This window comes from Amphibalanus amphitrite, unplaced genomic scaffold, assembly GCF_019059575.1.
Source record: "Amphibalanus amphitrite isolate SeventyFive unplaced genomic scaffold, NRLGWU_Aamphi_draft 000180F_arrow, whole genome shotgun sequence".
NCBI classification, from domain to species: domain Eukaryota; kingdom Metazoa; phylum Arthropoda; class Thecostraca; order Balanomorpha; family Balanidae; genus Amphibalanus; species Amphibalanus amphitrite.
Genome location: NW_024881675.1, coordinates 512,112 through 655,461, shown reverse-complemented (window position 1 = coordinate 655,461; position 143,350 = coordinate 512,112). Strand labels below are relative to the sequence as shown.

The 143,350-nt window shown below is 50.3% G+C and overlaps 5 protein-coding genes and 1 non-coding gene across 8 annotated transcripts in view; 3 read left to right on the top strand and 3 right to left on the bottom strand.

The window, feature by feature from the left end:
* LOC122384043 (FAD-dependent oxidoreductase domain-containing protein 1-like) overlaps nt 1-4,910 on the bottom strand; it is a 10,887-nt gene extending 5,977 nt beyond the window's left edge. The window contains exon 1 of the mRNA XM_043371010.1: nt 4,712-4,910. The gene's annotated coding sequence lies outside the window, so the exon portion shown is untranslated. The remainder of the gene's footprint in view (nt 1-4,711) is intronic.
* LOC122384039 lies at nt 4,866-31,257 on the top strand. Its single transcript, XM_043371007.1, has 15 exons — nt 4,866-4,934; nt 5,103-5,248; nt 12,825-12,874; nt 13,255-13,417; nt 16,776-16,842; nt 17,121-17,287; nt 17,665-22,252; nt 22,608-22,686; nt 23,001-23,404; nt 23,783-23,921; nt 24,268-24,398; nt 24,738-24,875; nt 25,180-27,341; nt 28,455-28,590; nt 29,488-31,257. The coding sequence occupies exons 3-15, from the start codon at nt 12,859-12,861 to the stop codon at nt 30,928-30,930; spliced, it is 9,633 nt and encodes a 3,210-aa protein (XP_043226942.1). The 5' UTR covers nt 4,866-4,934; nt 5,103-5,248; nt 12,825-12,858; the 3' UTR covers nt 30,931-31,257.
* Nucleotides 31,258-72,720: 41,463 nt separating this feature from the next.
* Nucleotides 72,721-75,210, top strand: LOC122384038 (serine proteinase stubble-like). Its single transcript, XM_043371006.1, has one exon. The coding sequence runs from the start codon at nt 72,914-72,916 to the stop codon at nt 74,804-74,806; it is 1,893 nt and encodes a 630-aa protein (XP_043226941.1). The 5' UTR covers nt 72,721-72,913; the 3' UTR covers nt 74,807-75,210.
* Nucleotides 75,211-75,787: 577 nt separating this feature from the next.
* Nucleotides 75,788-102,128, bottom strand: LOC122384037 (histone-lysine N-methyltransferase SETD1B-A-like). Of its 2 annotated transcripts, none has more exons than XM_043371005.1 (13): nt 102,106-102,128; nt 97,841-98,009; nt 97,514-97,637; nt 97,125-97,217; nt 96,719-96,896; nt 95,489-96,413; nt 95,066-95,195; nt 94,530-94,679; nt 93,598-94,121; nt 92,649-93,198; nt 91,766-91,972; nt 77,347-77,604; nt 75,788-76,946 (listed from the first exon to the last, which is right to left on the bottom strand). In XM_043371005.1, the coding sequence occupies exons 2-13, from the start codon at nt 97,987-97,989 to the stop codon at nt 76,773-76,775; spliced, it is 3,462 nt and encodes a 1,153-aa protein (XP_043226940.1). In that variant the 5' UTR covers nt 97,990-98,009; nt 102,106-102,128; the 3' UTR covers nt 75,788-76,772. The 2 variants fall into 2 exon arrangements, with proteins under 2 accessions (XP_043226940.1, XP_043226939.1); XM_043371004.1 differs by lacking the exon at nt 102,106-102,128 and adding an exon at nt 100,853-100,916.
* A 113-nt stretch (nt 102,129-102,241) lies between these two features.
* Trnal-uaa lies at nt 102,242-102,326 on the bottom strand. Its single transcript has one exon. It is a non-coding gene; the product is annotated as a tRNA-Leu (tRNA).
* Nucleotides 102,327-103,004: 678 nt separating this feature from the next.
* Nucleotides 103,005-141,329, top strand: LOC122384036 (clathrin heavy chain-like). Of its 2 annotated transcripts, XM_043371003.1 has the most exons (18): nt 103,112-103,480; nt 107,390-107,597; nt 111,026-111,175; nt 111,484-111,602; nt 113,226-113,387; nt 114,079-114,543; nt 114,921-115,973; nt 116,153-116,371; nt 116,668-116,933; nt 117,104-117,293; nt 118,371-118,745; nt 119,084-119,434; nt 120,277-120,422; nt 120,698-121,556; nt 121,860-122,081; nt 122,879-122,954; nt 123,495-123,597; nt 140,318-141,329. In XM_043371003.1, exons 1-17 carry the CDS (start codon nt 103,439-103,441, stop codon nt 123,554-123,556), a joined length of 4,965 nt encoding a protein of 1,654 aa, XP_043226938.1. In that variant the 5' UTR covers nt 103,112-103,438; the 3' UTR covers nt 123,557-123,597; nt 140,318-141,329. The 2 variants fall into 2 exon arrangements, with proteins under 2 accessions (XP_043226937.1, XP_043226938.1); XM_043371002.1 differs by lacking the exon at nt 123,495-123,597 and having other exon boundaries at nt 103,005-103,480.
* The last annotated feature ends 2,021 nt before the right edge of the window (nt 141,330-143,350 follow it).

Below are 143,350 nucleotides of genomic sequence, written 5' to 3'. Positions count from 1 at the left end.
CTTTTGCATTGTTGACCTTGCGTGACGTCATTTATGACGTCACTTGGGTCAAAAGAGTTTTTCGTTAATAAGTCCGGATCAAATTGAGCTAGCGAATCGTGAAAGCCACCAATGGACTTAACAAGACCTGCTGAATCGAACAATATGCGACATGACCTCCTTCGACCAAGTCCGTGACCTGGGGGCGCTGACCTGACCTTGACCCGAGGTCAACGCCTCAAATTGATCTCACCCGAACAAAAAGTATACCATTCGACAAGCCTGAGCAAGGCGAACACGATGATGCCAAAATCGCAGCTCTGTGGCCGTTTTTTGCGAAGTTATTAACCCGCGCCCCTTAGGGCTATCGGCGGACTCTACCATCCGTAGAGGGGGGGGGGGGAGGGGGGGGCGGCGTTCCGTATGATCTCGGTAATTCCCCGGCCGATTTTCAAAATTCCGCATTTTCGGTCATAGGTCATAGGTCAATGACCTGACCTGACATTCATGTGACAATGACACCCACCACAATGCATGGGGACAACATCATTCACATGTTTGAACGTTTAAAACCACAAGACTGCAAACGCGCGGATAATGTGAGCCGACATACGCCGAATCGCGATTCCGGCCAAACATGGTCTCAAGAAATAGGTCACAAGTCAAAGGTCATTGGGGCAGGGTCATGAAATTTTTAGGGTACGTGTAAAATTTCTTAACCCGCGCCTCGCTGGGGGGGGGGGGGGCAGAATCTGCCCCTCCCGTTTTTCGCCAATAACTTCTAAACGCGTTACGCCAGCGACGTCAAACTTTCAGTACTTTATCATACATCAAGTTGACACATTCCCTGAAAATTTGAGCGAAATCCATCAGAAATTTTTTTAGATATTGACGTTTTAGTGACGTCATGTTCGCCATTTTCGCCTCAAAAACGGCAAAATTTCAAACGCCGCTAACATCTTCATTTTTAAAGGAATCAAGACGTAACAAAAAAAAAAAAGATTACACGTAATTCTACTTTGTCTATCAAATAGCTATCTCGGTTTTTTGAAAATTTTTGATTTGGGTCCAATTTTTTTTCTAAAAAAACTAACGATTTTGGGAAAATAATTATAAAATCCAAAATTTTAAGTGTATCGAAAAAACCGGAATGTATGTCAGAGAAGTGGTCTATGTGCACCTACATACCAACTTTAAAAAGAATGGGTTCAAAAATGTGGGAGTTATTCAAAATTTTATGAAGTAACGACATACAAAAATTTTGAAAAATGATTTTTTGTTTTAAGTTTTAGACCTCGTACGGAAACAAAAATAGCACCATTCGATTCGCCCTGAAAAACTGCATCAGATAGACACCTTTTTAGGCCTTAACAACCAACTTCAAAATTTGACCTCACTTGACCTGACCTTGACCTGACCTCGACCTGAAATTCATCCAGAGGTGGTCCATATCACTTATTGAGTGTGCCTATTGAATTCTATGAGTAAAATGACCCATAAAACATGTGTCGCACATGTCCGTTTCTATATTTTGTTTTTGGTGACCTGACCTGACCTGACCTTGACCTTTGAATGACATTGTATGCAACAAATATTGTCTTGGTAGTCTAAGGACACGTTTTGGGCAATCAGGCTCAGTCCATTCTTCGGCAACTACGGTGCAAGACCGATACTGTAGAAACTTGCATTTTGTACCCTTGACCTGACCTTGACTTGACCTCTGACCTACTTAAGCAAAAAATTTTGGGCTCTTAAGATCCGCCTTGTTGAGAGCTTTCGATTGCCGTTTTCCCCGTCTTTCTACGACCATCGGTTCGGATGTTAGACAGGGGGGGGGCAGAATCTGCCCCCCCCCCCCAGCAGGGCGCGTATGGCTGAATAGCCCAGCGGGTCGCCGGGTTTTGTTGCGATCGGCCGCTTTTTACGCGAGTTATTCACGAAAAACCAAGGGGGTCTGTTCGACCCCCCCCCCCCCCCCTTATAAGAATGTGACTTGAGTGACATCAAGCTATTTTCAAACATATGCTCAAAAGTTTGCAGCATGAAGTAAACCATTCACAGCAGTTCAAAGCAGTTCTTTGACACATAACAGATTACCGCTCCAAAATTTGTAGCTTTGGTTGGGAAACAACATCAAAATGAAGATCAATTTTTACTTTCTTCTCCAATTTTGAAGAGCAATTTTCCACTCCCAATTTAACCAAGAAAAAGCATTTGCATGTATGGTCCTTTTACATCCTATATCCTACCATAATTGAATAGAAATATATACTTTTGATCCTTTCCCACTCTTTTAGGGTCCCACATAACAGAAAATTTTTCACTATCCCCTTTTTGGTGGAGAATTTCTCCCTCTGACACCCAAGCCAAAATATAACTTTGGGACACTGTAAGGTAGTGTCTGGCTACTCCATTTTTAGATGACTGCTTAGCACCTGCTAGGGACAGAGATGAAAGTTGGCATAGCTTACTTTTGATTAAAAAAAAAGACACCAACACATTTTTGCTCAGGTCAATTCACTGACCTACAACATCATAAGCAAATCTCTACACCGTTCCAAAGTGACACAACTTCACAACTCTCCTAGTGAGTCTCTCACACAGAGTGATGGAGCTTACAGGAAATTAATCAGCAAACTATTTTTGGAGAGTTAGCCAAATTGGGGTCCCTGGCTCGCAATCACCTGCATCGCATCAGCACTTGCAGCATCAAGAAATGCATTAAATTGAAAACATTGAAGTTCAAAGCTGCAGCACTTTGATTCAGAAGGACTTATGCATTTGAATGCTCTGACTCTGTGGCATCAGCACGGATCTAGCTATTTTTAAATCTCATACTAAAACCTTGGTAAAAGGCAATGCTTGCTGTGATGGTATAGGACGTATAAAGTGCCTTGCGAGAAACATCTGTGTGTGTTGTTGGAGCTTTTGGGTGGGCAATAGAGTACAGGCAGGCTATCAAGCGCATGGCACGAAATTGTTGTGTCCCGCTTCAGCGTTCAGATCGGCAGAGCTCCGAGCATTTCTGACGAAATGTGGTGTGCGGCAGACGTTCAGCTCGCCGTACTCGCCGCAGACGTGCGGGCTGGTCGAGCGGTTGAACCGCACGATAAAAGGGGCCATTCAGTCGGCTCGGCTGGCGCGGGAGCCGCGCTCACCCTACCTGCGTCGGTTCCTGGGTGAGTACCGCGCCACTCCGCACCCCGCCACCGGGGAGACGCCGTTCCGCTTGATGAGGGGGCGGGAGGCGCGCACGACCCTGGACGTGCTGAAGCGGGACGCGCCCACCGGAAACAGCCGGAAACGCGCGGTACGCCGGCGGCACCGCCGCTATCAGTCGGCGTACAAGAGGAGGTACGATCGCACCGCGACCGCCGCCCCCAGGTGGGAGGCAGGAGACTGGGTACGGGTTCGTAAGCCGGTCAGCGGTCGGGTCGAAGGCCAGCCGGCGGTCCAGATCCGGGAGAGGACCGGCCCTGTGAGCTACAGGGTAAGCACGGGGGACAGAGTGCACGCCAGGCGTCTCGTGCCGGGGCGTGCCACAGAGGAGCCGGTAGTGGAGGAGCTACCGGCCAGCCTTATTCCGGATTCCTCGGTCCCATCTGGGAGCGCTGAGGGCGCTGTCAGTCCGCCCAGAGTCCGCCCTGTGTCACACGCCGCCGGGGAGCTATCCGTGCCTTGGGCGGATCCTCAGACCTCTCCTGTTTCTCCGCGCCGTGGCAGTCGCCGGCGCCGGGCTCCTGACCGGTTCACGCCGGACCGGTACCAGTAGGTAGGTCGAGGGGGCTGCCCCGAGTAGAGTGTGTTCCCTCAAAGGGAGGGGTGGTGTTGGAGTTTGTTTGTGCGCCGAATATGTCTCAGGCGCGCCGAAGTTGTATTTATTTATTACTCTGTTTAGTGCTGGATTTCTGTGAGTGTATTACGTATATTTAGTTTCTTGTTGAAGAAGCGATCCTATATCTGTAATGTCGGACCGAGTTCTTTGGGTCTCTGTAGATCTAACGTCCAGCCCCGATAAGAGACTAAGGTGTAATAGTTGTAGTTTACGCGGTCAGTGATGGCGAGTGAAGAGGACCCCCATCACTACAGGCTCATTCTCTTCCGGAAACGTGGTATTGGAAAAATGTAAACAATCGGTTATGTTGTGCTTTCCTTTGGCTTCTTCGCAATAAACCCGCACTCTGGGGTCTCCCGGGCGTGTGACGAGGTGGACAGAAGCGGGACACAACAGAAATGTCTGTCAGAATATTAAGTTAGGTACTTAAGTATTGCTTCCAAATGACATATGAATGACTGAGGCCCTAAAAATATCAACAAAAACAAAAGTACAATATCAATAAAAACCAGTGAATATTCCTCTGCCAAACTTATCTATAGATAGGTAGGATATTAGTATCAAACTAAATTCAGGACTAATGCTGTAGGTTGAGGTATATATTGACCCTGGTAGGTTAAATATACCTACCTAGACTGGATAGGTAAGATACCTAGCCATTTCAATTTGATGATCAAATCAATGCCTTGAACTTGAGCAATTAATCTCCATCAAAAGTTCCCAATTAAAGTTATCATTTCAAAATCATCCTGTTGCTAGATGAGCAAGAGAAATTCAACAATAATTGTAATACATTAAACCGCAATATCAATATTGAGCAGGTTCCAGTTCAGCAGCAGAAGATGACAAAAGCCCTCAAATCTTTCAAATCTTAATCATCTTATGATAACCACCCACCTGTAGTATCTAAAGCTTCGGTGAGGTAGCTCTTATGCTTTCCAGAATCGTGTAGACTGAAGAATTGGCATCAGCAACACAGCGGCAGTGAAAGCGCGGCGAAAAGCGCGTCACGCGTGTCGCCAGACGGGCGCCGCCATTTTTGCGGTGAGAACAACTCACGCGCAGCTCTACTGCGCATGCTCAGAAACGAGGCAAGGCGACAGTCGACTGCCGCCGCTTGGTATGTGTTGTGCTGTGTGGAGTTTGGGGAATTTGAATAGATCCCATTCTGTTTTTGCTGGCTTTCAACCACAGTTGTTGAATGTGTGTAGGTGAAGTGTGACATTTAGGCAAGAGGATCGGAAAGGAGGGTGCCTGTGCGCACTCCAAGGACTATTCGTATCCTCAGATTGGCTGGAAGGACTACGGCGGCGGGCGGCGCTGAGGGGCCTTTGTCTGCGGTGCAAACGATGGATAGACATCGGACGTCATCCCATCAGTTACAGTGAGAAGCTGAAGTAACCTGCTAAGTTCCAGGCTTCATAAGTCTACAAGGTATGAGATTGAGATTTGTATACCATTTTGCCATAACATATGAGAAGAAGGCCGCGCACCCCTGTCGTAACGCTTGACGCTTCCCTAGCGTCAGTCCGCCATTGCGGTGGCAGACCGCATGCCTGACGTAAGACGGCCATTTTGAAGCCGAACTTTTCGCTGTTGTGGATGGAATTAGGTAGCATGCTATTGATTTCGGTAGTTCTAGAATTGAGAAGTGGGGCTGGCTGGCTGTTCCATAGCTTCCAGTAGCTTTCACGATATTGCTACCTTTGACTACTCGACTGTGCAGTGCATTGATCGCACACGGCACAGCTCATGGATGGAAGACCCATATTAGGCATGGTGGAAGCTATATATCACGTCTTTGTGGGCCTACAAGCTAAGTCGTCTTCTCCATATGCCCGCTGCTCCGATGTGTACTTACCGTCTCCGAAGTTTCAGGCATTATCTGTACGCGGCATACGGGAATGGTAGCCCGAAAGCGATCGGTATGCCGTATGCGTGTTGGGGGGGGGGGGGGAGGGGGATGTCGGGGTAGGTCAGCTTGAGTTGATTTATTGCTGAACTGTGGTCTGTGACTTTCCGTTTCCCAGTTTGTTAGAAATGTGGAGGAGTCGAGCCCTATCATCGATCGGCACCGCCTCCCCCCTCCCCCCCCCCCACACACACACGCATGTACTCGCTGAGGAGTAAGGGCTGTGAATGTGATAGGTGGTGGTGAAAAGGACGGTCTTGCCATAGACATCTGCGATCAATATGACTTCTACGAGTGACGATATTACGTGCTTGTTTTGACCGAGTCGGTAATGTTTTTTATGAAATATGCGGAATATCGTTCATCATTTATCGCGTATTGCGGATTAACTATTCATTTTCCACTTCAACTTGTTTCGAATCGGTTACAGGAACGACTATGCCCTGTCCCAGACTGTTTGCCGCTGCGGTCCGGCATGATCTATTTTCATGCTGCCTGGTGAGAGTCATAATTGAGCCTAATTAGTGGCGTGTTACCGGAAATGGAAAAGTTAGCTTTAAACGAAATGAAAAACAAAGTGCGTGGGAAACCGTTTTCCATCCATTTTCATCATCGGACCATTAGCTTTGCACATAGGTAAGCCCCTGCGGAGGATAAGGGAAAGGGGGGCTTCGGGACGTGTAGACGTTATTTCTTTGCAGCTTAGTAGGGTTCGAGTCTTACCAATAATTCCGATATTTTAGCATAACCGATGGCTTATGGCGCTTCATGCCTAGTAATGGTGGCTTTGTGCCCTCAAACTGATGATTGGAAATAGCCCTACGTTATGGACGTAGACCACCTTGAAGATTATAGAGAAAATGGAGACAAACTCAGTGCTCAAGTTAACTTACGTATTGTTACGCCGTTGAGTTCTTTCTTGTCCTTTCTTTGTTAGCTGTGCGTGTGTGTGTGATGGCAATACACCAGCGAAGTTGAAAAAAGACCACCTTAAAGATTATCAAGAAAATGGAGACAAACTCAGTGCTCAAGTTAACCCTCGCATGTGTGCGGCGTTTGCCAGCTTCTAATGTGTAGGGGGGGGGTCGGTTGGACCCCCCCTTGCCGTTTGGCCCCTGATCGAGCTAGAGCTTCGCGGAAAAAACGAGCGTGTTGCCCGTGACGAGAGGAAGCCGATGATACCCAATTTTAAGGTCCTAGGTCATTGATTGACCTTCCAGGTCAGGTCAATGACCCAAAGTCGGGAAAATCGGGACCTGTTAGAAAGTCGTAAAGTGTGGCTGTTAAGGGGTTTTTCGGGGTGCTGATCACGAATATCGTGTTAGTTTTGATCACAGATGATGTCTTGAAGCATTTAGACCAGGTCGGGCCAGGTCAGGTCAGGTCAACCAGTAGGCGTCGTGACGGGTATTCGTAGTACGTGTCAACCGCCTCTGACAGCTTCGTAACATGTTACGAAATCACCAAAACTACTTCGTAAATGTTCAAATGGTTGCTAAATTCGAATTCAGCTCCAAAAACTAGCCTAGAAACATGTAAAACTCGAAAAAGTGACCCGAGGTCACCCGAGGTCACCAAAGGTCAATGACCTGACCTGACCTTCAGGTGACCTTGACACACACGGGAGTAGCATCAAATCACATGTTTGAACGTTTGAAACCACGAAAAGCTTGCAAACACGCGGCTAGTGCGAGCCGACATACGCGAAATCGCGATTCCGGCCAAACATGGTCTCGGAAAAGAGGTCACAGGTCAAAGGTCATTTGGGTCAGGGTCATGAAATTTTCAGGGTAGGTGTAAAATTGCTCAATGCGAGGGTACTGAAAGTTTCGTCGCGATCGGCCGCTTTTTACGCGAGTTATTCGCGAAAAACCATGGGGGGGTCCATCCGACCCCCCCCCCCTACACATGCGAGGGTTAACTTACGGACTTAGTGTTGAAAACAAGTTAACTTTCCTGGATAACCTTGCCTAGATTAGGTACCTTTCCTAGATTTCCTAGATAGTTATCATGGTTAACGTAAGAGGCTCAATGAACTATGAATCATCAGTATACAGGAAATCCACAGACTCTTGGTAATGTCTAAACGGCAAAGGTGAGTGCTCAGGGAGATACAAAACAAGTGTTATCAGAGCCTTCATCAAAAGACCCGTCGAAGACGGTTCCTCTTGGGTACTCATACAAGTGGAATTTGAAAGACTGAAATAGATCTTGGTCAACAATGGCTTTTCGCTTTTCCACTAGGGAAATTGACGAAGAAATTAACCCGCGCCCCGCTGGGGGTCCTGGATTTCCACGCCCTGCTGCGGGGTGGTTTGAACACCCCCTTCTATGTCGGCTCCTGGGGCACGTAGCGATACGGAAAAGGCGGCGTTCGGAAGAGCGTCAAAACTAAGGAAGAAATCACTTCGGCCACTTTTAGTCAGGTCAATGGTCAGGTCACCAGTGGTCATTGAAGGCCAAAATTCGCCGATTTGTAGGTCAGATTTCGACAATTTTCAACAAATCGACGCACAGCTCGGAAACTAATAAAGTTGCAGTGCCGCTGAAAAGCGCACATTTGATAGTCCCAGTAACGCTGTTTCTGACAAATTCCATCAGATTTGACCTATCGTCAATGGTTTTGCCTGCAGGGGGCAAAAACCGCCTAAATAGCCGATTTTTTCGGAAACAGTTTTTCTGCAATAGCTTTTGACTCAAACCTAGCACGAACTTTCTTTTACCAGCATCGTGTTCCTCTCGTCAAGACGCGTCGAATGAACTTGAAGTTGACCTTGAAAGGTCAACTTCAAGATTTGACCTGGGGTCAAGGTCATGACCTGACCGGTAGTGATAGTTGAGGAATCTGGTGGGTTTTAACGTAAAAATAGTACAAAAAGTAGGTGAAATCCCAATTTCAACATGAAATTACTCGTGAGTCGTGGCTCAGACCGAGTTTCGAAAATCTGATTTCAGTCTCGTAAAGTGGAGTGCTGATTCTACCAAATATCAAATTTTGTATTTTAGCTGACAATTTACCTTTAATTAAAGGTAGGGGTAGGATTAACGGGTAACGGGTTATTTTTGTGGCCGTATTCACATTCGAAGCTTACCCCTGATGGTCGCCCGGTGCCCCGGCGTCACGCAGACGGCACCACGCGGCACGCAGGCCAGGTGCCGCCGGGCGACCATCGGGGTAAACCTCGATTGTGAATACGGCCACAAAAAATAACCCGTTACCCGTTACTCCTACCCCTACCCTTAACCGGTGATTGTGAATACGGCCACAGGGGCATAAAAGGGGTCACGGGTGCCATTTTCATGTTCAGTGTGTCTAAGATACTATATAGCTAGTAATTCAGTGTTTGAGTGTTTATAATGACTTCCGTCTAAAAGAGGCGACTTTCAAGTTTCTCTTATTGACTTATAATGGGAGGTCGCAAAATTCGCCTGACCTTAGGTCACCGATATCAAAATTTCGAGATAAACATTTTGTGCATACCGTTGCTCTTTCAATCGCTGAAAGTTTCAAAGCGATCGGTAACTCTGTGTAGCTACTAGCTATGGCAGACATGGAAACTTTTTTATGTAGGTAGTGAGGTCACTTCACCTGACCTGGAGACCTTAAGTGACCTGGGTCTGAAATTTTCACAACATATGTAGAAATGATGTAGGTATGCGCCGCTGTTTTTTTAGATATTGGCGAAAACCCGCAGGGGAGAGGGGAACATCCCCTCCCCCCAGCAGGGTGTGGGTTAAGCAGCATCTTGATATAGAGAGACAAGCAAAAATATGACCCCAAAAGGCCGTTCCGGAAATATTATTACGCTGTATTATCGCAACCACGTGTCTCCCTCGTACAAAATAGACGAAAACGTCATCAAACAAATTATCGTGGAAAACATAACCTGTACAAACGCCACTGACCAACTGAAATTCATCATCTTTTACAAAAAAAAGCGAAACAAGTAGCCTGCTCGTACGGAACAACATGCAAGACAACACAGACAAACTCAAACGCACCAATGTAGTTTGCGAATTTTCATGTCCGTACGAAGATTACAGGTTTCGTGAAATAAACTACATTGGCGCTACAAACAACCACATCACTATCAAGTCGTCTCACCATGCACCTTAGAGACGGCCGGGGCACCAAATCAACACAAATACAGCACAAAACATGACGCAAGCGCACCAGACCTATCACTAGAAAACTTCTGACTGAAAATGCGACCATCATCAAAACACAGGACAACAGAGCACGTCTCGTCTCTGGAAACTAGAGGCATTACTCATTAGATATCGCGCTCCACAGCTCAACAAGCAACATAACTCTTGCGTTACACTAGGGCTGTAAAGACGTTCCCATGTCATGTAGCTGGTTGAAAGCTACATTTTCCCAGCAATACCAGCCAGTAGAGCATTTGAGCCACCTGAAGATGGTTAGAACACTGGAAACTCATTGTAGCCACTTGCAGAGAGCCGTCGTGGTTGCTGACAGAACGTGTCACCCTGAACCATCAATGAAACTAGCTGCGAGTAGCAATCATAGGGCGCAGGCCGTGGCGCGGGAATGAATTATGAAAGTAGCTCGATCACTCATTTTGAGTAAAAATTTGAGCAAAATGCAATTTTTACATGGCATGATAGAAGCACGAACGGTTCAAAAAGTTAGTCACTGATTTGCATAAAGATCACACTATTTACTGAAAATATGACTCATTGACTGTTCGAAGTTTCAATGTTGTAACCTTATCACTTTGAGAAATATTGATTTTAAGCTAGAAACGTGTTTTTTTTTTTCTGCGCCACCCGGTATATAGGAAGGGGGCGTTATAAGAGATTTACTACGTTACCATGGCACAAGTTCGGCCGATTTTGCAAAAAAAAAGATTCTCCGTCATATTATTTAGACGTTTAGAATTGTAAATATAGGATTAGGTGCTAGCTAAAGCCATAGGCTATGCCTAAAGCCATAGGCATAGCCTATGTGCGCTCATTTTTTGCAAAGGTGAATAGTATCCGAGAAAAATGCACGTGGAATTTCGTTCAATTGTTTTACGCGTTCATGGAAACGTAGGGATTATCTCGTTCCTAAGAGTGGTCAGATCTTTTGCTTTGGAGATCAGGCTCGATTTGCGACGCCTGGCGATGACCGCATCTGTAGCCAAAGGGAAGAAGCATTCGCGGTGCTCGGATGCCATACGGACTGGAATTCATCCGGAGAGTGCATGATGCTGTTGATAAATATCCCAGTAAGAGGGCACGGGCCCCGTGATGCCATCATTTTTCTTCAAGAACGGCCTCAAAGTCAACTTCACGAGCTGAGCCGGACTTATGGCGACGGATGTCAAACTACTTGTCTATCACCAGGGACGTAGCCAAGGGGGCGCACGGGGGCCATGCCCCCCCCCCCTGAAGGCGAAAAAATAAAATAAAATTGAATAAAAAATAACAATAGATTAAAACAGCTGCACCATACCCCGAAAAATAGTGGGCCAAATCCGAGGAGTTTTCCTTTTTTGAGGGTGTACTTGACTAGGCCGCGACCTGTGGCCCCTCCCTGAGCAAAATCCTGGGTGCGTGCCTGCTTATCACCTATGGAAGTACTTACACATGTAATAGTAGTTGTAACTTTTGTCACATTCGTGTATTAATGTTCGATCGTTTTGTGCTTCCATTTGCAAGACATCTGGCTCCATGCTGCAGACTTGTGATCAGCTCAGTTGAGCCGGCTCAAAAATCAGCTCAGCTCATGAGCCGGCTCAACATTTTGCCAAATTGTTGAGCTGTGAGCTGAGCCGGCTCAGTAATGCATTGAGCTGAGCTGCTGTCTGAGCTGAGCTGAATGAGCTTGAGCTGAGCTGAGCTGAATGAGCTTGAGCTGAGCTGAGCTGATTGAGCTGAGCTGATTGAGCTGAGCTGAGCTGATTGAACTGAGCTGAGCTGAGCTGAGCTGATTGAGCTGAGCTGAGCTGAGCTGAGCGAGCTGAGCTGAGCTGATTGAGCTGAGCTGATTTAGCTGAGCTGAGCTGATCCAGTTCTAGTAGTAGGTACACTGGAAGATGATGAGAACGGATAAAAATATAAAACCGAATGCAATGTGCATTGAATATTGATACACTATAAACACTAGAAACATGATAAACTGGAAATAATATTATAATACAAACCAAAGACGTCACTAGGTGAAAGGCCATGTAGTTCGACACCGCAAACTGAAGCGATCGGTCGGGAAATCGCTACATTCCTCTATTGCACCCCGTTCGCACCGTTTTAAGCCGTTCGGTTGGTATCCTTATCCACTGCGGCGTGATGTCCCGACCTGTGTCCCGATGATTCGATGTCCATGACCAATCAGCACACGCATTGCCGTGACGTCATTGGCCGGACCCCGACACGTTACGGAGATATGGGTGGCATTCGGCATTCGGCAATGGGTGGCATTGAATTTAACTGAGCGGAAACTGAGCTGAGCTGAATTGAGCGGAAACTGAGCTGAGCTGAACGGGAACTAAGTTGAGCTGAGCTTAGCTGAGCGGAAACTGAGCTGAGCTGAACTGAGCTGAGCGGAAACTGAGCTGAGCTGAGCGGAAACTGAACTGAGCTGAGCGGAGACTGAGCTGAGCTGAGCGGAAACTGAGCTGAGCGGAAACTGAGCTGAGCTGAGCGGAAACTGAGCTGAGCTGAGCGGAAACTGAGCTGAGCTGAGCTGAGCGGAAACTGAGCTGAGCTGAGCTGAGCGGAAACTGAGCTGAGCTGAGCTGAGCGTGAGCGGAGCGCAGCCGGTTTGAGCGGAACGTGAGCTGAGCTGAGCCGCGTTAAACTGAGCGGGAGCTGAGCGGGAGCGGATAAGACGGAGTTGAGCTGAGCGAGCTCACTTTTTTCTTGAGCTGTCACAAGTCTGCCATGCTGCTGGTGGAGCATCTATGCACCTTAATGCCTGTTTCATCAAACGTTTTCCAACATTGCGGTATGTCATTTTTGTTGGACCGGGCTTTTTACCTAAAATAAAACCTGATTTAATAATGTCATCTTTATTTATTAGAGCAGGAACGTGGATTTTGTTGTAAATAAACAACGGGCTACTCGTTACTGTACGATTTTATTCCTTTTCAGCTCGTCGCTTCTGAGTCCATTGTTGAATCCAGCCATGAGCAACTTACAAGGTGAGCAGATAATCCGTCATCGCTTTATTCAAACACATTTTCAATACCGTCTATCAGATGCGTTCCATGCCATAATAACGCCCCTGTATTATGCTGCACCGTTCTGTATGAGGGCTGCGTAGTTCAGCAAGACGTTTCGGACCGCTTCATGAAGACCTTACGGTGTTTGAATTTCAGAACTAACTTGATGCGCTTTTGCCGTAGTCCGTAGATTCACGATCGAAGTATGTGCATTTCATCATGTACGCAATTGCGGTCGATGTTCAATGTTAAATCCTGTTTTGATTCGTTTTCATTTGTTTGCTCGTGTATCTGCGGCAATTTTTTCCTATCTGTTCATGGTGAGCTTTTGCATACCGTTCCTTTGCTAATGTTTTCAGGTCCCAATCCATCGTACGAGCAGAAGCTCGAAAAGCTCCAGCGCTACTTGCCGTTCCTGCGGAAAATGATCACCAAACTGGAGCGTACAAACGATCCTACGAGAACGGCGCAGCTGCAAAAGATGAAACATCTGCATGCAATATTGACGGACAGCTCCAGAAAGTAGGTGTGATTTTATTTTCACTAAAGGCTAGTCATTCTTGCACCACAATGTTGTGAGTTTAAGGCATATTTCATTAAGTCTTGCTTTGGATAAAACGTGTGCTGGAACGTGGCAAATTAAAAAAGGGGCTAGGACATACAGCGCTACATTACCTTGATCGTAAAATTTTATGGAAACTGTCTCGTTCCGTAAGCTGTATTTCAATACCTGCATTTAAAAAGGGATTGATCTTAAAAGCAGGGCGTATATGAGGATTTGTAAAAGGGGTTCTGTCCTAATGTCTTCACTTCACAATGTATTCTGCTGGGTGCAGAAGTTGTATCGCTACTGAAACATACGCCGATCATTCTTCTAAGTATCGGTGCGCTCCCTTGTATGCCAAACAGCAGCCTAGACCAAATGTAAGATGACTGGCTTGCCACTAAGCAACTGCTTAATACCTACGCCTTCATTCCCGGTTAAGGTTGACAGTATGGGTTGATTGATGGAATGCCGATTGCAAACTAAAATACTTTTTTGGGCTAGAGAATTTCTTTGCTTTTAGACCGTGGAAACTCCTTAACCCTCGCACGACCAGGCCATTTCTCATAACACGAACGACCAGGGGGGGGGGGTTGTTACGACCCCCCCTGGCGTTTCGAAACGGAAGGTCGTAGAGCTTAGCGGAAAAAACCAACAGATTGCTCTCAACGAGATCTCGCGATTGGTGGTATATTTTTTGGTCCTAGGTCAACATTTGACCTACTTTTGACCGGTCAAAGGTCAAATTTTCGGAAAAATAGACTTTTTTCAACTTTCGGCGGCGATTGCCGCAAAACGGTGGGAGATATCGACTTGAAACCTTCACTATCGTGTTCCTTGATCAATTCTCTATCGTTTGGTATGTATTTCGTTTCCCTAGCTCTAAAAATGGCGCGTTGGGAGCGCCGGAAGTCGGCAAGGTCACAGTCGGCGGCAGAAATTCGAAAAATCAAAATTTAAATTTTTGAAATCTGATTGTATTTTTGGATTTGGGAGGTTCATTTGCTCCCTATAGAAGCTAATATTGCTGCATATTCCCATTGAGGTGACAAGAATTAGCAAAATAGTGGTTCGGGCGCTTTTCAAAAATAGTACCGGACGCTGTTCCTCTTGTGACGTCATAGCTCCGTGATCTGACCTGACCCGGTCAAATTTTTTATACCATATGATAGCCAATACTTGCCCCAACATGCATGGGAAGTTTCATCACGATCCATCAACCGATGTCCGTACCACCGGCAGGAAACCTCGGGCGTTGGCACTCAGTTTGTGAAAATCCGGCCGGAGGCTGTACCTCTTATGACGTCATAACTCCGTGACCTGACATGACCCGATCAATTTTTTTCGGCAAAAGATGCGCAAAGGTTGCCCCAGAGGGTATTGAAAATTTCAGCCCGCTACGACAAGCCGTTTAGCGTGCACTTCGAAAAAACCTCAGGGGGGGGGGGGTTGATACAACCCCCCCCCCCCTAGGCGTTCTAGGGTTAATGGTGCAATTTTCAACTAATGGACTCCTTTGCTGTGTTAGAAGGAAAAGTTTAATTTTAAGCAGTCTGTTGACCTTGGGACGTTGAATATGGGGGGGGGGGGGGGAGGTACCACTAGGTGTTAACGCAATAAGTATCCGAGATATTTAACCAACTTTGGTCTTCAATCGTGTGTTTTATGATAGCGCTGAATTCTTTATGCATATCGTAGGCCTAATCAATTAGCTGTCACATGCTAGAAAGCATAGGTAGCTAAAATGCCAAGTTTAAGTATTGGTGCTACGTTCACGTTCCGCTCTTATGTTTACTGAAAGGCCGTTTCGCATTCCGTATATGAAACGATGTGTCTCTCTTGGGCCACGTAGCGACACATGTCAAGTGGCATTAGAAAGAGCGTCAAAAAAAAATCACGAGTTATTAGTACTCCAGTCATTTTTTTTATAATAGGTCAAAGGTCAGGTCACCAGAGGTCACCGAAGGTCAATCTTTGTCTATTTCAACATTTTTGACATTGTCGTGAACTCTAGAAGAAATAGAGCCACAGTGCCGTGGAAAAACGCATTTGATAGATATTTTAACGATTTTATTTCTGTTAACTTTTTGCAGATTTGATCTATGATCAATGTTTGGCATCCAAAGAGCAAAAACTAAAAATTGACGTTTTTCAGAAAACGCTTTTCTGCAAAACCTTTTTCTTAAAAAAACTTGCACGACATTGATTTGGCCGCTATCGCACTCCCCTCCCGAAAGAACTGATTTAACCTTACATTGAAAGGTCATTTTGAAGATTTGATCTCAGGTCATGTTCATGATCTGACCACAAAAGGTCTTGTTGCATATCAGTCGATCCGTACCATCGAGTTCAACACATTAACGGTTGTTTTATTGCTCTAGCGTGTCTATCAAGACTTATTGTTTAACTTTCGGAGACCTTTCATGGCCTTAGATAACCTCAGGAGCATTAAGAGGTGTCACGGGTACGAGTTTCTGATTTAATTTGACATATTTACCTGTAACCCGATGTTTGAGAGTGTTTAGTTAGTATGATTCGTCCAAAACGGCGCATATAAATTTTCTCCCATTGACTGGTAATGGAGAGTCGCAAAAGTTACTTGACCCTTTGTCACAGATATCCAAGTTCCGAGAAATATGCTAAGGTACTGTTACAGTTATCAATCGCTGAAAGTTTCAAAACGATTGCTCAGTCGGTATAGTTATGGCGAGCAATAGAAGCTTTTTTAGGTAGGTTACTGACCACTGAATGTGAACTTGTGACCTGACCTTGATAGACCTGGGGCTGAGACTGAAATTTTTACAACGTATGCAAAAAACATGCATGAAAAGGTGCCGCCGCCGTTTTTTAAAGATATTTGTGGAAAACTGCTTGGGGGAGGGGAGGTGTCTAAACACCTCCGGCCCGGCACGGTTTAAGTTAAACCGTCGGTTTAATTTATTATTGGTGGCCGTGCACTAACTTACCTCATCTGGGAATCTCGTGAACCAGGAGCTTGCATTGCCACTAGTTTTGATAGCAAATTCATCGAGGAAAATGTATCGTTGCATTGTATTTCCACTGCTGTAAATATTCTGTGAATTCGGGGCAAATATAAATTCTCGGTAGGTATGTTTCTGATATTTGAAAGCGATATGTTTTGAACTAAGGATAGGCTTCCAAGATATTTAGTGTAGAAACGTTACTGGTCCATTTATGCATTTTCTAGTTGTTGGTATATCCCTATATATTTTTTTTTCTTGTATTATGATCTCCGAAAGATGTCAGTCATCGCTGTTATCGATTCTTTCGTTTCCATTTACTTCTGAGTAATTTATGCACAACCACATCTTGCAGGCTTAAATACGAGCTGCTGGTGAAATGTGAGGGTGTCCTTCAAAAGCTACATGACAAGATTGAAGGGGTAAGTTTCGGAAGCTTTAATGTTCGCTTTTGAGCCTAGCATTATGATGTTCCTACCATTGAAACAAGAGTTCATTTTAAAGCAACGGAATGACTGTGTAAAGTACAATTGTGAGCCATTGAAACTCACCGGTGAACGTGTGTTTTTGTGCAGCATATACATGTTCACTAAATAAGAAAACTGTTGAATACAGTTCAGACTGAAACGTCATTTGTGTGGTAGTGCTGTTTGGACGTATTACAGCAAACAATCGTTCCTGATTTCGTCTGGCATTTCAGGAATCGGATGATGATGTTATGGAGCTACCTCAGCCAGCGCGACCACAGCCCCAACGGCCGCCGCCACCAGAGCATCAAAGGCGCATGCTGTATCCGGAATCGGAGTGGGAGAGGCCATCGCCTCCCCGTGAAGTTCAGCGCTCTGCCCCCAGTTCATCAGGCGCGAGGTATTCAGGCAGCGCCATTACCATCCCTTTTTATTCATTTAATTTAATTCGTCCGCTTTGCAAGAATATTTCCCCTTGTATGCATTGTATTGTAATGGAATGGAATCAATAAACATCGGGTCCTGAAAAGGCGCTGCAAAGCCTTTTACCGTGTATAAGATGTGTAAGCATGTACGGTGAATCGTAGCTTTGTCTCATCAAATGTAACCACCAGGTTTCTGTTTCTGTTAAGTCCAAGAATTTGAATGACCGCCTCGAATGCCTAGAATACTGTAGAATGAACGACCATACTTTACAGATGCATAAATACCCCGATCCTGTATTGGATCGGTACCTGTTCTTACAACACTAACAGTTATGTTTGTGTTTTGTTTCAGCCGACTCTCCGACGACCCTCCGGTTCACAGTCCACCACTCAGCTCATTTGTGGAACGGATAAGCATGTCCTCGCCCTCCGCGAGTTTCAACGAAATGGACCAACCTCGTAGTCCAAGTCCCGAAGTCGTAGCCCAGATCCCAGGGGCGTTTGCTGGAAATGACCACAAGGACAAAAAGTTTGAAAGGGGAAGAGAAATTCTCCGAAAGCTGATGATCGGCATGTCAAAAACCCTGGATGAAACTGAAGTACAGAGTCCACCAGACGTTGATGCATCTGCTTCGAGGGGTCCGAAAATCATTCCGCTTGAACGTGAAAGCTCCACTGATACCCCCGATAGTGAGCTGCGTGTTGATGATATCGCAGTTCCGGGGTGCAGTGATCATGGCACAGATCCCCGTGGCGCGACGACAATGCCCGCAGAGAGTGATGCATACAATCCGGAAGATGAGTGGAGCGAGATTCGAAAGAAGCCGACCTTCAGGCCATCTTTTATGTCGAAGCCACCGCTCTCTAAAGAGGATTTGGAAGAGCTGAACAGAGACCTGGGTGCAGGTAGCACGTCTGGTGGGACCTCAGAGGAGAAAAGACGAGAAGGAGGCAGCAGCTCCTCATCTAGAAGTCGGCACAGATCTGGTGAGTCCGGTAGCAGAAGACATGGCTCAACTGATGATCGACGTGATAAAGGAGATCGAAGGGATCGTCCTCACTCCAGTGAAAGCAGACTTGTGATAAGGAAAGGCGAAACATTAGCGGACGCGAAACGGCGGCGCTTTGAAGAGTGGAAGAAGGCTGAGATCGAGAGGAGAAAAAAGCGAAAAGCAGAGCTAAAGCATTCTAGTCATGGAAGAAGTCGTCACGAACCATCTAGATCTTCTTCAAGCCATCATCGCAGAGAGCATTCTCAAGATCGTCCATCGTCCCACAAAGCCGACCGAAATGTCTCTAGGCATGGGGATACTGATAAAGTGGACTCGAAAGAAAAAGCGACAGGAAAGACGTCTCAAGATTCGACGGGGAGGAACCGCACTGAATCATTGTCCATGGATCCGAAAACGAAAACGGGTTCTGTGAAAGACCCGAGAAAGCAAGGCGATTCCAGATCTGATGAAGCAGCTGAAACTTCCAAGAAACCTGATGCGACAGTGGAAAAAGTAAGTGAACAGTTAAAGAAATACTCCGTTCAGGAACTGGTAAAAACTGTGCACGAAAGTTTGAGTCCCGTGGCAAGAAAAAAGGAGCTGCCAGCAGATGACCTCGAGCAAACATTTACATGTCTGGTCATCCGGAACCTCCCTCCAAACACATTGCGGCAAGATATTTTCCGCCTGTTCCATGGCTTCGGTATCGTGGAGCTCGTGCTTGAGGTGCACTTTTCATTCACATGTGCTGGCATAGCTTATGCTAAGCTAGCAGAACATTCTGAGGCGAAGCGAGCTAGAAAGGAACTTGCAGACAAGGAAGTGCATGGAAATCCCGTGAAAATATCTCCTTGCGCTGATGGCATCTTCAGAGAAGCAAAGCGAACTTACGAGCAAACCATGAATGCACGCGAAGAGCAGTACGCAAAGCGTCAAAGTCAGCAATCGCAACCGGCACCCCAGCCTACTGCTCTTCAGTATCCACACCAAGTGCATGATCCCAGGACATACCATCCGAAGTACCCTAGTCACCCTCACGGCGTGTCTTCGCCGCTCCTGCCTCGGCCCGCTCCGGTGGGTGTAGGTTTCAATCAAAGACCCTCACTGCCGGGCCGGTCGGGCTTTGTTCCACAGCAGCCGGCTCCACATCATCACAATCAAAGTCCAAAATTTCAACCTCACCCGGCAGCCCCAAGACATTCAACTCCTCCAAGACCAAGCTTAAGCAAACACAACTTCGACAACCCCTACAACGTTCAACCGGGTAAAGAGGACAAGACGATGCCAAGCAAAAGTGACCCCAGGCGCGCTGCTCAGATGTCCTATCATGAGCAAAAGAAACAGCAGCTTGAGAAGGAGCTTGAGATACTCAGGAGACACGAAGAAGAAAGGATGAAACGCAAAGAGAAGGAGAAACAGCTGCAGAAAACCAAGCCGGATGGTCGTGAGGTCAAGCCGGACAGACGTGAAAAGACCAAGGGGGACAAAGTCAAGACTGGGCTCCAGAGCCGGGAGCCGGTGAAACCAGTCAGTCGTGGATCTACGTCTGCACAAAAGCCTGTTATAGAACACAAAGCAGCATCCTTGGGGAAGTTCAAGATTCCAAAGCTCAAGAAGTCTGAACCGGAGGTTACGGAGAAGCCAGTAACGTCAGAAACTACTTCTGATCAGGCGGTGCCTGACCCACAGACAAAGCCACCAGTGGCATGCCACCAGGAAGATACAGTTTCCTCAACTGTTGACACCGAAGAATTAGTCGTGAAGCAAAAACGGAAGCGGCGGGTCGTCGTTATCTCGGACTCAGATTCGGAGTCTGAAGTGGAGAAGACTAGTAACGCAGCACAGGAAGAAAGAAAAAACAAGACCAGCGTGAAACAACCCGGCGAGGAGAAAGGTCACTGTGACGTGGATCGTCTGAAGCAGTCAAAGAGTGTTGAAAAACAACAGCCAGAGTCAAGCTCGAAAATGCATCACAAGCTCACTCCCGACACCAAGACAGCCACTGAAAGTGAATCTGATGCTTGTGAAACGGTGGAATCAGACACGGATAGGACGGATACCGAGCAAACGCCGACCACAGCTGAACTAGCGCAGAGCTTCAAAAAGAAACCAATGGTAGTGCTAACTCGCACGATCGCCAAAGCGCCATCGGATGCCGATAAGGGAAGCGAGGTCCATAGTTCTAAACCATCAGTAGCAGAAGTACAAGTGGATGCTACCGCCGTGGAACAAAAGCGGAGCGAGGCTGACGTGACGACCGAAATTGTGAGTGACGACACCTCCGATCTGCAGCCGAAGGAGGATATTCAGCAGGAAGACACGAGCACAGTGCCTATCGATTCCGACCTGAGCAACAGCGCTGCTGACGTAACTGCTGGTTCTACGGACCTGGATAGTCCGGCGGTGAAGACTGAAACGGAATCGATTGAGCCGGAAGAGTGCATGTACTGCTCTTTCAACGGAAAGAAAGTGATCTTTCACTATGTCATGTCACATCCAGGGAAGCCCATTCCTGTCAAGATGCAAAAATCATTCTTGGAAAAAGCGGTTCAAGAAGAACTTGGGCCTGGAGATGATTCGGCGAAGAAGCCTCTGCCGGAAGATTTGGAAGCGAAACTGCTCAACGATGATCTCAGCTGGATCCCACCATCTTTGATGTTTGACTATAGCATCGCATGTCTGTACTGCAAATTCACTGCCTTAAACAAGCGGCACATGCTGCAACACATTGCAGACCATTTACAATCCGGTACATCGGCGCCTGAGGACTACTCCATGAAGTGTAGGTTCTGCAAATTCAAAACTGTCAACAGTCAGGAGCTGTTTGATCACATCACCTCGCACACTGGGGAGTATCGTTACTCTTGCCAGCAGTGTGGATACAAAGTGTTCCGCATGTACTTTCTGAGGAACCATATCACCAACCTGCACAAGGACAGTACAGTGGATGCTATCTCGATCGAGGAAGCTGATATTGGCAACGGATGGATGTACGGCTATGCCTGCAAGCTGTGTGGTTTTGTTCAGCTCCACGAGCGAAACCTCAAGAAACACATGGCTGATTCTCACGAGGGGAGTACGGACTATACCAAGATCAACATGTGCTTGAGAGGACCTTCTATAGACATCAGCAAAAAGGTCGGCGAGGCCCTCAAACGCATGAAGGCGGATGACGAGAAGCGAGCTGCTTCACTGCCGCCGCCGATCGATGACATAACTGTATTTGCAGTTGGCGAGCGCTGGCTGAAAGAACTGTCTGCTGAGGAGGCGGTCCGGAAAGAGCACATGAACGCGCTGATGGCGCAATACTCAAAGAAGCTGGCGGTGCCGCCTGGTCCGTCGGGGAGCGAGCTTCTGCAGAGGCTGCAGTGCCATGAAGACTCACCAGTGCGGTACCTCGAGGACATGCGACAACGCGCCCTAGAGAAGCCGCCCAAGGTGGACGAATCCGCTGAGCAGGAAGGCGATCTGGAGCAGAGCCAAGAGCAGGGTCCGGACGACAAAAAGGGAGACAGCGACTCGGACGGTGCCAACTCGGAGCCGCCATGGGATGAGGACACCGGCGAAAGCGAGGAGGCCGCTCAGTCACAGCCACTGGACGATGCTCTGTGCGAGCTGCAGGCGGTGCGGCCGGATGACCCCAACGAGTTTGGGTACCAGATCACCATGAAGCTGGCGGCGGCGCTGCGGCCTCCGGCGCCCGAGCCGCCGCCGACGGATGGTCTGTCCGGTGTCGTCATCAAGCAGGAGCCGGCTGACCAGTTAGGCTTCAGCGCCGAGTCGGACGCCAGGGCTGCCGCCGGACTCAACTCGATGAACGCCGACCTCGAGTCGCTGATGAACGACTTCGACCGGTTCGAGCGTGAGCAAGAGCCACAAGAGCCGCCCAGGCCGAAACTGCGCATCCGCAAACTCAGCGGCGATCTCCTCTCGTCAGATGACGCTTTGGTAAGTACGCGACTAAGATGCTCTTTATCAGTAAAAGCCCTTCTTGAGGTTAGAGATGGCAACTGTACGTCTCATTACGATGCTTCCTGTAGCTAAAGTCACTTGCAGTCGCTATTTCACACTTTGAGCACCATATCTACCCTGGTTTTTGGTCGACGAAAATGAATTGAGCTTACAGTGAGCAAGTTAATTTCATGGAAACGATTACCATATTTTAACCAGGACGTGATGTTTTGAATGGTTACGGTCGCTTGAGACGATGGGAATGTACCGTTTGGCTTAGTTATCATACACTGGTGACGTTGCTATTTTATACCGACTGTGCCTTGAGTCTTGACATCGTGTTCTGTCGCAGGGTGGTGGTCTCGGTGGCCTGACGATCTCCAGTGTAATGAGCCTGACGGGAGGCGCCGAGGCAGACCCTCTACAGACAGGTAAATAAAACTGCATGCCTTGAAAGTATCTCCATATTGGTTTCCATTCTTAATAATGAACCTTATTTAATAGTGATAAGGAATTGTTATACCCTTAAGCCGATAGTCTTAGTAACTGACCTCAGTACAACTTTTATCCCACTTACGGGAAAGCTTATTCCTTCTTTGAGCTTATTCCTCCTTGAGTTCCTTTATATTTTGTGTCCTGTTTTATCTTTTCTTTTGGAAGTAATATTACTACGTGGCTGATTCCTTGGACCTGGCTGTCATTGATCGCATTGTATGCATTCCCATCCGCCTCTGTCCCGTTGCAGAAACGCCTGCCAAGAAGGTGGACGACCTGTTCTCGTTTCCGCCGGAGGGCGAGCGGCGGCCGTGGAAGCACTTTCTGACGCTCAAGGACCAGTCAAAGGTGATGCGACTCATGTTTCACATGCATCACAAGTCGGCCTACAAGTGCAACGCCGTCCACTGCAGCCTGACCACCAACAACGGCACCCTCTTCAAGCTGCACCTGCGCAACCACGAGAAGTGCGACGTGTGCTCTCCGGACGAGACCTCGTACACGTGCATGAACACGCGACTGGTGTGCGTCTACTGCGGCTACAAGGGCGCCGACCTGGCCGAGCACGTGTACAAGCGGCACGCCATCTCCCAGTTCCAGTGCGGCTACTGCTTCTACCGCACTCGACAGAACGCGTACATGCACGAACATCAGGTAGTTAAGAGGGACGGAATTGGTGATGGTGTACCCTTGGTGACGGTTCTCTGGTTTCAGTGTTCCTTGGACTTGCAGGATACTTACGATCTTTTTTAATTATGTAAGTTGTATGCCTTTGTTGTGTTCAGTTTTGTGAATGTATGAGTTTTTTTTTGCCACCATCTGTTACAAACATTTCAATGATGCTTGTAGCATTGCCTTGTCATGCTGTTCGTAGTTAAACTCAAACTGGTACCGGTAGGCGGTACCGTATATGTCATCAACTGTATCAGCTGTGAATGGACATGACTATCAAGTCTCCGCCTACCCTCATATCCGACGTGATTGAACATCACCTTATGTAACCGACCTGCTCTCCGCTTTCCTCCGTTTCAGCGCCGCTGGCACGCCGACATGCCGACGTACTTCTTGCAGTCTGACCCGGCCAACCCGCCTCCGGGCCTGAACTCCTCTCATCTGGTCGAGACTGAGATGGTCGGCGAGTCTAGTCTGACGCCGTACATCTGCGCTCAAGGTAGGGGTCGCTCCGCGCGTCGGTGAGGGTGCAGTGGCAAGGACGATTGGATGGCTGGAATAGGGGTGAAATACCAGATAATGGGTGTGGGGCGATCAGTGTCATAGCGTATCATGTTGTTGGTAGGCTGTGCACTGTGCACACAAATTAAGGCCACTGTCATTCCAGCGTCGTTTGTGTTTTCCCTGGTACGTACCTTGCCACACATCAAAACACACCTTTCCCGTAAAATGGCACACGACACTCCTGCCCAAACCTCACGGCACTCCTGCCTAGACCTCATCTTCATTCGCACTAACCTTATCATCCATATGACCAGCTGTTTACCTCTATTCTCTGTCGGCAGACGGCTGCGATCGCGCGTTCATCAAGGCGGCGGTGCTCGAGCAGCACTACGCCGAGGCCCACCCAGACGCCAGCGTGTTCCCGTGTCACGTGTGTGGCCTGCGCACCGACTCTTTCGCCGCCCTGATCGGGGTAAGACGACAGAGAATGTAGTGTGTGACGGGGTGGGAGAGGGGCTGGGGAACTGTATCGAGTTTGGACCGTGGATTTTACCATTGACGGCCAGGGTAGGGTAGTGCATTTCGGTAATGAACTTGTTATCCTTTTTTGTAATACTCAGCAACATGGTCTGACTTACGAGTCGAGTGTATGCTTGATTATTCGTGATCACAAAATGGAATTGTATAGCATTCACTGACCTATAATTTCTGCGTGCTCGAAGTTCGACGATGAATGCTCGCTTTTGCGTGTAACGTATGTTGAATCAATTAACATGCATCAACTTGTACAATGTACGTCACCGTGTTTCAGCACTACATCGGCCACGGCTACGTCGCCTACCACTGTGCCTACTGCACTTACGCCAACCAGGACCAGAATGACGTCAAGAAGCACCTGATCGATTTCCACCCTGATGATCCGCCCAAGTGCTACGCCAGGATACCAAAGGTGCCGTACGCGGATGGTGATCTGTTTTACTTTTATGAGTAGTGAGATTGTTCAATATACATCGCTGACACGCTGTCATTAATTTAACTTGAGGGTTGTATTGTAGGGAGGTTATTGTTAAATGAAAGCAGTTTCTTAGGGTGAGATAAAAAAAAATCAATTCTCAATTGACAAAGTCGCTTTTTCTGTGATGACTTCCAGTTAGCTCGCCATGTTCACTGCACGTCTGTGTCAACTGTCATTCGTGTCCTATCTGGTTGTGTACTAGCGTTGTGATCGACAGTTGGTCTGCCCTGTGCTTCAGTCCATGGACGTGGTGCTCGGTGTGCCGCCGGCCGCTGCTCCCCCGCCGCCGCCCCAGGTGCCGCCGCCGCTGCCGACCCTGCCGGTGACGTCAGTGAAGCAAGAGCCCGGCCTGGGCTCCGAGCTGCCGCCGGCGCCGTCCAGTCCGCCGGCGGCCGACGCCGCGCTGGCCGCCGTCAAACAGGAGCTGGAGTCGGAGCGGCCGGCGTCCGAGGAGCAGGTAGAGCTGGAGGAGGCGGCGGATCCTACCGGCGGCCCACCGCAGGCCCCCTCACCGCCCGGCGAGCCGGCGCCGCTGCTGGGCGAGGACCTGTACCGCTGCGGCAACCCCAGGTGCTACGAGCGCTTCCCCACGCTGCCGTCGTTCAAGGACCACATGCTGAGCTGTCCGCACGGCGAGAACGGCGTGCTGCTCTGCTTCCACTGCCCCAAACAGGTGAAACACGTCGGCACGGCCCTGGAGCACATCCGACAGCACGGGCCTAAACGATACTCGTGTGCGATGTGCGACTTCTGTGCGTCCATGCCGAACGCGGTGACCAAGCACCTGAAGCAGCAGCACCGCATGTCGAGCTGCACCACGCTGCCACTGGTGGCTGACCGCGCCGACCCCGAGCGCGACCAATTCGTGGTGTACCCGCGCCAGTGCGTGCCGCGCGCCGAACAGCCGCCGGCCGCCAGCGGAGCCGAACAGAAGAGCTTCGGCGTGGAGGAGATCGACCAGCTGCCGCACCGACCCGTGCTCTTCCGGGCGATGCAGTGTAAGCTCTGTCCGTACAGCACCAAGGTGACGCGCAATCTGCGGAAGCACCTGCTGTGCCACCGGCGCAGCGACGGCACTGCGCCGCTGCCCGTGGCGGCGCCCATCAACCCGCGGCCTTGCGACCAGCGCGGCGAGAAGATGTTTGACAAGATGGCCAACCTGGCCAGCAGCTCCGGCGAGGTGGGCGTGCCCAGGAAGGCCGAGGAGCTGTCGCCGGCCGACCTCGAGCGGCTGCCCAAGGAGGTGACTGAGGACAAGCGGTACATCTGCAGCATCCCCGGCTGCGTGTATCTGACGCTCAACGACACCATGCTCAAGTATCACATCCAGGCGCTGCACGGCCAGATGATCACCTATCCGTGCCCGCACTGCACCGACCTCTACATGATCCCGGACAAGCTGAGCGCCCACCTGCGCCTGCACGGGCCGCGCCTGTACAAGTGCAAGTACTGCATCTACAACCACTACCAGCGCAGTCTGGTGACGCGACACGTGCGTGACAAACACCCGATGCTTCCGCTGGCAGACGTGGTGGTGCGAGAGCCCGACGACGACGAGGCGTCGCGGCCGCTCTTCAAGCCGTGGCGCTGCGGACTGTGCAAGTACCAGGCGCTGCTGCAGCTCGAGGTGGTCGAACATGTGGCGACTGGGCACGGCCTGAGCCGCAACCAGTTCAAGTGCGGCCTGTGCTCGATGCGCAGCTCCGTGCGTAGCGAATTCGACGAGCACTTCGCCACCAAGCATCCCGACGAGCCGGTCTCGGTGTTCGCCCTCTACTACAAGGTGGAGGAGGCGGACGCAGAGGCGGCGGCCAAGGTGGAGCAGTGCCAGCCCATCTGGCAGCGCAACAACCCGCGCCGCATTCGTCACGTCCGCGGCATCCTCATCGAGGAGGTGAAGGTGGCGCGCGGCTCGCCGATGAAACGCAAACTGTCCACCGGCCAGAAGTCGCCAGTGAAGAGGCCCGCGCTACCGTCACCACCGGCTGGAGCGCTGGCCAGCCGAAACGGCTCGAAGGGGGCGGCTGGACAGGCGCGTCGTAGGGCCATCAAGAGGGCGCTCCGACACACGACTTCCGGGAGGATGCGGCAGCCGGCGGCGCCGGAGGTCCCGGAGCCTAAACCTGATCATGAGCATACGTCGGAGCCTGACCAGACGTCGGAGCCGGAGCCGGAGTCTCCACGGAGGGAGGAGCCGACTGAGGCCGACGGTGCGGCCCCGGCGCGGGCCACGGACGATGAGTTCTTATCGCTGTTCGAGTCCAAGTCGTGCGAGCTCGGGCCCAAGGGTGACGCGGACGTGGATGCGAAGCAGTTCGTCTGTCCCAGGTGTAAGAAGTACCGGACCAGGCGGAAACGCGACTTCACCATGCATCTGTACAAGGAGCTTGGCTACAACAGGTGAATCACAAACGTCCGGGAATGACATTAATTTCATTAGACATAAAACGTTCGGGGGCTTTACTGCAGTTTTGATTCGCGCGGATATTGCTTCCTCATTTATATGACTAGTCTGTCGTGCTCAAAACATTCATGATGAATTGGAGGTCCTGACTGCTGGCTAACTCAGTCTATGATAGCTCAGTCCGTGATAATTTAAGCACAGTACGTGATTACTCAGTCCGTGATACCTCAGGTCGTGATCTCATTTCGTGAACAATAAGTTGTGATCACTGAGATAGTGATAGCTCAGTCCGTAGCAACTGGTATCGTAATAGCTCAGTCCACAACTGATTCATACTAACTCAGTCCGTGACAATTGATATCGTAACAGCTCAGTCCACGAGAACTGAGTTCGACATAGCTCGACCCGTGACAATTCATAACGTCATAGCTCAGTCAACGACAAATGAGATAATAATAGCTCAGTCCGTGACGATTTTTATCGTAATAGCTTAATGCACAACAACTGAGATCGTAGCAGCTCAGTCCGTGGCAGCTGAGATCGTAATAGTGCAGTCCGTGACAACTGATATCTCATATCGTGCTAGCTCAGTCCACGACAACTGAGATCGTTATAGCTCATTCCGGGACAACTGAGATTGTTATAGCTCAGTCCGTGACAGCTAATATCGTACTAGCTCAGTCCACAACTGAGATCGTTATAGCTCAATCCGTGACAACTGAGATCGTTATGGCCCAGTCCGTGACAACTGATATCGTAATAGCTCAGTCCACGATAACTGAGATCGTTACGTTATAGCTCAATCCGTGACAACTGAGATCGTTATAGCTCAGTCAGTGACAACTGATATCGTACTAGCTCAGTCCACGACACCTGAGGTCGTTATAGCTCGATCCGTGTTAACTGAGATCGTTATAGCTCAGACTGTGACAATTGAAATCGTAATAGCCCAGTCCACGACACCTGAAATCGTCATAGCTTAGTCTGTAATGTACCGTTTGCTGGCCAGCTCAGTCCGTGATAGCTCAGATCGTGATCGTTCAGTCTGTGACGCCGCTGTGAGCTGGATGGCTCTGGCTGACGATTCACACCTTCGTCTTGTGCTTCAGGTTCGTGTGCGGCAACTGCGGCCACATGAACACGTCGATGGCCAACATGAAGCGTCACCACGAGATGATGCATAAGGTGGCCCGGCTGCCCGAGGCCATCGTGCCGCTGACTCCCGACTCGGCGCAGGAAGAGTGGGTGAGTAACGTGATTGATTTCACTATCCTCTCCTCTGTATTTGCTCCACTTCCTTTTCCTCTCTCACCTCTCTCTCTCTCTCTCTCTCTCTCTCTCTCTCTCTCTCTCTCTCTCTCTCTCTCTCTCTCTCTCTCTCTCTCTCTCTCTCTCTCTCTCTCCGTCCTCCTCTCCCCCTCTCTCCTCTCTCTCACTGTCTCTCTCCCTTCATCCCCATCTCTACCTTTCCGCCTTTCTTCCTCTATTTTTCTCAATCCCCCTCCTTTGCCGCAAGATTTCGGCTCTGGAAGGAGCTCCGCGCCTGGTGAGTATGTCATATTTTCCCCTTTACTGTGTTTGATTGACATAGCACGCATTTTATGGTGTTGTTTAGTCACCGGAGTTATCATCAAATAATGCCTGCTCTTTTTTGTTACACGACGTTTTCACATACATCGCACTTATCAGTAATTATTAATTACATTAGTAGCTTGCTTTCAAGATAAGCTTTCGCCGCTGCCTGCCTTCAGTGGGTTGGTGGTTGCGTAGACATGTTTGCCATCTTAGATTGTCCGTTCGATCTATCATTGGACTAAAATTGATTTGTTTATAATCAGAGGTGCACTCTTACTTCAGTAACCGATACCTATACTTTCTCTGGGATGCTATGGTCCTTGCAGTTATTTGGTTACTTATCTAATAGTTACCATAGCTGTCAGTTTTGGTGCTAATTTGTTTTCGCTCTGGAGCATTAAATTGATGTAGCATATTCAAGTAATTTATCATCTTATTTTTCGTCGGTACACGAACTCATATCAGACAGATGGATGTGGCAGAAAATGGGCTGAGAATGGTCGTGTATTCCCAATGGATCATCTCTTGTATCTTTGTGATTACGGTTGCAATGCGTTTCGTCTGCAGATTGAGGCGGTGCTGGACCACCAGGAGCGTCAGATCGAGGGCAGGCCGCCCGCCGACGAGGAGCCCAAACAGGAGAAGCAAGAGGCCGGGCCCGAACCTAAGCCCGATGAAGCGGCGCCGCCGACAGCAGAGCCGGAGCCGGTTCCGCAGACGGCGGCTGAGGAAGAGCCGAAGTCTGAGGCCGAGGCGTCACCGAGGCGGGTGGTGCCTCCGCCCGCGGCGGCGGCCGAGTCGCCGTCGGCGCCCATCTACAAGTGCGGCTTCTGCGACGAGCGCGGCACCATTCCGCAGCTGCGCGGTCACTGGAAGGCGCAGCACAGCAACCAGCGGTTCAAAATCATCAAACAGATGCAGCGGTACGCCTGCAACCATTGCTCGTTCATGACGGCCAAGCTGCCCCTGCTCCGCGCCCACCTGACAAACGTGCACCCGGGTGCACCTATTACCGACTTCACGACACGTGCGCACGATCGCCAGGTCCGCTACAAGTGCAGATGGTGCAAGGAGACCCGTTTCGCAACTCGAGCTATTGGTGAAGCGCACCACGCAGAGAAACATCCACAGCTGGAGCTCAAGGTGGAATCGTACACGGCACGTAAAGCGGAGCCGAGCGTCGCGAGTGCGCCACTGTCGTCACACCCGATCGAGCCACCTTCTGGTGACTCTGATGCCGGTGATCTGAGGTCTGAGAGTGCGTCTGTCGTGGACGCCCCAGCGGCGGCGGCCGGGCCGTCGTCGACACCTCCAGCTGCCCCGCCGGGCTCGTTCCGGTGTCCCCTGTGCAGCTACACGGGCTCCCGCGTAACCTACGTTGACGCCCATCTACTATCGCACTATAAACGCTACAAGTGCGAGACGTGTGGCTACGTTGACGGCATGCGCACCGTCGTGTCTCGCCACCACGCCCGAAAGCATCCGGGCGAGCCGGAGCGGGTCGTGCTGCTCGACCACCTGGAGCGCGAGTACCAGCAGATGAAGCGATCTGTGCGCGACCAGTCGGGCCCGGCAGCGGCACGCGGCGCCTCGCCGGCCCGCTCTGACATCACTACCGGCAGCCGCGGCAGTCGCGGCACCAAACGCTCCACCGACGGCGTCAGTCCGGCCAGTAAGAGGCCGCCCGGCCCTGCGTCGGCGACCCGATCCACGGGCCAGTCTCCCCGCGGTGTGGCGCGCAAGTCGACCGCTGGCGCGCGGCTCAGTTACGCGCGCGTCGGCCGCGGCGTGGCGCTGAAATCGACAGGTGGCGCACGCCGCATCGCTGCGCCCTACTCCTTCTACGGCACTAAGCCGCCGCCAGTGAGCAGCTTTTCGGAGGTGACCACGCAGCTGACGCTGGGTGGCGCCACGTCGATGCGTGTCAACGTGCCAACTCTGGCGCAGATCGTCAGACTGTACCCGCGCTGCTGCGTCGTGGACCTGCGCCAGAAGCCGCTGGCGTTATGACAGGTCGCCGCGGCGGCTGGGGCGCGGGCACGGGACGACCTGTGACCGTCCCTGTGTTCAGGGTGGGTGTGGGGAGTGTTGGATCTGACCTGCGGCGTGGGAGGTGTCCGATATCGCGTGTTGTGTGAATTGTCCAGGGTCGGTCCCACGGGTGGTACCGCTGGGTCGTGGCAGCGCCGGCACCGACCGGCCGACCGGCCGCCATTGTTGCATCTAGTCCAGCGCCGCTCAGGGGTCGACCGAGTCGGTCAGCGCTGGTTTTATTATGGCTGTGAGCGCCGTCTCTTGTCGATCATTGAGCTTCAATACATACCACATTTGTAAGAAGCGCTCGCCTTTGCATCCTCACCATAAACTTGGCCACGCAATGCAGTTACATATTTGAATGGTATTATGGGTGAGGGGTTTCCCATGATGGCATGGGGCTAGATGCTATCCGACCTATGCATAGATCAAAATAATGACACGTTTTATATAATTCTTGATTACAGTAATTTTAAGGGGCTAGTAGGTACAGGGCAAAACAACGTCGCCCGTAACTTTGGGTCTGGCCACTGATGGCTCGTGTTCAAGGTAACATTCGAACTGACGGCAAGCTTGTTATATAAGCGAGTCGGCAGACACTCAAACGGCATTCAGCTGAAAGGCGAAAACATTAAAAACCAGTAGCCAGTGGAACTGCACATGCCGTGACGTGGGGCAGGCTGCTGGCCGACTTCGTGCCATTATTTATCGTCGCACTTACTTTTGACACCCTTATATGTAAAGCTAATGAGACGACAAAACACATGACATGATAGGCGGCACGACGAACGCGCTCTGTGTCCTGCTCAGAGTAGGTAGGCAGAGGCCTGGTGTTGCCCGACCACGGCAGTTTTACCACGGCGGATTCTGGACCTTTCCATGCGCGCTCCCGCTAGCACAACACGCCAAAGCTGGTGCTAATTAATCCTCGCCGTCCATTTAGGGAGCTTAGCTGTGGAGCTGTCAGTCACACGGCCGTGATTCCGTGAAGCCAGACCGTTGTTACCTTTTTAGTTACATATCTGTTTATTTTTTTGGCAAAAGGAAAGCAATGGCGAGACTTTTTGGAGGATGGAAGGGAGAACAATTCATGGCCCATGTCTAATAAGTTGGTTGACGTGCGGCAGAGGCTGTTTAGAAGCAAGGGGCGACGCAAATCTCGCATTTCGACATTTTAGCGGGGGAGGGGAAGAGGTCGAACAAACAAACGTGCAACTGAAGAGGTGCATGGCTCTAAATGCCCCGGATCCATCAGTACATTCACCATGCGTGATAAGGACAGCAAAGCGTGCCCATGAAGCTAAATCGCATTCGCGCTTCATCCGTAAATTAAATCTTTCAAATCGGGGTCTCATCAGTGCCGTTATACGCTATCCGTCTTGGGCAGTTGTCCTGTGTCCAACCAATGTGTCGGCGTTCCTAGTTTCACATGGACACGATTTTTGCTGATAGCGACAACTGGGTCATGACTGGACCACCAGCGTGACGGCGGACCCTTTGCTTGTCGCTGTTGCCTCATACTCGCGACCTTCGCGTCCTCAAGTGTCCGGGTGTGGCCCAGCGATGGCGATCCAGCCTGTCCGGTGGAATGGGGTCGAGTCGGCCTATTAAAAAGTCATCCCGCAACATCCGCTCTATAACATGCACAATCAGGACAGACAGTCCGGTGTAAAATGTCCGTGAACTTAGCGACGTATACGTATACGTATTCAGCGACGAATTCCAAATCACTTCAGATTCATGGCATGGGTTAAGTTGACCATGCTGAACACGAATATGACATTTATTTTAACTTTTGAGCTGATCTTCATGGTTAAAATCCGGTTTAAATGACAGGGAACCGCATAACGTCGCGAAAATAAAAACCCACGAATTCCAAAGTATATGCAAAATGTAGAGCTCATCCAGATCTAACGTCCGTGGAAGAATCCAAGCTCGTGGCTCTTTAACTTCATGGTTAAAATCCGGTTTAAATGACGGGGAACCGCATAACGTCGCGAAAATAAAAACCCACGAATTCCAAAGTATGTGCAAAATGTAGAGCTCATCGAGATCTAACGTCCGTGGAAGAATCCAAGCTCGTGGCTCTTTAACTTCATGGTTAATATCTGGTTAAAATGACGGGGAACCGCATAACGTCGCGAAAATAAAAACCCACGAATTCCAAAGTATATCCAAAATGTAGAGCTAATCCAGTTCTAACGTCCGTGGAAGAAACCAAGTTCGTGGCTCTTTACTTTCATGGTTAATATCTGGTTTAAATGACGGGGAACCGCATAACGTCGCGAAAATAAAAACCCACGATTTCCAAAGTATATCCAAAATGTAGAGCTCATCCAGATCTAACGTCCGTGGAAGAATCCAAGCTCGTGGCTCAACGCCTTCATGGTTAAAATCCGGTTTAAATGACGGGGAACCGCATAACGTCGCGAAAATAAGAACCCACGAATTCCAAAGTATGTGCAAAATGTAGAGCTCATCCAGATCTAACGTCCGTGGAATAATCCAAGTTCGTGGCTCTTTAACTTCATGGTTAATATCTGGTTTAAATGACGGGGAACCGCATAACGTCGCGAAAATAAAAACCCACGAATTCCAAAGTATGCGCAAAATGTAGAGCTCATCCAGATCTAACGTCCGTGGAAGAAACCAAGTTCGTGGCTCTTTAACTTCATGGTTAATATCTGGTTTAAATGACGGGGAACCGCAAAACGTCGCGAAAATAAAAACCCACGAATTCCAAAGTATATGCAAAATGTAGAGCTCATCCAGATCTAACGTCCGTGGAAGAATCCAAGCTCGTGGCTCAACGCCTTCATGGTTAAAATCCGGTTTAAATGACGGGGAACTGTAAAACGTCGCGAAAATAAAAACCCACGAATTCCAAAGTATGTGCAAAATGTAGAGCTCATCCAGATCTAACGTCCGTGGCAGAATCCAAGCTCGTGGCTCTTTAACGTCATGGTTAAAATCCGGCTTAAATGACGGGGAACCGCATAACGTCGCGAAAATAAAAACCCACGAATTCCAAAGTATGTGCAAATTGTAGAGCTCATCCAGATCTAACGTCCGTGGAAGAATCCAAGTTCGTGACTCTTTAACTTCATGGTTAATATCTGGCTTAAATGACGGGGAACCGCATAACGTCGCGAAAATAAAAACCCACGAATTCCAAAGTATGTGCAAAATGTAGAGCTCATCCAGTTCTAACGTCCGTGGAAGAAACCAAGTTCGTGGCTCTTTAACTTCATGGTTAATATCTGGTTTAAATGACGGGGAACCGCATAACGTCGCGAAAATAAAAACCCACGAATTCCAAAGTATGTGCAAAATGTAGAGCTCATCCAGATCTAACGTCCGTGGCAGAATCCAAGCTCGTGGCTCTTTAACCCTATTAGTGGCAGGGGGGGGGGTTGTTTTTATCCACCCCTCAGGTTTTTCGGGAATATCTCCGAAACCGCTGAAGCTACGATGCTGAAATTTTCTGACTTTTCTTAAAACTAAATTGGGCACATTCCCTGAAAATTTCAAGTTCATAACTTTACCAGGGGCGGCTCCAGAGCACTGGGAATTGGGGGGTCCTATTCGTGAAGCGAGTCATTTGGGCGAAGATCACGATGCTGCACCAGTTTTACGAACAGTGAATGAAAGGTATCATGTGATAACATATACAAAGTTATTGTGCATCCTCTTTTGACACGTTTTTGCTGTAATAGGCGGATCCAGGCGTCCAAAAAGGGGGGTTATTTTTTACCTCCCAACATAGGTGCCCTGACACCGCCTATGCATGACCAATACAATTTTAGTCGTTCTCTCATAAGAAAATTGTAACATAACAAGACCATTGCCACCCTTTTTAGAAACAGTACCAACAAAAACCTTATTTACTATACTTTTTGTGTACCCCCAATCTCAATGATCTGTATCCGCCTATGATTTTTGAAAATGCATATTTTTAGGATCCATGTGAATTCCTGGTTCATTCTCTATCGATCGGCAAAAGTTGCGTTAAGATTGGTTCAGAAACCTGGCCGTGATAAACAGTCTAAAATGTATCTGCAATTTGCCCTTTTTTGCCCCCCTGTACCCCCCTATTGACATTTTTTAATTTTACTTTTTTTAGAAATGTAGATCTCGTTGAGCCAAATCGAATGCCGTTTGAATTTTGAAAATCGGCCCGTTAGATCTCGAGATATCAAGGGGGGTCGTAAACAGCCCCCCCCCCCTGCCACTAATATGGGGTAGCCAGGAGCCTGCCACTAATAGGGTTAACTTCATGGTTAAAATCCGGTTCAAATGACGGGGAACCGCATAACGTCGCGAAAATAAAAACCCACGAATTCCAAAGTATGTGCAAAATGTAGAGCTCATTTTACATTTTGCACAATTTTTGGAATTCGTGGGTTTTATTTTCGCGACGTTATGCGGTTCCCCGTCATTTAAACTGGATTTTAACCATGAAGTTAAGGAGCCACGAGCTTAGATTCTTCCACGGACGTTAGATATGGATGAGCTCTACATTTTGCACATACTTTGGAATTAGTGGGTTTTTATTTTCGCGACGTTATGCGGTTCCCCGTCATATAAACTGGATTTTAACCGTGAAGGCGTTGAGCCACGAGCTTGGATTCTTCCACGGACGTTAGATCTGGATGCGCTCTACATTTTGCACATACTTTGGAATTCGTGGGTTTTTATTTTCGCGACGTTATGCGGTTCCCCGTCATTTAAACCGGATTTTAACCATGAAGTTAAAGAGCCACGAGCTTGGATTCTGCCACGGACGTTAGATCTGGATGAGCTCTACATTTTGCACATACTTTGGAATTCGTGGGTTTTTATTTTCGCGACGTTATGCGGTTCCCCGTCATTTAAACCGGATTTTAACCATGAAGGCGTTGAGCCACGAGCTTGGATTCTTCCACGGACGTTAGATCTGGATGAGCTCTACATTTTGCATATACTTTGGAATTCGTGGGTTTTTATTTTCGCGACGTTATGCGGTTCCCCGTCATTTAAACCAGATATTAACCATGAAGTTAACGAGCCACGAACTTGGTTTCTTCTACGGACGTTAGATCTGGATGAGCTCTACATTTTGCGCATACTTTGGAACTCGTGGGTTTTTATTTTCGCGATGTTATGCGGTTCCCCGTCATTTAAACCAGATTTTAACCATGAAGGCGTTGAGCCACGAGCTTGGATTCTTCCACGGACGTTAGATCTGGATGAGCTCTACATTTTGCATATACTTTGGAATTCGTGGGTTTTTATTTTCGCGACGTTATGCGGTTCCCCGTCATTTAAACCAGATATTAACCATGAAGTTAACGAGCCACGAACTTGGTTTCTTCTACGGACGTTAGATCTGGATGAGCTCTACATTTTGCGCATACTTTGGAATTCGTGGGTTTTTATTTTCGCGATGTTATGCGGTTCCCCGTCATTTAAACCAGATATTAACCATGAAGTTAAAGAGCCACGAACTTAGTTTCTTCCACGGACGTTAGAACTGGATGAGCTCTACATTTTGCAAATACTTTGGAATTCGTGGGTTTTTATTTTCGCGACGTTATGCGGTTCCCCGTCATTTAAACTGGATTTTAACCATGAAGTTAAAGAGCCACGAGCTTGGATTCTTCCACGGACGTTAGATCTGGATGAGCTCTACATTTTGCACATACTTTGGAATTCGTGGGTTTTTATTTTCGCGACGTTATGCGGTTCCCCGTCATTTAAACCGGATTTTAACCATGAAGTTAAAGAGCCACGAGCTTGGATTCTTCCACGGACGTTAGATCTCGATGAGCTCTACATTTTGCACATACTTTGGAATTCGTGGGTTTTTATTTTCGCGACGTTATGCGGTTCCCCGTCATTTAAACCGGATTTTAACCATGAAGTTAAAGAGCCACGAGCTTGGATTCTTCCACGGACATTAGATCTGGATTAGCTCTACATTTTGGATATACTTTGGAATTCGTGGGTTTTTATTTTCGCGACGTTATGCGGTTCCCCGTCATTTAAACCAGATATTAACCATGAAGTTAAAGAGCCACGAACATGGTTTCTTCCACGGACGTTAGAACTGGATGAGCTCTACATTTTGCACATACTTTGGAATTCGTGGGTTTTTATTTTCGAGACGTTATGCGGTTCCCCGTCATTTAAACCAGATATTTACCATGAAGTTAAGGAGCCACGAACTTGGATTCTTCCACGGACGTTAGATCTGGATGAGCTCTACATTTTGCACATACTTTGGAATTCGTGGGTTTTTATTTTCGCGACGTTATGCGGTTCCCCGTCATTTAAACCAGATATTAACCATGAAGTTAAAGAGCCACGAACTTGGTTTCTTCCACGGACGTTAGAACTGGATGAGCTCTACATTTTGCACATACTTTGGAATTCGTGGGTTTTTATTTTCGCGACGTTATGCGGTTCCCCGTCATTTAAACCGGATTTTAACCATAAATGTGTTGAGCCACGAGCTTGGATTCTTCCACGGACGTTAGATCTGGATGAGCTCTACATTTTGCATATACTTTGGAATTCGTGGGTTTTTATTTTCGCGACGTTATGCGGTTCCCCGTCATTTAAACCAGATTTTAACCGTGAAGTTAAAGACCCACGAGCTTGGATTCTGCCACGGACGTTAGATCTGGATGAGCTCTACATTTTACACATACTTTGGAATTCGTGGGTTTTTATTTTCGTGACGTTATGCGGTTCCCCGTCATTTAAACCGGATTTTAACCATGAAGGCGTTGAGCCACGAGCTTGGATTCTTCCACGGACATTAGATCTGGATTAGCTCTACATTTTGGATATACTTTGGAATTCGTGGGTTTTTATTTTCGCGACGTAATGCGGTTCCCCGTCATTTAAACCAGATATTAACCATGAAGTTAAAGAGCCACGAACATAGTTTCTTCCACGGACGTTAGAACTGGATGAGCTCTACATTTTGCACATACTTTGGAATTCATGGGTTTTTATTTTCGCGACGTTATGCGGTTCCCCGTCATTTAAACCAGATATTTACCATGAAGTTAAAGAGCCACGAACTTGGATTCTTCCACGGACGTTAGATCTGGATGAGCTCTACATTTTGCACATACTTTGGAATTCGTGGGTTTTTATTTTCACGACGTTATGCGGTTCCCCGTCATTTAAACCAGATATTAACCATGAAGTTAAAGAGCCACGAACTTGGTTTCTTCCACGGACGTTAGAACTGGATGAGCTCTACATTTTGCACATACTTTGGAATTCGTGGGTTTTTATTTTCGCGACGTTATGCGGTTCCCCGTCATTTAAACTGGATTTTAACCATGAAGTTAAAGAGCCACGAGCTTGGATTCTTCCACGGACGTTAGATCTGGATGAGCTCTACATTTTGCACATACTTTGGAATTCGTGGGTTTTTATTTTCGCGACGTTATGCGGTTCCCCGTCATTTAAACCAGATATTAACCATGAAGTTAAAGAGCCACGAACTTGGATTCTTCCACGGACGTTAGATCTGGATGAGCTCTACATTTTGCACATACTTTGGAATTCGTGGGTTTTTATTTTCGCGACGTTATGCGGTTCCCCGTCATTTAAACCGGATTTTAACCATGAAGTTAAAGAGCCACGAGCTTGGATTCTTCCACGGACGTTAGATCTGGATGAGCTCTACATTTTGCACATACTTTGGAATTCGTGGGTTTTTATTTTCGCGACGTTATGCGGTTCCCCGTCATTTAAACCAGATATTTACCATGAAGTTAAAGAGCCACGAACTTGGATTCTTCCACGGACGTTAGATCTGGATGAGCTCTACATTTTGCACATACTTTGGAATTCGTGGGTTTTTATTTTCGCGACGTTATGCGGTTCCCCGTCATTTAAACCGGATTTTAACCATGAAGTTAAAGAGCCACGAGCTTGGATTCTGCCACGGACGTTAGATCTGGATGAGCTCTACATTTTGCACATACTTTGGAATTCGTGGGTTTTTATTTTCGCGACGTTATGCGGTTCCCCGTCATTTAAACCGGATTTTAACCATGAAGTTAAAGAGCCACGAGCTTGGATTCTTCCACGGACGTTAGATCTCGATGAGCTCTACATTTTGCACATACTTTGGAATTCGTGGGTTTTTATTTTCGCGACGTTATGCGGTTCCCCGTCATTTAAACCGGATTTTAACCATGAAGTTAAAGAGCCACGAGCTTGGATTCTTCCACGGACGTTAGATCTGGATGAGCTCTACATTTTGCATATACTTTGGAATTCGTGGGTTTTTATTTTCGCGACGTTATGCGGTTCCCCGTCATTTAAACCGGATTTTAACCATGAAGATCAGCTCAAAAGTTAAAATAAATGTCATATTCGTGTTCAGCATGGTCAACTTAACCCATGCCATGAATCTGAAGTGATTTGGAATTCGTCGCTGAATACGTATACGTATACGTCGCTAAGTTCACGGACATCCGGTGTAAAAACGTGACAACAGCGCTTTATTTCATGACCGTCTTTCCGACCCGGTGGTCGTCTTTAGCACTCGTGCAGTTCCATGCGTAGGAAGGAGGAAGGTTCCACGAACTATATTGTAGGTATATGCTTTCAAGAGTTTCCGCTTCGGAGGACAATAAAGCTAATGTCTCGACTAAAAGCCGTGCAGCGCTATGGTAGCTGGTGGCTTATCCGGCTTATCTACACGCTGTTTTATGGCGGTGGCAAATTGGCCTAAGTAGTTTCAAGATCAGCATGCAGTGGAATGGGTAAACTTTTTATTGTTGTCGGTTATATAATTGTTGCATTACAATTTACAGTGTGAGGCGACAAGCCGAGTGTCTGCATTCCGCAGCCCGCACCTGTTGATGGGCGCCGGTTCTGTGACCGCTTTAGTCGCAGGCGTGATATCACTGATATATGCTCGCCCTAACACAAGGTATATGAACTCAAACGGGTTGTACCTAATCGTACCTTACGTACCTTATCGTTACGTTCGCGCTGTGCAAATTGTGATGTACCAAAAACGTTATTAGCTTCTACAAATATTGTATCTGCTTGACACTTCAGGTTCAGTGTCAGGCTGACAGAGTGGAAGGGAAAACTACGGAGTCACCGCAGGAAACTGTGGGTGAATCCCGTTCATGAGTGATGTTAATATCCTAACAGCAGAGTTCACACGGTTCGTGTCATCAATCATAGCCATCACTCAACGCCAACCGTTTCCTAATGGACGCTCAGTTTTTTGACGCTACCGTCCGAAACAATCGTCGCCTGACACGTCAGCAAACAGGACCTGCTGCTGCATTTTAAATGATGTCACATCCGATTTCCTGGTTTGCTCGCGCATTGCAACACGCACGTTTGGGCTGGACCGGCCGCGGCGCCGACCGGGTCTGTCTTCCCACCCGGAGTCGGCGCCGGCCGCGTTGTTGTTTTCCGTGTGTGGAAAACAACAACTGAGGCCGTGACTCTAATTGTGCTGTCGGTCTCTGTCGTTCCCCGTTCGTCATTCCGGCTGTGGTGACACGCCGACCATTCGCCGCCAATGAGCGTCAGAAATGCCGCACCGACCCACCGGCATGTGCCCTATCTACAGTCGAGTACAACCCGTTAGATCGATGTTCGAGCGACCGATCAGCTTATGGCCGGGTGGGTGACTTGTTCACAAGGTACGAGTTCTCGAATGTCGGAACACGCAGGCTCTCCTGACAAGCTGGCCGTGCTTGGGAAGTGGTTTCCTTAGCGATCATCGCAACTGTCAGCTCTCGTGCATAGTGCACGTAGACGGCACTTTTATATTTTGAGCGTACAGTGACGATAAGACGGTACTATATGTGTCATTGACCGCCTACCGCTTATCGTTTCGTGGACCAGGACCCGTGTTAGAGGGACTGCTCCTAAGTATATTATTTACATACCTAATGTTTGACAAATCTCAGTATGGTATCAAGTTATGGATCTTGCGTAGGTTATGCGTTATCGGAAACTGACTCTGTGCCCATCCTATACCTATACAGGTTTAATTATGCCTTGCAACCCAAACCATGAGCTAAGCAAACTTGAAACCGCGCTAGTCATAGCTACATCATAAATCATGACACACAACGCTTTTCATAAAAATGGGATGTATGTATGGGCCATTAATATTTTCACCTTTCACTGGAAGGGCACCGAGTACCGTTTCTTTTTTCAGACTTGGCATTAATAATACGGCGGACCGCGGAATATACGTTAGACAATTCATTGAACGTGTTTTTTTATGTTTGACTTCGCAAAAAGTTATAGGTTTGGGCGTGAGCTATACCCCTTCAGTGTTTGCTGGTTAGTGGTTAGTGTGTCGGTACCTAGGTATAGTTGATTGTGCACTGTGCACTGTGCAGTGTCCTAGTCATACCTATAGTCGGGATTTATTGGTGATATAGTGGGGTGTTTCCAGCAGCTGAATTCATCACCGGATTTCCTTATGAAAAATTCCGCTACTGTAGAGGCCTGGCGTATTTGCTGCAAGTCGCAACGGAAATAATTGCAACATGAGTGCTCAAACTCACTAAATCAGTTCAGTTTTCCGGAATTATTCACTGTTGGTCGGCGGGACTGCAGCAGTTATACAGTCGGCTCACGCGTGCAGGCCGCCGCCGCGCTGATGAGCGAGATGAATCATTGCTCCGGGCTCCTGTGCCGGTCTGTCCGATCCAGTTTTTACGAGCTGCCTCTGGGGGGGGGGGGCTGGGGGGGGGGCTGGGTGGGCGGGGTGGGCCGCTCGGACAAACGGTATGCTCCGCCGGGCTGCCCCAGCGTTCCCGTACGGGACATCCGGGCGCGGCGCGGCTCGGCGACTGTTATCTGCATGTTGCCGGGCCGGGGCAGCGCCAGCCGGACCGGTCGCCGCTTACGCACACCGATCAGCAGCGGATAGTCCCGTCGGCAGTGCGGCTTATTCAGATGCCATTTCCGGCGAATGCCGTGCTAAGCCGACGCTACTATATAAGTAGCCTTGTTCGTATAGTATTTACGGCGCTTACACACTCGGAAAATCCCCGTTTCCGTAGCGTGGGCGTCGAGTTTGTTATCTACGGCGGGAGAGGGGCTGCTCTCTCATTAGAACAACTTGTTGTTTCATTTCATTTTGCCTCGATCATTGAAAGGTGCACTCTGAATCGGTCTGTTATTGAGCAGTTGGTGCAACAGATAGCTCAATATAGGGACGACATTTGGGAGGGGGCTGGTTCCGTGTTAAAACGATTCGTTTTAACTTTTATATAATGACCCTATATTATGGCCCCACATGTGTTTTTGCTTAGCGTCTACATCTACAATTCATGCTTTGTCGATATTTAATTTCAAAGTTCAGCCGTCTGTCTCGCTTCTTATTTCATTATTTAATGTAATAGATTCAAAGCGCCGCTTTCATATAAATGTCATACCTTTCAGATTAGTAGGTAGGTAGAACGCCTCTTAGATACGTTAACCCGCGACCTGGTGGGGGGGGGCTATTTTTTGCCCCCCCTCCAGACTTTTCAATATATCTCCAGAACCACTGCGCCGATCGTCACCAAACTTTCAGTACCCTCCCGGACATCAATTTTACACATTGTGACCAAATTTTTTTCCAAAGGCTATGATAGGTTGGCCGGAAATGACGTCAGAGTGACGTCATGTTCTGCAGTTTTCGACTCAAAAAAGGGTTTCGCGGGAAGAGCTGTCAGGCCTATAGCTTTGCAAATACAGAAAAATGATACAGACATAAAAGCTGTAGAATGAACAGGGCTACAAAACTGCTATCTCGGATTTTTGAAATTTTTGGATTTTGACCCCCAAAAATCAAAAAATAGATTTTTTGAATATAATAGCCAAAAAATCCAAAAAGTTTTTTGAATTTCGAAAAAACCGGAATATATGTGATAGTCCTTACCGCCTTCTATCTACATACCAAATTTGAGATCGATACCTCCTTTTTTGGCCAAGTTATAGCGAAAAAACTGTTCAAAATTGATGACGTCAAATTTTCAAACTCAATTTTCAGCAATTCTAGACCTCGTAGCGCAAAACAAAGACCACCATTAGACTCCCCGTGACGAGCTGCATCGAATCAATACCCATTTTATGCAAAAATATCAACTTTGAAATTTGACCTTTTTTGACCTGACCTTGACCTGACCTCCACCAGAAAGTGACCTAAACCGTACCTGATGGTCTTATAACCAACACCATTGAGTTGGAAATGAAAAACTGGCCATAAAACATGCATCGCATAACCTTAGTAAAGTTGGGTTCATGTGGTGACCCTTGGTGACCTTTGGTGACATGGGTGTCGATTTGTATACCTTTGGGGGTGCTGCAGCACCCCCAATGCTCAAATGAGCACCCCCAATGGTTTTCCGGGCACCCCCAATGATTTTGTCCCTCAATAACTCCCACTAACTCTGCTTGAGGAAAATAATTGTTCTGCAGTCTTTCAGTACTAAAAATAAAACAATTACGCAATTTACAAGGCATGAAATAAAGATGTAAAGAAAAGAAAAGTTAGTTTTAAGAAGAAGGACGAAAAAAGACGTTAAGTTTCAAAGACACTGGTGTGGGTCCGTCGTACACGGGTGTCGGACCCTTAGAGCTCACAGTGATGCAAATGGGGTTCACGAGTGGCCATAAATACCCAAAAGTCAAGTTTACCAAATCGAGTTAATTGCGATATGACCGAGTAGACAAATGTTTGGGGCATCTGAAATCACATGGTTTTCATGTTTTTGTCAAAACCGGCCTCGTGTATAATCGTCAGAAGTCGTGACATTTTCTAGGTCGTAAAATGACGGTCAGACACTCGCAAGTTCAAACGCAGCTGGTTTGCGTTCATTTCGTACAAATTGAAAAAATTATACATGAGAATGATCCCCAAAGCCTTCTGCTTCTAATGCTGGGTCACAAAAAGCCTTATCTCATTCGCCTTGGCGGTAATCTGACTATTTATCATCATGTTGCAATCCCAGTTTTTTACTAAGAAAAAAATGCTTTCGTTTCACCTACAGCACTTAACACAGTGTGTGCCCGTTAGTCCACCATATCAAAGCATTCCCTAATCATTTCTGAGTCGCATCGTGAAAGAATTAAGGCGCTAGCACAGGGCTGACCGGCGCTACAGAGGTTTTTGTCCGGGCGGTCGGGTGCCGCAGTGGGCGCGCAGTGGGCGGGTGGGTGCCGCCGCGCGGCGTCCGAGCGCGGGCGCGGCGGCGCGGCCGCCCGGGCCGCCCGCTGCGCCGCGGCACCCGACCGTGCCGGACGAAAACTTCTGTAGCGCCGGTCAGCCCTGTGCTAGCGCCTTAATTCTTTCACGATGCGACTCAGAAATGATTAGGGAAGGGTATGGTATGGTGGACTAACGGGCACACACTGTGTTAAGTGCTGTAGGTGAAACGAAAGCATTTTTTTCTTAGTAAAAAACTGGGATTGCAACATGATGATAAATAGTCAGATTACCGCCAAGGCGAATGAGATACGGCTTTTTGTGACCCAGCATTAGAAGCAGAAGGCTTTGGGGATCATTTTCATGTATAATTTTTGCAGTTTGCATGACATGAACGCACGCTAGCGGCACTTGAATTTCAAGTAACTGACAGTCATTTTACGACATCGAAAATGTCTCGACTTCTGACAATCCTACACGAGGCCGGTTTTGACAAAAACATTAAAATCATACTTTTTCAGACACCTCAAACATTTGCCTGACTGACCATATTACGATTTATTCGATTAAGTGAACTTGAATTTTGGGCCTTTTTCGTATTTATGGCCACTCGTGAACCCCATTTGCATCACTGTGGAGCTGCTGGCGCGTACCCTTTACAAGCCGGCAGAGGGCTCCAGAGACCGGCGACGGGCCCTCAGAGGCCGGCAAAGGGCCATCAGAGGCCGGTGGTACCTTCAGAAACCCTGTGGGGTCGTCTTTAGAGATCGGAACGGACTCAGACGCCGATGGGGCCCTCAGAGTCACCGGTGTGGGGCCTTCAAATGTCACCGGTGGCAGGGTGGCCGTCACATGCGCACTTGTGGGGCCTTCAGAAGCTACGATGTTGGGCCCTCAGAGCCGCCGATATAGGGCCTTAAGAGGCACTAGTGTGGGGCCCTCAGATATGGCAATGTGGGGCCCTCGGACTGGAGGCGCCGGTGTGGGGGCTTCACAGTCGCCGCGGTGACGGCCCTCACAGGCGCCGTTGTGGGGGCTCTCAGAGACACTGGTTTAGGGCCATCACAGGCGCGCGTGGGGCCCTCAGAACTGCTGTTACGGAACGGACCCTTCATAGGCCGACAAGAAGATATCAAGAGGTCACCGGTGCCTTCAGGAGCCTTGTGGGGTTCTCAGAGACTAGCATGGTGCGCTCAGACGCCGCTGGGACCCTCCGAGTCACCTGTGTGGGGCCGTCAGGGTCGCTGGTAACTGACAAGGGCCCTCAGAACCGCCCATGTAGGGTTTTTAAAGGCATTTGTGTAGGGCCTCAGAGTTAGGGGTGTGAGTGAGGTGAGGCTCTCAGAGACGCCGGTGTGGCGCTCAGGGGCGCCGGTGAGGGCCCTCACAGTCGCCGTTATAGGGGCCCTCAGAGAAATGGGTGTGGGGCCATTACAGGCGGGTGTGCAGCTCCTAGAGCTGGCCCCCTATAGGCCGGTTAAGACCTCCAGAGGCCGGCAAGTGGCCCTCAGAGGCTGGCTTGGGCCCTTATGGAGATCTTAATGTTGGTACTTGTGGGCCCATGAGGTGTTTCTTACGAGCCCTGTGGGGCCCTTCTGAGTCCAAATATAGCCAACGTGGACCCTCAGCGGCCAATTGGCGCCGCAGGGCCCCTCAGGCCCGAATAACCCGATGGGCCTCTGAACCTGATGGGGGGGGGGGGGCATGTGCCTCACGGGCCCACCTGGCTACACCACTGAGGAAAATCGTAAACACATAAATATCGAAATGCGACCACCCGTCATTTTTTTCAGCGATTATTGTGATCGTCTGATTAACGCCAGAGCCTCGTAGCTATACCGTTGCCTCCCGCGCAATGTCCGCCCCTGTGGACCGCAGGGGCTGCTGCACCGGTGCTAATCGCGGTCATCGGTTTCTGTCACCTTATTACAGAGGTGCCGGGGCTGCTGCCGAGCTGCCGGCAAATGTACGAATTTTTTCGGAAAGATGTTTATGTAATGAGGTAGCCAAGTACTAGGACGAGCAGAATGATTTTGAAGGACGTTCAACCTTTGGGAAATATTAGTGGAAATCCCGGGATTATCAGAACCTTATGGGGATACCCAATCATGCCTTGTACGGTTGTGCCCCATGGCAAAGCTGCAATCTTTCACCCGGTGCAGTGGTTGAGCACCCCCAACCATTTTGAAAAATCGACACCCCTGTTTGGTGACCTGACCTGTGACCTGACCTGGTATGACCAGTGACCTCTAAAAGCAACATATCTACTAGGCAACTGACGCCCTATCGCTGATTCCCGACAAAATGCGTTTTTCTCGGTGTTATAGCGCATTCCCTAGAAGACCCGTGAACGGTGAAACATTTCATCTTTGACCTGACCTGTGACGTCATCGGTGACCCCGAGGTCAATAAAATTTGGTTTCCCTCGACAAATTTGACAGGCCTTTCGAACGCCGTTTGAATTTTTCGGATCCGTCCAGTAGTTTCGGAGATACGAGGGGGGGCAAAAAATAGCCCCCCCCCACCAGTAGCCTTTCTCATAAAGCTTTGTCTAGTAAAAAGTAATAGTAAAAAGCACGACTTTACTGTTGACCAGTAAAATTCTGTTTCATAAAGCAAAAATTACTTTTACCTGGAGTTGCAAATTTACTAGGTTACTATAGCGCAGTTTTACTGGTGACCAGTAGGAAGATCCTGGGTTGTGTTTCATAAAAGCACGTGCCGTAGTAAAAAAGTCGAATGACGTTTGCTTTCGTGCTGTCAATTTCACCCTTGCTCTACCTTGCAGCAGGCCCATGTCGTCCCCTATCTCCCTGTGTGTCCAAGTGCACAGATGACGTCACACGAAGGGGCGGAGTCGGGGGCGGAGCCTAGCGCAACGGCCGCCATATTTGAATTTGTTTTATAAGAATGTAATCTATATTTTGGCTTTCAGTCAATTTTTATCGATAGTTTTATGAACGGTTAGCTGTAATATAAGTGATTTTTAAAGAAAAAACACATATTCTGCTTGCAATTTCGATTTGAGTCCGACCCGCGCCTAGATTCGAGCGCGCGACCTTTGGATCACGGTGCAAGCATCCTAACCACTACACTACCGCGGCGGCGCAGCGGCCGGCGGAAGGGAGGCTGCGGAGGCATGGGAGCTTTTTTACGCATTTTCGGAAAAACTAATGGGTTTAGTGAAAAACTGCTGTTAGATAATTCAAAGAAAAATGTCTCGTCTTTCCGATGATGCACTTAGTTGTGTGCTAGCTCCAACAGAGTTTGTTCTACAGCGCTTCAAAAATCGCCCATTTACATGGGACTCAAACGGGGCTTCAAGACTTGCCCCCAGATGACGTCACAAGCTGACGTCACTATCAGGTAGAATCGCCGGACGACCCTACCTGGTATATAGGGCCTTGCCTTGCAGTAAAACAGCTTACGAGTTTTGCTTTTAGCTTTAATTGTACTTTATGTCTTAATGCATGTCCTGAGTTTTCGGCATAAGCCTTTTATTGACAAACAAGAAACTTCATTTTTTCTTTAAAAACATCTATTGTTGCTAAAACCTCACGTTAAAGGTATTATCAGGGTTTTTTCCGAAATTTCGGAGTTACTCAGTGAAACGTGTAGAAGAAGGTGGCTGAGGCCCCAATCCGAAGTCATTCGTCTCAAAATTGCCTAATTTCCAAATGGTGGGCCTCCAAAGTTGATCCGTCTGCCAGCCAGTACCTGGAGGAGGCAGTACCAAGTACTCGGATACATTTCCCTATAAGTCCATAGGCTTAACACTAGCTAGAGACTTCTAGAGATATTTTTTATGCCAGATAAGGCCGTCGCATACCAGATAAGGCCGCAACGGCCGTTCAACGTTACGTGGGGAAATGGGAGAAATCTAAAGACTTTTTTTCTCTGACGTCTCCACTCCAATATCTCTAGCGCAACTGGCAAGCGGTGTTAGCATTGGCTCGTGTCGTCGTAAATAAGATTTGTTTGACGGATATTCCGTAAGTTGAGTGTGTTGTTGTAATTTCTGAGGCTGTATGAGTTGGACGGAATGGCGCCATCCCGCCATGTGCGAAATCTGTGCGAAACAAAGCTGTTCCTATTCATATTTGAATGTTCAAGACTTGTGGGCTTTGTAGCCAGTGCGTGTAGCTTCTAGATATCCTGTGGGTTATCAAAATAATTAAAAAAATTATGTTGTGTGCTTTCAAACTAAGCTCATCCCGAGTGTAATTCAAGAATGTCTTAGTTCAAGCAATTAAACTTGAAATTGATATAGCTCCAGCAATGAAGAAGCTTGGATGGAACGTTGAATCAAAGTTACCTATCATTTGTAATGTTAATGCTAAGTGCTGAACGTTACCAATAATTCGAGACATCCGTTGTAAGATGTATGACACAGATCAACTTTGATCAAGTGAAGAAAATAGATTTCAGATGAAATAATGTCAATGTTCAAGGCTGAGCGACTGGCAGATTTCGGAGTGAGCACGAGTGGCCTTGAGACATTCTGTTTCTGTAGGTACTCAAAATAAATAAATTATCATGTTGTGTGCTTTGAGGTTAAGTGTTATCAGTGGTGCTTCATGGTTGTGCTTTGTTGTTGGTGTATGGGCATATTTTGAGCACATTGCAGCATGATATTGGTGGTGTGTAAAGCAACTGATCTCCGCAGACTTTGCACTTACTTGCAAAGCCTGCAGACTGACTTTGCAGACTGGCTGACAATGAGCAATGCATTGCTGACTGATATCATTTATTCTGTGTTTGTAGCACAAAGTACAGAAGTGGCACATACATTGTTACTTTGAAAACCTGATGTGAATTTGATGTAGAAAATTGGTGGCTGACGTTGAGTCCTTACGTATTGTGAGTAGTGAACAGCTGGTGCATTGAGCACAGACTTGAGACCAGTGACGTTTGTATCAGTAGACTGTGTTTGAGTAACGTGATGTTTGAGTAAGCTGGTGTGTATAGCCATGCAATAAGTGTTTTGAAATATATTTTTGGGACAGTATTGAAATGGTGTGTTTTGGCCATCTGGCATGGATGATGGAAAGCCACTAACTCAACTTCAGGAACGCTTCTTCATTATGCTCATCTAAGGCACAATCATCTACTTTCTCTTCACAAGGATTGATTACTAATTCACTGTCAATTATAACCTGGTCCAGAAGGTTTCGCTGGGCCACACGGTTCATACAGATTCATCCACAGTGCTCAGCAGTGCATGTTTTCAGATTTCAACAGACTGTAATCGTTTCTGTATGTACATATGCATCATGCAAGGGTACCACAGATGCGGTATTTGGCAAGCAGTTGGCAGTAAGGTGGTGTTTGTACTTATTGGCAGAACCAGTTGAGCAGGACTAAAACTATCCTCGTTTCTCTCCAATTTACTCAGATCCGTCTCAACACATTGAACATATTGAAAGCGTCCATCCATGAAGATGTCTGCATGTATACTCATTTCCGAGAAGGCACGCTCGTCGCTCATCCATTGCCGAGCAGGCACGTGCGTGCCCATCGCCGGCGCGCATTAGCGCGCGTCCATGGCTGGGGCGCACGCGCGCGGCCATGGCCGGCATGCACGCGCGCGCGCCCATCGTCGGCACGCAAGCGCGCGCGCGTCCATAGCCGGCGCGCGCGCCGCGTCCTTACCCGGCGAGAACGCCGCGTCCGTACCCGGCGCGCACCCGCGCGCGTCCACAGCCGGCACTGACAGACCCTGACCGACGGGCGTGCTGCCGTCGGCGGTCCTGACAGATGGGCGGCGGGCCCGGCTCCCGCAGCTCCGGCAGCGGGCGGCAGCCATGGTCGGCATACACGCGCGCGCGCCCATCGTCGGTACGCAAGCGCGCGCGCGCGCCCATCGTCGGCACGCAAGCGCGCGCGCGTCCATAGCCGGCGCGCACCCGCGCGCGTCCATAGCCGGCGCGCACCCGTACCTGGCGCGCACCCGCGCGCGTCCGTACCCGGCCCGCACCCGTACCTGGCGCGCACCCGCGCGCGTCCGTACCCGGCCCGCACCCGCGCGCGTCCACTGCCGGCACTGACAGACCCTGACAGACGGGCGTGCTGCCGTCGGCGGTCCTGACAGATGGGCGGCGGGCCCGGCTCCCGCAGCTCCGGCAGCGGGCGGCAGCTCCGGTGACTGTTCCGGCAGCTCCGGCAGCGAGCGGCGTCTCCGGCAGCGCTCAGCAGCGGCGCCAAGCAGCAGCAGCGGCTGAGCCAACAGGCGGCCGCGGAGGCACGCCCCCCCCGGCCCCCCCTTTGCACATTGTTCGTCCATGGAGATGTCTGCAAGCACGACCATTGTTGAGAAGGCACGTGCATCCATGGCTGAGCACTGAGCAGGCACGTGCGACCCCTTTGCACATTGTTCATCCATACATATCAATATAATTTACCTTATTGATTAGTGTGAGTCTTGCAAAATCTTAAACTCAGAAATACCACAAGGCAGGCTGCCTGGGTGAGTTGCTAATATGAACATAATGAACATTATACATTAGTGCAGTACCTATAAGTATCCATGCTGTGTGAAGGACTTGGCCCTCACGTTCATTCGTTTGGTGATTGCACATGGTGGCATGTGTACCAATTGTTCTCCCTAACCCTTCTTACAACTTTGACTAGCTGAGTAGAAGCTGGCAAAATGCAAGGAGCTTACAAAGCATGCTTATATGTAGATAAATGAGGATGATTATCTCAATTGAAGCATGACCCACACTCAGCAGCTTCTTCTGTTCTGTTCCACAAACTAAAACTGAAATGACTCAATTTTCCTCAAAATATATTCATTTATCACTCATAAACAACAAAAATATACATTAAGTAGGTACCAGGGCAATAAAAAACATACAAGTTACAAATTTTTTTCATGTACAGTCCTTTCACAGCAACAATATGTAAAAACGCACCAAGACGTTCACGGAGAGCCCACCCATAACAAACTATAGTTGAAGCCGGGGCTCTGCTGCAGCAGCAGGGGTGACGTACAGGGCACAGAGGTCATGTCACATCATGTTGTACAACCTGTTGTTCGAAAAAACAGATCAACATTGATTTTGAAAAACTGTAGCGCTTTCTTCAGTCACTTAGGTAAGCTTTCTCGCAAGACGTTACATTAGATTCGCCACCCTTGACAAAATAATCAGATTGAAACTTAGCTCTTGTGCCTGATGCACTAACATTTCAATTTATTGAAATAAAACACTCAAATTTACCCTTGAAAATTGTTGACATTTAAATGATATTAACATCAAGATTTTGATGATCAGCAAACAAGCTATTCAAATCACACCCATATAATAACTTTGGCAATGTTGATAACTCTTGCTGTCTTATTGAAAAGCAAATCTTCAATTTGTTCATATCCAAATCCAATGCCAAGCACTGAAATCTTGTTGCAAGGCTTGTGCAAGGCCCTAAAAACAACAGACAAAAACAAAACAGTCTTGTGGAAATATCCAGTGCGGTGCGGCGGCCTTGGCGAAATTTCCCAAGGCTGCTCTTTGTTTACATTTTAGCGATGGGCCAACTTGGCCGCCCAAGTACTTGTTTTGCGTGAGTAAGTACAATTTTGTCAATTTTGAAACGGCTATATCTCGCATATTTTGGTACCGATTTACATTTTATGCATATCTTTAGAATCGGCAGAGTCTGGGGAGTTCATTGATTGGAAATTTATGCCGATTCCTTTCAATTTTTAAACCCTGATAATCCCTTTAAATCATATGAAAAGTTGGCTCTCCATCCTGGCAAACTGAACGAGGTCAAGCGTGTTTCTAGCAAGCTAATGTGAAGTGGAGATAGTTCGAAACGTTCAAAATGTGAATTGCGATGGATTTTCATTGAAGGAGAGACATTAATTGAAAAAGGACAAGACACATGGACAACGGGCTATCAACTGAAACATAACAAAGGAAGATCCAGTAACCGAAGCATTTTCGATGTCGGCATAGCATAGAATAAACGCAAGTCCAACATTAGCCTACTACTTGAACTGAACCTGAACCTGAACTGAAAAAAATATAATTGGTCTTGTGAGTACAAAACAAATACGATGCTGGATACTTTGTGGGTGCTGAACACTTAGATGCAACTTGAAGCAAAATAGCGCTCTTCGCCGTGACCATTGATGGTTCGAGGGGCACGTTGGAGTATTTGTCCCCCTCTGCAGCGCCCCAAAGGTACGAACTTACGCATTTTTCCTCGCATTGATAGGAAAACCAACAACTTTTATAAGAAGTTTGATTTAAACAGCACAAATAGGCATAATATATCACAATCCGAGAAATTTTTGAAAAGCAAAAATGAAGCACATTTTTGAGGAGCATGCCTCCCCTAGCATATCAAATAACTTCTGGATCTTCTAATGACTGTACCGGTTGGTCGGACGGAGTCATGCATTACATATACAGTGATGCCATCCACTGGGGCTATTGTGTGCGACATTATCGTATGCCCACCTACAAGCAGCGTTGTAGGTGACGGTCAGCTACAACGAGTGGAATCTGCCGGCTATCGAAGTCATGTGCTCAAATAACCAACCGTGCACACTGCACAATGTGAAGGAGAAGGCCGACGAGCAGATAGCAACTTTGACCCCGCCCGTACGAGCTCATATTGGGCCGTACTGGCGGCACGTGGGAGATCTCTTTTCTCGCCCATGTGTGATATGTACATACGTAAGTATCTGTGCGGTTGTGGCTTGTGCGTTTGCAATCATTGATATAACCATGTGAATATGTAGTTACAACAAAATACATGCAACTGAAATGTGATGGGCATTTTTTAAAGCCACGTACATACAGATGTGGTACGGACTAGGCTAGCCGAGGCAGGGAAATCCAACCCAGGGAAAGTCTAGTCCAATCCAGTGCCCAGGTCCGGGGGTGTTTTCCTTTCCTTTGCATTGCTCTGTAAATGAAGCAGCTACCTAAAATGAAATGTTACTGTTAGTGACCAGACGAAAGGTCGCAAAAAAATAAACCTCCACCTTAAAAATTGAGCTCGAGCCAATTTAGGTCAAAAGTCAAAACCAACTTGCTTGCGGGGATCCCTAACTTAATGGCAAGAAGCGCACGGAATACTGAAACATTTTAAAAGTGGGTGTGCCGTGGGGCCTGCTTTAAAAACTCTGACCCCCTTCCATCGAAAACAATATCTAGTTGCGCCAGATATCTCCAAATCGCATGATTCATCAAACATTCACCGGTTCCTTCATGGCATAAATCGATGTTATTTGATAGCTCGTTCAATTATCGATACGTGGATGCTGGTCCCGTCCCGATCATTGGTCTAGCTACCAAGATATATAGCCAGAACTGCAACGATGTCTACCGCATTTCGACGATCAAAATAAAATTTAAAAGATATCTTCCACACGGAGGTCCCATGACTCGTTTTCAAGCGTTACTGAGCTCCGAAATCTTACTCTTTTACTAATTACCTGCTCATTTTACATTGCCTGCTCAGAGTTAAAGGGACCCTCCCACCTTAACATTAGATTTGAGTTGAGATAGCCAAAATGGGGTCCCTGGCTCATGGGTGTAGTTTTCCAAAAATCATTGGGGGTGCTCAATAGCTTTCAGAAAGGCATGCCATATTTTTCGTAGTTAATTTTTTCAGCTGTTCTTTTTGACTGTAGCCATCAGGCATCATGCAAGGAACGATGTCAAATCAGTTCGAGAGCTTGTTTTAATAGCGCCACTGTAAAACGATTTTGGCTCACCCAATGCATTAATAAATAATCATATAGAAGTTTTTGAACATATTTCAGAACACCCTGGGTTTAAAATTTAAATTCAGGCCCTACCGGACTTTTGGTAGGTCCGCGCTTAGGCAGCCTGGTCTGCATAGCTCTGCACGAATGAGCTGATATTGAGGGCTATCCAAGATGACGCCTGACGCGACAGGCTCGATGGTTACTCTCCGGACATGGTTCTCGTGAAATATTGCATTTTGTCCCTGGAATTTTAACCCTCGCCGGCACAGGCCACTTTGCGTCCTTCGATGGCACAAGGGAGGGGGTAAGACCACACCCCCTTGGTAAGACCACACCCCCTCGCGTTTGGCCTCTGATCGAGCTAGAGCTTCGCGGAAAAAACGAGCGTGTTGCCCGTCACGAGAAAAAGCCGATGATACCCAATTTTAAGCTTGCAAACGCCCGGCTAATGCGAGCCGACATACGCCGAATCGCGATTCCGGCCAAACATGGTCTCGGAAAGGAGGTCACAGGTCAAAGGTTATTTGGGTCAGGGTCATGAAATTTTCAGGGTAGGTGTAAAATTGATCAATGCGAGAGTACTGAAAGTTTCGTCCCGATCGGCCTTTTTTACGCGAGTTATTCGCGAAAACCCTTAGGGGGGTTGCATCACCCCCCCTGTGCCGGCGAGGGTTAACCCGCGCCGGGCCGGTGCTCTGAGATTCCGCGCCGGGCCGGGGGTGTCTGAACACCCCCCCCCCCCACCCCTTCTAACTCGGCTCCTGGGCCACGTAGCTACGCGCAGTAAGCGACAATCGAAAGAACGTCCAAAATAAGGACGAAAACACTTCGGGTCAGTTTTTGGGTCAGGTCAAAGGTCAGGTCACCAGAGGTCACCAAAGGTAAAATGTTGACTATTTCAACATTTTGGAAACTGTCAACGGCTATCTCGGGAACCGATAGAGCTACAGCGCCGAGGAAAAGCGCATTCGATAACCCTTTTACAGACCTTTCTGAGTAATGTTCTTAGATTTGACCTCAGGTCAACGGTTTAGCCTCCAGAGGGCAAAAACTCCAAAAATAACCGTTTTTACGAAAAATGTTTTTTCGGCAATAACTTTTGACTCAAAAGAGCCATGACATTACTTTTGCCAGCATCGTGTTCCTCTTGTCGAGACGCGTCGAATGAACTATAATTTGACCTTCAAAGGTCAACTTGAAAATTTGACCCCAGGTCAAGGTCATGACCTGACCGGAAAAGGTCATGTGGCATATCAGTCGGTTCGCAACGTCGAGCCGAACACACCTAAGGCGTTTTCAGCGCTCTAGCACGCCTCTAGCAGAAGTTATTAGCGAAAAACTGTTAGATTCTGTTCGTGACCTGAGATGACCTCGGGGACATAACCAGGGGTCACAGTTGCCATTTTTCGGTTCAGTGTGTCAATTTTACCTACATCTCAATGTTTGAGAGTGTCTAGAATGGCGTTCGTGCAAATCAGACGTTTTTCAATTTTCTCCCATTGACTTATAATGGAGAGGTCGCAAAATTGACCTGACCTTAGGTCACCGATATCAAAATTCTGAGATAAACATTTTATACATAATGTTGCTCTTATCAATTGCTGAAAGTTTCAAGGCAATCGATCAATCGGTGTAGCTATGACGAGCATTCTTTTTTTCTGAGGTGAGGTCACTTGGCGTGACCTGGTGACCTGACCTAAGGCGACCTGGGTCTAAAATTTTCATAACATGTGCGGAAAAGATGCCCGAACAGGTGTGCTAACTCAAAAACGGCGGCGCGGAGCGCCGCCGTTTTTGAGATATCTACGAAAACCGCGGGGGGGGGGGTGTTCAAACACCCCCCCCCCCCGGCCCGGCGCGGGTTAAAACTGAGTCCATCAAAGCCCGCCTCATTCATACCGATGTCATGTTCTTGTACGCACTCCTTCACCACCGTACCGACTGCGCTTACCTGGTATCGATGTTTGGCCTTAACCCTCGCCGGCACAGGGGGTGGGGGGATGCAACCTTCCCACCCTCGGGGGGTTTGTTGTAACGGGGGGTTTGTTTGTTTGTTGGGGGGGGGGGTGGCAATTCATTCAATGTATATTCTCATTTCTCTTAGTCACTGAATTGAGTAAGCATAGTATTTGCATGATTCACTGAGCTCATTACAAGTACTAGGAGATGGAAATACTGATTATCGAGGGCCTTGAGTCAGCTGGGAATGTTTTGAGGAGGCTGTGGGTGCTTTAAGGAGGCAGGGGGTGCTGAGCTCAGGATTGGGGGTGCTTGAGCACCCACAAAGAGATATAAAGTTACACTTATGCCCTGGCTCACAATTACCGGTTTCGGCACTCACAACATCGAGAAATGTCTTAAATCGGAAATATTGAATTTCGAAATTGCAGCATTTTGATTCAGAGGGGCTAATGCTTAGGGATACCCCTCTGAATGTGTGACGTCAGCGCAAATATCTAACGATTTTTAAATGTTTGACTAAAACGTTTTGTAGCACGCGGTGGTATATGCTATTTGCGCGCCACACCTGCCGCAAACGCCGCACTTCTAAAATAAAGTCGCTAGAAACAGCGGAGATCCCCAAAAAAGTAAACAAAAGTAAAAGTCTAATATCTTGAAAACCGGTGAATATTTTTCGGTGAAATTTGGTAGATAATCGTTATCGCTCTTTCTGAACCGAGCGACATCACTTTCATGCCAATTCATAAACTTTTTTGAAGGTGGGAGGGTCCCTTTAAATAGTACATTTTTAATCATACTATACAAATTTCTCTATTAAAATTGTTTTCCCAAATCCTGTGCGTCTTTGTATTCCTAAATCCTCATTTAATACCCGATTCCTAGGAAGCTTTGGATTTTTTCCGATCCTCCTCACATGGTGAAACTGGTCCGCACCCACGTCATGGATCCTGAAGGAGGTCTGCTCATCCCGGACGGCTCTGGCGGCAAAGTCCTCCTGTCCCGCCGACCTTTTGAGCAGCTCCTTGCTATCCAGACCGGCGACTACCAAGTCTGTCACAGACTCGACAGGGCCTGTGTCGAGGTACGAAACGCTTTGCAATAGCTATTAAGTTAGAGCTGTATAAACATTTGATATAATTACCTCTTTGTACCATTTTCCTAACCCAGTTCTATCATCGCATTGTATTGTATTGTAGCATGCTCTGGCGTGCAGGCTAAATGGTTGGGAGGAAAGTGCTGACTATGTATAGGGGAAGGAGGGTGAATTGCGCCACCTTAAGGAAAAACGCTAATTGTAAGAAAACCGCTGGAGATATAAGCATGCATCGGTGACCATTTCAAAGAGGAACTCATTGGCTACGATTTAAGAGTCTCCCGATCAATTAAGAATGTTTCGTTTGCTTCTGACAGCTGCTTTTTCAGAAACATGTAAAAGGGCGCATTTGCCAACAACTGCTGTAAATTGCGCCAGGGGGATGGCGCAATTAGAACCTAATTGCGCCCTATACTTTAACATGGCTAAGCGAATGAGACGGAATGCATACACCCCCGCAGTCTAATGTCATTGCGGCTTACTTTAACATTCATAATGTTATTCACGCTGGTTAAATAATAAATTTAGGTGTAAATCGCGATGTTTTTTTGCCCAGGTAGATAACTTTACATGTGTTCGTACGCTTGTAAAAGTGCAACGAAAACGTTTACTGTAACCGACTAGATATATGTGAACGTATGCGCCTATACGGTTATATTTCCAATCGTTTCTCTCAAAATTAATAATTTTCATTATTTCGACAGTTTTATGACATCAGTTTTTACTTTTTTATCATAGCTGTCACCTCTCACGCCTGAGTCCATGTTGAAAATGTCGTATTTTGTCAATTACACAAGTTCGTAGCCTAAATGGCAGCTGCATTATAAGTTTGACGAGAGAAATAATTTGCGGACTGACGACAGCGGGCTGCTCCCCTGCCTGACCTTAATCTCCTTCTTTATTGCAATCAGTTAATGATATATTCATGCTGTCGTGATATACAATAGCTACACCATTATTATATTTGCGCCCCCCTGGCGCAATTGCCATGGACGCAATTAAAATTGAGGTACTTTTTAATAAAAGCGTGGAAGTTATCATAAAGATGTTGAAGGAAATTAACTGTTTTAGTGAAATATAATGAAAAAAGGGTTTTTCTTTCTAAATATCACTCTGAAAATCACACAAATATCACACATTTTTATAGCCAACGGCTCAAAACACTGCAAAAAAGCTAAGAAAACGCCGTAACATCTTTGATGGCGTAATGAGCCTCGCTGATTGGCTTCATCGGGGAGCTTGGGCCATAAAAGGAACTATCCAGTGGGGAAAATAATGTTTTCGAACACAAAATTCAAAACATGCCATTGAATCCGTGGGAATGTTGGTGGGCGCAATTGGTTAGGAGGGCGCAATACACCCACTTTCCATCTCGTCATATGTCAAAATAGCGACCAAAGTCATGTTTAAATGACTGCGGAAATGGTATCCTAGCTGACTCAGCACGGCTGAACATTTCGACCGTCTCAAAATCTGTTTTATTTTTTCTTCAAAGCGGTGAATGTTCATCTGATTATGCCCTAAATCTATTTCCACCTGTACATGAAAGGTCGATATGTCGGACCACGTCGGACACTTGACAGCTGGGCACAGTTCGTCACGAGTTTGATTTTAAATGCGAGGTATAATCGCCCATTGCATTTCAACCCAAGCAGTTTAACCCTGGTTCGAATCCAGTGTAACTCGTGACTTTTCCACCAGGCGACAGGCCAGGCCGGCCAGCGGGTTCGCCTCGCCACCAGAGCCCTCTCAGCCAGCGTGTCGGCCGCCATAACCTGCTACCTGCCGGGCCGGGCGGTGCAGGCACAGGCCATCGCCGTGGTCGACCGCTGGTTCGACACCCTAAACAGCCGCGTACCGTTCGCGGACAAACTGGAGCGAAGCGCATACGGAATTACGGCCGAGGCCAAGGCAGCGCAGGACGCGGCTCTCACCGAGATGGAAACGCTCATCAGCAGCGCACGCAAGGCGACGGCAAAGCAGCCCCTGGGACGCACGAGGCTCCTGCCCTTCCAACAAGGGATACTACGTAGCACGGCGTCGCTGCGCGGCCTCTACGCGGAGCTGCAACAAACACAACCGGACCTCCGCTACCTACTGACTGCGCACTTGAACCAGGACTGTCTAGAAAATTGTTTTGCGCAGCTGCGCAGTCTCTGCGGCTCCAACACCTGTCCGGACGCTGCAGAAATGCGCGCTCGGCTGCGCATCCTGCTCATCGCGCCTTCCACTCTGGTGGCCGCCAGCAGCGGCCGCCCGGTGGAGCTGGAGCACGACACGGGGTACCTCAGTACCGGCCAGCGGCTGGGCCCGGACGCTTTCGTCAGCAATCGTGTGCTCGATGGTCTCGACATGCAGGTCAGTTGATTTTATATTGTGTAGTAGTGTGTAGTTCGGACGACGTAGAATCTCCGTCGTCCGAAAGACATCGAACGAGTGGTTAATGCCGGTCGGTGCCTCTCATTAGTGTTTCCCATATGCCAAATAGGATGGTTAGAATGGAATTCAAGAATTGTAAGCAACAACCAGTTATCTAGAAATGAATCACGAACGAAATAAGAATTGTTTGCCTATTTATCGCGAACAAATCGAAAATGCATAAACTTGCATTCATATGCCATCTCGACCCACTGCATTCACAGTACCTATATGCATTTCTAAGTACTTAAATGCTCGTGATATCAGCTGATGCATTGAGGGAAGTCATTTGTTATTTTGCTTTTGAATAGTGACTTCTTTTTGTTATGGCTGTGTTTCCTAGTTCCTACTCGTTTGTATTCATTTATGTTTTGCTTGGAACGTTTTCTTGTTTATTTTACTTCAACGTCCATTTTAAGCTATGTATATGTTTGATTATATATTACATGATTAGAAGATATCGATTAATTGTTAGATGAAGTCAATTACCTCATTGAAACCGGCATGGCATTCCTTTGAAACAAGACAACCCCTGCTCAATAAGCTCTTTATGTTTCCTGCAGGAGGACGAAGCAGTCGCTGCCGACGAACTCCTGGAGCTGGAGGAGCCGCTGCAGCTGGTGCTCAGCGGCGGCAGGACGGCTCCAGGCCCGAGCGTGGTGGAGACTGCTGTATTCGAAGACGCCATGGCCTTCGCAGCCGGATACGTGGCATTCAAGTGCCACCATGTCGACAGCAGCCTTGGCGTCCCCATGGGCAGGGCGACCCCAGAGCAGCTGGCTGCCGTCCCAAGCACCTGGCTGCTGACGATAAACAGAGGCAGGCTGTTCGTCCCGACCGCCCGCTGGATGGGCGTGGTTCGGGCCTTCGAGGTCAACTTTAAGATGATTATGGGTGACACCGCCAGCCAGGAGCCTGGAATCATGACGAAACTCATGGCGCTCATCCGGGCGAAAGACCCCCAGCTGGACCAGAGGGTGGCGAGAAAGCTGGCAAGTACCCGTCTGCACTTCTGCCTGCGTCGTCTGAACAACAACCGGAAGGCAGCGCGTGCAGAGCGGCGTGCGGCGAGACAGCTGGCTCACCACTCCTCTAGCTCCAAGTAGGCCGAGCCACCAGCGACGAGTGACGACCCCAGTTTGATCTGCCCGGCACACTTCGACGCTCACTTTCCGTCTTGTGTCGGGGTCTCCTGGGTTATCAAATAATGGAGATGCAGTCTCGCGTGGCGGCCCTCTCGCGGCAGACTGTGTTTCCGTCTGACCTACGATAGCCCGATAGCTGCACCCATCACTCATAGAGAAAGGCGCCAGCAGCCCATCCGCGCCAAGGACACTAGGCCTGCTCTGCCGAGCGGGCCTGGCTTCGATGGTCCAGCAGACAGCGCCCGCCGCCACAGGATATCGTCCTAGCCGGCGTCGTTCTTTCGACCCGAGTAGTACAAAAGGCGGTTGGGCAGTCGTAGCCGCCTCTTGGGATGCGGTAAGGGACTTCTGTAACATTCACGAGTTGAGAACACGTGTCACCCTGGGGCCTGGGCTCGATATGATACAGTCCGAGTCAGTCAGGTCAGCCTGCTTCTTCATGGCGGCCGGGACCGCTCGGTATTGGCATTCCGTGTATTGTTCGACATATCCTGACAAAGTACATACATGTATAAAGGTTGGAAACTCCGCAGTCGTAGGAATAGGTAATAAGGCTGTTTGTTCCGGCCCTCCGGCCTTCCCCCGCGCAACACTAACCGACCCGTATGATGGATCTGGCCGAGCTCTGCATGGGGGGGGGGGAGGGCAGATGCATCAGTCGACGGCGAGCTCCGGTGGGGTGGGGTCTGCGTGATGTGCCATCAGGAATCAGGAGATGGGCTCCTTCTGCGCTGCCCGTGCCCCTGTGGGCCCGCCTCCTCTTGTTGGGCAACATCAACCAAAGCTCACAGGAACTGTGACGAGACGGGGTGGTTGCCTCGGCCGTCGGGTACCACTCGTACCAGAGCAGGGCGCTAGCGCGAGCGCTGACCGGAATCGATGACTAGCTCCAGCGGCACCCCGTGGTAGTTTCACCAGTAACATATCCACGCAAGTGAGGAGTCATAGTCCCTGGCAATGCATACAACTTCGACTTCATGTTTCTCAGGAGTGCCAGAATATACTTGTCTAGTTTCAGATATTAATACTGAGAGCCTTACGGCCAATGTACCTTTTGTTATCGGTCAAACAGCGACGGCGACGGGGGCCCCGATCAAGTTGCCTACCCCTCCCCCCCCAAAAAAACACTCAGTCGTCAGACCCGCCCTGGATTCACAATCTCCTCTCGATCCTTTATGGATGGCACCGGTCATAGTCACGGATGTTATGGCTATAGACACTAGACAGCTACGGAGAGGGTGGCCGTCCTACGAAGATACACTCTATTCAGGGCTTTAAATGTATCAAGGCGCTCAAGATGTAGTCAGCAAATCAATCATCATTCAACTAATTTAATGTTCACACATTAATATCTGTATTTGCGCAATCCACTACCACCACTCCGCTGAGCGATCTAGCGCTGCATCCGCCGGGCCGGCGGAGCCGGCTTGCCTCCAATGACGTCATCCGCCGGCCGGCGCCGTTCAAGGTCAAACGGCTGGTGTCCTTACCTGGTATATAGGGCCTTGGCAAGGTAGAGCAAGGGTGAAATTGACAGCACGAAAGCAAACGTCATTCGACTTTTTTACTACGGCACGTGCTTTTATGAAACACAACCCAGGATCTTCCTACTGGTCACCAGTAAAACTGTGCTATAGTAACCTAGTAAATTGGCAACTCCAGGTAAAAGTAATTTTTGCTTTATGAGACAGAATTTTACTGGTCAACAGTATAATCGTGCTTTTTACTATTACTTTTTACTAGACAAAGCTTTATGAGAAAGGCTACAGGGCGCGGGTTAAGCATGCTGTACCGTCTACGAGCTGTTAACCCTCGCATGTGTAGGGGGGGGGGGGTCGGATGGACCCCCCCATGGTTTTTCGCGAATAACTCGCGTAAAAAGCGGCCGATCGCGACGAAACTTTCAGTACCCTCTCATTGATCAATTTTACACCTACCCTGAAAATTTCATGACCCTGACCCAAATGACCTTTGACCTGTGACCTCTTTTCCGAGACCATTTTTGGCCGGAATCGCGATTCCGCGTATGTCGGCTCGCATTAGCCGCGCGTTTGCAAGCTTTTCGTGGTTTCAAACGTTCAAACATGTGATTTGATGTTGCTCCCATGCATTAGGGTGGATGTCAAGGTCACCTGAAGGTCAGGTCAGGTCATTGACCTTTGGTGACCTCGGTTCACTTTTTCGAGTTTTACATGTTTCTAGGCTAGTTTTTGGAGCTGAATTCGAATTTAGCAACCATTTAAACATTTAAGAAGTAGTTTTGGTGCCTTCGTAACATGTTACGAAGCTGTCAGAGGCGGTTGACACGTACTACGAATACCCGTCACAACTCCTACTGGTTGACCTGACCTGACCTGACCCGACCTGGTCTAAATGCTTAAAGACATCATCTGTGATCAAAACTAATCCGATTTTCGTGATCAGCACCCCGAAAAACCCCTTAGCAGCCACACTTTACGACTTTCTAGTAGGTCCCGATTTTCCCGACTTTGGGTCATTGACCTGACCTGGAAGGTCAACCAATGACCTAGGACCTTAAAATTGGGTATCATCGGCTTCCTCTCGTCACGGGCAACACGCTCGTTTTTTTCCGCGAATCTCTAGCTCGATCAGGGGCCAAACGGCAAGGGGGGGGGTCCAACCGACCCCCCCCCCTACACATTAGAAGCTGGCAAACGCCGCACACATGCGAGGGTTAAAATATCCATTACCGCCACAATGAGCAGGTAAGCATTTGGCGTTAGCGACGGTATAATTTAGTTAACTTTCGTCTTAGCTCTTTTACTGCCATTGCAAAACTTTTACATAGATAAAGATTTTGGATGTCGATTAAAACGTTTTTATAAGCAGTGCTAAATTATGCAACGGTTAGTACATATATACGGGCACTGCAAACGAACTTCCAAGCTCTAACCACCATCGCAATATAAACGACGAATATCCTCAGACCGTTTTCAGTGACTGGCGCTTCTACCTCGAGCGGAAGCCATACGACCTTCTGTCCCTTCCATGAGATCGTTTTCAGGCACTGCAAGGTCCCTGTTGACCGAAATGCTCAGAACCTGGTCACCATCGTAGCCGTTTCTGCAGGGAGTTTCGTCGATACTGTTCGTGTTAAAGGCGTTGCCATTGCTGCTGTCGTTCCTGACGTAGTTATTCGTCCTCCATTAGTTATTCGGATTCTCTTGCGGGACGCGAAAAAAAGTTCCTCAAAAAGGACGACGACGCTAGCAGGCCTGCTCAGCACATCAACCACCGTCTCTTTGCTTCGGACTTGCGCTTTCACTCCGCTCACTTCTGCAATATGTATAAGTTTGCCTCCTACAAGTTCATCCCTTAATATCAAGCGTCGCGTTTGCCACGAGTTGTGACGCTTGTGTTATTGTACGGTGTCGCGATTGTGCAGGAGCTTGCAGGAGGCTCGATTTTTGGCTAGTCGCCTCTCACACGCTGTATGCCTGGCTCACTCGCCGCCACGCTTTTGCCGCCACGGCCGGACGCACTCTGCCGTGTACCCAACTGTCGTTTGATGTGCGCAGTGTCTGCGAGCGCATACCTATCAATAGCGGAATATTCGAGTCTGTACGGGGCATCATACAGAAATGGTGCGTTTCGAGACATGGCAGTGCGGAAATACGAGCATTTAGGAAGGCGCAGAAAACGGATCCGTCGTAGTGAACATAGTCGTGGTACTGTCATTCCAACGCGATGTTGGGACGTTACCATTGAGGTAGTACCAGCGACCACTAGCATGCGGTGATAGTGCGCAGTGGACGGTGGATGATTAAAGACGGAATTAAAGTTGTAGACATTTGTAATGTAGCGATATTCTCTAATGAATTGTATTTGCTTCGGTTCTTACATATAGGTATGCTAGTGTTACTGTAGGACAAATCAATGCAACTTCTTTGTTGTGGCAACAAAACCGTGCAATGGTCTGCAGTCACTGCACGTGCTAGTGGGCAATGCAGCCTTCTGACTCGTTGACTCGCATGCTGGTGTATGATTTCCTAGCCTTTGCTTAACTTTGCCCTTTTCCGGTCATGCAGCAATGCCGTTACTTCGTCACCTCACGGTATAAAAGCGACACAATAATTCGGTTATGTTTTTTGTGTAAACAGTCCCTGGGTTTTTCATGACGTGTTTTCATGTCGACAAACAGTTAACCCTGGTGTAGGTAGGGTACACAGGCTGCCGGGGACTGCCGTGGCATTCGTTGGCGAGGACCGAGGGTCAGTTTTGCCTGTCGAGACTGCCCTGCCGGACATCCCGGTCATTGCCGTCCATTGACCGGTGCACACTGCCACGCCAGTCGCTGAGAGGTCCCAGCCGCGGCCGGCCATGTCTCCATCGGCGCCTAGAGCCCGTCCTGCCCTGCTGTTGTTGGTGTGGACGATCCTCGGGGCCAGCACGGATGCCAAATATGCCAGTGGCGCGCGGCGCTCCGGACACCGACTGTCGACAGAGCCCCTGGAGGAGCGACAGGCGGCCTCTGTCACACAGTGTCTGGCACTGTGCGGCGCACTGACCGACTGTGTTGCGCTCAACTTCGGCACTATCACCTCCACGGCAAACTGCCAGCTGCTCGGTCAGCGCGCCTGCGACGGCCTGCCGCTGGTTGCCGACGCCGCCGTCAACTACTACGACGTGTACGACGAACCTCAGAATGGAACCTCGGAGCGTCAGATGCCGTTCTGGGACGATCCCGGATGTGTGCAGGACGGATACTGCGCGTCGGAGTGCGCAGCGAAGGCAGCCGGGGATTTCTGCACGGTGGATGCTCACTGCCGCGCCCACCTGAAGCCGTCCAGTGTCTACGGGTGTTCGAACAGCACCTGTCAGCCGTCTGCGGACTTCTGGGAGATGCGGCCCGGAGTGGCGCTGCCCCGCTGGCAGCTCTGGAGGCTGGACCCGTTCCAATGGGCCTGGAAGAAGCTGAAGCCGGGAACGTGCTCGCTGGACGTCTCTCTGAAGCTCGGCGTCGGAGCGGTGGCCCACATTTCCGCATGCTGGTTGTCCCAACACATCGGGACGCGGCTAACCTTCCGCTTTACCAACTCCGTCATGGATCTATATTACAGTGACAGTGCGTCAACGCTTCATTACCTTGTACTGGGTGTCAACATTGACGGCATGGTCAATAGCGACACATACAGCCTGCTGAAGATTTCCTGGTGCGGCGGCAACATGGCCATCGGGCCCGCCAGCAACCCAACGCTGGTCACGGCCTACGCGAGCGTCAGCCAGTCGATCGACTTCGTCATGGTTTACAGCGCGAACGCCGACTCGTGGATGACGGTGGACTCGGGCGTGGCTGACCCGTGGCTGTTCGAGGAGGCCGGTGTCGCCACCGACGCCGTCATCACCGTACCGTCGGACAGCTACGTTTACCGCCGGATCACCGCCACCAGGAATCTCACATTAAAATTCGATTGCAAGGCGCTGCGGGACTGCGCTGTCAGATTTCGAGGCGAAACTCGCGTGGCGCTGAACGTCGTCATCGGCGGCTGGGACAACACCGCGACTGGACTCATCTACTACGGCGACATCGACGGACAATTTCACGTCGTCAGCAGCGCAGTGCTCAGCGACACAGAGTTCAACACGTTCACCGTGCACTACAACGACGGCTCCATCACCGTGTACCACAACGAGGCCGCCACTCCGTTCTACACGGCCACGGCTCCGCACGCGATGCCGGACATCACGCTGATCGGTATCGGCAGCTGCTGCGGACCAAAGACGATCCGGGTGGCCCGCTACGACCCGGCCTGGAGGACCGACACTTGGCTGACCGAGGGGAGCGGCTACAGCAACGGCGACGAGCCACCGCCCGGGCCGTGAACGGTGAATGTCGTCGGCCCGACGGTGATCACGGGGTGCCGCTCCATGGGAGAGAGGGGACGGCCACGTCGATGTCGCTGCTTATCCTCGGGCTTTAACGGCGAGCGCACACTGTCGTTCTGGTCTAGCGACAATTGATATTTTGCTTCGTAGGGGAGAGTGGGGTAAGATGCCCAGGGTGGGAAAGACGCCCCACCCCCTCTAGCGGCGAAACAAAGAATTGAACCCGGAAATTAATGTTCTTAGCGTAAAGCGGAAGCCTGCCTTGTTAACTGCACAAAAATTTGCGAAGCTCAGTTGGGCAACGGCTGGCTGGTGAATGCATGTTTTTTATTGGCTGCTTTCGAAAAATATTTTGGTGTCAAAACATTGTAAATATCAAAGAAGGTAGATAATTTTTGCGTCCCTTGCTATAGTCGTGATACATTAACATGCGTGTACTGTGTCCCAAACAGTTTGTTTCAGGGTGTAGTTTTATGGCTAACAAATTGTACTTATTTAATGTTACTTTGGTACCTTGGGGTAAGATGCCCCCTGTCCTGATGGGGAAAGACGCCCCCCTAAATCCGTAGGCTGTCCTTCAAGCAGCCCGTCAAATCATTTATTACATGCTTGTGATGAGAGACAAAAGCCGATCTGAGACTAATGAGAGTCCAGTACGGTCGGGTGCTCCTCATGCCAGTCTCTCGGCCCACACAGCGACTTTTTGGGCGGCATCTGACTCTGAGAGCCCTCACGACGGCCTCGGTGGGCCCCATTATTGGCTCCAGGGCCCCTCACGACATCCTTTGAGGGCTCCCACGTTGGCTCCACGGGCCGCGCTGGCATCTGAGGTCCCCACGATGGGCTCGAGGGCCCTCAAGCATCATGAAGACCTATAAGGGCCCCACAGTGGTCTCCGAACGCCACCACGGAAGCTTGTTTGGCCGCGCTGGACTATGATGACCCTAACGATGACCTCTGAAGCCCCTTACGACCACTTTTGAGGGCCCTTACGATGACGTTTGGTGTCTACTGCAGGCTCGAAGGGACTACTGATTCGTTCAGGCGATTCACGTGCCCATTTATGTCACTTATAGTGCAGGGGGCATCTTCCCCAACGCCAGGGGGCGTCTTTCCCACCCTGTGGGGTAAGATGCCCCCTTTGACTTCTTCAGGAAAATGCTTAATAGCAAAAACAGTTATCATAGTTCAGGCACGAAAGTGTGATATTTTTGGAGAAAAATGATGTCGGCTTCCGTTGAAACTCCAAGTTTTTGCTTTCCGATCGTCATTTCCGAATAATATATGACATAGTAAAACCCTGGGCATCTTTCCCCACTCTCCCCTAATTTTCAACGCTACACACAGTTCTGTAGTGGAACAGACCCTTTTTTCAAGTTTGACTCTGAATGTGTCGATGCACGTCTTTAATTAAACTAATGATGACGACGCGCGACAGTGATACAAATGCACAATGCACGTAACTAGAGATGCATCGCTGAAATCGTGTCCCTATTAACAAAATATTATTCATAGGGGAGACCGGGGAGAAGTGGGACATTAATTTGACATCAACTTTGTAAATTCGTAAAAAATAGAATGTTTAAGATTTAAGTAAATTGATTGCATTCACTGGGAAACATTTTATTTCTTCTTCATTCATTTTTATTTCAACTATCTCCCACACAAAAAGTATAACAGATACATACATAAAAAAATGTTTCTGCATAATTAAGATGACTTCACAGTTCACTGACAGCCGGAGGTAAACGGCCTGAACATTTCACATCGCTGAATAAACGGCAAATTGAATTGGAGTACAATGCCAAAAAAAAAACATATTTTCGACCCCAGCTCAATATCTCCGAGACAGGCAACTGGAAAAGGGAACCGCTCGGTTGTGACGTGCCCCGACTAAATTCATGAGAAAATACCTATGCAGAAACGAAATTGGTTGTCCAATCGGTCATCCAGATATTGTAGGAGTCCCACTTCTCCCCGCCCCAGTTATCCCCACTCTCCCTACCTATCTGAACCCTCAAGTAGTTTTGCGTAACCAGTTCATTACTGTTCACGATTGGAACATTTTCCCGTTACAATGACAACTTCATGTAATTCATGTTATCTATGAATATGTTACAGGCAAAGTGAAAACTCGGGCATTTTGCAAAATGCCTAGGCAATTTGCAAAATGCCTGACCCGCCAGGCATTTTGCAAAATGCCCAGGCAGTTTGCAAACTGCCTGACCCACCAGGCATTTTGCAAACTGCCTAGGCATTTTACAAAATGCCTGACCCGCCAGGCATTTTGCAAAATGCCTGGGTTTCCATATATTCCACCGTTTTTGTTGACTACAGCCGTTGATCATAAACGTTCCACCGTGACTGACCCCACAACACATTTGACATGTGTTGTGTTCACATTGACACATTCCACGGTCACGAATACGGGTGTCGCGAAATTGTTGCGGGATGTTGTACTGGTGTCCCGAAATGTATTGCATCGTAGTTGCGTCAGTGTTCTCCAGCACCTCGCTGACAAGTTATCAGCTGCCACATGGTCTGTCCCCGCGGCACCTGGTGAAGCTCAAATAGGCCGCCTCTGTAGCCCATCATGCCCCAAACGAGAATCCCCAGTGCCCAGTGGGTGCTTCACCGTCTCGACGGCGCAGCGCCTCTGAGCTGCTGTTGGCCCAGAACTGCTTGTCGGGACGGTTAGTGACTAAGAAGAGCTCTAATAGCCGTTTTCACGACGGGCTGTCCGGTGAGTGCACCTAATTTGACCAAATATGCACCTAATCTCTCTTAATACAGCAAATATCTTTATTTTATGAATTTATTTCAGTGTTTTAACCGATGATGCTCTCTGATAATATGACAAAGGAGGTATATAAGCAATTAGTACAACCCTAGCTGATAGCTACTAAGAGACACACTGAACCTAATTTGACCAAATATGCACCTAATCTACACCGTGAACCAAATGTGTACCAGATGGCCGTCGTGAAAACGGCTAATATCACCTCACGGCCTCATCATTGAAAAGTCTGAATATCTAGTCCTGAATGGTCCAGATTTGGTGGGTTTTGTCGAAATCCAGCTGCATCACTTATGGATGACGGTAAGTCAGGGTTGCAGCCTGAGGTTGAGCGGCTTCAGCTTCAGGGTAAAATCTTCAGATACCGGGGGATGGCCGATTTAGATGCCGAGTGCCCTGGACCAGATGCCCTGGTGCCGGACCCGTTAAAATTACATCCATTCAGCACTCAGGAGGGACATGTAGGGACAAGACCGCGCCAACCGCGTATCAAGTTCGTGACACTCTGTATACCTATACGTTTTGCGTCAATTCTGTCGAGATGGAACCAACGCTGAATGGACTTGAGCGACCGTCTCCGTACCTTTCGTATATGCGGAGTTGTAGCCGTGTGTATAAAAGCTGCGATGTCCAGTATTCTGCCCTGGTGGGCAGCTGTTCCGGCAGAGACGATTGATAATGTACCTACCTAAACGTGTAACAATCAAATTTTCGTAAATTGGAAGAGTATTCTTTTCTGATCAATATCCACCCATAGTATTTCCAAAAAGCCACCAAGAGCTCTTAGAAACAGTACAATCATTGTATCGAGCGCATGTTTACCCACGAAACCACGCCCGGTGCTCGGCACCCGACGGCCGCTGGGGCTCAGTGACCTGAACTCGGCGGCGCTACCCGGAGAACGCAGCGTCCCCTCACTTGGTGCGCATTGACAGCGATTAACTTTTGTAAGCTGCAGTTACAAATGATGCTTACCTATACATCGTCGCTAGTGCGAGTTTGATGTCAGGCATTTTGCAAAATGCCTGGGAAAATATTTCAGGCAGTTTGCAAAATGCCTGGTGGGTCAGGCAGTTTGCAAACTGCCTGGGCATTTTGCAAAATGCCTGGCCGGTCAGGCATTTTGCAAACTGCCTAGGCATTTTGCAAAATGCCCGAGTTTTCACTTTGCCTGTAACAAATATATTTATCATCTATACCTATTCATATCTATGAATATTCATGTTATCTATGCATGGTATACCTAATTGACGAATTTAGTTGCTGCGCCTCATGCCAGGCGTCATACATTGGCTCCACAGTCCACGTACATATATCACCGCTTCATTCACATAATGGCTCAACACTAAACAAAGGCAGATCCCTCGTCGTACTGGACTGATGTCATCAACTCCAGCAGTTTCGTCCATTAGAGATCATGCGTTATCATGTGACGCTCCGTTTACGATCGATAATTTTGAAATTATTGTTACGAACAGCTCGTTTCCTGATAAAATAATTTTAGAATCACTATCCCTTCAACTTTCGGTTGCGACCCAGTGGCGCGGGAACCGGGGGGCTAGCGGGGGGCTGAGCCCCCCCCCCCAGCCCAGCTTTTCGGCTGGGGGGGCTCGTAATGTATTTGAGCCCCCCCCCCCCAGCTGGAGGAATTGGAATCGGAAATCTACCAACACAATTTCATAGATTCATACATAGGCGTGGGAACCGGGGGAGGGGGCAGTGGGGGAAGCTTGCCCCCACAACTCTGCGGCCGTGGGGGCGGTGCCCCACAACGTTTCATGAGGCCAGGAACCGTTGGGCAGCTTGTCCTCCCCAAATTAGGGGTTGTGGGTCACAAAGGAAGAAAGCATGTAAGTGAAAAATCCACCTATTTCACTGGCTCGGCAACTCATTTGGCAGATTAAAACCTTTACTCCAGGTTGCCAAAACGGTAGTTTCTTCACTCAGCTGAGACGGAATACCTCACTTTTTGAAAATATTTTCTTTTTTTTTTTGTTGAAAAGGCCAAGGTCTGAAAAATAAGTGGCCTAAAACCGGTGAGAAAACTAGATTTGGGGGTACCCTAGGCTGATTTCTATTATGGTTCAGCCCCCCCCCCCCCCAGTCTGGAAGAAGTTCCCGCGCCACTGTAATGCGACCAAAATAAAACGACACTTCATCGGCATATTTTCTCAAAGCCTTTAATGAAGTGTTTTGGCGGTATACATCGGCTTAATTAAGTTGTAGATTATTTCTATGTTCCCAGTTCCCACTCAATTGCCAATCCTGCCACCTAAAAGCTATTAAATTTGTTGGTGTAGGTACCTTAACCTACTTCACAATCGTTCAAAAGGCATGAACTGAAGAATGTTCTCTGTTTGATTTAAACGGTAAAAAGACGACGCCCTGTTACTTTACCACCGTCTATGTATTGTTGTGCCTTCACTTTTGATTGACGCATGAGCCACACCTCACGTCTCAACAACTGGGCGAACCAACAAGAGAAGGTCAAACTTGAATTCGAGTCCATGATAACGAAGTTTGTTATATTTTTTGTTGTTTGTGAGCAGCTGCCAGCTCAGGACCTAACCGCAGAATCGGATCGGATCCGAAATCGGCGGACGTTAGGCATAAAGACTCAGATCCAAAATCAGAGGACGTTCCAGGCAATGGCCGATCTCGGTGCCTTGCGGGCTGCCTAGCTCACAGGCAGACACGCTGTACCTACATGTAAAACGGCCGGCCAAAATGGTCTCTAATCAGATTCACTCGCGTGTTTTGCAGCGTCACGTCACATCAGTAGCGGCGGAACACCTTCTTAAGGGGTCACTGCCGACTTTTGGTTCCATTCTTTCCATGCAACGCCGTTAAAATGCGAAAATCAAAGGGGGCACGGTGCCCCGGTGCCCTCCCCGTTCCGCCGCCTATGCGTCACGTTGTTTCGGGGCAGTTGCCAATAGCTTTTCTCGATAGGTAATATTTCATTAAAGCATTAGAACTTTTAAACGGCACCGGCAGCATAAAAAAGACAAGACTGCAAAGGCGACGGAGAGCGTCATCGTTTTAACAATTGCAGCGGGCATAAAACACTTTTTCTTCGTTCTATGGGCAACACAACGATTCGAAGTTGTTTTGTTTGTTGCCGCAGTACCCTTTCCCTCCAAAGAAATAAGAAAAGTAATTGAGTTACCGCTGACGGACCACACCAGCATTTCATATGTCAGACTGTACACGGAATAAAATGCCTATGGGCTGCCGTAACGGGAGCACTGGCGCTGTTCAGTGGGTGAATGGTCTGTGTCAGCGACAGCCCCCACCCGCGACTGGGGCGTCCGCCAAGGTCCCCCTGCGGTCCAGGTGCATTGACTTTTCCTGACATGTTCGCATGCAATATTTTTTTACTGGCCTCTCGAACCCTATTGCGAGTTAGATGAATCCCCTCGACCCCGGTGGCCTTTCATTTTCCGTTACCTTTCCAAAATTACTCAGCCGTTTCGCAATCCCCGATCCAGAAAGCCCCACGCTGAAAGAGGATAACATTGGCAGGGTCAGTTCGGGCGCGAGTATAGCGGTGAGGTGCCGGCCGGCCGGACCCCAGTCAGGCTCCGGCGGGCGGGCGGGTCGGACGGGCGGCGCGACTGGCAGCGACAGCGGTGGACACGGCTGGGCGGTGACTGGTGTGGAGCTAGGGTGGGGCGACAGGGAACTGAGGGAGACAGCGGCAGTGCAGCACTGCAGTCCGCCCGGATCACCGGAAGACGCACTACCCCGACAAGATCTCATCCGAGACCTCTTCCTCTACCTCACAATGGCGCCTCGCAGCTCTCTGACCGTCCTCACCCGCACTGCGGCAGTCCTCTGCTGTCTATCCGTCGTCACCGCAATCAACCACGTCACCCAGCAGGGCGGCAACCAGGACCCGAACCAGGGCGTGTACCGGCGCTGTGCCGACGGCAGGAGCGTGGCCGTGCCGTGTCTGCAGCCGACCACCGACTGCACGGACCGCTCCGTGCCCAGCCGCATCCCCGGCTCGTGCGTGCGCTGGTATAGCTGCTGCAAGGAGCCGCCGCGCGACGTCGACTACGTGCGGTCGCCGGAGGAGAAGGCAGCGCGCAGAGGCGAGATGTACCAGAAGGCCGTCGGCTGGCTGGTCGCCGGCGCCAGGGCCATCAAGACCATGTGGAACTCGTTCCTGGACAAGGTGCGTGGCGAGAAGGCCTCTGGAGCGCAGCATCCGCCGTATGGCCATCATATACCCCCGGGGGCAGAGCCCCACGCCTGGCGCGGGCCTGTCTACGACGAACAACATCAGGGTTACGGAAACCACCGGAATCCTGGTAGCCAGCAGCCGAACGGAGTGTACGGATACGCGAACAGCAAGAGCTACCAGAGTTCCCCGATTAAGAACTGGGTGACCGACTATAAGTCGTCGACCAGTGGGTACGGGTCACCCACTAAGCCGTCGAGGGGAGGTTATGGTCGGCCCAGCTGGCCCCCGAACAGCTTCACGTCAACGTCGAGCACTAAGTTCCCGAGCGGGTCTGGCTTCTCCTCCCGACTGCCGACGAAGCCGAGTCACTTCTCCACGCGTGTACCGACGGTAGCCGGCGACCTAACGCCTCCGAGCCAATTCATGCCAAGTTCTCCGACTACGCCGGACAAAATGACCCCTAGCCGCTTCCCGACGCGCGTGCCGACTATTCCTGGCGATTTGGTGCCGCCGTCGACGGACTCGGCCTCTGAGCGCACCACGGCGACCACCCGACGGCCACTGACGGGAGCAGACGCTATCGTGGCCGAGGCTGCGCGCCGCTGGCTGCCCTCCGATTGCGGCCGACTCAGTCCGCTGAGCAGTTTCAGCGGGCTGGGCCGCCGCCGCCGACGCCGGGACATCACCGGCGGCCACCCGGCCGACCGCTCGCGCTGGGCCTGGATGGCCGTCATCGGGATGCGTCAGCCCGGCGAGAACTGGGCCGAGAACCGCGGCCAGGGTCCTGTCTGGATCTGCGGCGGCGCGGTGGTCACCCCGCGGTTCGTGCTGACGGCGGCGCACTGTGTCGGGGGTAGGGCGCTCGACAAGCTGGTGGTGCGGCTGGGCGAGTACAACCTGTCGTCGACGACGGATGGGCCGCACCAGGACCGGCTGGTCAGCGCCGTCACGCTGCACCCGCAGTTCGTCAGCCGACAGAACGACGTGGCGCTGCTGCGACTGGACGTGCCGGCCGAGTTCGGTCTGCTCGTGCGGCCCGTCTGCCTGCCGGTGCCGGGCGCGCCGGTGCCGCCGCCCGGCCTGCGCCGAGTCGCCGGCTGGGGCCGACTCTCCTTCGAGGGCGCCGGCGCCGCCGTCCTGCAGGAGGCCAAGCTGACACTGGTGCCGGCCGACGCCTGCGAGTCCATCTACCGACGTCTCTCCAGCTTTGGCGAGTCGTTCCCGGGCGGCGGCTTTCTGGGCACCAAGCTGTGCGCCGTAGACCCGAGCACACGCGGCGCAGACGCCTGTCTGGGCGACTCGGGCGGCCCGCTGACCGGCCTGCGGCCCGACGGACGGTTCGCGCTCGTCGGTATAGTCTCGCTGGGCGTCGGCTGCGGCGACCCCGACTTCCCGGGCGTGTACACACGGGTGGAGAGCTATGTGCCCTGGATAGTGGCAGTGATAGCGACTGCAGAGGCTGAGGCTGCCGCCGCGGCCAAGACCGTCTAGCTTAGGGTTGCCATACATGTAAAAACGCAACCTTGCATGGTGTGCGTGGTACTCGTATACTACATACCTGGCACAGTTCTAGGTTGAAGTAAGGAAAACAGTTTGATGTGATGCAGGGGCATTTACGTTGTCAGTCCACTGCATAAGTGGCCTGACAAATAACAAAATAGTTAAACACGCTTATGTTATTACTGGTTAACGCGGGCGTCACTTGGTAGGTATGCTGAGTTGTAAGCAATCTAATCGTGTCTAGCAATGCCCGTGGGCAAGCGGATACATAAAGCATTATGCCATTATGGATTGAATGTTATCTGACCAGGTATGATGATGAACCTTGCCCTTGACGAATACATGGGTGCATTTCATTACCAGTTCGACTGCTAATGCCAAGTTACCCAAGGCCAGGTGCACGTCAGCGCGGACTTTCACGCATGATACATCTCGTATGTCCGTTACATAACCTCTCAACGCCGAGCTGCATGCCCACGCATATTCCATTATCCGAACTTAATTTCGTCCGATTGGCAAAACGCGGAAACCCTCTAATCCTAATCCGACTCTCCCCAATCAGCGGAAGTTCAGTCGATTCGCCGTCGATTCAAAGAAATGCACGAATCTCACTCGTGCAAACCAGACATTCGTGCACAGAGAAGTGTGACAGGAATAAGCCATTATCACAGGCCCTTTCTCTACGCATGAGATTAGCCGTCTTCATTTAGCTACCCAAGTGTGACCAAACGATGGCGATGTAACATTTACCGACAAGGTCGAAACACGTGGCCATTTATTGTTATTTGTTACAATTAAGCTCCACTTTGTTGTTGTAAGGGAAAGTATTGTTGCACATCATATTCGTTGAAGGCGGCGGAAAGTGAGCTATTTTTCAATCGTGCTATCGATTCGCAATAAATATTGACGGACGAACTCAATTATTGGACGAGATTCACGAACACATCCTTGAATCACCGCCGACACACCAAAAACAGACGGCTGTCATTTATAATGCTTCATGTTGACGATCGATAGGACAAAAACGACGGTGAACTCATACCCAGGATCACAAATCCACTGATTGTTTCGTGCCAAGCAAAAAGCCGGAATATCGTCACGATAACACAGTTCATTGGACACTGTACTGCACGATTTCAACAACTGGTGCGGCGCCCGTCTGCGCATGCGCGGGCCGACATAACACCAACACGCCACCGCCGAGACGATGGCCGACTGGTGAGATTGCATCCAATAAAACACGCACACTGAAAGACTAGAGCGGGGCGCCTCTGGCCGGACGGCGCGTCTCGCGGGCGGCTCTATCCCGACACGGGTCAGCCGGTGAGCTCCTTGGCCGCGCCAGTGTCTCACAGAGACGCGCGGCTCCGTGTGCAGAACGACCCCCCTGAACAGCACAACCACCGGCGGCCGACCCGGCAGGCGCGGCGGCGGGGCGGCGGCCTCCCTTCGCTCAGCGGCGGTGCCGCACGCCGGCGGACGCCGCTGTGTGTCTCTTCACAGTAAAACGTGTCGCCGCCCGCCCCGCCGCCAGTACCGAGTCGGCCGCCCCCCGTGCGTCACACGAACACGGTGTATGCCCCCGGCGGCCGCCGCTGCCGCCCGAGCGTGAGCGGCGCCAGCGATCACGACCGCCGCTCGTTCCCACGGCTATTCGTTGTCAGGTAAGGACTTCCTTTTGTTGAACATCCGCCAGCGAAAACCCCAGCCCCGGGCTGGCGACACACAACAATTGTACCCTAAACCCCCAAAACACACAGACAGGCACACGCGCTGACACCAGCATTTGAGGCGCGCCCAGCGGTGCCGGATCGCCGCGCCCTGGCCCCTACCTGCCGCTGAGCTCGCCTGGCCGCGGCCGGTCCGAACGGGCCGGGTCAGGTGGCCAGCGGGACAGGCCCGAGCTTCCACAGCCCCGAATATCGGCGGCTGCGGCAGCTCCGTACACTGGCAGGGCTTAGTTGAGGTAGCCTCGGCACTGGGGCATGCCACACAGGCAGGTAATCTTATCGTCCTCATACGGAAACTTGTAGTCGTATGTGATTTCTTCGTTGACGCCGATAGGCTCCTTTGAATAGATAACGATTTTCTTCTGTCCTTCGACAGCTACAATCTTGGCGTAGCAGTTGGGCTGTGAAACGGAGGGATATACGCGTTAATGGCTGCAGTGGACATGTGTTATTTGTGCGTTCAAATCGTGTGAAACGGAACCGGATGATGTGCCACTCTCATGTAATACATGCTGTTCTATTTTCAGGATAGCACCTCTGTCCCATAACGATATAAAAACGAGTTGGAAAATAAATTCTGCCAAAGTTTACCTTCCCTGTGGAAATAAGCGGCTAAGTGTTGGCGAGCCGCGGTTATTCATGTAATACAGATCCAGGAATATGGCATAGGTGCTGCCCAACCGCTGCAGCGAAGGAAAGGTCTGCAAAATTACATTAAATCGAAAAGAAGCGGCGCGGCGCGGCCGACCGACCGCAGTGAGCAAGCCGTCAGCACGGAGCCCGGCGGCGCTCTGAGCTCACCTGGCAGCTGTGGTTGATGAAGCGCGCCAGGTTGCCGCACTTGGTGGCGTCGATGATGTTGTCGCGGTCGATCCTGAACAGGTACGAGCTGCCGATGCCCTGCCGCTCGTACACCAGCTCGCGCTGGTCGGCCACCGACTGGCGCACGTGCTGACCCACGTACTCGATCACCATCTCGTCAGCAGCGATCGGCTCCAGAGCGAACAGGCCCCAGTCGTGGATGGCCGACTTGCCAAACTTGAGCTGCTTTTTCCGGAACTGTGGGCGGGAAGACAAACAGCGGACATCAATTGCAGTGGCTGTCCACCGCAAACGAGCCACACAGGGATACATGTCACGGCAGAGTTTCCCGTTGACTGTTCATTGTTTGCAACGGTCTCACGCGGGTGGGGGCGGAAAGATGACCCGGGAAACTACAGCGGGACAGAGGTGAGGCCACCCCGGGATCAGTCGTGCAGATACACCCAGTACTGGTGTAGGAGAGAGCGTATACCGGTCCTCAGCTACACACAGCAACAGTGTGAGCTCAGAGGATCGGTCCACAGAGAGATCCAGCAACGGTGTAGGAGAGGGAAGAAGCGAGATTACACACCGGCTCTCAGAGGCACACAGTAACGGTGTAAGCTCCGAGGATCAGTTACCAAAATACACTCAGTGCCGGTGACAGGGAAGGACGAAGAAGCTACACCGGTACTAAGATACATACATACATACCTACATAAGATACGTACCCACTACGGATCTTGGGGGGACGATGAGGTTACACCGATACGCAAATATGTACACACAGTACCGGCGTCTTGGAGGAACGGCTTTTAACAACACAAAGAGGTATGTTTAGCCATTATCAGAGGATCGTGATAAGACGTAACGAAAATAGCACCAATCGTGCATAGTTAGTGGTCAGAGCATAATCGCCAGGAAACGACTGTTTCTAATTATGTCAACTTGCTGCATTATCTTCTTCCACCTGAACTGGCACAGAACCCGCTACATCAGTGATTTCCCCAGATCATTGGCGATTGGATTTGGCATGACACGCCGTGTTAGGTAAGTCGACAGAGGTGATTATTCGTTCTCACGATATGTCGGGAACTGCCGAGCCGAGGAGAATGAGGCCGAGCACGGCAAAATTGGATTACACGACCCCCTGGAACCATCGCACGTCAGTGCCGCACGACCCACTGGATTTGTCAATGCAGAGGGTGGCCACTGCACAGTGGCCCTTTTTCAGAATTAGCACGCATTAATTCCCACATTACCTGAAAGTGGTGCTAGACATCACCACGTGATCAAGGACGTGTTCCCTGCCAATGCAAAGAGAAGAAAAGAAACAAACTGCCCAAGGAGATTCGGCCCAACAGCGACAGGTCGCTCCGCCCAAGATTTGGCGCACGTTCGCACGGCTCGCCCGCCGGCCCAGGCCGCTCCGAGCGCAAGTGTGGCGAGCCCGCCAGCCGACCACGCTGCACTGACCGCCAGGACGCCCCAGGGCGTCACGTGACCGCATCTACAGCTGTTGCCAGCCACCGTTAGTCGGCCCCGGCCGGGCAGCAACTAAGGTCAGCGCGACGCGAACAGTACAAACACATAGGCGCTTTTGACGTTAGATCTTAAGCCGACTACGGGACTTGTGCGGCTTGGACATCAAACGCGACAAGAAATCGGACAGTTTTTCTTGAGCACAGCGTTATGCCTACATGACATTTCAATAAGCACATCTTATGGCAAAAGTCAAGCCACATTTAGGCGCACACCAGGTGACACCAGCTTCGAGCCAGGTCAATGAGCTTAGTCGTATCGAACAGGAGCCACAGCCGCTCGTGGACTGAACTGGCTCACGTTATCCACCGTAGAAGCAAAATGGCGCGGTGCCCTTTGGTGGACATGGTCAGAAGAGATCGGCGATTCGAACGATGTATAATAAGACATGTTCCAGAGTGTTCTACTTAACATAAAGCTTCATATGTATGCCGCCATCTCCAGTTGATAATTGTCCTGTTATTGTGTCCACAATATTCGGCAAAAGTGGTCTATTTAAGTTTATGCAATGAAAATTGTGGTTTCTAGGGCTTCTACGTATACTCAGCTTCACAGTCATGCCACTAATTTTTAATATTTTCTCACCGAAAGCCTTACAAATTGATGTTCATCTCACCCTACTTTTTAGGGTCCGCCGGTGGTGTCCGCGCGCCTCTCGACAAACTTCGATTTTGCGGTCAGTTTTACCAATGATAATTATTTTTTAGGAGGTAAAAATGGCACCATCGGATAGTTTGGCATGTTTTGCACACGATTAGACTGCTTTTTACTCAAAAGAAGAGAAAAAATATTTTGAATTTATGCGTGCTAATTCTGAAAAAGGGCCACTGTGCATTGGCCATCAGGAGCATGAAGCTGATGATTGGACCAAGCGTTACTGAGAACGGTTCTTGGTTTCATTTGCTCTTCACCTATATCAGCTCTTCTCACGCATCACAGCAGTACTTTGTTCACGACTTTGGCTAGACTCGTTATATCCCGGCTAAGACACGTTGGCAACGTAGTTAAGTCGTTGGTGTTTAATGACAATGCCTCGTATGGGATGCTCCGATCAAACTGCTACTTACAAATCCATGACAGTTGGCTCATGAGTCAAATGACACGATTTATCCCTCCTTCCACTGTGTATGAACGAGCGGATGATGACCAACACATGTGAGTGACTATTTCACAACATATACGTAGGTAAGTACTCCAGATTGAATAGCGCCCAGTTTTTTTTTTTTACATGTAAGTAATGCCAAGATGATAATAAATGACCTAGTTTTTGCAATACGAAGGAAAAACCTTTGTGTAGACAAATGTCATGACATACAGCGCAAATCTAATCTCAATCTAAACAGAGTTCTGACGGGATGATCTCAACGCTATACAAATGGACCGAACTTATGAAATGCAATTCGTTTAGAGTTGCTGTTAGTTATTTCGCAAGTCTTCCCGAGCTATAAATAAAAGAATGGGACGTGAAGGTTGGTTAAAAAGGTGATGGGTACAAGGGTCTATCGTTCCTCTGTCAGCACGCAACAGTCTCCCCATAGACAGAAAAGCTTACGTGCCCTCAATTGCGTGGGTCTGCTGTTAAACGGAACGTTTTACGTGTTCATACACAGGTCGCTGGTCGACCACACATGTTCATGAGAATTATGACAAAACGGCTCGCACAAACAAGGAGGTCTAGAACAATTAAATCAGTCCCCTCACTGATGGCCAGATAGCCAGGTGAAGCTAAGACGGCCTTGGGGTTACCATGTCAGTAGAGTGCGCACCAGCAGCTTGGTTGAACATTGAACAGCTTGGCTGAACACCGAACATCTAGAATGAACAAGAAACAGTTTGCTTGGTTGAGCACTGGAGTGTTTTATTGGTTGCATACCACCAAGGCTATTGACGGCTCGTATGATGACATTTACAAGAACTATGCTTTGATTTTGAATGCACTCGAATTATCAAATACCTACGTCTTATATAGAGGAAAAACGCACTTTTTGCGCCCTACACATATCAATTTTGTCATATTCGGAGCACTGATCAATGGCCGAAGTAGCTCTAACACGGTGAGTGAGAGGATGGACCGACAAAGACTGCCGGTTCAGTGCGTTACGTCACGCGTCCATACGCGCCGAGGTGCAATACCCATGACTTCTAGGCAGAATGCATATGTTGCGGGCCAAGTGCGAAGGCTAGTCCATTCGCGAATGGCCTAGTCCAAGTGCGATAACGCACTTGGACTAGGCCGTTTGCGAATGGACTAGTCCATGTGCGTTATTGCAGTTGGCCTAGGTCGTTTGCGAATGGACGGGCGTTTATGCTCCCAGTCCAAGTGCGAAGTCAGGCCAAGTGCGAAATATCCAGCAAAGTGACGTCAACTTGGCAAGTCAACTTGGCATGTGCAAAGTCCCGCACCGTCCCGGTAGGTACACCACACCAGAGCAGAATGAATCGAGCGCCACAAACTCGACCAAGGTCAGGTCGGGTCATCAGCGGGGAGCCCGGAGCACGGTACTAATGGTCTTCGCACACCACGCGACTATCCGCTGTTCGAAGGTCACGGGGATATTTGACCTCCCCAGATCCAGATCGGTGGCCGAAGCCTGGCCAGCGGCAACACGTTGCTATAATTTCCGCGTTGTGCAGGGTTCAGCGGAAAGTCGCATCCCGAATGGACCAGGTGTGTGGAGACCTTAACCCAGAGTTGCGCCAGCTCGTAGATCTTCTCCGGAGAACAAACTAAACATATAGACGCAGTGGCGTCGCCACGGATTTCCGACTAGGGGATCTGGTCGGACGGTCAGTCAAAGTAATCCCCACCAAATACTGAAAAATCCTCGGATTTAGACAATTTTATTTTGAGAATGCACCAAAATCGTTTTTAAAATATTTTATTTTATTCTTGATCGATTTTCGTGGCCAAAAGTGTGTGTGTGGGGGGGGGGAGGGGGAGGGCGTCGGACCGGCATATTTTCAAGAATGTGTGTGTGTGGGGGGGGAGGGGTCCGGACCCCTCCGACCCCCCCCCCCCCGTCGGCGACGCCCCTGCATCGACCAGCGGTCCCCCATTCATTCGGAATCGTACCCCAATCCGAGGATCCATGCTTCCGGCGGCTAAGTGCAACGCCACAAACCCGTCCGTTCGCAAACGGCCTAGGCCATTCGCGAATGGCCGGCCATTCGCAAACGGACTAGTCCGTTTGCAAACGGACCGCCATTCGCAAACGGCCTAGTCCATTCGCGAATGGACTAGTCCGTTCGCAAACGGACTAGCCTTCGCACTTGGCCCGTAACACATATAATTCTTGATGGCAAGACGAATATCGGACCAACCACCGACAATTCTGGTGAAAGGTGCAACAGCTAGGTATGTGCCACATCATCATCATCCTCGACTCATGTGCCGAATGCATGGCGAAATGGTGAAACAGCAAGGCTGACTGAAACCTGTTCTGAAATGGCTGAGCCCCGCGGAAAAAGACTGCAACGAACTAGACCGTACGGAGTCGCGATAAACGCTTTTTTGACGTGACGGCGAAAGTGATTGTTGTCATGTCATTTGTAAGCAACAAGCATAGAGAGTGGCAACTCATCATTAATCTGCATCTCAAGCACGCGAGATGAACAACCGAAATTTGAGTGTCTCACTTGGAGCCAAACGTCTCATACTACCAATCACAGTACTTTTACCAAAACAGACATAGCTACGATCATTGGTTCACTTTTAGATGTAGTTATTTGCAACTCTGAACACATCATCCGTCGTCTAGCCGTGTCAAAATGCTCTTTTAGCCCTCATTATGTCGTTCGCTTGCTTTTATCTTTACCGAAACGTGTTAAAAAACCATCCCGTCTGCGTTTTAGGCCGCTCAAACGTATCCAGCGAGATGCATTGCTTAGCGATTTGTACAGTGTGGACTGGTCGTGCGTTTTTAGCAGCTATCCGGTTTCTTTTATGTGGTCTTTCTTTACTGATCGTTTGCTATCCGTTTTAGATAGACATGCCCCGACTAAAATCGCTACCATCCGGAACCCCGAAGCGCCGGCTGTCACCGCGGCGACTCTCGATCTTATGTCCCAGCGGAGGGGTGTACTGCGCCGCGAGGGGAGATCGCCGGCCTTTCGCGAACTTGATAGGAGGGTCAGGTCGGCGATCCGGCAAGATTGTAGAGCGGACATTGAAGCTAGGCTCCGTGAGCATGGCAGCAGCTCACTGTACCGTGTGATCCGCCCTATAATCGCCGGAAAGCGTAGCAGTGCCCCTAGTCTTCCTGCCGCTACTCCCGACGAGGTTAATGCGTACTTTGTTGGTGTCGGTGCTCGGATTGCTGATGAGCTGGCCAGCCTGGGGCCCCCGCCCGCTGTCCCGTGTCGCCTGCCGCGTGTGGGCGCCTGCGGCTTCCGCGTGCGCGGCACCACGCTGGCCGGCCTGCGGGAGGTAATGTTCTCCATGAAGCGTTCCGGTGTTTGTGGGCCTGACGGAATTTGTATACGTACCCTAATCCTATGTTTTGACGCCATCGGCCCTGTCCTTCTCCACATCATTAACTCGTGCCTTACCAGATGTGAAATCCCTGATTCATGGAAACACTCCCTGGTGCATCCTATTTTCAAGTCCGGCGACCCTTCCTTGCCCTCCAATTACCGTCCTATATCCATAGTTCCCGTCATAGCCAAGATTGTCGAACGTGTGGTGCAGCGACAGCTGTATGCCTATATGTCCGACAATCATCTCCTATCCTCATCCCAACACGGTTTCCGTCCCCGCCATTCAACCGAGACCGCTCTGCTCTCTGTTACTAACAGTATTTTCTCCAACATGGACCGTAGCCACCTTTCCCTCCTGTGCCTCTTGGATCTGAGCAAATGTTTTGACGCTATTCCACACTCTCTGCTCCTTAGCAAACTTCAGCAATATAACATTGACACATCCTGGTTTTCTTCGTATCTCCATGGTCATTCCCAGTCAGTCTCCATCTGCTCTCCTTCCGGCGCCAGAGTGGTCTCAAATCCCCTTCCTATCACCACGGGAGTGTTCCAGGGATCCGTCCTTGGTCCTCTCCTATTCACCATCTTTTCCAACGACCTCAGCCTGCACGCACCGGACGCCCATGTGACTCAGTACGCTGACGACACCCAAATCCTGTTGTCCGATGTCAAAGCCAATCTTCCTGACCTCATCCAACGCATGGAATCTACCCTCTCCACCTTGTCTGCTTGGTTCCATGCCCATGGCTTAAAACTCAACGCGTCCAAAACTGAAATCCTTCTCCTCGGCACCCGTCAGAACACCCGTAACCTCCCCCCTGTCAGCGTACGGGTCGGTGGTGGGACTGTTCGGGAGAGCCGGACAGTCAAAAACCTTGGCGTGATGTTTGACCGTCATTTGAGTTGGGACGCACACGTCAGTGACGTGGTTCGCCACTGTACCGGCCTCCTGATCGGTCTCCGCCACCTGAGGCATTTCCTCCCGCAGCACGTACTGAAAACTATTGTTGAGGGGTTGGTCATCTCGCGCGTGAGATACTGCATATCTGTTTACGGAAACGGTTCTGCCGATAACTGTGCCAGACTTCTCAAAATTATTAACTTCGCTACAAGAGTTATTACCGGCCTCAAAAAGTACGACCACGTATCTCGCGCGCGGGATGACCTGCGCCTCAAATCGGCTAGTGACATGTACCGGGTCGCAGCGGTGACTGTCGCGCGCGGTGTGATTGTGCGCGGTGAACCGACCGTCCTCGCCTCACTGTTCGCCACGAACGCGGGGTCGCGGGCCAGTGGTGACCGCACCACCCGGAATGACCGTCGCCTACGGCCACCGGTTTCGCGCACTGCGGCTGGGCAGCGGGCCTTTTCACACCAAGCGACCGCGCTTTTAAACCAGCTGCCCGCTGCCCTTTTAGATCTCGACCCGGACAGTTTTAAGAAAGCAGTAAAGGCGCACTTCTGATGGGGTTCCGAGAGGCTGTTATTGTCGGTGATCTGATTGCGTATGACGTGTGCATTGAGTGCCTGGTGTGTGCGTGGGTGTGTGATTTCTGACGGTAAATTTTATTCCCATTTTACCCTGATGTATGTTTTCTTTTTAACTCTCTGTGACTAGAGACACAGAATAGCCACGCCCATGTGGAGTTGTCTGCCTTTGTCAATACAATTGATGGCATTCTAAGCTACGATAACGACCAGCTTGGGTTAGCAATAACATCAAAGTTACGCTTGTTATTCAAGTGTTATAAAAAATAAGCACTTAAACATGGAGCACAAGCTTTACCATACATTTAAGTTATAACCCGCGCACCGACGGGGGTCTGCGCCAACTTCGCACCGACGGGGGGGGGGGGGGCGGATGACCGCCCCCCCTGAGATCTCGAGAACGAAGCAAGATAGCGACAAGCGGTAAACGGCATCGGATACGCACGGACAAGGTCTACAATTTTTACTAAGGTCATTTTCAGGTCAGGTCAAAGATGACGTCACATGGGTCGAAAAAGTCAAAATGGCGGCGCTAGATATGGAGAGTTTTTCTCGAATAACTTTCGAATTAGTCAAGATAGGAACAAACTAAGGGCATCATCGTGATCCTCTCGTCAATCCGCATCGAATGATATAAATGTTGACCTCGAAAGGTCAAGGTCAAAGGTTGACCTCAGGTCACGTGACCTCGAGGTCATCATGTATATCATTCGATGCGTCTTGACGAGCTGAACACAATGAGACCATCCGCGCGGCTGTATCTTGTTCCTGTACGGAGTTATTGACAAAAAACCTTGGGTGACCTTTGATGACGTCACATGACCTTACAGCTGCCCAACAGCAAAACAGACCTCAAGGTAGTGAAGGTTGATCGTATGTGAAGTCATGTATGGTATATGGGACCATTCCGACCCGTTTTAGTGGTAAAAACAGGGAGTTGATTTTTCCCCCATTGACTTATAATGGGGAGGTCGCGAAATTAACCTGACCTTAGGTCACCGACATCAAAATTCCGAGATATACAAATTGTAGCTACTAATGACCTAATAACATCCTGCGACTTTCAAAGGCCTCCGACATCCACTGTAGCTCTGGCACGGTGACAAAGTTGCAAAAAAGTGACTTGAGGTTGGGTCATTCAAAGTGACCTGGTGACCTGACCTTAACCCGCGCCCTGCTGAGGGTCCTGGATTTCCACGCCCTGCTGGGGGGGGGGGGGGGTGTTTGAACACCCCCCCCCCTTGTAACTCGGCTCCTGGGCCACGTAGCGATACGCGGAAGGCGGCGTTCGAAAGAGCGTCAAAAATAATGACGAAATCACTTCGGTCAATTTTTTGGTCAGGTCAAAGGTCAGGTCACCAGAGGTCATTGAAGGCAAAATTTCGCCGATTTCCAGGTCGAATGTCGAAAATTTCCAAGAAGCCAACGCATAACTCGGGAACCAATAGAGCTACAGCGCCGCGGAAAAGCGCATTCGATAGCCCTATTAACGCCCTTTCTGAGTAATTCTCTCAGATTTGACCTAACGTCAACGGTTTTGCCTGCAGGGGGCAAAAACTGCAAAAATAGCCGATTTTTTCGAAAACAGTTTTTCTGCAATAACTTTTGACCCAAGCCTTGTACGAGCTTACTTTTACCGGCATCGTGTTCCTCTCGTCAAGACGCATCGAATGAACTATGACTTGACCTTGAAAGGTCAACTTGAAAATTTGACCTCAGGTCAAGGTCATGACCTGACCGGAAAGGGTCATGTTGCATATCAGTCGATCCGTATCGTCGAGCTGAACACATATAAGGCGTTTTCATCGCTCTAGCATGCCTCTATCAAAAGTTATTTGCGAAAAACTGTTAGATACCATTCGTGACCTAAGATGACCTCAGGGCATAAACAAGGGTCACGGACACCATTTTCAAGTTCAGTGTGTCTAAACCACTTGTAATTCGGTGTTTGGGAGTGTTTATAATGTCTTTCATACAGAGGCGCATTTTCATTTTCTCCCATTGACTTATAATGGGGAGGTCGCAAAATTGACCTGACCTTAGGTCATCGATATCAAAATTCTGAGATATACATTTTGTACATGCTATTGCTCTCAGCAATCGCTAAGTTTCAAAGCGATCGGTCACTCGGTGTAGCTACTAGGGTTGACTATTAAGTAATGGAAGTGCCTTAAGCAATTAAACGGGTTTGCACGTGCACACATTATTTAGGTGTCATTTCATGCGCCGATCTTTTTTCTATCCAATGGTGAAGACCACATGTCCCTAGCTACTTTTTGCTATAAGCTATCGTCGTTTTCCCAAGAGACCTCCCGAACCTGTGGCGCACCACCTGGCAATGGCCAAAGCCGCGCGCCATCGCCGAGTGCAAGGTCATTAGAGCTCAGTTTGTCGTAGGGAAAAGGCCTACCAATATCAGAAAATTTATTTTCTAAGTGTATGGAGCGACGCAGCCTCCCCACAGACAATATGTCGGTGGTTTCATCGGGTTGAGAAAGAAAGCGCCGATCAGTCTTCTGGCGGCGTTCCAGGAGTGGGTCAAGACGAGGCTGGAATGGTGTGTGATGCTTGAAGGCGATTATGTGGAGTAGTGTATGCTGTCATTTATCGTGCCAATGTGTATTGTTTTGATGAAAATGTAGATATTGTCCATTATGTAGCCATAACAATAAGCCAATAAGCTCTGATGACCTCGCGCTGGCGCTTGGCGCGCGATTGTGGCCATTGCCAGACTCCTTTTTCATGGTGCGCCGCAGGTTCGGGTGGTCTCTTGGGAAAACGACGATAGCTTGGAGCAAGAAGTAGCTAAGGACATGTGGTCTTCACCATTGGATAGAAAAAACATCGGCGCATAAAATGACACCAAGAAAACATGTGCACGTGCAAAAACGTTTAATTGCTTAAGGCACTTCCATTACTTAATAGTCAACCCTAGTATGACAGACATTGAAAGTTTTTATGAGGTGAGGTCACTTCAAGTGACCTGGTGACCTGACCTTGAATGACCTTGGTCTGAAATTTTCACAACATGTGTAGAATTGATGTATGATAAGGTGTACCAAAAACGGCGGCGATTCGCGAAAAACCACAAGGGGGTGTTCAAACACCCCCCCCCCCCCAGCAGGGCGCGGGTTAAAAGTGAGGAGGCTCAAACTTGCACACCATGTGTAAAATTGATGAGAGAATAGTCGTACCAAATTTAGCGGCGCGTAGCGCCGCGGTTTTCCCGCTATCCGCGAAAAACCTCAGGGGGGGGGGGGGCGGATATCCGCCCCCCCGTCGGTGCGCGGGTTAACCACACTTAAACCTTTTCGCAGGATGGTATCACAGGAAAGCGTTAATTGAACACACTCCCGTATTTTTGTATTCGTACCCCCGGGGCACGAATATAAGCATATCGAAATATCGTGACAGGCTCCCTATAGAAATATCGTGACAGGCTCCATCAGAGCCCGCTCAAGCGAATTCATTACGGCATGATAAATAACGGCTGAGTTCCTAACAACATTTCGCAATATTCGCCTGTGGTTAAATCGAAAATGTAAAAATGACTTATAAAATGACTTAAAAATGGCTTGCCTTTAAGAAGACACCAAATAAGTTGAAATAAGACACCAAATAAGTTGAAGAGAGCTGCAAAAAGCATCGGAAGCAACCTTTACGCTACATATTACATGCACCGTGTTATTCTCTGAAGTAACGTAACCCCGGCTGTCCATAAGCTCGGTAATGGGGGATACCATGACTAGGAACGAAGAAAACTGACAGTTGTTTGCATGGTTTCAGAGAGATCAGCTCTTCGGGAGCTACCACTTAGTCGGTCTGCACTCTGCCTCATTCCCCTTTCGCTTTGAGGAACACGCCTCGCGCTTCACATCCATTCGTAAACGGATCGAGACGAATTAGTGTTTGGTGCAGACCATGCCTGTTTCTGAGCAGAATTTGCATCAGCCAACAGCTCATCCTACACGAAACAATACGGAAAGCATGCTACCCCGGTGAATGTAAACAAAAAAGTGATACCATCAAACGATTCTGTGAAAGGCCGGGAATAAGACGTGAGAAATGACAATTTGTCGGTAACCTAACGACTGTACCTGGTAGAAAACAGACGCCGGCCTCTGGATTATTGAATACGCCCGTGAACCGCTTCCTGCTAGTGACGGTGAAGCAGCAGAATATCGTGACATGCTCCCTCAGAGCCCGTGTACGAGCGATGCGATCGTGCAGAAAATGCGCGGCTTTGTTCGGACCCGATCCTTTGTCCTTCAAACGTTCTATTTCTGCTTAATGGGTGTCACAATTATGACCTCCTGTCAGATTTCAGGAAAGGATCAGGAAATTATTTTCGGGATAGTGTACGTGGAGCTGATATTGTCTTTTTTTCGCAAGGAAAAGGTTGCGCACAAGAAAGCAAACAAAACAGCTAAAACATCGATAAAGCGGTAATTACCATTAATTTAGCGCCTTGATCGTGACAAAGTGATATTAATGACGAAACCACGACCTCCGTACTGGGAGAATAGTTGCGAACATATCCGGATCAACAAAAACAATGGCTAATTCAAGACCTTGTCAATGGGTTGATATTTGGGAACTATAAAGGTCAACATATACCAGACGAATGTAAAACTGCGCGGATACACACTTATGCAGTCGCACCAGGATGTTCAGCTGACTTAAACAATCAATCTGAAGAGCAGAGAGCACTTCCATATCTAAAAGCAGTTGTCGACTGTCGAGTGGCTTAGGTTGTGTGCGGATGGGCCAACTTACGGCGTGACAGGATACACACAGTCGCAGCGATGAAAAAATTAACTACTGCACAGGACGGACTGACATCGCTTTATGGAAGGGTATCGCAAAAATCTGCATCCTGCTTATTACAAACATGACTAACACATCACACATAATCAGTGAATGGAAGCATGGTGTTTACTAACCAGTAAAACGCCTTTTGGGCGAAGAACGAGCGAGCGAGATAGTGAGCCCTGCACGTGCGCAAGGGCGAGAGGGTACTTCCAACGGGCTTGTGCAAAGCACCCTTCTAACCGGTCGCTAGCGGTGTGCCAAATTCGAACGCAATCGGCCCAGCCGTTCCTGAGATCTGGAAGCGGCATTCTGCACGTGCGCACGTGCAAGCGGGGTCCAAACTGCCTTTTGCACGGCACCCTACCAACCGTGTACCAAATTTGAGCGCAATCGGCCCAGCCGTTCTCGAGATCTGGGAGCGCCCCCTGCACGTGCGCACGTGCTGTAGCACCCCAACCTTAACACATGCAGATGAATTATCTGATGGAGACCTAACTGTGTACCGAGTTTCAATTCAATCGGCCCAGCCGTTGTGCCGTCATTGAGGTTGCAATTTTGGGGGTTCTTAAAAAATGTCCAACTTTACCACGCGCCACGTGCGGTGGTTGGCAAGAACGCATGGTGGCCATCACACCACAGAACTTTTACGTCCAAGTGACATTCAGTAAAGAAGACCGCTTGTCAATCGGATGTCCCGTTCCTAAGATATTAGCTTTTGAAGAGCGTCCCCACGGCCGGCCGCTCATACTCAGGATTTTCCCTTAATTCAGTATGAACTCGCTCGCTCGCTGCGCTCGCTCGCTCGTAACAACTAAGAAACACGTGATGCCGAAACACAATATTGTCGGCGAAAGCTATATCATCTCTCATCCATGGTCGAGGGATACAACTTCCGTTCAATATAATGCTCTGTCTAAATCAAAAATATCGTGCCAGTTGGCATATGCGAGGCGAGCAATACCCAAGAGAGCATTCTAAGGAGCGATTTGTGATTGTAGCGCTCTGACCAGTGACTAAGACTAATACTGGATGCCGGTGGATGAATAAGCTGAGAGCATGCCCATTAAACCAACCCTAAATGATTACGAGCGAGCGAGCGCAGCGAGCGAAGTGAGTCTTTTCAATATAACGGAAAAATCTCAGTATGAGCGGCCCGGCCCGGCCCGGCCCAGCCCGGCCCGGCCCGGCCCGGCCCGGCCCGGCCTGTAACGCTTTTGAGAGGCTTATATCTCAGCAACCGCTGGACCGATTGGCCTGCGGTCTTTTTTGTTGGGTAGCCCCATCCCTTCTACCCCGTAATTGACTACTTTTGATACATCTCAGTGACCGCCGTGGCACGTGCCACGTGAAAAGTCAAGGGTGTTCAAGCAGTTTTGCAAAAGTAATGATTTTGAGAGGCCCATATCTCAGCAGCGGCTTGAGCGATTGTCTTGCGGTCATTTTTATAGGGTAGCTGCATCCCTTCTACCAAAGGTCGGATACTCTTCATCTATGTGAGTGACCCCCACTGCACGTGCAAAATACAACAATAAGAGGTGCCAAATTTGTTCCCATTTCAGTAGCTCGGTAATTACTGGGGCGATTTCGCTGAAACTTGGCATACAGGTAGGCACCCACCAGGCAATGCATTCCCATGTGTTGCGGTTAGGGTGCTACTGCACGTGCGCACGTGCAGGGGGCGTTTCCAGATCTCGAGAACGGCTGGGCCGATTGCGCTCAAATTTGGTACACGGTTGGGGACCAGTTAGTAGGGTGCCGTGCAAAAGTCATTTTGGACCCCGTTTGCACGTGCGCACGTGCAGAATGCCGCTTCCAGATCTCAGGAACGGCTGGGCCGATTGCGTTCAAATTTGGCAAACCGCTAGCGACCGGTTAGAAGGATGCTTTGCACAAGCCCGTTGGAAGCATCCTCTCGCCCTTCCGCACGTGCAGGGCTCACTATCTCGCTCGCTCGTTCTTCGCCCAAAAGGCGTTTTACTGGTCTTAGCGGTATGCTTTGTTTATGGGAAGGGGTGTCTCCAGCCACGAGCGTCATCGTTCGTGGCTGGAGTCCACCCCCGCCGTCCATTACCGCCGAGTCTGCTCGGCCGTCCGCCCTCACCTTGAGCTGATTGAGTTTGAGCAGTTCGCTCTCGGTCTCGCCACCGAGCACGGTCAGGATGCGCCGCTGGTTGTTACGAGCCTCGCGCGAGATGGAGGCGGCCGTGACCGCCTTGGAGCGCTGGTCAGGCACCGTGGAGCCCTGGTCGGTGCGGCCAGCGGCAGCCGCCGCCAGCGACGCCTCCAGCACCGTACGGCCGAAATGGTACTGTGGGGAGAGGCGACAGATGGCGTTAGCTGGACATGGTACGGTAATACGACAGGGTGGCGTTAGCTGGATCTGGTACCGTAATACACGTGTCAGATGGTGTTAGCGTGACCTGACGTAGGTAATGCTGCGTTAACTCGATGGTTAGCGTCAGCCTGAACCTGAAGACAAAGATTATTGCATAAAAGGCTCGATCTGTGGATTAAATTATGACTAAGAGGAAAACAAACGAAAACTAATGTGTTCATCAGGCAGCATTCCCGAACGAGAACTCTGGGTAATCTCTGACCGTTCCATGCTTCTATCCTCAGGAAACTGAAATCCTTCTCCTCCATGCCGCAACCCCCCTCCGGGCTGGACAGGCAACTTTATCTCATGCGGGCTGCTCCCTTGGAGCGGCACCGCTGCTCCCGAGGGAGCGCACCCCGTAGCCGGGTGCAGTGAGTGCCTTGGGGCTGGGTGGCCTGTCCTCTGGACGGGCTCAGCCCCGGCGACTCACTAGGGTGCCTGCCCAGACCAATGTCTCCCCATATATCCTATTATCCTTCCGGCTCTGAAATGGTCTTAATGGATCGAAAGGGCCTAACCCAACAAAACAAACAAACAAAAACGGTAATCTCTGACGAAATGAGAACACATTCCGTCCTAATGTGCACTGCAGCCCGTCCCGACTCACCCTGGTTTTGAGTTTGTCTTTGCGCGACACCTTGTAGAATCCCTCAGTGCGGGCTGAGCCGGTGCGGTGCACGGGCAGGTCGCCCACCTTCCTCCTCTTCTCTGGCCGGTCTGTGGCCGGGTGGTCCACCCAGTGGGTGTCGTTGAGCCAGTAGCTGTTCTGGTCGTCCGCCAGCAGACCCTCATAGCACCGGTGCAGGTAGTCGATATCCTCGGCGGAGAGGCCGCGCGTCAGGAACTCGTACAGCAGAGCCATCTCGGCCATGACCTCGCGTTTGGTGAAGCCGCGCAGTCCGGCCGACAGCTCGGCGACCTCCCGGCGCCGCTTCCCTGCCCGGCCGGCGGGGGCGGGGGCGGCGGCGGGGGCGGGGGCGGCCGGCCGCGTGTAGCCGTGGTCCTGCAGCAGCGCCGCCCGGATATCCTCCGGGGAGGGTGTGTCGGCGACTGGTGCCGACGGCCGGCAGTAGGAGTGCTCCTCCTGAGACAGCAGGGCGCGCCCGGCCGGCGAGCGGCCCGGCGTGGTCGGCAGGGGAGGCGACTCCAGCGACAGCCTGTGCGACAACACATACTGACCGTCAGAGGGGGAGAACCACGCAGGACACGCTATACATCAAGACCGACAAGTCGTTACGAAACCCATCCAGGAATGTTCGAAAGAGCTGCTTCTTTACACGAGACCGTTAGTGAACATGAGGAACAATGAAAGGTGTTCGAAACATTTGCGGCACGAAATCGACATACAACGCCACTGCAAAGGCAGACGAAAGACACGATTGTAGGACCGAAGCTACTCAGCCCATTAAATGAATTATGAAAAGTACAAACACCAAGCCAGACGTTACCGTTACTCCAAACGGAGAAACATGAATCGTGCTTTTCACTTATAGGATCTACTCCAAAATGAGTTCATCTGATGAGTAAGACACGTTTCTCGCCCACAGCGCACTCACCGTTTCCTTTCATCATCCTCAGACACCGACAGCTTCGGAGCGAAAGGCGAGCGTTTCTTCTCCTTTTCTTTGACCGTCTCCGGCTCTGATAACGAAACACCCTCGTCTGATTTGGTCTCCTTCGAGATTTTCCTACTCTTCTCCTTATCCGCTTTTGTCGACACCGGTTCATCCTCTGCTTCACTCTCGCTCTCACTGCTGCTTTCACTGCTACTGCTACTCTCGCTGCTACTGCTGCTGCTGCTTGTACTGCTGGAGTCGCTCTTTGCCGCCTCCTTCTCCTCCTCCTGGTCGCTCTTCTCCGACATCTGTTCCTGCTCCTCCTCCTTTTCATCCTCCTCACTGGAGGTACTGGGCAGACGGGGCCGGGAGCGCGGCTCAGCCGGCTCCGCCCGACGCTGCGGCTCCGGCTCTGCCTCCGACTCTGACTCAGCCTTGGCCTCCGGCTCGGCCTCGGAGTCGGAGTCGGGCGGCGCCTGACTCGGCTCGTCCTCCGGCGGAGGAGACGGACGCGTCTTCTTCTTCTGCGGGGAGACGAGCAGGTAAGTCGGTAGTCAGCTACTAATACAGGCAGGAGCATCCGTGCACACGCTTTTTACAATGAATTTCTACTAGGTAATTAGTGATTTTCCACCACAAACACATGACTGACATGTTTTTGCATCCATGGGAATTCTAGCGGAGGCTGTCCCTGGATGTAACAAGCTCAAGCCCGGTAAAATCCACAATGTAGTCACCATCGACGGTATCCATGACGTCAGCTCATTCAAGATGACTGTCTTTATCAGAGAACAGACAGGTTGAACAAAATAATGTCATGTGGCATTGAAGCCACCTACCTTACACGAGCCAATCGACAAATATCCCAGGTTGACCGACGCCCGGCCCCGAGGGTGGTCCATCACCGGCTCTACCTCTCTGCCATCACTTACCCGGAAGGAGGGCATTTTGGGCAGGGCCATGCGGAAGCCGAGGCCGTAGCTGGAGCCGGCCAGCGAGCCGCGGTTGCTCTCCAGCAGCGACATCAGGTCGGCCCGCTTGGGCGCCGGCACGGCCGGGCCGCCCGTCCGGGTCTCCTGCGCCTGACGGGGACGGCGGGGCACGGTCACAGACGCGACGGGCAGGGGGCATTCGGTAACAAGAGAGTAACAAGAGAGTACTATGGAATGTAGCCACTAGCCACCGATAACAGAACGAACTACGTTGGTCACAATAGTGAGTTAACTTGTATCAGCGTTCGCAATAATAATTGCATAAAATCTACAGTGCGATTTAGATTTGGTATCAACCGTCATTTATTTATTCTATCAACAATAATTTTGTTAAATTGATGGATTTCAATTACGCAAATAACCACCAAGAACCAACAGCCGTAATGGAGGTGCAAAAATAGAACCCTAATTTTCCAGAAAATACCTGCCAAAACGTTCCACTTGAATAATGACCACACAGCTCCAGGCCCGTTTACCTTATGCTGTTCCGCCTGCTCGTCCCACCATTTCTCGAACAATTTGTACGCGGTGTTCTCTATCATTCGCTTATTGAAGTCCCTCTTCAAAATTTGTTTCAATTCTTTAACAACTTGGTCTAAGGAATGCCTGTGAAGCGGAAATACCGTCAGCTCACAATTCCACAAAACGATTAATCTCCTTGAACAAGGAAAACGTCCTGATATGATTAAAATAATTTGACCCAATGAGCTAAACCTAATCCTATTAGAAGTAAACAGACGTGACAGGTCTTAAAAACCTCCGTTGCAGACGATATATGAAGAAGACACATAATCAATCTTTGCGGAAACATGAAAGTTGAGACAGTTTGTCATTATTCCCACTCACGGCCCCTGCCCGTGTCCTCACCCCACCACCCTGCCAGTTCTCCCTGTACTCACTGCGCCACGGCCTCTGGCGTGAGCCGTTCGGCCTCCACGGGTGGCGGCGCGCCGTCGTAGTCGGGCGGTGGTGGCTCGGCCGGCACCGGCGGCGCGCCGTACGCGTGGTAGCCGGGCGGCGGCGGGTACGGGTACACCCAGTCGGGAGGCCGCCAGCACGGGTAGCCCGGGTCGTCGCCGTCCGGCGGCGGGAACGGCGGCAGCGGCGGCTCGAACCCGGGCGGCAGCGGCGGCGGCGGCGGCGGCTCGGGCGCGCCGTTCACGGGCGGAGGGAGCGGCGGCGGCGGCGGGGGCTCGGGCGGCTCCCGCGGCCGCCGTCGTCTTCGGCGGCGCCGCGTGCGCGCGCTGTCGTCCACATCGAGCACTCCGAGCCGCCGTCCGAGCTCCTGGAGCGAGCGGAGTCCCTCCAGGGAGCTGCGCTGCCGCTGCCAGCTGGGCCGGTCGGCTCGCAGCTCTGCCAGCCGGTCACAGGCCAGACGGTGACTTTGCAGGTAGCTCTCCCGCGACAGAAATGGCGACGGCGTGACGCTGAGCGGAGGCGGCGGCTCGTCGTCCGAGCTGTGCTCCGAGTCACTCATCGACTCCGAGCTGGCCGCCTCGCCGCCGCTGTCCAGCAGCTGCGCGAACGACGGCGCCAGGCTACGCTTCGACTTGTGCTGCAGCAGCAGGGCGATCCGCGTGTCCAGGTCCATCCTCTGGCCGGAATCCTCGCGGCCAAACGGCACGGCCGGCGGCGGCGCCACCACTGCCGGCACCCGCGCCGGCTCCGGCTTCGGCTCCGGCTCGTGGTGCTCCGGCTCCGGCGGCTCGTGCCGCTCCGGCTCCGTCCAGACGGCGAGCGGGTCCTCCCGGGCGGGAGGCCGCTCCTCCCGCGGCACCGGCCGGTCCTCCAGCAGGTCGTTATACATCTGACGGACCTTGGCGCCTGAAGCACAGCGACAGTAACATGAGTAACAGGTCAGGCTAGGGAAACATAAGAGCACATATTACCATATGCATCACCAGCATCACTTATTTGTGAGCGTAGTGCTAACTGCTACACGCTGTGTCAGAACGCCATTAAAGAACTGTCGTACTTGAGTACAGGGCCACCGTCACAACAAAGAGTAAATTTGACGTCAATTACGTGGCAGTTAATCGCTTTTCATACCACCAAACAACAGAAAAATATTGTCCTTTATACGAACCAAAATACAAGGTGGGGTCAGAAAATCGCAAAAGCACACTCACCAAACGGGTCCAGGAACACACTGAGCACCTTGCCCATAACAGACTTTTTGTTGAGCGTTTCCACGCAGGCCTTGGCGCCCTGGACGAACCGGAAGACGAGCTGCGCAAGTCCCAGGTGTTTGTTGGTCCGGGGGTGGTAGAAGATCATCAGCTCGTCCAGCTCGCCGCATTCGTGCACCTGCACAGGGCGGCCGCCGGGGTCAAATGGTGACCCAAGGATCGACCCAAGGATGGTTGGGGATAGGTATTATTGGAAAACATATCAAAGTCAAAGGCGACAGATAAGAACAGCCTTGAAGAATTGAATTGAAGGATTGAAGAAGAAGAAAGAACACCCTTTATCGATGTTTTCTGAATATTTGTGCAGTCTCTAGCAAGCCCTCCTCTCCTGATGAATCGCACCCACCATTTCGGCCAGAAACGCCTTGTCGATGTTGTCGTTTATGTTTGTGATCGACACTTCCAGCGGCGGCGGTGCTCCCACGTAGTGATCATCGATCTGCGAAAAAAACCGGTATCGAGTGACACAGAATGTTTTACATGGAAATATCGCGATATTTACATCACGTTCGCACCAAGCGATTCACATCTGGGAAGTTCAATGCTTGTTAAATATCCACAATCAACGAAAGCACCTGAAACATAATATTAGGCACAATGAGTCCACAATGCCAAAATTCTGGTCGCATTTTGGTCGCACCGCAGTAGAGCAGCACTTCATCTAACGGCCACCTGCATCCTCCTGCAAAAACATCGCGGACCCGCTCGGCTTCGCTCCCGCTGGCGAATACGTACCCGGAACTTGGGCACGGTGAGCTCGGTCGCCTCAATACGCGACCGGATGCGTGTGAGCGCCGAGCGGGGGTCCCGCACCTGCACCGTCGGGTACGTGGAGTCGTTGGGCACCTTGCCGTCGTACCTGTGCGCGCGCCACAGGTCAGTCAGCGCTCACAGGGATCGGTGAATACATAGTGAGGTGTTCTATGGTCTACAATAAATAGCAGAGCACAACAAACCATTGCTGAGAGAAGAATCTTTTCAGGTTAAAGGCACCAACAATCGTATGACAGCATACTAGGAGCACATTGGCCCTAGGTAAACATCATCAGCACATGTCATCACCTGAGTATTTTTGCAGCACCCTTGATGATGCATGGATCTGAAAGCAGCTTGAATGCCTTAAATTTTGGGAGCTGAACATGCCTGTCACTGGCATTATGCATTTGCTGATGTGGTGCATGTTGTCGTCCATGATCATTTATTCCATTCATACCAAGCTATCTTGAGAAATCTGAAATAGAGAAACAGCATGAAAATTGAAAAGAGAATCACATGGTAACAAAAGCTAGATGACAAAACTCCTTACATCTGGGAATAATTGCCCTTGTATTTAATCTTTAAAACATTTTTTTGGAACACATATACTAGGGTGGCACTTAGCAATAGGGTGAATTTTATGTTATCCGATTTTTAGGCGTGCGGGTAGTTTTCTGGTTCCATTCCCGTAAAAAATAATGTGTGCAAAATTATTTTGAAAAATATTGATATTTAGGGGTCGCGAATTGAGGTCAAAGTTGGCAGTTTTGGGGAATAAATCAACTTTTTGGAAACTACTTTAAACCTATTTGGAATGACATATGTGGTCATTAAGCGTCATATCCGACGTATTTTGACCTTTATTTGTATAACAGTTGCTTATCCCATCACTTCCGGTCGATCGTAGCCAGTCCAGGTCAGGCCAAGACAGGTCTGATCTGGGCTGTTTTACCCATGTCAGGCCTGTTTTTGGCCTGCGACCGGTGCCTTCTCACAGTGGAGGTCATATCCTCTTATAAGTGTGAGGAGTGAACGGTCTCTCCTGTTCCAAAGGGAGGACGAGCCCCACAGTTCTATCGGTTCTTGAGACATGCTCCTTTTCTGTCAAAGAGAATGTGAAGAAGTTGGAGTCAGCCTATCGCCGGCGGGGGAAAGCAGAGGCGAGAGTGGGCATTGAGCTGCACTGGTTTATTGTGCTTTCGGGATGTTCTTCCGTGGGCGCTTCTTCCGACTCTACATAGTGCCAGTGCCAGCAACAGACTTACCCGGCCGTTGCGGCGCGCACACGGAGGGAACGTCTTTGACGATGGCGACCATGAGAGAGAAACGTCGACTCACACTCCCAAGCGCATGCGGGCGAGCGGACGTCCCCAACAGTGAACTGGCCTCGACCGGGCCAAACTGCCCAACCGTAATGTGTGAAGAACACGTGAACCAGAACCTGTTATCAACTGCGGCACGGAACTTCTGATACGACTCCGGCTGAACCGCGAGAGAAGGAGCGTCGACCGATTCTAGGTCCTGGTGATTGGGGGGGGGGGGGGGGATTAGGGTGGCCAAGCTCCTCACCGTTCCCAAACTCCCCTCCATACAAGCACAGGAGGCCATGCTCACAGCGCTGGGGGGCTAGGAACTGGAGAAGCGGAACTGCGGCCTTTTGCTTCGACGCCACGACGGTGAACAGCATGCTGGTGAACGGTACTTTAGCCCTTATCGAGCAGAAGCTGGATCGGCCCGTCCTCCAGCTGGCCTGCCGGCACCACGTGTAAGAGCTGGTCCTAGAGAAGGCCTGCTCCACCTGCCGTAGAATCTCGAGCGGCCTCTACATCCGGCTGTTTAAGAGGTTCAAAGGCGGGTGGGAGTTCATGCTTCATTGACAGGATCACACCGGTGGCGTTCGCCGTCGACGACGTTCCGGAGTGGGACAAGCTGCTGGTCAGCTTCCATCGCTTCCATCGCTGGACTATGCCTAGCTCCGGGAAGACTACCGAAAACTTCTGGAGCTCTGCGTAACTGCTCTCGGTGGAGTTCCAAGCACGGCATCCGTTTCTCCGCCTCAGAGTACTCCACTGAGTTAGGTGGATGGCAAAGACCATCCGTACCGTGGATGCCTTCCTCTTCAGGGAGCGGCTCCGGCTGACGGCGGCCGAGGCCCAGGTCATCAGACGCTGTGCGCTCGCGCTGTTCGTTGCCTGCAAGTTCGCCGCCGCCGCCGCCGCCTGGTCTGGGACTCTACTGCCACTGCGCCCGCTCTGGACCTGACCTTCGTGAACTCGTTCTGCACCTACCCCGACAAGGAGCTGTCGAAGGCGACAGTCCCGGTCTTCGGCCGTCACCTGTAGTAATTGAGTGATCGGCTGGTGACTCTGGAGCTTTTAGACCCCGACCCTGGGCTCAATCAAGACATGGTGCGGGCAATAGACTTGTAGGAGAGGGGACCCGCCCCATAAGTCCTTAGTGGGCACTATGAACGCCGCTCTCGCGACCGAGACGTTGGCGAGCTTCCTCACACCATCGTTCAAAAAGCTCTCAAGGATACACGACCTGGACGCGGGGCTCATCATCAATGACCAAGGCCACTGGGAGGACAGCAGCTACCAAACCGCAGCTCGTGTAGTCCGGGGGCTGCGGGTGGTGAATGACTTCACCAGGCGCGGCATGGCGCTGATGTAGGACTGGCACTCATGGAAGACAAAGATTAGCGCCAGCTCTTCCTCCATGTCGTTGAAAAGATCACAGAAAACGCTAACCTGACACCCGAAGATCGACTGCAATTGCTAACCAGGCTACACACAAAGTGATCTGGGTGCCCGTTGCCCATGATACCCCTCCCTCCAATGAGGCGCCAATAATTTACTAAAGAGGAGGAACTGGAGTAGTGGAGTTCTGAGACCAGCGTTCTGGCGTGGCCGAAGCTGCATGGAATATCAATAAACAATATGAAAATGACTAAGAAATGCCTTATTATCATCCGATTATAGCGTAATAGGAAACTGAGAAGCGATTTTAATGATATTGAAATATGCTACCAAAATCTCAATTTTGACCTTGTTTCGCGACCTCTAAACATCAATATTTTCCCATAAAAATTTGCCTCCCTTATTTTTTACGGGAATGGAACCGGAAAACCACCCGCACGCATTAAAAATCAAAAATTGATTTTTAAGTGCCACCCTAACATATACACAACATTTCTACAACCAAATCCCACAGATGTTACCCCATGATTTCCATTATTGAAGAAGACTTTTGACTATCATTCTAGTTCATTGACAAATACCATTCTAAAAAAAAAATAAAGCTCATTTTACTAATTACCTAACAATAAAAATCAGACTGTTTTGACAAGTGCCTATGTGCACATATTTCACAACATTCAGCACTTTCCATAATCCATATCTTCTCATTGAATTCCTGTGAAATGAATAGCAGTTAAAATATAATGATTGTGCATAATAAATTTCATAGTTTTGGTCTGATGGGTCCAATTTCCTAGTTGTACATAAACATCATTGCCCATTCTTTTTTAATAAAAAATTAAGTCATGCCATGTAAAACTAAGATTTTATGTAACATGATCTGTAAACTTACATGATTATGATGCATTTTTTTTGTATTTTTCATTGCAAGGCTTTTCAGCAAAGATCATAAGACTAAGAATATTGCCCCTATGCCACTATGTAAGGAAACAGCCCCATTGCAAATGTGACAACAATGAGACAAGCGGGCAGCAGTTCACACTGGTTGCAGTTTACACACATGCATTACCAATGATTCATGAGACATTAAGGTAACCTTTATAAGTTAATACTGCAGTTATTTTCAATAACATTTAGCATGTACCTACCTATTCAAGGGAAAATACTATTATCACTCATTTAAACCTAGTATTGCCCATACCCATTTCAAATAAAAATACACAAAAGTGTTCAAGATATGCACCTGACAGACTTACAAAAAGGCAAAACTGACAGATTAATTACAATCAAGTAAGTACTGCAGATCATAACAGCTATATTGGTTCAATTCTAGTAGTGTGATTGCCAGTTTCCAAATAAACCCTTATCAGTAACAGTAAAGGAACAATCCAAGATACGTCTCATTCTCCGTAAGTTACCACACTATCTACATAACCTTCAAAAGAAATAAGCAATCACCCATACATAAAATCTATCATTTATGATAAACTGTGGCACCAGTTCTACATGCAAACTACCTTCATCTCGCAAAAGTTATAGCTTACAACTTTAACGCCAAGCAATAGCCAATAATGAACGTTATCCAAAACCGAAAACACTATTTCATTAAAAAAACAATTTCACGTTTTTCATCATGTGGTAAAGCAAAGCTGAGCTGGCTGATTGAATTAAATCATTTGTTCAATTAAAAAAGATTGGACAATCTGAATCACCAAGCGAATGCTGCACGATGATACACTTTTAACCTATAAGCGTCTTGCTCGATAATAATCGATAAGTTGATAACTTATGTCAATCATTCAAATTTAAGTGATTAACAAATAGCTAGGGCACAAAACAAACGAGAATCAATGATAAAATAACAGTAATTACATTCTAACCCCACCACGAACCCCAGAGGCGTGCGCGTCATTATTGAGCATTTGTTATCTATTTTGTTATTTTATCTATTTTGTTATCTATTTGTTATCTATGCATGAGACTATAATAGCTCCGTCGCAAAATCACCCGAAGTCGGTGGGGTTCGAACCCACGCTCCCCATACGGGGAATCCGATTTTAAGTCGGACGCCTTAACCACTCGGCCACGACCTCTGCAACAAATACTTTTGCAATCGCTAATTATAATTTATTGTTTATCAAGCCCTAATGACACTCGTGTTTTCCAAGTAGAAGACAATAACCAAGAGCGACATATTATTATCGGACATCATAGAGTTCAGTGTATCGGACACAGAATGCGCCAGTTAGGAAGTGCGCAATGTTAGGCAGCATATGAACGAGAAACAGAGAGATGCCGTAACTAAATAAAATACAGGTAACGATTTAAAATGTCAAATAAATAAAAATGATAGAGTAATTAGGATCTCAAATATCAGCAATGGAAAAATCACCTGTGTTGATGCCACTTTGATATCGGACCATGAAATGAAAAATAAAAATGGTTAAAAGTTGATTTTTTTTTTGTCAAAAGGGTAGCCAAGTGACACTGCATTGCATGTTCCGGTGCCCTTATCGAAATTCAGTGTCGTAACAGTGCATTTTCAAATCGAAATTGATCTTATATGTATTCAAACTAAAATTCATCGGTTGAAATCCGTCTGATACACGCTGTGACTGCTGATGCAAATACAAAAAAAATATAGCTTCTATTTAGTAGCAGCTTCCTTATTGCTCATAAGTTGCAACTCTTCTAAATTTTCATTACTGAAACGTACCATAGGTTGTGGAACAAGCTAAAAAGGAAAATCAAAACTGATGTAATTTTTATTCAGTTATATTCACGGCAACAGACAATTCTGGGGGCGTAAACGTTGGCACCGTTGACTTTGATGCTCTTGCGCCAATAATTTGATATGCGTACGCCACTAATATAGTTTAAAATTTCATTGCGTTTTATAGATAATTACCCCGAAAAAATTCAACTGTTTGTTCAGGTGAACAAAGAAAATAATTCTTTACGTTGATGCTGAAAACTGTTCCCATAAAGGGCTCGCATTACATATAAGCAGTTTTGCAAAGCGAAGTGGCGGCGTCAGCCGGCGCCCAAGGCCGTGAATCCGGAGCTTGTGGATTAGGATTGTGGGAGTGGTTTCGGAATTTCGATGAGTAATTACTTTCTTTAAAAAAGAAGAGGGGAAGTTGGGTGATATTTTACGAAATTGTGAGAGTGGTTGTTAGTGCTTTAGTGTTGCAGCTGTCGGATTATGGCCCAAATTCTACCTATTAAGTTTCAGGAGCATTTGCAGGTCAGTGCTTTTCGGTGCCGGGCTTCGCTATGACTCATACTATGTCATTTTTTCTTTGATAATTCTCTTATTTATCATTTTTAATTTAATAGTTTTATCAAAAATGCATAGAGATATAAGGTAGGTACAAGTTCAGAGTAATGCGTTTTTGCTTTCCATCACAATCACGAATGATATTCATCAATGATTGATTGCCAATTTTTTTAGTTTATCACATGACAGTTCATTTACAGCACATGCTGCATATTACTATTTGAAGAACCTAAGTGACATTGCAGAACTGTTCACATGTCCATGGTTTATATATGCTTGTTGGTGTTGGTGATGTGAGTTGACTTTCCCAACCATTTTATTAGCTGACAATGTGTTTTAGCATGGATTAAGTATTCCTGGTTGGGACACTGGTGATTTTCCGACCACGCTGACGCATGACAGCGCCATTTAGCATTGCATGCTATGGGCAGATTGTGTAATGATTCTGTGTGTGGCGTGACTAAATCGAGCCATAATAATTATTAGAAAGGAATAAAAATATGGTTAAAGTGTCTGAAATCATGTCTTATGAGCTAAAGCTCGCAAATTTGGCTCTCCATTACCACGTTTTCAGCATGCACCCCAGTGCACTTGCCACCGATGTTTCGGCGCTCTGCAGCTAGGGGGGCTGCTTGGTCGCCGGCTTTAGTGTTGGGGAATAGGGAGTGTCCTATCCAGGAATACTTCATCCATGGTTATAGCCACTGTGGGTGGTGTTTTGATGCCAGATACCGTTGTAGGTTTGTAGGTTTGTAGGGTAGGTTGTAGGTTTGTAGGTTGAAGGTAAGGCTAGGTCAGGCAGGTCAGGGTAGGTTTGTTTTGGCCTATATATCTCAGTTGTCCCAATCTGTCATCTTCCTGGGATGCCAGGCTTACTAATACCACAGCAACATAGGAAGTGACAGCTGATGTTAATACAATTTTAGGAGATGCAATCATTGGTACCTACCATTGTTATTGATTGGTTCTTATTTAACTTTACTTACTTTGAAGTAGATTTATTAGTGATTGTTTCTTATGCCTCTCTTACTGAAAATTAGGTAGTTAATAGATATGGAACTTTGACAGTTTACATGTCTTTCAACCCGCGCCTCACTGGGGTCTGTGTATAACACGCCCTACTGGGGGGGGGGGGGGGGCTATTCATAGCCCCCCCTCCTAACTCCGAAACTACTGGGCCGATCGTCAAAATTCAAACAGCGTCTGATAGCCCCGGAAAAACTGTCGAGCGAAACCCAATTTTATTGACCTCGAGGTCACCGATGACGTCACAGGTCAGGTCAAAGTAAAAATTATTAGCATTTTGGCTTATTCACATTTTGGGCTCTGGCCGCCGTCTTGCAAGTCAGATCAGGCTCATTTTTGGTTTCCACACTCGTGAACAGATGCTCTAGATACCCTGAGGGTACCAAACTTGTACTTTGATTTTCAGGTCACGGTCAGGTCATCACAGGTCACGGAAATATGATATCATGCGTCGGTCACGTGACACATGTTTTATGGTTCATTTAGGCCATAGACTTCGAATTTGATGTCGTCTGTGTCATTCGAGGTCATTTTGAGTCGAATTTAGCTTAGGTCAGGCCACTTTCAGGTCAAAAAAGGTCAAATTTTGAAGTTAAAATTTTTCAACAAAAAAGGTGTCTATTGGATGCAGTTTGAGCTCAGGAACACGATGGTGCCATTTATATATGTGTACGATGTCAAATACGTACTGAAAAATTGATTTGAAAAATTAATAATTGTGAATTGTTTGCAATAATGCGTATAACTTGGCCATTTTTGAAGATATTTAGCTGAAACTTGCTAGAGTTAGTCATAATCATGCATTCTGTCACATATATTCCGTTTTTTTTTCGAAAAGTCAAAAACTTTTTGAAAAAAATATAAAAATATAAATTTTGAATATTATTATATAAAATTTTCAAAATTTTCAAAATTTTGAAAATCCGAGATAGCAGTTTGATAGCGCGGTCAATTCTGAGTTCTTTCATGCAAAGAAATTGGATCTAGCTTAAAAACTGAGCTCATGGGAGCGATTGCCATGGTTCAATGTTTTGCGTCGAAATCGGACGAACATGACGTCACTCTGACGTCATTTCCGCCCGACCTATGGGAGCTACGCAGTTCAAATTTTGACACAAGGTGTCAAATTGATACAACTAAAGGTACTGAAAGTTTGGCGCCGATCCGTCAAGCGGTTTGGAAGCTATTGCAGAAAAACGGGAGGGGGGGGCTATAAATAGCCCCCCCCCCCCAGTGGGGCGCGGGTTAATGTGTGTTCCAGTCAAGATGTTTTTCTTGGGATTCTCCTTATCTCTGTGTGGTCAGTGGTATCACATTAGGGGAGCTACAGCTAGCTAGCTGAGAGGCTGTCCAGGTGATTGAAACTGGTTGCTTGTCATTGTGTGCCTTACTTTATCTTACCTTATGGTTACTGTAGTCTTTATACTACCAGATTGGCACATGTGATCTATGGGTTCACTCCAGACTTCTGGCAAAATGTTCATCTGTAGCTCTTGTTAGCATACATTATTATTGCATGAGAGGGTGCAGACCTGTGTCCATCTTTTGCTCCTAATTTACCAAGATATTTCCATAAAACAAGCATATTTGCTGTTAGCAGATGCCAGGTTAGGAGATGTGAGGGGAGCTGGCACCCAATTTTGAGATCTGGAGGTCAACCAGTGATTTCCGAGGTCAATTCAAAGACCCTAAGATAGGTGTCTGATTATTGGTAAAGAGCTTTCATGTCAAAAATGATTGCAGAGCAGCAGACTTCTAGCACCATCATGTTTGTCATTCTAAGGAGTGTTGAATAATTTACTTGTTGTTGGGAAGGCCAACTTATGTTGACCCTAGGGAGTAGGGGCAAGGTCAGGACTCAGGACTCAGGTCAGTGCTATCCTGGGTGAGTTGGTCATGAAGGTGGTTGAATGAGACCATCTTAATTTGACAGGTTTTATTGAGTCCTTTGGTAGCTGCTTTCCTGACTTGTTTGATGATCAATTTGATTAAAAGTTGTTTTCATATTCATTTCTGATGGCCTAAAGATGCCTCTGATGATAAAGAAAAAGATAATAAAGGGAAAGATAAATGTATCTGATGACCCTAATGATCTCATGCTTGATATCACATAAGGTATGCATAGTACCTGGCAAAGAGTGTATGATATCATGTATCCATGTGCTTGAGGAAGATCATTTTTGGCACCAGAATGACAGGTTCTTTATTTCCCCATTGACCTAATAAATGGTGAGGTCACATGATGATCCTGACTGACCTCAGGTAACCTAATGCAAAGTTCGAGATATACAAGCTGTGGGGTCTGAGGAGTCAGTTTTTCTATAGGTATATCTTGAGAAGAAAAATAAATATTGAAAATAGATAAAAATAAGATAAAGTAAGAAAAAACCTGACACTGAGGGTGTCACAGAGTTGCAGCATTTTATACCTAGTAGTGGTTCTCTTATGTTGTAAAAGTTGTACAGGGCAACCAGAGTTATCAATCTCCTGAATGCTATTACAGTTAACCAGAACGGGGGTCAAGACTCTCTAGGCGACATGCAACTTAACTGGTCAAGTGGTTTTCACCAATGAATTAAGGATACATTAAAATGAGCATATAAGACAACCTTGATTTACTCATTTTGACGTTGTGACCTGTGACATGACCTCGTAGTTGTGACTTCATCGTAGTGTGTTAAGTCATTGTGTGCTAATGGTCACTTCTACACTCTTACGTATGCCACTGCTCAATAGCTGCGCATTGTTAAATGAAGCCGATCGACGATGGGTCCGACCCCTTAAAACCTGATCGGTGTTCCAGTACCTACATTGTGTGACACTCCCGACTGAACCCTGTCTTCTTCACAGCTCACCAATGTGGGCATCAATGCATCCAACATCGGCTTCAACATGCTCACGATGGAGTCAGACAAGTTCATCTGCGTGCGGGAGAAGGTGGGCGAGACGGCGCAGGTGGTCATCATCGACATGGCCGACACTGCCAACCCGATCCGACGGCCCATCTCGGCCGACTCGGCCATCATGAACCCCGGCAGCAAGGTCATCGCCCTCAAAGGTCAGTCGTCTGACCCCTCCCTCCGCCGCCGTCGGCAGACTGGCCGGCGCCCGAACTCGCGGCGCTGGACAGTCGGCGACGGCGATAGTAGAGACGGGACGGAGCGGCGGTGTCGACATTTAGATTGGTTTTGTCAGCGGAGGATTTGGGGAGGGGCGCGATCGTCAGAGAAGGGGAGAGATGACAGAGCTGGGCTCGGAGCGTCGCTTTGATGCCGTGTCACGGACAGCAGCAGGATATATGCGGGACTGATCCGCCGGCGGGATGTCGGGTGGGGGGGGGGGGGGGGTCCGCAATGTCATGAAGCTGGTCGGCTGGACGGGGTCATTTAGTCGAGGTCAAGTTAATCGATACGCCGATGACAGCTCTCTGAGCTGGTCCGTCCCAGTGGTGAGATAGTGCAGCCGAGTCGGTAGCCACCGTCCGTCCCAAAACGCAGCAGTCCAATACAGCGGGATGTATGCATTGAATGGTAGGTTTATGTTCCAAGCATTCAGCGTTCAACCCAAATAAAGTGTTCAGGAATGTTCGTGGCATAACAGCAGATCACAACCTTTCATCGGAAGCTCTTCTTACCTCCCCTTTAGTGTGTTTTGCGATATAATTGAAAAGGTTCGTTCAATTTTAAGCAGTCGAAAATATATCCAGGCTCCAGCTCGTATGCTGGAAGTTTTTGATTCGCATACCAAATATCGCTCCCCAGTGCCATGCTCAATGCGTGCTCGGCTGAAATGGCTGGCGTATCGCCCACCCACACATTCCCAGTTGTCCCATTATTACATTCCGTTTCCATGGCGCCTGCCATGATGCTTTTCCGCTAATTTCATTCAGTGATGTTCATAGATCGATTAAAGCCCCTACAACGTGCTCAAGTGTTGCAGAAGCGACATTTGGTGCTTGATAGCACCATTGGCCAAGTTCCGCTATCATCTTTTACCTCCGATGTGTCAATATTTGGCCGAGCACGGTTAAACCTGTCTGGAGCCATGCAGCGACAGGATCACTTATGACTATGAGCACTCGTATGGACGGCACTCGTATGAACGCATCTTCGCAAATATATGGGGGTCAGATACGGCCTTTCCTTTCCGTGATCTGCTATTTGCCTGGTTCTGAGATCCATTCTTTCCCAGCTGCAGTTAGCTGATGCCAATGCTCGATTTCTCCCATTTTTATTATTTCTGTTTATCCCGTTCCCGAGTTGGTATAATCATTTAAAGTTTTAGAACCATTGAAATTGCAATAAATCCCGGCGAATTTCATCCCATCGGGCGCCTCGTGATCCCTGATCTGTAACTGTATTTACACCCCACCCCGCCTCCCCTCCCCAGCGTGACGCACCAGTCTCACCCGTCCACGGGTCGCCCCTCCCCTCCATGGGTCGCCCCTCCCCTCCATGGGTCGCCCCCCCCCCGCCGGCGGGGCCCATTACGGGGCGGACAGCTGGCCGCGGCCCAGGAGGATTTCCGCCGCCCTGCACAGCCGGCGCCATTCGCTGCCCTGCTGCCCTGTACCGCCCTGTGCCTGGCGGGCTCACCCGCGCCGCACTGAGCCCGGCCGGTGGCTGCGGGTCCCCGGCGCCGGACTGATCCGGACCGGCGGCTGTTGGTCCCCGGTTCCCGGCGCGGACAGGAAGGGACGGCTTCCGTCGCGTCACTGTCATCGTCACGGCCCGGGCCGGCACGGCGTGGTCGGCCCCCTGGTCACTCGGATAGAAAATCGATCACCACGCGTGTCGGCGTGATGGGAATTAATCAGAGGCTGCGGGAAACTGCAGAGAGAGTGAGGACAGGCCGCTAAAGCCTTTGGCGTGGCGAAGGAGCAATTTTCAGAAATATGTTTTTCACCAGTTTGATAGACTGTCGAGTTTGAAACGTGGTACGGATTGCTAATGATGCAACGCTGGTGAACGGGATCAATGGTTTGGAGCGATGGTGGTCGATAGCAGTTCTTCGGCGGCTAGCATCTCTTGAAGCCGAAACAGGAAGCTAATTGCCGTGGATGTTCATCATTTTCAATTAAAGTAATTCTTCCTTGTCGAAATAATGCATTGAACAGGCGACAATGAGCGCTTAAGAGTGCCTTTGCTAGACTGAATGTCAAGCGTCTGGTCAAGGAAGTGCGTGTGGTAACTGAAATGATTGAGTCAAAGTTCAACATGCACACATATGACGAGACAGTCCGGCCCGCCTACCGACCTCAGCTTAGGCCGTCTTCTACGGCCGCGGCCGCCGACAGTGCCCATTGGGAATCTGGTTTATCGAGCGCCGAAGCCTTTGAATCTGAGCTTTTGCCACCGAGATTCCAACCCTCGACCACTTGAGCTGCAGACGGGAACAAGCTCATCTCAGAAGCCCATTGCGGCATGGTGCTTCTATAATCGACCAGCACCGTTTGATCATAAGGCTTGCTATTTGTTCAGTTTCAGATTTTAGCGCGTAGTGTAAATTAATAACCGGCTAATGAGTTTTCCGTTTATCGTAGTAGTTGATTTTTGCGTGGCTGTGTAGCTATTGCGTTTTCAGTAACAAATATAATTATACCGAAAATATTAAATATATTCATGACTCCGCCTCCAACGCCCTATGAATTTATTAGATAGCCAATTATAGGCTAGTCGTACTTGAACGTCATTTTGCGACAAGGAAAGAATAATCAACCAGTTGGAATTCGAAGTCTTGTTGGAATGTCGTTTCTTTAGAGGTTCTGCTCCGTTTGCGCGAATTTATTTCATAACGGGTAATGAGGCGAGCTAATGCTACTAAAGCACGCAGTTCAATAGCATATGTCTGGTATCCTGAAAATGTAGTCGCAGTTCTCCGGAGACGGACTACCGTTGTTAGTGTCGTGTCGACACGTCTGTGCCGACGATGCCAAGTGAAATGTCGGCACCGTTGTTAGTGCCGACACATCAGAGCGGTGATGCCTACTGAAATATCGGCGCCGGGTTATCTTATCTGCCAGCAGCTGGCCGGACCCCTCCCCTCTCGGGACGGCCGAGCTTCTGCTGCAACGTGGCCTGTACGGGAGACTATGAGAACCTGGGGAGTAGGGAAGCGCATACATGAACTGGGACTGTGGTGGACCTGTATTGCTCAGCACGACGCTCAGGGTGGGAGCCATTTCCGATGAATATCTGCAATAATGTACTGGTATTGTCCATTGCGTAACTGATTGATCGAACTAGCCGAGTCTTATCATTGGAGGTCGTGTGACGAATTCTATCACGTCATGAAACCTAGCATCGACATCGTACCGTACCCAACTTTATCACCAAGTATAACGGTTTACGGTTATAATGCTTGGCTTTATTTGAACGACCCATCGCTTGAACTGTCATGATCATTGATCACCTCACCAAATATTGTTTTGTAATAGGTATGCTGCAATTATATTCCCCTTTATTCATGCTTTCCATTTTATTACAGCCGGTAAGACGTTGCAAATATTCAACATCGAGATGAAGAGCAAGGTGAAGGCGCACACGATGTCGGAGGAGGTGGTGTTCTGGAAGTGGATCAACATCAACACGGTGGCCATCATCACAGACACCTCCGTCTTCCACTGGAGCATCGATGGTGCGTCCGCAGTCCCTTCAGAGGATAGGCTCCGAATTTCTGGCTGTTTGATTAATTTATTTTGCCGTTTGATGGACGAGGATAGCTGTTTCAAAACCCTTTACGTAACGGTGGGAGCGATAAATGACATCTGCCCGAAATAAATGCATGCGTTTAGCCTACGCTGAATACTGAATAGGGATTTTGATGAACGTTACGGCTTAATCAACGATGGATAATGGTGCTATTTGACGATCGCATCATGCCGTCCACTTTTTCATTGGCTTCCGATATTTCTCCGTTCAATTTATGCGTGCTTTCGTACACAGGCGATTCTCAGCCGCAGAAGATGTTTGACCGGCACTCGACGCTGGCCGGCTGTCAGATCATCAACTACCGCACTGATCACAAGCTCAACTGGCTGCTGCTGGTCGGCATTTCGGCACAGGTGCGTCCAACAGTCCGCTCTGACGGCTGCTGATACCATCCTTTCTGTTTGGTTTCCGACGGGCGCCGTGAAACCCAAATCATCGCCGTGTCCGGTTTCACCCCGGTCTGCTGACTTTTGTCGTGCCACGCCTTGCTTTATCTCTCCCCATCCTCGCGACTCGCCTTGTTTACCGTGTCGTTCCCGTGTCCTAGCCCTGGTACCCTGTCACAGACGTCTGTCCCAGCCCCGATGTGCCCGGCACTGCACGGTATGCCAGGTGTCTGTCGTGTGCCGACTGTCTCAGCAGGCGTAAATGGGCCGATGCTCCGGGTAGGGCGCGTGTATCACACAGGTGGTGGCCCGGACTCATTGACAGTCGCTGCCACGGTAGACGCTCTCGGTGAAAGATACTGTTCGAATGGGTCATAGTGGGAGATTTCTGATTGCTTTTGCACGAATAATACGCATTTGAACGTTTGAAAAGGGTGGACGGTGTTAACCCTCGCACGACCAGGCCATTTCTCATAACACGAACGACCAGGGGGGGGGGGGTTGTTACGACCCCCCCCTGGCGTTTCGAAACGGAAGGTCGTAGAGCTTAGCGGAAAAAACCAACGGATTGCTCTCAACGAGATCTCGCGATTGGTGGTATATTTTTTGGTCCTAGGTCAACATTTGACCTACTTTTGACCGGTCGAAGGTCAAATTTTCGGAAAAATAGACTTTTTTCAACTTTCGGCGGCGATTGCGGCAAAACGGTGAGAAATATCGACTTGAAACCTTCACTATCGTGTTCCTTGATCAATTCTCTATCGTTTGGTATGTATTTCGTTTCGCTAGCTCTAAAAATGGCGCGTTGGGAGCGCCGGAAGTCGGCAAGGTCACAGTCGGCGGCAGAAATTCGAAAAATCAAAATTTAAATTTTTGAAATCTGATTGTATTTTTGGATTTGGGAGGTCCATTTGCTCCCTATAGAAGCTAATATTGCTGCATATTCCCATTGAGGTGACAAGAATTAGCAAAATAGTGGTTCGGGCGCTTTTCAAAAATAGTACCGGACGCTGTTCCTCTTGTGACGTCATAGCTCCGTGACCTGACCTGACCCGGTCAAATTTCTTATACCATATGATAGCCAATACTTGCCCCAACATGCATGGGAAGTTTCATCACGATCCATCAACCGATGTCCGTACCACCGGCAGGAAACCTCGGGCGTTGGCACTCAGTTTGTGAAAATCCGGCCGGAGGCTGTACCTCTTATGACGTCATAACTCCGTGACCTGACATGACCCGATCAATTTTTTTTTCGGCAAAAGATGCGCAAAGGTTGCCCCAGAGGGTATGGAAAATTTCAGCCCGCTACGACAAGCCGTTTAGCGTGCACTTCGAAAAAGCCTCAGGGGGGGGGGGGGGTTGATACAACCCCCCCCCCCCTAGGCGTTCTAGGGTTAATGGTTCTGAAAAAAATCTTCTTTGGATCATTTTTTATGCATCCTCCCATGCATTGTTGCGCTATTCACCTAATATGTCCGTACCGTATGATTTGTAACAGGAAGTCAGCTGAACTATCCGGCCTTGGGTACTCTTCCACGTGACTAACACTTTTCCCTCTGACTGACCGCTCTGGGCTTTGCTCTTCAGCAAAACCGCGTGGTGGGCGCCATGCAGCTGTACTCTGTGGAGCGGAAGGTGAGCCAGCCGATCGAGGGCCACGCGGCCGCCTTCGCCCAGTTTAAGATGGACGGCAACCCGGAGCCGTCCACGCTGTTCTGTTTCGCCGTGCGCAGCGCTACAGGCGGAAAGGTGAGAGAAAGGTCACCGAGGGGTCACCGAGCGGCGGGTCACACGGCCACGGGGACAGGGCTGTTAGCGATGTGTCACCAGGGAGCTGGAAGATGTGTCGGAGTTATTGATTTGTGTGACTGTTCATCGTGTCACTGGGATTTCAGCGCCAAGTAACTGGGAATGTGTCTTTCACGATCTACTGTCACTTTTGTTTTTTTTTTCTTTTCAAGTTACTAATGGATGATGGATATTGGATATTGCTAAAAAAGAACGATAATACAGAGCTTATGTGAAATTCAAATGCAATTAAAACTCACTTGATCGTACAAAACTCATTAGATTTGATGTCTAGTTTCTAAATGTGGTCTGTCTAGGAACATGTCGTCCATGGCTGCTGGATATTACATTTCCCAGTATGGCCGGTCATTTAGAAACTTTCTCAGTCCCGGCCATTTAATGTGAAGTTGAGTTATGGCCGCAACGTTTGCCAATCGGCCGAGTTGGTGACCATTTGGGCGACCATTGTGGTCGAGCGTCCTGACCTTTTATCGAAACGAGCCTGTGGTTCTTCTCATGCAGCTAGAATACGTATCGCTATGTTCCGAGCTGTGCCTTGTTCTGTGTTGTGTGCTTTATTGCGCTATGCCCCTGATCTGTGCCGTGTCATTTACTCTCGTTTGACTGACCTCCCGCGTCCGTCCGCCCTCAGCTGCACATTATCGAGGTGGGCCAGCCGGCGGCCGGTAACCAGCCGTTCACCAAAAAGGCAGTGGACGTGTACTTCCCGGCCGAGGCTGCCAGCGACTTCCCAGTGGCCATGCAGATCAGCCCCAAGTTCGACACCGTCTACCTGGTCACCAAGTACGGCTACATCCACCTGTACGACATCGAGACGGGCACGTGCATCTACATGAACCGCATCAGCAGCGATACCATCTTCGTGACGGCCGCGCACGAGGCGACCAGCGGTATCATCGGCGTCAACAGGAAGGGCCAGGTGCTCTCCGTCAGCGTCGACGAGGAGAACATCATCCCGTACATCAACAACGTGCTGCAGAACCCCGAGCTGGCGCTGCGCATCTCGGTGCGCAACAACCTGGCCGGCGCCGAGGACCTGTTCGTCAGGAAGTTCAACAACCTCTTCCAAGCCGGACAGTACGCCGAGGCGGCCAAGGTACGTCTGTTGAAGGGGTGATTTGTTTTATCAGTACTGGCCAGGGCTTTAAGCTACGAATATTGTGAAATTGCTACGGCGTTGCATTCTTTGTGATCATTGAAACATATGCTGCTCACACTGGTCAATAATTTTGCATTGTCATTGTTCGGTTCTTGTGGTAGGGAACAAGCGATTCAGTCAGGAAAATGAATGGACTCTGGCACTCGGACATAGTTTCCTGCTTTGTTCTGGCTATACTTTTCCTGTAATTGAGGTAATTTCGCCTGTACCAATCGACTGTTACCCACCGTAGCAACTTATGACCTTCTACCATTCACGTTTGATGCCATTGCTACTATCGCCCCTGTTGCTAAAGCCGCGCTCTCGGTTCTCAGGTGGCGGCCAACGCGCCCAAGGGCATCCTGCGCACGCGAGAGACGATTCAGCGGTTCCAGCAGGTGCCCACCCAGCCGGGCCAGTCGTCCCCGCTGCTGCAGTACTTCGGCATCCTGCTGGACCAGGGCCAGCTGAACAAGTTCGAGTCGCTCGAGCTGTGCCGACCCGTGCTCCAGCAGGGCCGCAAACAGCTCATCGAGAAGTGGCTCAAGGAGGAGAAGCTCGAGTGTACCGAGGAGCTAGGTGATCTGGTGAAGCAGGCCGATCCCACGATGGCTCTGTCCATCTACCTGCGTGCTAACGTGCCCAACAAGGTGATCCAGTGCTTCGCCGAGACGGGCCAGTACCAGAAGATCGTGCTCTACGCCAAGAAGGTGGGCTACACGCCCGATTACGTGTTCCTCCTGCGTAACGTGATGCGCGTGAACCCGGACCAGGGCGCGGCGTTCGCGCAGATGCTGGTCCAGGACGACGAACCGCTGGCTGACATCAACCAGATCGTGGACGTCTTCATGGAGCAGAACATGGTGCAGCAGTGCACAGCCTTCCTGCTGGACGCGCTGAAGAACAACCGGCCGGCCGAGGGGCCACTGCAGACCCGCCTGCTCGAGATGAACCTGATGTCGGCACCCCAGGTGGCCGACGCTATCCTCGGCAACCAGATGTTCACCCACTACGACCGGCCGCACATCGCCCAGCTCTGCGAGAAGGCCGGCCTGCTGCAGCGCGCGCTCGAGCACTACACCGATCTGTACGACATCAAGCGCGCCGTGGTGCACACGCACATGCTGAACCCCGAGTGGCTGGTCAACTTCTTTGGCACGCTGTCGGTCGAGGACTCTCTGGAGTGTCTGAAGGCGATGCTGCAGGCCAACATCAGACAGAATCTGCAGATCGGCGTACAGATCGCCACCAAGTACTATGAGCAGCTGGGAACCACGCAGCTGATGGACCTGTTCGAGTCGTTCAAGTCCTACGAGGGACTCTTCTACTTCCTCGGCTCCATCGTCAACTTCAGCCAGGAGCCCGAGGTGCACTTCAAGTACATCCAGGTACGTGTCTATGAAACTGGTGTAGTTAAGATTTGTTTTCCGTCTCTGAGGCTGCACAAATATAATGAAATATGAATAGGTGTTTTATGTCGTAAGTGATGCATGGGGGCTTGCTTCCTCGCATCATGCTCTCAATGGCTGATGCTCTCAATGTCTGATTATTATACTTTTCTTCGCAGGCCGCGTGTAAGACCGGTCAGATCAAGGAGGTGGAGCGGATCTGCCGCGAGTCCAACTGCTACAACCCGGAGCGGGTGAAGAACTTCCTGAAGGAGGCCAAGCTGACCGATCAGCTGCCGCTCATCATCGTCTGCGACCGCTTCGACTTCGTGCACGACCTTGTGCTCTACCTGTACAGAAACAACCTCCAGAAGTACATCGAAATCTACGTACAGAAGGTGAGACCGTCGAGTTTGTTGTTCGAGGCGCAGTGGGTTAACGTTGGGCTGCTTTGACGATTGAGTTAACGTAGCCTCCAACTGACCATGTCTCTATTGTGTGCCCAAGCTGCATGTGAACCTGCTCCATTTGTTTGGCTTTCAACTGATCGTATTATATCCCTGTCAGGTGAACCCGTCCCGCCTACCGGTGGTGGTGGGCGGCCTGCTGACTGTTTGTGACTCTCCTCCAGGTGAACCCGTCCCGCCTGCCGGTGGTGATGGGCGGCCTGCTGACTGTATTTTCTCCTCTCCAGGTGAACCCGTCCCGCCTCCCGGTGGTGGTGGGCGGCCTGCTGGACGTCGACTGCTCGGAGGACATCATCAAGTCGCTCATCATCGTGGTGCGCGGCCAGTTCTCCACGGACGAGCTCGTCGAGGAGGTGGAGAAGCGTAACCGGCTGAAGCTGCTGCTGCCCTGGCTGGAGAACCGCGTGCACGAGGGCGTACAGGAGCCGGCCACGCACAACGCGCTGGCCAAAATCTACATCGACGCCAACAACAACCCCGAGCGATTCCTCAAGTGAGTGATGAATGGGTGGAACAGAAAGCTAAAATCGTACAATGACCTTAGTCATTGTTCGTGGAAGGATATTTTGTTTTGCTTGACCACTGAGCTGAGATATTACCTCGTCCTTGTGTACTAAATTGCAGTTGGTTAGCCATCGTTTGATTGTCGTCGTGTTTCCTCAGGGAGAACCAGTTCTACGACAGCCTCGTGGTGGGCAAGTACTGCGAGAAGCGAGACCCGCACCTGGCGTGCGTGGCCTACGAGCGCGGCCAGTGCGACCGAGAGCTGGTGGCACACTGCAACGAGAACTCGCTGTTCAAGGCCGAGGCGCGGTACCTGGTCCGACGCAGGAACATGGAGCTCTGGGCTGAGGTGAGAATGGGGGATGGTGAGAGGTAGGTAAGAGACTGGAGGAGCGGTCGGGAAGATGTCAAATGCAACGTTACAGGCAATGTGACATTGAGAGCATCGGACGAGTTAGAGAGTGTTAGTATCGGACGAGTTAGAGGATGGAAAGACGAGATATTACCGGCAGTGTTGCAGCCATGTGTAGCATGACTGGCTGGGAAGGAATTCGTAGCACTCAATCCATTTATCATTGACCGAGATGACGGGATAGTTCAGTGTGTGATCGTAGATAGCAAGCTATCTTAGCCCATAACGTAGATTGACGAAAATGAACGAGCTGGTACGCCTTGCTAGACAGTGCATCGGCTCCCGTTTGGTTTATGTAGCCTACAAATGGATTCCGAGGTGACGAATTTGCAGCGAGATAGTGCATTGTGATAGTTGGAGCCGCTTTATCGGATATTTACAGAGGACTCGCTATCCCCGCGCTGACCATTGAGCCTCGGTCTGGGTGCGTTGGAATGTTTGCGTAACCCGATACCGCGCCCGGCGCCCTGTGAATGACACTGGCTGGCTTTGTGTTACCCGTGTCTGGGGTTACAGTACCAGATACCCCCGGCACGTGCCGGCGGCGATTACTGTATAATGTAGTCGGCGCTTATGGCAGCGGATTCTGCCCCAAAAGGCATTTAGTTATCATACCTATTATACAAGGATAGCATCGCCGAGTCCCTTACATATCATGCTGAATGTAATGTATCTGACTGTGATTGATGTCACAGTGAATGGATAGGATTGGGCTATTATTATTTAGCTTTTCTAGTCCCCAATGGGGAATCCCTGAAACAGGCAAAATCACTCCAATGGGAGTATATCATAGGTTAACATGTTAAAACAAACAGGCGTACATTTTTGTACCGAGACTAGCAACTCCCCGAATCACTAACTGTATCATTCATGGCTGCAACTGGGCCTCGCTGACGCTCCATCTGCCGCCGCCCGGGGTCCCCTCCTCCCTGGGATGATGTGACCCAGAGTACGTACGTGTATCTAACGATCCCTCGGCGGCCGCCCGGCCGGTTCCCCACCTCCGTCCCCCAGGTGCTCCAGGAGGACAACCCGTACCGTCGCCAGCTGATGGACCAGGTGGTGCAGACTGCGCTCAGCGAGACACAGGACCCCGAGGACATCTCCGTCACCGTCAAGGCCTTCATGACGGCCGACCTGCCCAACGAGCTCATAGAACTCCTCGAGAAGATTGTGCTGGACAACTCTGTGTTCAGCAGCCACCGCAACCTGCAGAACCTGCTCATCCTGACGGCCATCAAGGCGGACCGCAGCCGCGTCATGGAGTACATCAACCGGCTGGACAACTACGACGCCCCCGACATCGCCAACATCGCCATCACCAACGAGCTCTACGAGGAGGCCTTCGCCATCTTCAAAAAGTTCGACGTCAACTCGTCGGCGGTACAGGTGAGCCACCTTGAACGTCTTATGATGCGGATACGCTACACTCAGTAAGCTGCGCTTGTGTCTGGCGTGAAGTGAAATCCTATATAACTTCTTGTGAAACGTTAAGAAGCTGCATAGATATTCGCCAGACCTTTCAATGCCACGAAAACGAAAGGGTTTACTGACTTATGTGATAGCCTTTTCCTTGCGTTTTTTTTTGCGACATTTCACGTCAGCGTCAACATTCATCACTATTTTGTCGCTGGTTGATATCCAGTGTATTTTTGCGCCCTCCTCAATATGGTGCAGCAGCCTATCTCACTGTCTCCTTGCTGACCTCTGCGCCTGTCACCTTTCAGGTGCTGATCGAGAACGTCAACAATCTGGACCGTGCGTATGAGTTCGCCGAGCGGTGCAACGAGCCGGCCGTCTGGTCTCAGCTGGCCAAGGCGCAGCTGGGCCGCGACATGATGAAGGAGGCCATCGACTCGTTCATCAAGGCCGACGACCCGACCGCCTACCTGGAGGTGGTGGCCGCCGCCCACCGGCTCGACACCTGGGAGGAGCTCGTGCGCTACCTGCAGATGGCGCGCAAAAAGTCGCGCGAGTCGTTCATCGAGTCGGAGCTGATCTACGCGTACGCCAAGACCAACCGGCTGGCCGACCTGGAGGAGTTCATCGCGCAGCCGAACCACGCTGATATTCAGAAGGTAAACACTGACTTGAGACGCCAGTCGAGGTATTTGCCTTGTACGAGTCTGTAGTTATAATTTGCTGCGGATGGGATTCGGATAACATGGTCCTGTGTTGGTGCTTATTTACCGCCCTCTCTTGACCTGATTCATGATTGTAATACGTTTTTGGTTTTGGTCTATGAAAATTAAAGCGGTATCTGAAAGCAGTCGACTTTCATATTGTTGGAAGCAGGGTTGTGCTTGACTCATGAGTCGAGTCAGAGATTTGACTCAACTCTGACTCAAATGAGTCAAGTCTGAGTCGAGTCGGATAAAATGTTGAGCTGTTGAGTTGAGTCAGAGTTGAGTCAGACAAAAATATTAAGGTGATGAGTTGAGTCAGAGTTGAGTCAGTAAAATAACTTGACATTGAGTTGAGTCAAAAACATTTAGGAACCTGAGTCAGCTAACTCATCTTTCTAGAAACAATATATATAAGCATTTCTTTCTCCCCCGCTTAACAACTTAGGCCTGGCCCTGCTACCGGATTTTTTTCACCCCCCCCCCCCGCTCAACAACTTTTTTATCTGAGTCAATTTTGAGTCAACACACTTGACTCAACAAAAAATTTGAGTCAAGTTTGAGTCAACTCATATTTTCATTGAGCCGCTTGAGTCATGAGTCGAGTCAAGGAAAAAATCAGCTCCTTGTTTGAGTCAGAGTTGAGTCAGGGCTTTCTGAAGTTGAATGATGAGTCGAGTCGGTAAATTTTTTTGAGTCGAGCACAACCCTGGTTGGAAGTAGATGCATGTGGCCTGTATGACAAAAAAAAAGACCAAGGTGGAATAAATGTGACTCGTTCCTGTCTCGTTCTCCAGATTGGCGACCGTTGTTTCGACGATGGCATGTTCGAGGCGGCCAAGCTGCTCTACAACAACGTGTCCAACTTCGCCCGGCTGGCCATCACGCTGGTCAACCTCAAGGAGTTCCAGGGCGCCGTCGACAGCGCCAGGAAGGCCAACAGGTCCGTCCTCAGCTCTGCGGGAAGTGTCATGGTGTAGTTTTATTTCTCTTTGGGCGATAATGTGGATGAGATGAGCTGGTAGGCTCGATGTAGTTTGGTCAAAAATGTAAATGAGTGACGTTATAGCTATAAATGGCATAACTTTCTGATTACACTACCCTCTAGTCTAGTGAGTTCAGCAGCTCCTTTGACGCTGTGCTGCTCGAAATGCGGTGCTCGAGTGGAAAGGCTTGCCGCTAGGCTCATTGCTGACGCTCCTGTGTGCCCCGTTTCAGCACGCGCACCTGGAAGGAGGTGTGTTTCGCATGCGTCAGCTCTGAGGAGTTCCGGCTGGCGCAGATGTGCGGCCTGCACATCGTGGTGCACGCCGACGAGCTGGAGGACCTCATCAACTTCTACCAGGAGCGCGGCTACTTCGAGGAGCTCATCAGCCTGCTGGAGGCGGCGCTGGGCCTGGAGCGCGCCCACATGGGCATGTTTACCGAGCTGGCCATCCTCTACTCCAAGTACAAGCCGGAGAAGATGAGGGAGCACCTGGAGCTGTTCTGGTCGCGGCTCAACATCCCCAAGGTGCTGCGTGCCGCCGAGCAGGCCCACCTCTGGTCCGAGCTGGTGTTCCTGTACGACAAGTACGAGGAGTACGATAACGCCGTGCTGACCATGATCGCACACCCGACGGCCGCCTGGCGCGAGTCGCACTTCAAGGACATCATCACCAAGGTGGCCAACATCGAGCTCTACTACCGCGCCATCAACTTCTACCTCGACTTCAAGCCGATGCTGCTGAACGACCTGCTGCTGGTGCTGTCGCCGCGCATGGACCACACCCGCTCCGTCGCCTTCTTCCGCAAGAACGGCCACCTGAAGCTGGTGAAGCCGTACCTGCGCTCGGTGCAGTCGCTGAATAACAAGGCCATCAACGAGGCGCTCAACAGCCTGTTGGTGGAGGAGGACGACTTTGCCGGCCTGCGCGCCTCCATCGACGCGTTCGACAACTTCGACAACATCTCTCTGGCGCAGCAGATGGAGAAGCATGATCTGATCGAGTTCCGCCGCATCGCCGGCTACCTCTACAAGGGCAACAACCGCTGGAAGCAGAGCATAGAGCTCTGCAAAAAGGACAAACTTTACAAGGTGAGCTTGATATTGATGGGTAAGCGCGTCGACATGAAGTAGGATGCGAAGTATTCGAAATCACTGGAGTTTAAATAGAAATGGAATTAATCATGAATTTCCCCGTATTTACACATCTTCATGTCTTAGTTCATGTGATGAACAGCTGTATCTGGAAGGGAACAGTTTCATATAAGGGCCGTTCAGTTACGTAATCCAATAGCCAGCTTTCCGACTGATCGTTGCAGATGACATCATTTGACAGTGTCACCCTGTCTGTGACCCCGCTCCGCCTCTGACCGCTTCTCTCGTCTCCTTCGCCAGGACGCCGTCGAGTACGCGGCCGAGTCGAAACGTCCCGAGATGGCCGCCGAGCTGCTGGATTGGTTCTTGGAGCAGCGCAACTTCGACTGCTTCGGCGCGTGCCTCTTCCAGTGCTACGACCTGCTCGAGCCCGATGTGGTGCTCGAGCTGGCCTGGCGCAATAACATCATGGACGTGGCCATGCCGTACATGGTGCAGATCCTCAAGGAGTACACTGGCAGGGTGAGCGAACGGGGAGATGGAACGTGAAGGATAGACTGACAAGGTAGACGTACGGTGTATCGTATCCAGGGTTGTGCTCGACTCAAAAAAATTTGCCGACTCGACTCATCATTCAACTTCAGAAAGCCCTGACTCAACTCTGACTCAAACAAGGAGCTGATTTTTTCCCTTGACTCGACTCATGACTCAAGCGGTTCAATGAAAATATGAGTCGACTCAAACTTGACTCAAATTTTTTGTTGAGTCAAGTAAGTTGACTCAAAATTGACTCAGATAAAAAAGTTGTTGAGCGGGGCGGGGGTGAAAAAAATTCCGGCATCAGGGCCAGGGCAAAGTTGTTAAGCGGGGTGTGGGGATGAAAAGCTTGTTTCTAGAAAGTTGAGTCAGCTGACTCATTGTTTGACTCAACTCGATGTCAAAATTATTTTACTGACTCAACTCTGACTCAACTCAACGCCTTAATGTTTTTGTCCGACTCAACTCTGACTCAACTCAACAGCTCAACATTTTATCCGACTCGACTCAATTCTGACTCATTTGAGTCAGAGTTGAGTCAAATTTCTGACTCGACTCATGAGTCAAGCACAACCCTGATCGTATCGTCTTCAAGTGGGACAAAGATGGCTTGTGCAGAAGACGCGATAAATCTGGCAGGAAAATGAAGTAAATTAACTTATCCAATGAATCAAATTAATCGCCTCTACACTTACACACGAGTGAGTGAGCCCCTAGGTGCGGGCACCATCAGCTCGCACGCCTCTCACCCAAGGTTAACATTTTGCCTTTTGTGTCCGCAGATCAAGAAGCTGGAGGAGGCGGAGATCAACCGTGCCGAGGAAGAGAGCACAACCGGCGAACAAAAGATGATGATGCGTGAGTACCAATTTTTCCGATGTCGCGGGGTTGAAAGGGGTGGGAGGGTGTTTGGCTTTGGGGCGGCAGAGATATAGGTGGAACGGTGAACGCTGTTATTGCTCCAGAAAGGAAATACAGGAACATCTGTTCAAGAATCAGAATTTACATTCAGCAGTTTGTAATAGGTTATCAGCTGTGAGTGGAATGGAGGAATTATGACGCGGGCTGGGCTTACGCTGTTTTTTTTCCTTGAATAAGTAAGAGGGTTGAACTTGGAACTCATCGCCTTAGAGCTTGTTACGCTTGTCTAGTGGATGTTTTTGTAGAAGAGATATCGCCTGGCGCCCTGGTTAGTTGGTTATAATTTCGCAGCTCTTAGTTTCGCCCGGCTTGACTGCAGTCCGACCTTTGACGCTCTCTGAAAGCCTGGACGCCGTAGACGTCTGCCTCTGTGTGTGTGTTAGTGTGTGTGTGTGTGTGCGTGTGTGGTGTGTGACGCGAGCCGCGTGCGTGGTGTGTGACGCGCGGCGCGCGTGGCGGTGTGTTTGGTGTCTGCAGCGGCCGACAGCCCGCTGATGCTCACGGCTGGCCCACCCGGCTACCCGAGTTACTCGGCCTAGCGTCACCGCCCGCCGCGGCGGCCCCGTTCGCCGCCTTTCCGGTAATGGCTGCCCCCGGGACGGCCGGCCAGACTTGCCGCGCTATCCCTGTCCGCTCCGACCGACTGCACTGACCGCGCCCCGGAGTGGGTCTGCCCCGGCCCGGCCAGGCTTGCCGCTCCTCTGTCCCGTCCGCCCCGAACGCACTGATTGCCCTCCCCCGCCGGCCGGACTTACCACTCTGTCCCTGTCCGCTCCGACCGCACTGATTGCCCTCCCCCGTCAGACAGACTTGCCACTCTGTCCCTGTCCGCTCCGACCGCACTGATTGCCCTCCCCCGTCAGACAGACTTGCCACTCTGTCCCTGTCCGCTCCGACCGACCGCACTGATTGCCCTCCCCCGTCAGACAGACTTGCCACTCTGTCCCTGTCCGCTCCGACCGCACTGATTGCCCTCCCCCGTCAGACAGACTTGCCACTCTGTCCCTGTCCGCTCCGACCGCACTGATTGCCCTCCCCCGTCAGACAGACTTGCCACTCTGTCCCTGTCCGCTCCGACCGCACTGATTGCCCTCCCCCGTCAGACAGACTTGCCACTCTGTCCCTGTCCGCTCCGACCGCACGCTCCTACCGCACTGACTGCCCCGGAGTTGGCCTTCCTAGTCCATAATTACAAACAGCATGGGCCCGTCTGATCCACTTGGCTCAGGGAGAGTATAGACTCCAATGCATATGCTTTCGATTTCCGATTTGGAACGATGGCGGCTATAGTTTCCTCGTTGACTGGCTCAGTTCACTCAGGCTGCGGTGCATTGCAAGTAGCACAGCATTTTGCTTTTGAGAGATTCTCCAGGACTCGAATGTGACTCGGTCTCGAATGTGGTGTCTCGAATGTGACAAATTTCAAACATTTGTTCGTAGTTAATACTTTGAGGCTGGCGATCATAATTCTTCCTTCTCCATTCTTTGCATGTTCAAATATGTCATACCGCACAGATATGTTGAATAGTCGCTGCACAAACGGAGGACTTTTCTGTAATATCTACTTCAACTGAGCTTTCTTCTGAGTGGTTTGACGCCAATAACATAATCCCACGCCTTTGCTGTCCTTTGTCAATAGTTTTCAGCTTGTTGGAGTAGTTTCGAGTTTTGCTTCTCACAAGGCTAAATCGACTGTTTTCAGTTACTGAAACGTTGAAATGTTTCGTTATTGGAGCTTTGAATTCCCCGCAGGGGGCTGACCGTGGTCAGAGCCGTTGCTTGGCCGGGACCATTGGGCTCTGGCCTCGCGGCGGCTGTGACTTCGGCCAGTAAGGGGAGTAGCGCCCCCTCGGCCCCAGCTTGACTTGCGTTCGACCTCGGCTCTGATTTGATTGTCGGATGGATTTTCTGCAAGATTGGCCCCGCAGGGGGCTGGCGGTGGCCTGGGTTCCTTGGGCCCGCGTCCTGCGGCGGCCCTGACCTCCGCCAGCAAGGGGAGTAGCGCCCCCTCGGCCCCAGCTTGACTCATGCTCGATTACAACCGGACTCGACCCTGGATTGATAGACGACAAGTCAGACCTTTCTTGGTTTCTTTTTTCCCTTTGTTTCTGATGAGTGTCTTTTTTGCGCCCGGTTCCGCTCCTTCCGGGTGTTTCTTCTCACTGCCAGCTTATACTGCCTTGCCGTCTTCTCACGTGGTTTGCACTAAGTTTTTGCACTTGTCTGTTGCCCAGCTTTCTTGCGAGCATTTTCATTGGTTGCCTTTTCTGCATTCTCACGCACCGCACGGACACACTCGGGTGAAGTGGAATAGCGCCCCCCCCCCCTCAGCCCTAGATACACATATGTGTGATCTTGACTTTGCCCACATTTGCTGGATTTGATGTTTGCACAATGCCATTGCCAGTCGGCCGCGTTGCCGTCTTCTCACGCGAATTTCTCCTGGCTGGTTTGCACTCATTTGGTTGCCTACCTCATCGGTTTCGCACGCTTCCCAGTTTTTTTTTTTTTTTTTAACACTTGCTCATCTTCTCTGTGCACGATTCCATTGCATAATGCGATTCCAGTCTCTAATCGTGCCATCTTCTCACGTGAATTGCTCTTGGTCGTCTTGTACCCGTTTGTTGCCCATATTTCTTTTGCGGTCACTGGCATTGGCTGCGTTTTCAGTCTTCTTGCGCTGTACCGGTCTTGCAGGCTGCTTGCCTCACCGGTTCCGCACGTTTCCCCAGTTTTTTTTTTTTACACTTGCTTATCTTCCTTGTGCACGATTCCATTGCCAGTTTGCTGCATTGCACTCTTTTCACGTGAATTGCTCTTGGTTGTTTTGTACCTGTCTGTTGCCTTTTTTGCGGATACTCGCGTTGATTGCCATATGTGTGATCTTGACTTTGCCCACATTTGCTGGATTTGATGTTTGCCCAATGCCATTGCCAGTCGGCCGCGTTGCCGTCTTCTCACCTGGCTGGTTTGCACTCATTTGGTTGCTTACCTCATCGGTTTCGCACGCTTCCCAGTTTTTTTTTTTAACACTTGCTCATCTTCTCTGTGCACGATTCCATTGCATAATGCGATTCCAGTCTCTAATCGTGCCATCTTCTCACGTGAATTGCTCTTGGTCGTCTTGTACCCGTTTGTTGCCCATATTTCTTTTGCGGTCACTGGCATTGGCTGCGTTTTCAGTCTTCTTGCGCTGTACCGGTCTTGCAGGCTGCTTGCCTCACCGGTTCCGCACGCTTCCCCAGTTTTTTTTGTTGTTTTTTTACACTTGCTCATCTTCCTTGTGCACGATTCCATTGCCAGTTTGCTGCATTGCACTCTTTTCACGTGAATTGCTCTTGGTTGTTTTGTACCTGTCTGTTGCCTTTTTTGCGGATACTCGCGTTGATTGCGTTTTCAGTTTTCCTACGCTGTACCGGTCTTGCAGGCTGCTTGCCTCATCGGTTTCGAACGCTCCCCCATTTTTTTTTTTGCACTCGCTCATCTTCTTTGTTCTCTGGTTCCCCTGGTTTTATCGGTCTAGCCGTACCTTCGGCCCAAAGACCGGGGAGAGGATGTCTGGGCGTTGAGGGGGCTGCCCTGCGGGTTAGTCGGGGCAGCCTTCCAACACATGCCTTTGGCGCCAATCCCCGGATCTGCGGGATGCCCCATGTTGGCCTCGCATGAGGGAAATCGGCCGGTCAGGCGTCGCCCTGTGCGGCACTGGCTAATCGGGGTCAAGGGGGCTGGGCGACGGGTATGCGGGGGGTTGCCGCCGGGTGCAGGGGCCGCCTGATTCCTTCAGCGCGGGGCTTAGCGCCACCGTATCCATGTCCGCGCGCGGGATCAGGTCCGGTCCCGTGCCGCATGGCTCTGCGGCGGCCGCGGCTCACGCGGCCCCGTACCCGGCGGCTTCGTCTTGCTGCTTTTGGCGTCCCGGCCCCCGTATAGTCCTGCAGTACTCCTGGCGGACCACCACCCTACGGGGGAGTGTGGCCGTCCCCCAGTTGGGCTCCGAGGTGGGTGGGAGGCTGCGGGACCGAAACAATTACACTTTCCATGGATTCTCACTTGGCACCCCCACGGACCACAGCCTCGGCTGAACCCCTTGCACCTAGTGCAGTCGATGGAGCACGACCAAAAGTTCTTATATTCACATCCGACGAACGAAAACTCGCGTCGCTGTCTCCCTTTCAGAGACGAGAGGGCTGTGACAGATTTGGTAAGATTGCGAGGTGTGAAAAACTTAGAGACGGAGGCATCGAAGTAGAGTTTGTTGACGATAGAGAGGCGGAAAGGGCCCTGAAAGCTACTCACTTCACATACACAGTTAAGGATCAGCAGGGCAGGAAGGAAGTAAACCTTTCGGTCAGCGTTTCGCCGCATCGCACGAAAAATTCCAGCCGAGGGGTCATTTTTTGCGACGATCTGGAGGGCATGCAAAACGACGAGATCGCCGAAGGCCTGTCACAGTTTGGGGTCTCCGCCGCCCGCCGCATCTACACCAAGAGAAGTGGCGCTCTCGCACCCACGCACAGTATCATTCTGACTTTCAACTCGCTGGAACTGCCGAGGGAGGTGATGATAGGATATCTGTCCGTGAAAGTTCGACCATATGTCCCGAGTCCCATGCGTTGTTTTCAGTGTCTTCGATTCGGTCACACTCGAGACAGCTGTCGGAACAGACCGGCATGCGGGAGATGTGCGGCAACTGATCACAGCAGCGCCGAGTGCTCGTCGTCTGAGTTGAGATGCGTCAATTGTGACGACTCTCAGACTCCACATTCCTCGTTTGATGGGCGATGCCCGGCCTTCCAGAGAGAAAAAGAAATAATGTCCCTGAAGGTCACCGAAAGGCTGTCATTTCGTCAGGCCCGAGACCGCTATGCTGCCCTCCATCCCAAGCGGTCTTATGCTAGTGTGGCCAACGGTTCTAGACAGCGCTGCCCCACTGAAACTGATGCCAACAACAGCATCGGTCAGTTAATAGCGATTCTGAAGTCATTCGGCTTTTGTTTTGTCCCAGATGCCAACAGTCACAGCAACTCATCAGTTCAACAGGAGCCCTCTAAAGCGTCGTCGTGCACCGCCACACAGACGTCACCAAGCAGGAAGCAGGAGGAGGAGTGGACCCTCGCCCGGGGTCGTCGCCGGGGCCCGGTCTCGCCACTGCGTTCCGCTGAGCGGGCCCCGGGCACGTCTGCTGAAGTGCACCGACCCCCGCTGAGGGAGACTGCAGTGATGGCTGCGCTGCGCCGCGGTCAGGAGGAACGGTTAGAGCAGGACGCCAGACGGGAACGCCGGATTGCCCAGGCTCTTGAGGAGCGTCGAGTGTCTTCGGCCCATAGAGGCTCTGATGCCCCGGGGGCGGCCCCGTCGCCTCTGCTGGGACCTCCCCCTACTCCTCCGCCCCCTCCTCCACCTCCGCCTCCTCCACCTCCGCCCCCACCTCCCCCACCTCCCCCACCACCCCCTCCACTTCCTCCATTCCCACCGCCCCCACTGCCCCCCTCACAGCGTCCCTCCGGTGCCCCTCCGGCGCCCTCCACGGACGAGGTGTCGGGGTCTCGGCCTCCTCCGTGCACGCCACCTTCGGAACCGAGACCGGCGGGGCCGCCGCCCGCCCCAGGCCGCCCCACGAAGCGCACACTTCCGTGGGAGCTATCGCCGACAAACGACGGTAGCCCCCGCTCGCGGCTGAAGTTTCAACCGGGAGCTACCGGCCGTCCTAGGTCTGCCGATGGAAGGCTCCGCGAGGGCCGTCCAAAGGTGGTCTTTGGTGGTAGCCCGGGCCCCGGCGGCGAGGAGCGTTTTTAAGTCCTCGCCCTCTTTTAACACAAGCTAAAGTCTACAGTTTTAGACACCTTCCGCTTACCTAAGCGCTCAAAACTACAGCTATAGCACATTTTATCCTGCAGTGGAATTGTAGAGGTTTAAAACCAAACTTCCAGGACTTGCAATCGGTCATACGTGGGCGCAACCCCTTCATAATCTGTCTCCAGGAGACCAAGCTGGCGCCAACTATGACTTGCACCATCAGGGGCTATGCCGTCTTCCGCAGGGACCTGCATTCGGACACTATAGCACATGGTGGTGTCCTCATAGCAGTGCACCACAGTCTGCCAGTCACACCGCTCCTACTGAACTCCCCTCTGCAAGCAGTAGCTGTGAGAGTGCACCTATACCGCCGGGAAGTCACAGTCTGTTCGCTATACCTCCCTCCTGGTACAGCTTTCCCGGAGGCAGAACTGCGCCACCTTCTCTGTGAGCTCCCGGCACCAGTCCTTGTGGTGGGCGACTTCAACGCTCATAGCACGGTATGGGGATGTGATCACATCGGCCCACGTGGTCGTGCCTTAGAAAGTTTTATTTGCGATGAGTCGCTTTGTATTTTAAATACAGGGCAGCGAACCCATTTTACTCTGCCTTCCGGCCAAACATCGGCGCTTGACCTGAGTTTGGCAAGTCCGCTTCTAGCTCACCTCTTTACTTGGTCGGTACATGACGACCCACTCGGCAGTGACCACTTTCCGGTGTGGATTGCGTACCAGGATACCCCGACACTGGGGAAGCGCCCACAACGGTGGAACCTGCATAAAGCCGACTGGGCCGAGTTTTCCGTTTTGATGGAAACCTCGTTGTCCAGTGCCGACGGCTGTATTCCATCGGCGGAAGCTTTTACGTCTTTACTTTTAAGCTCCGCCGAAGCGTGCATCCCTAAGACATCAGGACAGCCCCACCGCACTCCCGTCCCTTGGTGGACGGAAGAGTGTAGGAACGCAATCCGAGCACGGAAACGCGCCTTCAAGCAGTTTAACCGAAACAGCACCATGGAGAACCTCATCGCTTTCAAAAAAGCGCGGGCTTTTGCACGACGCACAATCAAAGAGGCAAAGGTCAGATCATGGCGCACCTACGTTAATTCTTTAAACCGGTTTACTCCGACGAGCCAGGTGTGGTCACGCATAAAGCGCATCTCGGGACGGCTCAGCTCTTCTCCACTTCCGACTCTGAGGGTGAACAACTCTGATATAATACATCCTTTTGATGTCGCGGAGGCTATAGCTAGAACACTCTCAGAGCGCTGCCGGGGTGACGCTCCCTCGCAGCCCGCACTAGGGCGAGCCCGACCCCAGCTTGGCTTGGCGGATTTTTCCACTGACGAACATATAGAATATAACGAGCCTTTTACAATGACTGAACTGAAGCACGCCATATCCTCGCTTCGAAGTGTCGCCGAGGGCCCAGACGCCATTCACAACTCCATGTTGAAGCACCTTCCTTCTATCGCCCTGGAAACACTGTTAGCGATATTTAACTCGCTATGGGAGAGCGGTTTGTTTCCTGCAGCATGGCAAGAGGCCACGGTGATCCCCATTTTAAAGCCTGGCAAGTCGGGACTTGACCCACTTCACTACCGTCCTATCTCATTGACCTCTGCTCTTTGCAAGTTGATGGAGAAGATGGTGAATGCTCGCTTGAGTTGGTTTCTGGAACATAACGACATTTTTACGGACGCGCAGTGTGGTTTCAGGAAACACCGCAGTTCAGTTGACCATATCTTAGCTCTTGACGCCGAAGTGAGGACCGCTTTTACCGAAAAGAAACACCTTGGGGCTATCTTTTTTGATATTGAGGCTGCTTACGACACAGTTTTACGGCAGATCATCTTGAGGAAGCTTCTCAGCTATGGTATCCGTGGCTGTATGGGCTTTTTCATTTGCAACTTTTTATCTTATCGCACCTTTCGTGTCAGGGTTGGAAACCACTTGTCCAGCTCCCACCTTCAGGAGAATGGTATTCCACAGGGAGGCGTCTTGAGTGTGGCACTTTTTGCTATCATGATTAATGACATTGGCGACAGACTCCCAACGGCTATAGGGAGATCCCTTTTTGTCGACGATTTGGCGGTATGGTTCTCCGCCTCAAGTGCGCGGCACACGTCACGACAACTTCAGCTTGCTGTGACGCGTTTAGAAAAGTGGAGCAAGGATAATGGCCTTAAGTTCTCAACTTCAAAGACTGTGGCTGTTCACTTTTGCCGCCGCCGCTGCCACGATCCTGATCTTGGAATCCGCCTCTACGGGCGAAATATCCCCACGCAGCCGGTTGCAAAGTTTCTTGGTGTTGTTTTGGACAGACGTCTGACGTACAACGAGCATTTTAAAACTCTTCGTGAGAGATGTTTTAAAACTCTAAATATTTTAAAATGTGTATCACGTACGTCGTATGGAGCTGACCGACGAACCTTGCTTTTACTCTACCGCTCTCTGGTACGTTCAAAGCTCGACTACGCAAGTTTCATTTATGACAGCGCCAGCGAGTCGCGTAAGAAAATGCTTGACACCATTCACCATGCCTCACTTCGCGTTGCTACGGGTGCTTTCCGTACTTCGCCAACAAGCAGCGTTCTGGCTGAGGCTCACGAGCCACCGTTATCTCTCCGTCGCCAGATGTTGGGCATGCGGTATGTTTTAAAACTTCGTCAATTTCCCTCGCACCCGGCATACCCGTATGTCTTCTCGCGAGAGATCAGTCGGTCTGATAGAGTGGCTGGTCGATCGACTTCCTTCGGTGGGCGTATGCAAGCTCTCTTCTCAAAAGCGAACATTTCTCTTCGCGGCGTGAGGCGCACGTGGAGCGCGCCCTCGCCGCCCTGGAGAAATGCGTATCCACGAATCGATCTTTTACTGACAGACATCAGGAAGGACGATCAGCCGCCATGCACACTACGAGCACGGGCGCTGGAACACATTGCCTCATATGATGGTTTTACCTCGGTTTTTACAGACGGCTCGAAAACAGAACATGGTGTCGGCTGCGCTTTTGTGACTGGTCATGACACACGCACATTCTCTTTGCCAACTTCTGCCTCTGTTTTTTCTTCCGAGCTCGTTGCAATTGAGAAGGCTTTGTGTTTTATCGAGGTGTCTGACAGCTCCTGCTATCTGCTCTTGTCAGACTCCCTCAGCAGCCTCTTATCTTTACGGAGTTTTAATCCAGACAACCCGATAGTACAAGACATTTTATCTCGTCTTACGTCGGTGGAACGAGCAGGTAAATTCATCCAGTTCTGCTGGATACCGAGCCATGTGGGCATAAGAGGCAACGAGCTTGCCGACGCGGCCGCAAGACGCGCGGCCGCGGCCCCCTGCCTCCGTCGTTTGCCTCTGCCGGCTCGCGATTTTTACCCAGCCGTTCGATCTTTTACGACGTTTAGCTGGCAGACAGAGTGGCGTCTCCATGGATCCGAGAAGCTACGATAGGTGAAACCTACTCTGGAGCCCTGGCAGTCCTGCTTTCAAGGCAAAAGACACCATGAAGTGGTCCTCTGCAGACTACGGATAGGGCATACGTATGCAACGCATGGCTATCTCCTCCGTGGAGATGCTCAACCAACATGTAGCCATTGTGCCGTGCCGCTCACAGTCACTCACATTCTCTTAAGTTGCCCGCACCTCGAACCAAACCGGACACGCTGCCTCGGCCGCATTGCCCCAGGCACCACCATTCGCCACCTGCTGGGTGATGACTCACCCTGGGTTTTATCCGGCAGCATCTTTTCTTATATTCAATCCATCAGTTTTCCTGTGATATACTCGTTTTACTAGTATAACGTATCTCAAGTAGTTCTAGTCTTCTTCAGTTCGTCAGTTCTCTGTTGACATATCCGCTTTACCAGTACAGCGTTATGGGCGCAAAATGACCACCGCAGTCGACGCGCCCGTAAACCCCAATGAATGAATGAATGAAGGAGCTTTGAATTGAAACGTTTTTATCATTGCTACCATTTATAAAATGTTGTGACTTTTTCGGACGTTTGCGTCATTTGGTGGTTTGATGCCCCTCGATGCATTTTTTGATTAATTTCATCTCCAAAATATAGTTCGGAGTAGGCCGAGTCGTTAACGTGCTTGACGAGTTAAGAAACGTTACATTTCTTTGAAGCCGCTAGATGTGAACCTGTTGAATGCCTACATCTCTTGCCAACTGTCGTCGGTCCCGTGTCAGTTCATCATTTACCTCACAAAATGCTCTCGTTACGCACAACGCACTGAACAGGACGGTTGGTGAATGAATGGGTGGATGGAAGGATCGGATTGGATGCATGACTAGCCCCGCAGGGGGCTGACCGTGGTCAGAGCTGCTGCTTAGCCGGGGTCATCTGGCTCCGGCTGTGCGGTGGCTGTGACTTCGGCCAGTAAGGGGAGTAGCGCCCCCTCGGCCCCAGCTTGACGCGCGTTTGACCTGGACTTGCCTTGCTTACCGGATGGATTGTCTGCAGGATTGGCCCCGCAGGGGGTTGGCAGTGGCCTGGGTCGCTGTTGGACTGGGCTCCTTGGGCCCTCGCCCCGCGGCGGCCCTGGCCTCGGCCAGCAAGGGGAGTAGCGCCCCCTCGGCCCCAGCTTGACCCATTCTTGCTTACGATTTGCTTTTGATCACTGGATGGACAGATGGTACGGCCCGACTTTTCTTGGTTTCCGTGGTTTTGTTTCTCTTGAGCGGTCTTTGTTTGCTTTTGCTTTGCTTCTCACCGGATGTCTGCGTTTCGTTCGATCACAGCTTTCTGATTCCTTTCCCCCTTTTTTCGTTGTTTTTTGCACCCGCAGGAACACAGCCGAGTTGGGCTAGTGTAAGGGGAGTGGCGTCCCCTCGGGTACCAGCCGGTTTTACTAGGCTAGGCGAGCCGACCCGTACCCCAGGACAACGGGATCCTGGAGGTTGAGCCCCCCACCGTGCGGAGCCAGTCGCGGTGGCTGGGCAACACGCCTCTTTGGCCCTGAGTTCTGTAAGGGCGGGACACTCAGTGGGGCGCCGCACTTGAGGAGCCATTCCCAGTCGTGATGCCGCCGGGGGTGGTGTTGGAGAGGTGTCGCCGGCGGGGTTCGGGCACTTGTGCTCGTCCTCCGTCGGTGGGACTGATCTGTCGCTGCCCCTGGCGGTGACTCGGCGAGGCGTCAAGGGAGGAGGCGGTATCCGACCGTGGGGGGTGGTGAGTCTCTCTCTCCCCCTCGGAAGGTGCCGCCAAGTCCCGTACAGTCAGCTCGGCCGTCCTAGGCCTTGTAGCGGCGCCGTTGCGGAGCGTCGGCGGCCGAGCTGGCGGAGACCAAGCACACTTACATGGATGACCGGACCAACCCCCCTTCCCCTCAATCCAACCCCTCGGCTTCGGCCGATTCTCGCCCGTTGGCCTCGGCCGGCGGGCGAACGTCACACGAGAAGGTTCCTCGAAACCCAAAGATCCTTATCCTAAGGAGCAGTGACAAACAGCTGGGTGCGCTGTCCCCCTTCCAACGGAAGGACGGCTGCGACCGCCTCGGCAAGATCCTCCGCTGCGATCGGATGCGCGATGGGGCTTTGGAAGTCGAATTCGAGAAAAGTGAGGAGGCTGCAAAAGCCTTAAGCGCCACCCGATTTGTGTATACCGAGGGACGGGCCTCCGGCAGGAAGCTGGTCTCTGTCTCTCTCTCAGTTGAGCCGCACAGGTCAAAGAACTCGAGCAGAGGGGTCATCAACTGCTTTGACCTCAGAGACGTGAGCAATGACGACATTGCAGACGGCCTCGCCGACTTTGGCGTCACAGCAGCACACCGCATCTTGGCGAGGAGAGGCACGGTCCCCACGAATAACATTATCTTAACCTTTGACTCCACCGACATGCCGAGCGAGGTTCGCGTGGGGTACGTGAGGGTTCGTGTGCGACCTTACGTCCCGGCACCCATGCGTTGTTTCCGCTGTCAACGTTTTGGTCATACGAAGGACAACTGCCGAGGCAAACCCGTGTGCTCCAAGTGTGCTTCCCAGGACCACACTGACGACACGTGCAGCTCGGAAACCCCTCGATGCGTCAACTGCGGAGAGGGGCAGACACCGCACTCCGCGTATGACAGGTCCTGCCCTACATACGTCAAAGAGAAGGAGATAAACACCATCAAGGCTACCAGAAATCTGTCGTTTAAAGAGGCCCGGGAGGTGTATAACCAAACTCACCCGAAGACCTCGTATGCCCAAAAGGTGAGAGTGACAAACTCAACCGATGCCTCCCAGATGAGTGTTGCACAGCTTGTGCAGCTCCTCAAGCGATTCGGCCTCACTGTCGTAGCCACTGATGGCTCAGCGGACCCCCCGGCGCCTCGTGTGCCGCCGAGCGACACGGAGCAGGCTGCTCAGGAGTCAGTGTGGGGTCCACCCAGTCCGGCTCCAGCCGCGAGTGGAGACGAGTGGACCGTCGTCCAGCGCCGACAGGGTGGTCGGCGCCCCCCGGCGCAGGGTAAGGCGCCACCCACCCCGCCCCGCCCCCGACCGTCTACGGCGGTGCAGGAGGCTCTGCGGCGGGGGGAGGAGGAGAGGAGGGCACGTGAGGCGAGGAGGGCTCGCCTCGTCCAGAAGGCCCTCGAGGCTAAAGAAGCCTCGTCTGCCGACTCCGCCTCCGGGAGTGCCAACGCGGCCGCCGCCGCTGACACCCCGGAGACACCTGAGGCGGGGACTCGGCCCATCATGGGTCCCCCGCCGCCTCCTCCACCTCCGCAGCGGCGGCCACCACCGCCGCTGCCAGAGACGCCTGTGTCGAGGACACAGGCCGCCGCCTCGACATCCCCGTCGGGGCGGCAACAGTCCTCCGCGGCTCCAGGGCGCCTCGCCAAGCGGCAGACGCCCCCGAGCTGGTCGCCCTCGGAGGGTGACGCCCCTCGGGCGAAAAAGCCCCAGCAGGGCTCGAGCCACGCCCGATCTGCCTCCGCTGAAGGGAGGCTTCACCGAGAGGGCTCGGGGCACCCCCGCATCCGTTACGGGGGGAGCGCCTCCTCGGAGTTAGAGGACCTAGTCTAGTCTTTCAGTCTAGTCATTTCCTCTTTTATCCTTTTATCTTTTTCGCGCTATTGCGCTTTTTTACCAGGTGCATTTCTCTCGGTGTTTTTTACCTTTTTTGTGGTCAGTCAGGTATCTGCGTGCGCCTTTGCCTCATGTTATACGCGCCCTTTTTGCGCCTTTTTAACCACGCCTTTTATTCTACAGTGGAACTGTAGAGGCCTCCGGGCCAACTACCAGGACCTACAGTCTCTTATCCGTTGGCGCACACCCCTTGTTTTAGGTCTCCAGGAGACCAAGCTTGCGCCAAATGTCACCCTTGCCATCAAGGGCTACTCTGTTTTTAGGAGAGACCTGGACACCCCTACCATTGCCCATGGAGGTGTGCTTCTGGCGGTTCACCACAGCGTACCTGCTCGCCAGGTGCCGCTGCAGACTCCCCTGCAGGCGGTGGCCGCCAGAGTTGATTTCAACCACCGGGAACTGACTGTGTGCTCCTTATACCTTCCACCAGGTATAGCGCTCCCGGTGGTTGAGCTTCATCGACTTGTCGATGAGCTTCCACCTCCGGTCCTGGTAGTCGGCGATTTTAACGCCCATAGCCTGGCGTGGGGATGCGACACGACTGGCACTCGTGGTCGACTTTTAGAATCTTTTATCCGCGATGAGGCGCTGTGTATTTTAAATACAGGACAGCGCACCCATTTTACAACACCCTCCGGTCAAACATCGGCTCTGGACCTGAGCTTAGTCAGTCCGCGGCTAGCTCAGCTTTTTACCTGGTCCGTCCATGACGACCCACTCGGGAGCGACCACTTCCCAGTGTGGCTGGAGCACCAGGAGTCCCCAGTGTCGGGCAACCGTCCACCTAGGTGGAATGTTCGGAAAGCCGACTGGGGCGAATTCCAGGCCGCTGTAGAGGCCTCTGTTTTAGCCAGAGCCGACGCCTCTGTGATGTCTACAGAGGATTTTACATGTTTACTCAATGACTCCGCAAACGGGTGCATACCCAAGACGTCGAGTCAGCCTCGTCGTCCTCCGGTCCCGTGGTGGACCAAGGAATGCGGAGATGCGATTCGTTTAAGGAAACGCGCTTTTAGAAAGTTTGACCGGAGTAGTACTACTGAGAACCTCATCGCTTTTAAGAGAGCGCGGGCTTTTGCCCGACGCGTTTTAAAGGAGGCAAAGGCTGTTTCATGGCGCACTTATGTAAGTTCCTTAAACCGTTTTACTCCTACGACCCAAATATGGGCACGCATGAAGCGCATTGAAGGCCGGTTCAGCTCTGTTCCGCTTCCGGTTTTAAGAGTGAACAACACGGACATATCTCACCCTTCAGACGTCGCAGAGACGATAGGTCGTGCACTCTATCAGCGCTGCCGAGGAGAGCCGTCCTCACGACCTGCACCAGCCGCCGTGGACTTCAGCACAGCTGAAAATTTGGTGTACAACGAGCTTTTCTCTATGGCTGAGCTCACGTCTGCCATCAGCTCGTTGCGCAGCGTCTCAGAAGGTCCGGATGCTGTCCACAACGACATGCTCCGTCATCTCCCAGCAGTTGCCCTCGAGGCGCTGCTAGCAACCTTCAATTCGCTTTGGGAGACTGGCACTTTCCCTGAGACCTGGCGGGAAGCCACTATCATTCCTATCTTGAAGGCTGGCAAGTCGGGACATGACCCTCTCCATTATCGGCCCATCTCTCTCACATCATCGCTATCAAAGCTGATGGAGAAGATGGTCAATGTGCGTTTTAGCTGGTTTCTGGAACATCATGGTGTTTTTACAAACGCCCAGTGCGGTTTTAGAAAGCACCGCAGCCCTGTTGACCACATTTTAGCCCTTGACACCGAGATACGCACCTGTTTTACTGAAAGGAAGCACCTTGGAGCACTGTTCTTTGATATTGAGGCGGCCTATGATACAGTCTTACGACACAGCATACTTTTCAAAGTATATAAGTACGGCATACGCGGCCGGATGGGCCTCTTTATCGAGAACTTTTTATCGGGTCGTCGGTTTAAAGTCCGAGTCGGTAACCAGTTGTCAAGCAGTTTTATCCAAGAGAATGGAGTCCCTCAGGGAGGGGTGCTTAGTGTGGCGTTATTCGCAGTGGCGATTAACGATATCGCCGATGATCTCCCGGTCTCTATCGGCAGATCGCTTTTTGTTGACGATTTTGCCATCTGGTTCGCCGCTTCCAGCGCTCGGCACATGGCCAGACAACTGCAGCTTGCAGTCAGACGGCTTGAGAGATGGAGCCGCGACAATGGTCTCCGTTTTTCAACGAGGAAGACTGTTGCCATGCATTTCTGTCGCCGCCGCTGCGCCGACCCTACATTGGGTATCCGTCTGTACGGACAGACGATCCCCACGCAGCCGGTGGCGAAGTTTCTTGGTATGACGTTTGACGGACGTTTGACGTATAAAGAACATTTTAGAACGCTTCGGGAACGATGTTTTAAATCCCTGAACGTTTTAAAGTGTGTTGCCCGCACATCATACGGTGCGGATCGCAAAACTCTGCTCCTCTTGTACCGGTCGATCATCCGATCGAAGCTGGACTACGCGTGTTTTGTTTATGATTCTGCAAGTGAGTCCAGCAAGAAGTCCCTGGACGCAGTACATCACGCTGCGCTCCGCGTTGCCACCGGGGCTTTCCGCACTTCTCCAAAGAGTAGTCTTCTGGCTGAAACGAATGAGCCACCTCTAGCTCTTCGTCGCCAGATGCTGGGGATGCGTTACACTTTGAAACTTCGCCAATACCCAACGCATCCGACGTACCCGTACGTCTTTTCACGTCACGCTACTCGATCTGACGGGAGGGTACGACCGTCGTTTGGAGAACGCATGGGAGGTCTTTTTTCAGCTGCTAACATATCCTTGCGTGGCGTTCGGCGTACCTGGGACACGCCCCCTCCACCCTGGAAAAACGCCAATCCGCAAGTGGACCTCTCACTATCGACTGTTAAGAAGGACAACTTGTTGCCTGCTGAGGCGCGAGCCAGAGCCTTAGAGCACATTGCCGTTTATGATGGTTTTATCACGGTTTATACAGACGGCTCGAAGACAACCGAGGGAGCGGGCTGCTCTTTTGTCGCTGGTCGTGACACCCGCTCGTTTTCTCTGCCACCTTCCGCCTCGGTGTTTTCTTCAGAGCTAGTCGCTATAGAGAAGGCTTTGTGTTTCATCGAGGTTTCTGGCAGTCCCTTTTACTTGATTTTATCTGATTCTCTTAGCAGCTTATTGGCCTTACGTACTTTTAACTCAGCTGACCCCATCGTGCGGGACATTTTAACTCGGCTTACGTCGGTGGAGCAATCTGGAAAATCAGTCCGTTTCTGCTGGATTCCCAGTCACGTCGGCATTGAAGGCAATGAGCTTGCTGATGCTGCTGCCAGACGCGCAGCCGCAGCACCCTGCACTCGGCGCTTGCCTCTGCCTGCCCGGGATTTTTATCCGCTGGTGCGACCCTTCATGCTTTCAAAGTGGCAGGCAGAGTGGGATTTGTGTGTAAGGAACAAGCTGAGAGAGTTGAAACCAACTCTAGAGCCTTGGCAGTCTTGCCTGCAAGGCAATCGTTTCCAGGAAGTGGTCCTCTGCAGACTCCGTATTGGTCACACATACGCGACGCACAGCTATCTCCTTTCAGGAGGTGAGCAGCCTTTGTGCAACAGGTGTTCCGTGCCTCTAACCGTCGCTCACGTTCTTTTATCTTGCCCACTCTTTGAACGGAACCGGACACGCTACCTGGGCTGTATTGCTCCTGGTACCACTATCCGCCACCTATTGGGTGACGAGTCACCCTGGGTTTTATCCGGCAATATTTTTTCCTTTATCCGTTCGGTCAACTTCCAGGTGATTTACTCAACCTGACCCAATTCCTCTCTAGTCTACTTGTCTAGTCAGTTGATTGTTACGACGCTCTTGCGTTGTTCTATCTTACCTTGCCGTTTTTATCAAGTCTTTTACTTTCTTAGCCTTGGTATATAGAAGGTCTCTTGTTTTGAAACACTTGTTTTATTAGAGTGACGTTATGGGCGCAAAATGACCTTCGCAGTTGGCGCGCCCTAAAGCCCCAATAAACAAACAAGGATGCATGACTAGGGCTTGTTATAACAGCTGTTGAATCCACAGTTTTATTGTAACATTAAACATGTACCAATGGCATACTTATGCAGATTTATTGGGCAAAAATTCTTCTTCTTTTTTGCAAGTAAAACAAGTTTCAGCCCTCAGCCACTGCTTTTTCGCTTATTCATTCGAAGTTTCGTTTTGCCTTCTCAATTTTCATTTCGTTTGTCATAGATAGCGGCTTCATCGTTTGTTGTTTGCGGTAGCCACATAGTAGTGCTCAGCTGTTATGCTGATTGATTTTGGATAGTCTGCTCCAGCCATTTCTAGGCGGCAAGTCACTCCACTTATCATTTGTATCGCCCCTTGACCTGTTTCCCCCACCCCCGCGCCTGTACCCTCCCGGCGGCCCGGCTGACGGTCAGTGTGTGTCCGTGTTCCAGAGCCGCAGCTGATGCTGACACAAGGGCCGGGCGTGGTGGGCCCGCCTCAGCCGGGCTACCCGGCGGCGGCGGCGCCCGGCTACGCGCCCGGCTACCAGAACGGGCCGTACGGCCAGGCGCCGGTCGGCGTGCCGCCCATGCCCGGCTACCAGGGCTACTCGATGTGATGCGCGCCGCTAACCGTGTGACCCACACGCAGCCGGCACTGAGAACCATTCCATGCGAGCGAGCGAGCCGCGCCGCCACTGCCGCCGCCGCGCCACACACGCGCGCCCGGCGCCCGGCCTACGCTCCATGCGATGGAGACGCACGAGTGAACGAGCGCGCGAGCGAGCACCGCCCGCGAGTTGTTATTGTTCTGTCCGTACTGTGCGGTAGCGTGTGCAGCAAAATTGTGAGACGACGAGACGCTATCAGGAGGTAATTATCACTATTATTTAGCCCTAGATGTATTTATGGTGAGGCGAGTCCGAATGACGCGCAGGGCGGGCAGCGCTTGGTGACAGGAGAGAGAGCGAGCGAGCGAGTGCGGCCGACCGGGGCGGGGTGTCTGTCGGCCGTGGCCGGCCCGTCAGTGTCGTCGGTCCGTGTAGCCGGCAGTGAGCTGCGCCGCCGCCGTGTGAACGTGTTGTTCGTCGTGTTGGTGGTCCTCTTCCCCCGTAGCACGGCGCGGCTGTACATACCGCGCTGGCGGTCCGCCGGCCGCCGCCGCCGCCGTCGCCGCTGCTCTGGCGGCGGCCCAGCAGTCCCGTGCGTGTTTGGTAGCCGGCTTTTTGAGCAGTCATTTATCATCTATCTATTCACAACACTCTGAGTATTCTCATGATAACGTATTTAGTCAGTGTTAGTGCTGCCCCCGCCGCCAGGCAGCCGGTCAGTGAGCCCCGCACGAGGGCGCTGGCCGGGTGGCGCGGCGCACCAGGGCCACCCGCCCACCCGCCGGGCGAGCGAACGCAACCAGGCCGGCACCCCAGAGCTATCTTCGAGTCGGGAATATAGCGGACAGGTAACCGCCGAGCGTTTGGGACGGGCGAGGTCGATCTGAAAGGGTTGCGAAGAGATTAGAAGAGGTCGTTGAGAGGAGACAGCGCTGTTTCGGTGAAGGCCCAGTCGGTCAATGCGTTTGCTTATGATAAAGTTCCACTAGAACTCAGCTGTGCGGAACTGAGACCGGTGAGCAGCACACGACTTGGTATTTACAGTCACCGTGGTAAAGGTGACCGGCGAGCACTGCCTGCTAGAATCGGGTAAACATTGAATTAAAGGTAGTGTGCCAGCTTTCTTGGACCGTATGGAGTTAATGGCCCAGATAAGGAGAACCGGATTTTTAGAACTTATCCATACCTTCAAAACTCATGGAAACGTCTTAAATTCTTCAAATTTTGAGTACCCCAGTGTGAAATTCGCCCCGACGGGTTGTCGGTCGTACCCCAACCACATTTCACATCACTATGAACAATAAATGCACACACTGAAATCGCTATTACCTATATGCTCATCCAATCAAGTTTCGATAAACCCGTTCATCATCAGCTCCTGCGGTTCCGAACACGCCTGTTAGGTGGTGCGGTAGACCACGCCCAAAGCCAGGGCCCCGGTAACGTGAGGTAGCCGAGTCAGGGCAGCGTGCGCTGACCCAAGCCGGAGCCGCGCGTCCTCCCGGTGTCATGTGATAGCCCGCGGCTGCCCGCGGGGATGCGGTAGACCGCGCCCAAAGCTGCGGCCCCGGCTTGGGTCAGCGCACGCTGCCCCGACTCGGCTACCTCACGTTACCGGGGCCCTGGCTTTGGGCGCGGCTTCTGCTCATACTTTGTGGTGCGGTGGTGGTGCGTCGGGCTGCGCGCTCTGACTTCGGCCAAGAAAAATGCGTCAGCTGATCATTGTCATTCCTGCCACTTGCGTGTGGTGAAATGGGGTCATAACTTATAAGACGGCTTTTTCATATCAATTATTTTACATAAAATCATATTTCAAACCATAAATAATGTTCGACAGCCAAATAAAAGAAACAATACCAATACGGGCTTACAGTTTAAGGCTCGACATTGTGTTGTCTACGATTAGACAGCTGATAACTCATTCCCGTACGTCGTATGGTCGTAACACTATAATGACCTTTGCTTATTGTCACAAGTGCGCCGCATTCGCGATTGTTGCCCGACGCCTGTTTGCAGGTGAGCCCACTACAGTTGTTATACATATCTAAAAACCGATAAACTTTTAGGCGAAAAAGGCACTATTCCAGGCCCATTTTTGATTTTCTTTGCGATATTAGGTAAAAACAGAAGCTTCTTATCCTAGGAAAAATAAAATGGGAAATCTTTCAAAGGTGGCACACTACCTTTAACCCGCGCCCCACTGGGGGGGGCTATTTATAGCCCCCCCTCCTGTTTTTCTGCAATAACTTCCAAACCGCTTGACGGATCGACGCCAAACTTTCAGTACCTTCGGCTGCATCAATTTGACACCTTGTGTCAAAATTTGAACTTCGTAGCTACCATAGGTCGGCCGGAAATGACGTCAGAGTGACGTCATGTTCGGCCGATTTCGACGCAAAACATTGAACCACGGCAATCGCTCCCATGAGCTCAGTTTTTAAGATAGATCCAATTTCTTTGCATGAAAGAACTCAGAATTGACCGCGCTATCAAACTGCTATCTCGGATTTTCAAAATTTTGAAAATTTCGAAAATTTTATATAATAATATTCAAAATTTGTATTTTTATATTTTTTCAAAAAGTTTTTGACTTTTCGAAAAAACCGGAATATATGTGACAGAACGCATGATTATGACTAACTCTAGCAAGTTTTAGCTAAATATCTTCAAAAATGGCCAAGTTATACGCATTATTGCAAAAAATTCACAATTATTAATTTTTCAAATCAATTTTTCAGTACGTATTTGGCATCGTACACCAATATAAATGGCACCATCGTGTTCCTGAGCTCAAACTGCATCCAATAGACACCTTTTTTGTTGAAAAATTTCAACTTCAAAATTTGACCTTTTTTGACCTGAAAGTGACCTGACC

Coding starts and splice junctions, on each gene's coding strand:
- LOC122384039 (XM_043371007.1), top strand. Junction 23,405..23,782: donor CGTACATGCACGAACATCAG/GTAGTTAAGAGG, acceptor CCTCCGTTTCAG/CGCCGCTGGCACGCCGACAT. Junction 24,399..24,737: donor CTTTCGCCGCCCTGATCGGG/GTAAGACGACAG, acceptor ACCGTGTTTCAG/CACTACATCGGCCACGGCTA.
- LOC122384038 (XM_043371006.1), top strand. CDS start 72,914: ATGGCGCCTCGCAGCTCTCTGACCGTCCTCACCCGCACTGCGGCAGTC.
- LOC122384037 (XM_043371005.1), bottom strand. CDS start 97,989: ATGAATGGAATAAATGATCATGGACGACAACATGCACCACATCAGCAA. Junction 94,122..94,529: donor CCAAAATGCCCTCCTTCCGG/GTAAGTGATGGC, acceptor GTCTCCCCGCAG/AAGAAGAAGACGCGTCCGTC. Junction 91,973..92,648: donor AAGACAAACTCAAAACCAGG/GTGAGTCGGGAC, acceptor CTCTCCCCACAG/TACCATTTCGGCCGTACGGT.
- LOC122384036 (XM_043371002.1), top strand. CDS start 103,439: ATGGCCCAAATTCTACCTATTAAGTTTCAGGAGCATTTGCAG. Junction 111,176..111,483: donor CTTCCACTGGAGCATCGATG/GTGCGTCCGCAG, acceptor TTTCGTACACAG/GCGATTCTCAGCCGCAGAAG. Junction 117,294..118,370: donor ACATGGAGCTCTGGGCTGAG/GTGAGAATGGGG, acceptor TCCGTCCCCCAG/GTGCTCCAGGAGGACAACCC.